The sequence below is a fragment of the Hibiscus syriacus genome, unplaced genomic scaffold (assembly GCF_006381635.1).
Source record: "Hibiscus syriacus cultivar Baekdansim isolate YM2019G1 unplaced genomic scaffold, ASM638163v2 tig00110937_pilon, whole genome shotgun sequence".
In the NCBI taxonomy this organism is placed as follows: Eukaryota; Viridiplantae; Streptophyta; class Magnoliopsida; order Malvales; family Malvaceae; genus Hibiscus; species Hibiscus syriacus.
In genome coordinates, this window is record NW_024062922.1 from 120,311 (window position 1) to 264,489 (window position 144,179).

Here is a 144,179-nt window from a genome sequence, read left to right on the forward strand (position 1 = left end):
ATCATATAAGATATATATATCGATATTTTTCATATTTTTATATGTGATATACATATATCATACATAATTAAAGGGCTCTACTTAAATTTTAAAATTAATCCATTAATTACTAAAAGTTTTAAGTTTTTTATGTTTTTCTTAAATTTTATTCAAGACTTTTTTTCGAACAAAGATAACTTTATAAAATTATTAATAAAATTAATTTTTTTAAATCGAGTCAAGTTTACTTACTATAAACATAATATTATTTATTTATTTATTTTTAATCGTATTTAATGTATTTGTAGATTAAAAAGACCATAACGCATTATATCATAAATCTTCTTATTTAAATGGAAATTTTAGTTTTAAAAATATAAGTAGAAAAAAAAATTGAGTTACAGTAAGTCAATTAATTTGTTTAAGTATTTATAACTCAATTATTCACAATTGTAACTCAATTTTTTAAAATGTACTTTAAATACTAAATAGGAATATTGGCAATAGAAGAATGAAGAGTGGACATATCCAAATAGATGGATAAGGATGAGGGGAGGACTAAATCAAACGACGGGGCCCGCAAAATAATATGTATGGGCTAAGGGGTTTGAGTTACATGTGTGACACCTAGACACAATTGTTTGTCCTAGTCTTCATCAGGTCGTTTATCATTGTGGTGAAACATAAACGGTAATCATATGTTTAGAAGATGACACGTGGATACCATACACTTCGATCAAGGGATTTCCATTAATTTCCCATTAAACTATTTGCTTACATAATACATTAGACTGACCATAGTATAATATATGGAGTGGAAAAGAAGAAATGTTGAAAATTAATTTTGGATAATATATAAGTGGAAAACAATCACGGAAATCTTGAAAAGGAACTTTTAAATAATATATTAGATTTTTATATAGAATATTTATTTATTTATCAAAATTTTGAAAAGGAACTTTTTAAACAATATACTAGATTTTGAAAAATTCTTTAGATTTTTATATAGAATATTATTTAGCAAAATTTATCCTTAATTCATTCTAATAAATATAAATTTATCAAAATTTATTTTACAAAATATCTTTATTAGAATGGTAAATAATTTATATTTTAATATATATATCACGTTTTCAGTTTTTTAAATGGTGATTTTAATTTAATTTATTTAAAAGAATGAAAAGATAAAAAATATTATTCTAATACATAATATTAAACTTTGAATAGAACATACGACACTAATACGATCTTACTTGTGAAATATTTTTTTCAATCATCAATATAAAAGATGACTGTAAAATATGTTTATGTTATCATCAACTAAAATTATTTTAAACAGATAATATCTTATAATCACTCCAGACTAATAAAAAAATAATTCTTATAATAATATCTCCATCAATATTTAAGCTTTGTTGTATTTAATCAGTACTCAGTCAACGGAGACACCAAATCAATAAAAATTATATACCAGAATTAAAATTCCTTTTTATTCAAAACTAAAATTACACAAAAATCAAAACAAGACAACTGCAATAAATGAATAAGAGCAAAAGGATGAGAGAGCTCTCAATTGCCAAGACATTAGCATTTCCTTGTCATTTTTGTGACCTACTCAGCTTAGTTGGTTGAGCGGGATCAAGTCTCATGGTGTGCAATTTATAATTCTGACTGTCGGAGATCTCCCACGAAAGCGGCTCTCAACCTGGTGTTGAGGGCATCCTACTATCTTACCTCCCCCTTACCCCATTACACATGAAAAATAGGGTCGGCTAATTTTTTTTTGTGACCTAGTCAGCCATCGTGCTCCCTGGTAATCAAGAAATGGAAAACACATATAAGTTGAGTGTCACATTCTTAGTATTAGTTTACTCGGTTATTAATTTGAAAAATACACTTTTCAATCAAGTTAATTTTAATCTTAATTACCTATCCAAAAGATAAGTAAGCCACAATTTTATACTTAACCACAACATGATTTCTCAAGTAACAGTCGAGATCATATGATATAACGGATGCATACGATCAACCTTACATTCTTTAAAGTCAAAGAAAAATATTATTATTACAATTTAATATTATGTTACAAAAGAAATTTACCCACACCATCGATCAGGTTATAGGGGCTACCCTCTATGATTCTTAAGATTTATATTTTTTTGTGGATCAGTCCGACAACATTTCAACTAAGGTTAACCAACTAAACCAATAAAATTAAAAAATCGGTTCTCAAGTATGCGATTTACTTCTATTCGAATTTACATTTTGTAGTTCAATTTTCATATCGGTTTAGACATTCCAATTTCGTAATTAAGTTTGTAATTTTTTCATGTGAAACTCATTTGTTCCAAATTAAACTGAACTAAAAAAACATAGTGGTCTAAATTAAATTTATTTTAAAACTCATCCATTTAGCCCAAATATATTATAAAGGAAAGGCTTCATGATTAATTTTATAGATTCAATTATATTATAAACTCATTCTTTGGGAGGAACACTATAGGTTCAATTACCGTTCACCATAAATAAAATAATGTTTGATCCTATAAATCATAAGTGGTCTCTAGTAAAACATTATGATCACCTAAGTTAAATGAAAAAAATCATGATCTGAGATAATCTTTAAGCAGTTCATGTCACAATCCTTTTGTCTCACGATATCTTAATAGAATATAAGGCATAAAAATTGTCAACTTTGTATCGTCTTATATTCAGTTTCTCGATGCCCAATTCAACTGACTAAAAAATGACATTGATATTTATTAATTCATTTGAGCACGATCATGAATCTTTCATTCTCAATCATCGAGGGGCCCTGAGATATCTCTCTTATGATAAGAGAGATAAATTTCATCTTAATCACTCACGTCTCACTAAATGATTATTGTCATATTCATGCACAAGTTTTGTAACCATCCTATTAAAGACAACGTTTGAGTATATCGAAGTATAATAATTATCATGTTGAGAATCATAGTAATTTTAGGTCAAAGCGAGTTGATTCAATATTTGTTCTCGATAAAAAAATCAAAACTCAAAAATTAATATAAAATAAAATAAAATAAAACAAAACTATCAGTAAAAAATTCAGAAAAATAGAAACAGTTGAACCAGTCCCTCTCTCCTCTAAAATTTAAAGGTAAAAAAAATGAAAGTAATAAAAAACAGAGGTTTAAATATATTAAAGTTTTTTGTGTTATTTCAAAATTTAAAATTTATTTTTATATTTTATTTTTGTAAAATTAAATTTATAGGGTGGTTATTCATGCATTAATAACATAAAACTTTCTTATGTGGTGGTCACATATAAAATTTTAAGGTATGTACAATCAATTAAATAAATAACAAATCGAATAAAATTTAGATTTCATGGTGGACATTTACTTATCTTGAGCTAAGGGTGGATCTATCAATGTTAGTAGATATGATCGAGAAATAAAAGATTTGGTTTTAATAGGTCACTTGTAGTGGATATGAATTCTAGATTTAGGATGTAATTTTTCAAATAATTCTTTTTAATAACGGAGAAGATCGTGAATAATACGGTATTAAGATTACGTTTGACTAGAATAATATAAAATTATTTTTTATAATTAATCATGTGTAAAAAAATATATAAGAGACATCATGTCCTAACCCTTACATAGTGGGAGCCCTACAACCAAAATGACATTAAGCAACACCTGTTGCTTAAACAATATACTCCGTTGCAATAAAATTTTGGATAAATTGTATATTTAGTATGTCGACTATTACTTTTGTTCTTTTTTGATAACTCAATTATTTTTTATTTTAAAAGTATATTTAACGTTATATTTTGATTACCTATCGTTAAAGAATTAACGGGTGATATTGACATGTCACCATAAGATAATGACACATCATCGTTGAATTTTTTTAAAATTGACATGTTACTAGTTCTATTAATTTTTTTCACGACAGATGACTGAAATAAAACTAAAATATAATGTTAGGTATGATTTTGAAACAAATAGTAGTTAAATGACCAAAACAGAATAAAAATGATAGTTAGAGTTTTAAAGATGTAACTTACTCTAAAAGTTGTGTAATGATTTCATGATCGTTGTCTAAACTTGAAGATTGTCTATGGGAGTGTAGGGAAAACAAGTAGATTTAGGCATGAATAGTACAAAAACAAAGTACTTGAAGATTGCCCATAATGTTAGATCAGCCTTTCTTTTCTAAAGGCAGCAATATTAAAGGAAATTTTCATGTCACCCAATCAATAATTTGAGACCAAATACATGTATGACAACCTACGCCAATTTGTCAAAATCTAACCAATTGGAGACCTGACTCGGTGGCGCAATTACACGACCACTTGTAGCCCATAGACTTATAGTTGTGGGCTATAAAGTGAAGGCTAATAAGTTAAAGTTTTTTTGTTTAAAGGTTTTTTTAAAATCTCGTTTTTAACGTTATATTTTTAGATATTTAATTATAACAATAGTTAAAAAACTGTTATCTGCGCTAACCCTTGTTCGTGCCTCTCGTTCACCAATCCCCAACGGCAACTAGCACTGCTAATCCCTTCACTGTCGTCGGCCACCCCCACCACCGCCTCTGTCACCAATAGCCACCCTTGTCGTGGTCCTAATACCCTAAAATCTCTGGTCCCCTTGTAGCCCCCAACACCCTTACAAAATTGAATCATTGGAGTCGGCTGCTGTAAATCAAAACTCCATTGCAAAGTTAGTAAACCCGTAAGAAGTTATAAACAGCCAAAACGCAAACTTGCTTTCTCTGTTTTCTAATCCAACAAATTTCACCAAATCCCCGCCCTTGCCGGCCGTCGTTTCAAAATGGTCCCCACTTTAACAACGTTTTCTTTATGGTCAGACTCCAGTCTATCTCCACGCGTCCATTTTTCGAATCAGTCGGCAGCCACTCACGGCTTTCTTCAACGTCACCGCCCAAAGTAAATTTTACCATCAACTATTCAAGTATGTGCACGCTTCGAAATTGTTTTGGTTTTCTACCCAGACAACACCGTGTTGCTGTCGGCGACGGCGGTTACACCACGCAGCCGACGTTTTTCTTTTAATGTCTCTGGTTTGGCATTGATTTTAAGACGGTGGGTTAGTTGCTTTTCTTTTTCTGCCCTAATTAAATTGTGGATTATGCGTGGCTGTGCCAGATTTGATGCACCATCATCATCTTTCACCATAATTTAATATAAGGTGAAGTATACAAATGGATATCAACTATAGGGTGTAGATTTGTAGAGTTATTTGCTTATTAAAAATTATAAAATAATATTCTAATTATAAAATTTTATTTTGTTGAATTTTTTTATTATTAAAAATTATAAAATGACCACTTGACTATTTATATGTTTAAACCTTATCTTTTTCTATTAAAAAGTTGAAAGTTTATATGTTGATTAACATATGATAAAATCATATTTAATGATGTCTACCGGCATAATTATTGTTTTCGAGCATAACTCGGCAATATATTGCTTCAAATACTAGCTCGATAACATAATATAAATAGAAAATTGATCCATAAAATACAACTCAAACAGTTATGATATCAAATTTTATTATATTCCATTTATTAGATTAACGTCAAGCTTAGACGACTACTAATTTTTAAAATAAAAAATGAATTTATAACATATAAATAGTCAAATGACTATATTATAGCTTTTAATAATAAAATAACTCAACAAATAATACCTTACTACTGATAGATTATTTTGTAACTTTCAATGGTCGATTGACTCATCAAAGTAACATTTTATAATCAGAACCGTTTGTGCACTTTACCCTTTAATATTTTCATTTTAGACTAAAAAGTTAAAATATTATACTTACTAAAATAAAAAAATGCTAAAGTTATTATTAAAAAATTGTTCTCCAACAATTTTGTGATTAAATGAGGGATTGGTTAATTGACACTGGCGTTGGCCTTTATTTTGAATTATTATTATTTTCTCTCATGTTCATCTAATTTAATTTATAAAAAGAAAAATAAAACGACGGACGAAAATGGAAGAGATTCTAGAAGAACAAAAGAAATCCACAGCAAATGCTAATTGGACGTGGATTTCCCACAATACCACTAAAAGCAGAATAAAAAATGGGGTTGTAACTCAACGGCCACAATTTCTATTTTTATATAAGATTATTTTCTTCTTCTTTTTAAGCAAATAGTTGAAAATAGAATTATGATATTTTTGACGTCGTTAAACCAACATGAGGATATTTCAGACTTTAGACGGTGGCTAAATCCTGCCCACTAATTATGTGGGCCCACCTCTGAAAATGTGGACTTATTGTCAAATAATAATGTATACATAATTTGAAGATGCAAATATTTAAATTTAGTTTTTTTTTTTAAATATATATTTTTTACTGTTGTTTTGAAATTTTTAAATTTGAATAAAGGTTTTAGTATTTTATAAATTATATGTAAATCTTTTATAATCAGAAATTAAACGTTTTTAACCCTCCTAACAAATTATAATTGAATTCTGGCATTTGAAATTTCTTTCACTCTTGCTCACGGCTGAGTTGTGACTTTTTGTGTTTTTCTTCTCAAAAGAAAACATGGATAGCTAGGGGTGTTCAAAATTTGGTTTTAACCGAATTAATTGATCGAATCGAATTAGTTCGGTTAATTCGGTCGACCACCGAATTAATTCGTCCGGGGAATGGTTAAGAATATTTTTGAAATTCGGTTAACGGTTAATTCGATTTGAAATCGATTAATTAACCGAATTAACCGAATTAACCTTTAAATATAATTATTTTAAGAGACCCAATCCATTTAAAATCTATTTAAAACCCCAATCAATATTAATTAATTAAAATAATATCAAAACTAAATGCAAAATGTTTGAATCAAATTAATTAGATATTATTTATAATTAGATATTATTTAAATTAATTATAAATTGTTTTTTTTAATTAAAAAATATTAAATTCTAAAATTCTAAAAATATTCGGTTAATTCGAAAATTAACCAAATTAACCGAAATTTATTCGGTTCGGTTAATATTTTTAAAAAAAAATTCAATTTGGTTAATGGTTTAAAAAAAAAATCGATTAATTCAAAAATGGTAGTTCGGTCGGTTCAACTAACGAATTAACCGAATGAATACCCCTATGGACAGCAGGAAGAGTGTGGTCCAAAAATCACAACATGTCTTTTCATATACATTCATATTATATGTCCTTATACCGTTTTCTAATTTGGTGAAATACTTAAAAATATCAAACAAAAGCTTATACAATTTAACATCATACAAATAATCAAATCCGACAAAAGATTTGGAATATATTGTTTGACATGCAATTAAGGGTAAACTACCTATTTGGTCATCTGTTTATTATTTAGATTTTATTTTGATATTCAACCTATTATTTTTATCAAAAGTATACCTTACGTTATGTTTTGATTTTGTTTGGGTCATCCACTGTTAAAAAATTAACGATGATACTGATGTTACATCATTTTATGGTAACGCATCAGCATTACCATTAATTTTTAGGCAAACTATGTGTTTAGTCATCCACCAATTCTAGCGGTTTCATTTTGGTCACCCAACTTTTTTTTCTCAAAATCATACCTAACATTATGTTTTCGTCGCTTGTTGTTAAAAAATTAACAGTGATGATGACATATCACCATTAGGTAATGTCACATCATCATCGGATAAAAATAAAATAATTCTCACCTTAGTACTTCTATTTTTTTAACAACGGGTGACCAAAATGTAGCTTTATATACAGTTAAACAATGAGTGACCAAAACAGATTCAAAACGTGATATTGTGTATGATTTTGAAGAAAAATAATTGTTGGATGACGAAAACGAACACTAAATAATAAATGGGTGGCCAAATAGATAGTTTACCCTACAATTAATTTAATTACCATGGGATCCATCACAGCCATGATCTTAAATTAAAAAATATCTTATATCAACAACTATTTTGTAATTAAAAAACAATCAAATTAAAATTTAATATATATATATAAATTAATAATATAAATTTAGAAAAGGTTTATGTTTATTTTTGATATTATCTCATTGTCAATACAATATATAAAATATTTGTGTTGATACAGTTACGATTCTAAAATCTTAATTGTTTAATTTTGTGTAACGTCATATATAAAAAATTGTGTATAAATTCTTAATTTAGATTTATTTTAACATAAATTATATATTTATATATGATTTGAAATTGTAATTGTAATTGTAATTATAATTTATAATATATATATATAAATTTGTTTTATTGAAACGATTTGGGGCAATCTTTTGTTCAGCAAAGAGGAAGATGAAAAAGAAAAAGTAATGGATAAAACAGTATTTTTCATTTGATAGGCAAAATGTAACATGGAATAGGTTAACTAATTATGTAATTATCATTTGTCATAATGGTTTTTAGGGTCGACTTGATGAGTTTTTGAAAATAATTGTAAAAATAAGAAAGTTATCATCAATTATTTTTAAGGTGAGATTGAAACATTTAAATTTTTTAACGGTAGATTATTAAAATAAATAAAAAAACGTTAGTTATAATTACTAAATGTATAATAATAATATGCCGGCCTATACAAGAAATAAAGTCCCCTCTATCGGTATAATTTATTAGGGTTGCTCCCTAACAATCTATTTATTTATTTTTAAATAATAAATGTTTGAAATTTGATATTAGTTAAAGTTTTATTTTAATGCTTTTATTATTAAAAGTGTAATTAATAAATAGTAGTAAACAAATTTATCTAAATTGAAGTATTAAAAATAATATATATAAAATATGGTTTTAATAATTCTGAAACGAAAAAAATAAGGTGTCACCTCAAGAGGAAACAAAGGTCCATTTAAAAGGAAAACAATAATAGAGGCAGCCGCCCCCACACACCTTCCACCTAACCCTTTTCTTTTTTCTAAACTTACAATTCGTTCCATTGCAGAATTTCCGCTGGAGAGCGGAACGTGGCGCATCATGAGGAATCCGCCTTGTCTTTTTAAATCATGGCGGTAGGGGTCCCACCGGAAACCAAACAGCTTTTAAACTAAACACGCCGACCTCTCTCCCTTAATATTGAAATACAGAAATGATACCGTTCTTTTATTGAGTTTTTAATTATTTAAAGTTATAATATGATATTTTAGTTATAAGATATTATTTTTGTTAAATCATTTAATTATTAAATGTTACAAAAAGATAATTTTATTATTTATATGTTTTAAATTTATAATTTTATGTTAAAAAACTAATAGTATTTTGAGTTAGACATTAATTTATTAATTAAGATATGATAAAATATAATTTTAAATTGTTTGAATTACTTTTTTTGTGGATCAATTTTTTATTTACGTTATATTGTAGAGATAGTTCTTGAAATATTATGTTATCAAGTCAGTGTTGAAATCAACGTTGGTGTTAGTAGACATAATTAAACATAATTTATCATATTTAAGTTAACATGTTAACATTCAACTCAGACGATTATCATTTTTTTAACAAAAAAAAAAGTTTAAAACATATTAATAGTCAAGTAATTATTTTATAATTTTTAATAATATAAGACTCAATAAAACATCGTCCTATAATCAATAAAATATTTTATAACTTTTAATAAAATAATATGATAAAATTAAATACCATTTGAATAATTTATCCTTCAAAAATGCCCATCACATAACATAAGCTCGAGATCTACACTCCGTATTTTATTGTTCAACAAGACACTAATTAATGCTTTTAATAAAAAGTTTAAAATATTAAATTAAATTATAATTAATTAAGTGACAATTACGAAGGAGTGAGCCGTATCGGTAATGTACAAAATATTGTGGTATAGCAATAATAATAGGATAATGAAAAACAACGCTATCGGTTAATGATTTAATAAAAAATATATATAAATTAAGAGAGCGAAATAAATATTTGAGAGTAGGGAAAAATAAAGACAAATAGGATTATGATGAGACCCACCAAAAGCAGCAGCCGCGCATTCAACTGAACTCCACTTCCAACGCCCGCCTTCACGTGGGACCCAGTTTTGTCTCCTTTATCTCATTGTTTTCGCGTAAAATGAAATACATTTTTGTGGAATAAATAAAGACAAATAGAATAATGATAAGAAACACAAACACACGGAAAGATCGGACGGCCGTATAACACGTGCAGTTCCGACACGAATCTCGATAAATACCGCTCAGTCAACATGCGGAATTTCACCTTTCGGTATCCTAACTAAAATCCCGCTCCCTCACGCGCCACTTGTTTTCATCTCTGTCAGGGACCCGCTACCCAACTCATTTCAAGCCTTGCCATCTGTCCTCGCCTCTCATTCGGACCTTTAATTATTAATTTTGTGATAGCTTAACCATTTGATGATACCTCACATTTCTACATTTTTACTTCATTAGATTAAAATAATTACGTTTTAGTATTTTTTTTGAACATTTAAATCATCTATTGTGAATATTTTTATTATTAATTTATTAACTCGTGTTAATTTAATGAAGTGTCGTGTTAGATAAAATGAGTTAATTTTTAATTTAATTATTGAATTTTAGATAAAATATTAATTTAACTGTAAACTTTAGATAAAATATCAATTTGATCATTGAATTTAATAAAAGTCTCTTTATCGATCACAACCAGACGGCACCAATCATCGTCTTCATCAACCACTGAATTGAACCCTAAATTTACAATCCATATTTTGGCCTTCTTAACATAATTCTAAATTTAGTACCTATATTATTATTTTTATTTCATTTTAATTATCAAACTTTATTTTTTTTTCAAAACCATACGTAACGTTTACTTTAGGTTTTAATGTGGTGCCTCATTGTTAAAAATTAACAGAATATTGATATGACATTTTTCAATTATGTGACTATTATCTTATAGTGATACGTCAACATCACTGTTAAATTTTTAATAACATATCTTTATCTTATGATATATATTCATTAAAATGTATATATATTTTACTATTATATAAATTTAATTTTTTTTCTTTTAAAAGAATATTAATGATAAATTTATTATCATGTTTTGATTTAAAAGAAATTTAAAGATTTTATGATAGATTTGTGAATTTTGGGATAATTTTTTATGAAACGTATATTGAATTCGTGTTAAAAGAGACACAAATAATGAAGTGAATTAGAAAATTCAATGATGAAATAGATATTTATCTAATTTTTAGAATGTCAAATTAACTTTTTATATAAAATAAAAAAACTAAATTATAAATTAATTCATTTTATTAATATTTAATCAAAGTAATATTAATTAACGTCTTAATAATCAAACAAACATCATTTACCATCCCAATGACCAGAATATTATACATTAATAATATAAACTAATATCATGCATGAATAACGCAAGAGAGTAATTGCAAAGAAGAAAATCTAAAAGGAATTATAGCGAATCTCTTTTGATTATATATATTTTCAGGCTTAGCCAATCACATGAAAAAGTATCGGCCCCTGGTTTTGGGACAAATACTGCGTTGGGAAATATTAGTTAATATATATATTTCATCTCTCCTAAAATTGCAATTTACATTACCCATATTTGTTTTTTTCTGAACAAGGAAGTTACAATACAAATTAAGGAAGTTGATACTAAATCAATTCAGCCACCAACATAAAATTAAATAATAATTATCGTAATTATATTATTTCAATAGATAAGCACTGCCGGAATTATTTTTCCAGATTCCGGCCATCGTAATATTTTTTTTTTCATAAAATTGAAGGGAACTTTTTTAGTGCTTAATTCTTTGGAAATTTTAAAAAATTAACAGTAACTACTGATGAAACAGCGGAGAAGATGAAGTGTATCTGCTGCAAAAAAGGGTAGTTCTTCAGCTAAACTATACATATAATCTGATAGATCACATCAAATATGCCGTAATTTTATCTCTTTTTTGGGTCTCATTTTCTCTAATCTACCTTCGATTCAACGGAAGGAAAATATAAAAAAAAATCTAGCTTTTTCACGTTGGACGATCGGCGAGAACGAAAAAAAATCAGGCGATTTCCGGAAGAGCGGGCTGGTTGAGATCGATATTCAGAATGGGGGGCGACTTCACCTCGTGGTGGTTCAAATCGACGACGGATGATGAATCGGAGTCGCTCTGTACGCCGACGTTAATTTTCGACATGTGGAAATCATGATGATCGAATTTCAGGCGTTGAAACTGATGGCAATTGGGCCGAACGAAAGGATCAAAGTAGAAGACTTTGCGCCCGGCGATATACGGCACTAGCGAAGCTTGCTGGAAAGGAAACCGAACAGCCGTGGGAGCGTAGCCGGTGACCGTCTCACCTTGAACGAGGTTGAGATCCAACGGCGAAGAACAGATAACGAGTGCCGGCTCACGGCTCGATGATTCCACGGTGCTACTCTGGCTAGGGCTACGGTTGTTGTTTATGTAATTACCGTTACTTTTACTGTCATTCCCTTTGATTAGATTTTCACAAGGGACGGGAAAATTAATCTTAGCCTTTGAGCCCCGGAATTCCCGGGCAGCAGCGTCGTAGGCCCTGGCCGCTTCCTCAGCCGTATCAAAAGTCCCTAGCCAAACACGGCTCTTCTTCCCCGGATCTCTGATCTCGGCTGCGTAACGCCCCCATGGACGCTTCCTTACTCCTCTAAAATGAACCTCATTATTGTTATTATTCCCACCACCGCTGCCTCCTCCCTTGACCGCCGCCGTTTTATCCCTCGGTGCCATTTCAAAAAGGAAAAACGATGCTTTTGTTTATGGAGATTTTGTGTGGGGTTGAGAGAGAAACGGACGGCCAAGTTATTCGTAATTTATAGATAGGAAAGTGTGGAATTGGCGAGGAATTAGAAACAGACCCGGTCAACGAGGGATTTGACTGAAGAGGGGCAGCTTTGTAGAATATAATTGAGAAGGTAGCACTTTCGTTAATTAACGAATCCGTATTACGTGCCACGTTGGTTTATCTTTGAACACATCATTAACGGCTCTTAGTATAACATTGTTGATATCGTGCAGTGGGTTTGGTGTTCTCCATCTCACTCTCCTTTCCATCGCGTCCTTTCACACACTTTTTTATAAAAGGCAAAATAATAAGATTCATACAAAGAATCACTTTACTTTACATTCTTTTGTAAATTATTTTATTTTTTTTAATATTTTATTAAATAAAAAATATTAATTAATTAATAATAAATATATTTTATTGATATAATATTTTAACTTTTACTTAATTAATAATGTGATGTGTCATATTATTATTTTAGTCATATAATATGTATATAGCATCACTTTAAATTATATAATACATATATTGTCATTAATTAAATACATGTAAAATATTATTATATCAATTAAATATAAATAATTATATCATATCATTATTTTAAATGATGTGATACATATCATACAATTAAATAATATATATAAAAATATTAGTTCAATAATACATATATAAAAATAACATGTCAATAATATTTATTGATTATTAATTAGTTAATGATTTTTATTTAATATACATTATTATGAAAGTGGGAAGTGGTGCGCGTGTGGTAGTGGTGTGAAGTGGTAAATATGAAAGTGGGATTTTTGAAGAAAAAAAGCTGTCGGCATATTCTGCTATCTCGCCGCGTGACATTGGTTTATGAATACGAGAAATGGGGGGGCTAGTGGCCGGACAGAGCTCCTTTTGAAGCGCTCGCTTGGACCAAACAGGTGATTTGTGAATGCATCCAATCAATTGCCGCCACGTCAGATTTGTTCCTAACCGCGTGTTGATTGGAACGTAGAAAAGGTGCTCTCACTCGAACGCCTGCTGCCCACATGATTAATTTCGGACGTGTAGTATCATTTCAGCCGACAGCTCCTTTCCTCACTGTGGTTAGTTATTACGTGAATCACACGCTCTGTTCTTTCACAATTACTCCACTACCCTTGCTCCTTTTTTTCTGTTTTAGTAAGTAGTTTCCCATTTTCACACACGCTCCAAGTAAAATCACATCATTAGAAATTAAAATATATGTATTAACAACCAAGAGTTAAAAAGCTTAATAGATTATTGACTGATTTGTATTACTTTTTTGTTTCTCAACATGGTGTTATTTTTTCTAGAAATTTTTTTTTTCTTTTTTTTTTGTTACGAAGACTAGGGGAAGGCAGCCACCAATTTTCAGCTGCCGGCTGTTGGGAGGGCGGCCCCACACCTTTGAAATTAAAATCAGTATTTTGAAAATCAGACTGGACCTGTCGGTTTAATTTGAAATCGTTGTCTGGTCCGGTTCATTCTATACCGGTTAAACAGTTACTAGTGAACCGGAAAGAACCGTTGAACCGAATGTGAACTGTTCGAACCAGACCGTGAACCGTTTGAAAACCGATTCTGTTTTTTTTTTTAAAAATAAATTAAACGACGTCGTTTGTTAAACGAGCAAAGTCGAACTCGAGTATTGCTGAACTCGACTCGAACTCAAAAACTTTAAAAGTAAGCTCAACTCGACTCAAAAACTCACGAGCTAAAAATTATCAAGTTCAACTCGAACTCGAAATATAATATTAAAACTTGAACTAAAAAAAGCTCAAACTAAAAAAAAATAGAAGCTCGATTGAAGCCTGAAATTCGAGCTCGATTGAAGCGAAAGAATAGTTCGCTATGTACTCACCAAAATACTCCATGATTTTGAATGTCAAATTACATCTATTATTTATAAAGTCTGTTGGGATGTTTTTCTATGTTTCCTAGCCATGTGAGATTGTTTTGTTTTCATATTTTTATTTTTTAGATTTTTATGATGTTCTTCTATGTTTCTTAGCCATGTGAGATTTTTTTTAAAAAAAATTAAACCAAACGACATCGTTTGTTATGAATTTTTTAGCCCCAAATTTATTTTTTAATTATAGTTATATAATTATATTTATTATTTAATATGTTTTACCTTAAATGTTATGTTGTAGTTGATTTGAATAATTTTGTTTCATTTGATTTTATGGTTTTTAACTTATATATGTTATAACTTGCTTTGAATATTACTTGTGATATAAAAAACTATTTTTATCAAATGTTTTTTTTGTTTTTTTTATTTTTTTAAATAATTAAATAATTATGATGTCGTCCGGTTGAATCAGTGAACCGATAACATGACCGATTCGCTGACCGATCCGATTTCGAAACCATGATTAAAACCATCTTCTTCAAAATCTCATTTTCTTTATATCCACAATTTAGTTTTTTTTATTCATATATACTCAATAAATATTATTTTGACAAAAAGACACATGTGATCCTTGTACTTTTTAAAATGTTTAATATACATTCTTATTATTATTTTATTTAATGTGATCATTCAACTTAAAAAATAGAATTAATATCATCTTATGATCTATATTTTTATTCGTTAACTATTACGGTGTTGAATTGATTATTCACGATGATTGATGACATTATGGACTTATTTATTTTTTTTAAATAAAATTATTTTAAATTTTAAATATAAAATATAAAATATTAAAAATATTTAAAAATAAATATAAAAAAGTAAAAGTAAAAATTAAATTATTAAATATATATACATTAAAATAGTAAAACTATAATAAAAATTGAATATATATCATAAACTATAAAATGATAATTACAAATTATTAAAAAACAATTTTTTTTAAATATATTATATATAATATATACATATAATATACAGTTATATCATCAATATTTATACACCATAAGATAGGAATAATATGGCTTTGTAAAGAGATTATTTATTATTATTAATAATAATAAATAATGAAAAAATTGAAATTGATAAAAAAAAAATTGCATGAATCACGTTGACTCAATACAACAGCTGGCCCTTTTACTTTGCGTCTATTCCGAGTTTGGTTGTATAAACAGCTGGCCATCACCATAAAAAAGGGTAAACGTCCAATAGAGTTACTTTAGTTTAGGATGTTTACATTTACGTCACTATATTTTTAGAACTTACAGCACAGTCACTAAAATTATAGTTCACTTTTATTATAGTCAATTCCGTCAGCTAATGTTAAGAAATACCGATATGGCGCGTTAAAGTCATATTTTCCAACATAAACCCTGAAGTCTAAAACTATAAAATATCATTATGACTTGACATAATATTAGTTGCAACTCAGTAATCCATTCTATTTCTTCATGATCAGACAATAGATGAAACTTGAAATGACATTGAAACAAATAGCTTGAATTCTCAGAGACCTTCAGAGCTCCTTAATAGGGTATTTGAAAAAATAGCATAAACATGGGGAAGTATTACATGGAGGAAAGACGTTATCGTTTTGTTATTATTATTTTAACAAAACCGGTAAAAATTTACCAAAAATATCATTATTTCTACCAGTGTTGTTATTATTGGGCGCTTTACCGGTTTTGGTTATATATCTAGTATAAAAAATAATGTTTTAGGTAGCGTTTTACCGGATATATTACCAAACTCGGTAAAGCGCCTAATAATAACAAAACCGGTAAAAATAATAATGTTTTAAGTAATTTTTTACAGCTTTTGTTAAAAAATAATAATAAAACCGATAACTCATTTTTCTTAGCTGTATATTAAGGTTAGTGTATGATAGAACTTCCCCCATGAACATAGATTATTATAAAATTCACAACCCATCATATCCTGATTGGCTCGTTCTTTATGCGATTTTGTAGGGGTTCTTTATGGTGGAAAATGTATGGAAAGCCATAGGGATCGATTAGCTTGTACCTGATAGCCTTGCTACTTCAATGGTGGATGATATGTTTTATGCGTTGCAAAGCTACTTGCGAGGAGCTATTTCTAACTTTAAATATTAGTACTGAAGTTGTCATAATGAGTGGTGTTAGTAGCTTGTTAAATAATGAATACAACAAAGCCTTGCAACTAATATTAAGAGAGTTGGATGTTGAATGTACATTATTGATTTTTCAACATTGTTGTTAATTTGAAACACATTGTTTGTTTCTTTCTAGTGTAAGGAGATGCTTAAATTTAGAGGCATAGCATAATCTGGATTGGATACTGTAGAGATAAATGTCACATTTCTAACTTAATTTGTTTCGGTACAAATGCTAAGATTTGAACTCTGTTAGTATTTAAAGAATCTAATGTCTTATCCCACTAAACCAACTAATTGTTGGTATGTAGGATGCTTCTTTTGTCCTTGAGTTAACTTCTCTTAACCTCTTTATTCTAATGATGGACGTTAGAAAATAACAATGACGATAAAAAGAATGTTTTAGAAGACTAATTGTTTTTAACGTCTGCAGACTGTTAAAATGAACTGAAATATAAATAAATTAATTTTTTAAACTTAAAAGAGTTTTGCAATACTGATATTTAAATAATTTTAGTGTTACAATACTGAAATTTAAATAATCCATACAACTACAATAATAAATTATTTAAAATAAATCAATCCATATTTTAAAATAAATCAATTCATACTAATAAGTTATTTAAAATAAATCAATCCATACAACTATAATAATAAATCAATCCATATTTTAAAATAAATCAATCCATACTAATAAATTATTTAAAATAAATCAATCTATCCAACTACAATAATAAATCAATCCATATTTTAAAATAAATCAATCCATACTAATAAATTATTTAAAATAAATCAATCCATATTTTAAAATAAATCAATCCATGCTAATAAATTATTTAAAATAAATCAATCCATACAACTACAATAATAAATCAATCCATATTTTAAAATAAATCAATCCATACTAATAAATTATTTAAAATAAATCAATCCATATTTTAAAATAAATCAATCCATGCTAATAAATTATTTAAAATAAATCAATCCATATTTTAAAATAAATCAATCCATACTAATAAATTATTTAAAATAAATTATTTTAAAATAAATCAATCCATATTTTATAATAGTTTATTTTAAAATAAATTATTTTAAAATAAATCAATCCATATTTTATAATAAATTATTTTAAAATAAATTATTTTATAATAAATTATTTTAAAATAAATTATTTTAAAATAAATAACCTTATTAAATTATTTAAAATTATTTTAATAAATAACCATATTTTATAATTGTTCTTGAAGAGGTTTAAAGACTTTTGAAGACATAAAATCATGCCTGCACCAAGAAGAGCTCGCGCAGACGTTAGAAGAGCTTCTGTCTTCTAAAAAACAAATGGTATGCGAAGCCTAATGTCTACGCGTGGTCTGCGCGACGCATATATAAAAGGTTTGAAGAGATTGCACAGTGAAAACAAACTAAGCCTTAGTGTGACACATGACTTTTTCATAACACAAATTTTGAATCAGATGACGTGTTTCACTATTATAAAGTTCAATCATAAATTAAATATCTTTTTTAAAATATCAAAATGATAATAAAATATATTTTTTTCATTAATTTGAGGTAGTTATAAGATAGTGTTTGTTCGAAAGACTCAAATATTTGATAATAGAAAACATCATATTCGAACTCGAGACCTTTAAGAATAACAATGATCTCTTAACACTGATGTCGTTTGGTTCGTGAATAAAATACAACTTCAAATATCAAAGTAAAAAAGATTTGGATCCTCTCAATAATTCAATTTTAATCTTTTTTTTTTCAATTTTAGAGAATACAAATAGAATTTTATATAATTACATTTTTAAAACTAAATTTCTGTTAATTTACAGGACAAAAAAAATGTCTGTTTCCATGTTTTTTTTAAAAAAATCCCCAAGTCGTTGTGTATCTCATTTTTGTGAAATTTCAAAAGTCAACAAAAGGGTGTGAATGAAATTGCTCACCACAAAAGTCGAAGATACAATTTGTATGTATTAGGCCAATTAATTCTAAAATTTTCTACTTGGACTCCAAGCAAAATAAACAACACAACAACTGTTTGACATAAATTTCTATTGATTTTCAGACAGTATGATTGTCAAAACTCAAGGCCAGATTATAGTTTTGGTTTGACAAACAGGTTTCATTCTACAAGCATTTGGGGTGTTAGTTGTTACAATGCCTTTTTGTGTTCATATTTATTCACTTGTGAAAGTGATCGGTTCAATAAATCTATCAAGTGGTCTCAATAGTTAAGAGGAATGTTATTTTTTTAGAGGTTATTAGTTTGAGCAGTTGTGTATTCAATGTGTGCTCGCGTTGTCAATGGTTAAGAAAAATTATGAATAAATATTATCTTGCAATCATTTCAGACTATTAAAAAAAGTGGATGATGACATAAAATAGGGTTTTATGGCGATTTACACTGCGATTGTGATCATATTTTTAGTTATGTTGCGTTTATCGTGATTGTGGATATAACATGTACTATTGTGATAATTACATGTATCGTGATCATACAATAACAATTTCGAATAACGGTACTATTATTATATTACGACTGTATTCTGATTACCAACCTGTTTAAATGCATGGGGTTTTCATTAAGTCGTAGGTTTAGTAAAAAAATCGAGCATTTCATACACCAACTCAACGCTGAATTCCAAGTTTGCTTTAAGTTCCAAAACCAGACCATGTTCTGCGGTTGTTTCTTTCGAACATGTATTGGGGTTTGTATGGTCTGTTATCTCACCCAGTGTCCAAAATCAGCAGCTATATTCACTAAGAATTGCAACATGTAAAAGATATCTATTGTTTTTCTCAAGGTATAATACCAAAATAGCCGTTTATTAAAATATTTATTTTGATTTATATTTTTTTATTTAGAATATTTTAGTCTTCATATTTTATTTTGAGTAAAAAGACATCACTGTAGATGAAAATCGTTAGTTAACAAATAATTAATTCTCTAAAATATGAGCATTTTTCTTTTAAAATAAAATATTGGGAGTGAAAATGCTTTAGAAAAAAAGGGTCAAAGTGACTATTTAAACAAATATTAGTACTTTTTTTGTCCTCAAATGACATGTCGAGGGCGAAAATGCTAAAAATAAAAATTGAAATGACAAATTTGAAAAATGTTGGAGGCTGATATTGGCATTATGCATATTTTAACTAATTAAACCTCTAAATTTATTTTAAAAGTTGAATTATTTTTTATTTATAAATTATTCAAATATTATTGGATCAAGATCATAATATAAGACTAAATTAGCTTTTATTATTCAACCGACATCTAAATTCATAAAATATCCAGATTAAAAATTTTAAATAATGTTTTTTATAAATTTAAATAATATGTTGAATATTTGAATATGTACGAATAAAAAATCCTAATTTATTAAAGGTTTGTTGATCAAGATTTAAATCCCTTAAAAAAGTAAACATATTCTCCTTTTTATATCATAAAGGCTGATTCAAATATCTAAATTCACATCCACATAAATAATACAAATCCATCTTTGTCAAAAAAAAATCATATAATAAATATATAATAATATCAACCCTCATCTACATTGAATAATAATTTTGATATCTAAATCTGCAAATTATTCAAAGTTTAAAACAAATAGATAAAATATTCATGCACATCTAAACTCACCATCTAAATTGAAATATCTTAATCCAACAACTCCTATTCCAGAAAACCGGCGAGAGAGTTCATAAATCATAAATATAATCTCGTAAATAAAACATTTTTAATATAAGTTTAAATTTTGTTCCCTAATAAATTCGAAATCCTAACTCACTTAATCTAAAATTTTAGTAACCCAAAATCTAAATAAACCTAACTCGAAAGAATTTGAACATATAATAAACTTCAACACGAAAGAATCCGAACATATAAATGTTGAAATGTTGAGACTCCACAATACTTTAATAGGCTCATATAGTCCTTGAAAATCCACTAACAAACTAATTTTAAAAAACTAGCAAAAAGAGTGGTCTTGTGGAGAGCCACTGTGCTGAAAGCCGCGCGATATAGTGGAGATTGGTGGAGGTTTATGAATGTGGGAGGTGTAGAGGGGGAGAGAAGTTATTTTTTTTTGGGTATAATCATTCATATCCGATTCACTGATTATTTTAGATCGAATCAATACAAAATGTTCAAATGGCCCAAATTAAAAAGATTGAGAGTTGGAACATGAATGACCTGAAGAATTCTCACCAATAATCCCCACAAGAGCATGAACCATCTTTAAAATGGTGGTATCTGTTGATGTCTCTCAAAATGATTTCCCTGGAGACAATCTCACTAATGAATTTGAATGCAGTATGGCAATCAACGCACACTCTAAGATTCTTTTTCACTCTAACAGGAGCTCCTGCCGGGGTCACGATCAATCCGAAGGCTACTGCAAGTTTCTCACTGTGGTGGTATAGAAGCTTTTCCTTCTCACCGCGATCCACATCATGAAGATCGAACTCCACCTTCGAAACATAGCCAACTTTGCTCAAGCGCTCACTTAGCTCTTCGAGCTTAGCATAGATTTCTTCGCTCTGAACATGGCTTCGGTCTCCCGCTATGAAAGTGTGTATCTTGTCTTTAACCTCGATCCAACTAATCCCGGGTTCTTTCTTCACATTGCAGTCTTTCATGAGTTTTCTCATCTTTGCTACATTGTCCCACATTCCAACTGATGCATATATGTTAGCTAGAAGAACATGGGTACCGGATTTCTCCGGTTCAAGAATCAAAAGCTTCGCTGCAGCACGTTGGCCAATCTCGACATTCTTATGGATTCTAGCGGCACCGAGAAGTGCTCCCCAAACTGAGCCATCTGCTTGAAAAGGCATTGTATTAACAAGTTCCATTGCCTCCTCAAATCTCCTGGCTCGACCAAGTATGTCAATCATGCAAGCATAATGCTCTTGCATAGGTTCAAATCCAAACAGCTCCCTCATTGATCTGAAGTATTTTTGGGCTTCGGTAACCAAACCTGCATGATTACAAGCACAAAGGACACTGACCAAAGTTATCTGATTCGGAGAAACACCGGATTTAAGCATTTGATCAAACGCCTGTAGGGCTTCTTTCCCATGGCCATGTTGAGCTAATCCTCCTATCATTGCAGACCATGATACAATTCCTCTGTCGGGAATATTAGAGAACGCGCGTTCGGAGTCATCTATGCTTCCACATTTGGCATACATGTTGACAAGAGAATTTCCAGCAAAGATATCATATGTAAATCCATGCTTCAAGACGTGTACATGCACTTGTTTCCCTTGTTCATATGCCGATAAATTTGCGCATGCATTTAGGAGTGAACTACAAACATATGGATCCGGCTCTATCCCTCGATCTAGCATTTCTAAATACAGCTTAAGAGATTCTTCACCTTCACCTGCTTGAGAATAAGCTGAGATCATAGATGTGAAACCTACCAAATCTACCATCAAGCACTCTCTGAATATTCTTGTTGCATCTTCTAGAATGGTGCATTTTCCATATGCATCGATAAGGCTGTTTACAACGTAACGGTCGGATTCAAATCCTGTTTTCACAGAGAGTGCATGAACTTGTTTGCAGACATTGCTCGCCTGCAAGCTGGCAATAGATTTGAGGACTGTCGATAAAGTTGTCTGATTGAATCCAACTCCTTCCTTATGCACCAAAGGAAACAGAGATACAGCTTCCACGTCTTCCCCGTTTTGAGAATATGCAGAGATTACAGCATTACATGCAATTAAGTCCTTGTTCGGCATCAAATTAAAAACCATTCTTGCATCATTCATCAAACCACTCTTGGAATACATATCTATAAGTCCAACATCCACAAAAGAATCTGATCCTATATTCATCTTTATCAAATTAGAGTGCAGCTGTCTACCCAATTCCTTGAGACCAATGCCAGCACAAGCTTTTAGAGCACTTGACATGGTAAACAAATTCGGATACGTTCCTAACAGTCTCATTTGCCCAAAAAGGTCTAAAGCACAATCATGGTTATCGTGAAGAACACAACCAGCGATGACAGCATTCCAAGAAACGATATCAGGTTTTGTGATCTCCTCAAAAACGGCAACAGCATCCTCGAGAATTCCTATCTTTGCATACATGTCCACAAGTGCATTCTTCGAGAAAGGATCCGAATCATAACCAAGTTTTATCAAGAACCCGTGTATTTTACTTCCTTCACCACTATCCTCCAACCCAGTGCAGGCGTTTATCATGCTAGACAAACTAAATTCATTAGGCCTTATCCCACTCGAAACCATTTCATGAAACAACTCCACTGCTTCACCAAAGTAATCACTCTGTACATAACAAGAAAACAACGCATTCCAAGAGACTACACTCCTTTGAGGTATATCCTCAAATAGCCTCCTCGAATCGTCGAATCTCCAACACTTTGCATACAAAACAACCAAACTGTTACCCACATATTCATCGGAATCGAACCCGGTAACCACAGCAACGCCATGAACCTGTCTCCCCAACTCGAAATCCTTTGTAAAAGTACAAGCTTTAAGAACACTCGGAAAAGTGAACTCATTGCACTTAAGACCCAACAAATGCATCTCGTAAAAGGTGAAAATGGCTTCTTTAGCAAACCCATTCTGGGCATACCCAGAAATCAAAGCAGACCAAGAAACCAAGTCTGGTTCAGGACTTTGATCAACCAGTTTCCGGGCATAGCCAAAAAGTTTACATTTTGCATACAAATTGGTGAGAAAGTTGATAGTTTTAGGGTCCTTGATTGACCCAAATTTGAGTAAATGTGCATGGATTTGCATGCCTGGAGATAGGGTCTTGGTGGCATTGCATTTTGATAGAAGCTTAGAGTAGGGAACGGAGAAGGATGTGGAATTGGGGTGTTGGGTTAGTCTTGAAAAAGGGTATGATTTTCTGCCGTGGGTTGAGATTTGAACACACTGAGAAGAGGAAGTGAATGATTTAAAAACTGTGTTTGGTCCTTGGGGAAGAGGTTTACGGAATGGCAGGGAATTCAGGCAACGGATTTTCATCATCCATTTCTTCATTAACCTGTTTTTCACTTGAAAAACGCTATAAATCATGTTCACTTCCTTGTACGCCGTCGTTTTGCAACGGCTAGGCCTAGGACTAGATAATGATCGATAAAACAAAAAATTATCTAGGGTATTCAAACAGTTGGTTCGGTGACCGAACCGATTAAATTCTCTAAAACCAAATTAATTGATTTTTTCTTTAATCTTTTAATTTTTTTTAAAAATTCATTAACCGAATCCAACAAAATTTAGTTAATTAAGTCAATGATCAAATTAATTAAAAATTTTAATAATTTTTAATTAGATTAATTTAAGTTTACTGTACATATTTTCTTATTTGGATTAAAATTTAATTAGTTCTTGTCAATTTAATATGTGTATGGTTAAAAAATTGTTAAGTCTTAATTTTTAATTGGCTTGAAATGTGTATCTAACATATATAATATATTTAATATTTAATATTTCTGGTTAATTAATCGATTTTGAACTAAATTAATCGTTAACATAATATTAAAAAAAATCAATTGTTTCCAACCAAACTAAACTCGATTACCGACTTTTTAACTGAACTAATTCGGTTCGATCGATTAATTCGACTAATTTCAAAAAATCAACACCCCGAAGACCATGTCCACTACCTTTATAAAAAAAAAGTTCATATTCATCCACCATTCTTAAAATTTACAGTTATGGTCCAAAATCTTTTAAATATATCCTTTTCCGTTAAATTAATTGTTTTTCTTAAAAATTGTGATAAATAATATGTAATCTATAAATTTAATATTTAATTCCTCGACATTTAACGTCCACAAAAATAAAGTGATCAATATATATCATTTTCAAAATGGATGATGAAAAGGGAATAAATAAGAAATCTAAGTGATATTTCAGGAGTTTATCTATTTTCTTGAAAGTGGGAATCAATATAAAATAAGAGTCGAAGCTTGGAGATATACTGTGCAATCAATTTTAAAATATTCAGGGATTAATCCAAAAAAAGAAGATCAAGTTTAGAAAACAAAATACTTTTTAACTGACAATAAATGGTGAAATCTTTTAAAATAATAAACGTGTCTTTTTTTAAAACTTCGGTTAAAATGATCCGGACCATATGTTTTCCATTTGTGGTTTTTTATTATTCGAAACTTTTGTAAGTATGTCGTGGCTTGTCAAAAAATTTACGGACATTAGCCTCACTCTCTCCAAATCACATTGCAAGTAACTCTAGACTTTTGACACTAATACTTTGCCTGCCATTCATTGGCAATGGCAATGGCAATGGCAATGGCAATGGCAATAGCTTTGGCCATAGAACAGTACTCCCTTTGAGGGTGACGTCCCAAACTTCTCAGGATCACTACTATGCGCACCGACATAACTAGTTGGTCAATCTTTTTTTTTTATGTATATAAGAAACAAACAAATAGAAAAGGAAAATCAGTTTGGAGTATTCTCTCTTAAAGCTCCCTTTTCACATCCTCAAGGCCTCCAATATCTTCCAAACTGACATTAGGCACTTCCACAACTTGAGAAAAATGTAAGATATTTGACTCTCCACCATGGCGATTCAGGTAAGATATTAGTGATCAATTTGTTACTTTTTAAAATTACAGTAAAAAAACGAAAAATTACTCATACATTAGTGACCATCATTTGTGTAGTTTACCCTTCATTTTTATTGAAGTAAGAAAGTTCCAAATTTCTGTTCTAGGACATGCCCATCTTCTCGTTCTCCAAACAAGCTCTGAAAGGAAAATCCCAATAAACTCCGAAAAGAAGAGGGGTTGAAAAAGAGGCAGAAGTGTGGAGGTTTTAGCATTGGAACCAATGGCGATGACGACAGGGACGCAAAAGCAACAAGAGCAAGAACAAAAGAAACCAACGGAGAAAAGGAAGCCAGTGTTTGTGAAACTGGATCAGCTAAACCCAGGGACCAATGGCCACACCTTAATCGCCAAGGTCTTGTCGTCTAACTTAGTCCTTCAAAAGGGTCGACCTGCTTCTCAAAATCCCCGCCAAACCCGCATCGCTGAGTGCCTTATTGGAGACGAGACCGGCACTATCCTCTTCACTGCTCGTGATGATCAAAGTCCATTTTTTACCCCTTTTTTCTGTTTTATTTACATGTTTTATGCTTCACTGATCTGATCTTAATTTCTCTCAAAAGGGTACATTTTGTTTCGAACTTAGGCCGAAAGCTTTGATATTTCATTTGCACCGGTAGCAAATTGAAAGTTTTTCTTCTTCTTTGTTTTGTTATTGTAAGTAGGTGTGAGTATTTGATCGATGTGAGTAAAAACAGTTTGAGTTAGTCACGTCGACGAATATTATTTTATAATTCAAGTTTATTTAATTTTTTAAATCGAATCAAATTTATGATATTAAATCAACTTTTTATAATTATGTACAATATATATATATATATATATATATATTAATTATTTTGTATATTTATGATGTAGAGTTGAGATTCAAATTTGAAAACAAATTTACTAACTACTAAAATTTTCAAGTTATTTGAGTTCTATTTTATAATTTGGCTTGAATTTGAATTTTTTTGAATGAGTTTATAAATTTACGAGTCAAGTCAAAAAATTTGATTTTCGAGACGAATTTTACTTTCCTCCGATTATAAGTGTTGATTTGATTTAAATAATATAAGATCATAGCTTTCAATTAAGGGTTGCTTTCCCATCTTAGTTGCAAGTTGGTGGATTATATGTGAGATTGTCAACTGCTCACAACTGCAAAAGTTATGAACTCATTTTTTTGGTTATTGGTCTTTTGAAATTCTATAGGTTACATGGTTGTCTTGGGTTTTCTATCTTGTTCCTACATAAAGAAATCATTGAGAGAGAAACTTCGACCTGATCGAATTTTCATGGGGGATGATGTTTGTACCAGCTGAAAATGCAGCTCTAAACTCGAATGCAGTTTGATAATGATGTTTGAATCATTTTTGCAGTTGAGTTGATGAAGCCTGGTGTCACTGTAATTCCTCGTAATGCAAAGATCGAAATGTTCAAGGGTTCTATGAGGTTGGCTGTTGACAAATGGGGCCGAATCGAGGTCACCGATCCTGCAAACTTTGCAGTTAAAGAAGATAACAATCTATCTCTTATCGAGTACGAGTTGGTTAATGTAGTCGAAGACTGATACAAACTGCAAGGACCTCAAGTGATTAGCTTCAGAAGGAATTCTCGTGAAGTTGCCTAATGATTCATGTTTATGCCGCATAATGTCTGTGAGATGGATCAGGCTGAACAATTAGGACCTGCATTCTGAGATCATAGCTATATGCATATGATATCTATTCGTACGTTATCAGTTTATGCTATTGTGGTTGACCGAAATTATCCCCGTAACATTGTTCAGATCGGTTTTGGGAATCGGAATTGTTTTCAACATTTGTATCAGTTGTTCTGCCATAACATCATGTTTCCACATAAAATCTTATAATAGAGCCTATTGAATTTTCCTGGAGACGAACAGTTCACATTGTTTCAACCATAATCATCCATCTACAGAATCCGATAATGGAAGTGTAAAAACAATTCTAAGAATTAGTTACGATATATGCGTTTGAGGTGTTTTTATTGAGATAAAATTTTACTTGAATTTGATTGGATTTAACCTAATTTAAGATAATAATATAATTGTCCTATATATATTTAAGGATACTTACTATAATACATATCTCTATATATTTCAATTAAATTCTTCGTTTATCGAATAAAAATTAAAAATTATATTATATTGAATCAAATTCAATTTTTTATCCTGTAAGTTAGATCAAACAAGAGTATAACACTTTTGTCGAGTTAGCCAAAACCCGTCAACCCGAGCACATAACAGAAACATGAGATGTTTTATGCTCTTGAACCAGACCTCTTACTACCAAAAGCATATAAGTCCTTGTACAATATTATAAAAATGTATTTTGATTTCTATACCTAAAACTGAATATATATAAATCTCTGCATGTGAAAAAAAATAATAAAATAAAAAATTTAATAGAGATCGAATAAAGAAACTATTAATTTTATTAAGTGAATTTAATCAAACAATAACATATGAATTTAAAAATCTATTTGTAAATTATAATGAATATAAATATATAATATCACTTTGAAAATATCATTTTGTATTTTAGATTTAAAACATATGATTTAATTAAATTCATCTCACGAACTAACAAATTTTCAACCGTTTAAAAGAGAGGCCATAACGTAACCATCCTTAAGTGAAACCTCACAAAACTAAATCCTAACTTAACCCAGCCCATGACTATCCCCAAGTGAAACTAAAACTTTAAGCCCATAACATAAACATTTAGGCCGAATAATAAAAACAAAATAAACGACCACAGTGGGAGTCGAACCCACGACCAACAAACGCTGCTATTGAGCCATACCTCTTAACCGTTACCACCAAGAGCACGATAGAAAACGTATAAATCCTTGTACTAAAGTAAAATAAAAATTTAAGAAGAAGCGATTAATTTTACTAGGAGAATTTAATTAAACAAGATGATACTAACATTAAAATTTATTTGCGATGAACCTTAGTTTTTTTTTCTCTTTTTTCTTCAAGTGTTGTTTTTTCTTCTTCTTCATCTTTATAATCAACGGTGACACTAACTTTAATGTTGATCATCGATTGCCGATATTCATTATTTTTTCTTTATTTTATTATGTCATGTCTTTATTTTTTTAATTCTTAATAATTATACTTTTATGACATATTTTTCTGTCTTTATGTCACATTTCCTTTATCTTATAACATGTTTTTCGGTCGTTTGGTTGTATTTTTGTTTATATTTTTTCTTATGATTGGATTTGACATCGCCACAACTAATCAAGATGACATTTATTTGTTATCATAATGATCTTTTCTATTTTAGACATTTGAATTAAATTTGGATACACGATTTGCGTTTGTAGATCTTTTTCGTGATATATTTATTTGATTTATTACAGTTTAAAATTTTTAACTATAATAATTTAATTGACGAATAAAATATAAAATTAGATGGAATTAAATATAATTATTCGTTATTTTAAACTATAATAGATAGAACGAATGTGCCATTTCATTTACAGTTGTCCTCTCCTATTTTTAATAATCCCAGAACATTTTAAATTTAAAAATCACCATCATAGTTCTGATTTCATGGAGTGGATTTTGTCATGGATGCTTATGCAAACCTTCCAGATACTGATGTAGCATAGCAGATAACAATATCAAAGCATTCATTTTAGGGTTAAATCAATAAAATCGCACCGTTACATAACATCAACATACCTACATTTAACAAATAAAAAAAAATCCTAAATGTCAGTTTAAAATCAATATTCGAACAAAAGAACCTAGACGTAGGATTAAAAACTTCTTTCCTAAACTCAGAATTATCAACTAAATGTAGAGTACAAGAATTACCCTCTTACTGAAACAAACTGTTATGATTTCTGCAGAACACATTTCTCATATAGTGCAAGGATCTCTTTCTTGTTCAGATTCCGCAGCGCAAGTAACTCCGCACCAAAGTTATGCTTTGTGAGTTCTTGCTTAAGTTTCTGCATGGTGAACTTCGTATAATCTTCTTGATTGTTTTGCTGGTTCTGGCTGTCATCACCACCTTTGAATACTGACCCACCATCGCCTGATTGTGAATACAAGAGGGGGCTGGTTGTGCTCCTGGACTTTTTATTTGCTCTCAAAATTCTGTCACTCATGTCTATATCTTGAACAGATCCCACACCCATTTCCACATCATCTGCTCTCGATCTCTTTCCATGGGAAGCAGATTTGAGCTTACTATCCAATGCAGTTTCATTGAGCCGGACAGAAGTCAACTCCTGCTGGAGCGAATCAAGTTTTGATTGTGCAGCTTGCAGCTGATGAGAGAGAGCTTCAGCCCTCTCATTTGCATCTGCATGTGCCGCTCGTTCAGAGTCCAAAAGATCTTGAAGGACTTTAACTGTACTAGTCCTCTGATCATTGTTTGTTTTTAACAATGACTCAATCTCTTTCTCCCTCTCTTCAACTCTAGCTTCGAGTAATCCGACTTTCGACACTGCATCCATCTCTGACAAACGTATTCTATGCAGTTCATCCTCCAAGTCTGTTTTCTGTCTCACCAAGTTCTCGATTTGCCTCTCTGCCCTCTCAATCTGAGCCAATCTTTCCATTGCCATCCTTTGTATCTCACTTCTCTCCTTTTGGGCAGCTACTGCTTCTGCACGTGCCCTATCAGCCAATTCTGTTGCTCTCTTTGCTTCTTTCTCAGCTGCTCTAGACCTTTCTTCTACTTCTGCAAATCTCCTGAACTCGGAGGAGTACTTCTGCTCCAAATGGACCTTCTCCTGTTCCAAAATCTCAGCTTCTCTCTCAAATGAGAGGGCCTTGGAATTAGCATTTTCTAACTTATCAATTAACACCCTGATTTCAACCTTTAGAGACGACACTTCTGCATCATAACTGTTAATCTTTGCCTCAGCAGCCTGCAGATCATTTTCCATTGTTAAACACTGCAACCTTTAAGAATGTACTTAACCAATGTGAAATAAAGGTCTTGAGAAACGATGAAACAGAACTCAATAAAATTGAAAAATGAAAATGTATTCCTACTACTAAATCAGTCAGAATCATGTTTAAAGTTCAGTGACTGATAGAATGATCATTGTAAATCATAGCTGACAATTTATCAAGTAAAACCATATTCCAATGCATAACATATAGAATACATAAATAAAGATGTACAATCATATATGTACATCCATTAGAAGCTAACCTTCAACTCCAACTTCATAGTTGTCAAGCACTGCTCAGCATGTTCAACCTTTGCAGATTTTTCCTTTATTTCCTCTTCCTGCAACAAATTCATCAACATATAAACAAATCACATTTTCTTGCTGCATATTATAGATGCATAAAACATGATTAAGTGAACAAAAATATGTTTATGAATGTGAGGTGAAAAAGAGAGCACCTTATCAGCCAATGTATGTGAAAACTCTTCCCTCAAGGCATCTTCCCTAAGTTGAGTTTCCTTGCTTGACCGCTCTTGCACAATTGCTGCCTTCTCCAGAGCAGCTTTGGCCTCTCTAACAGCAAAGTCATACTTCCTTTTCCACTCTTCTGCCTCCTCTTGTGCAGACTCAGCTTGTTCTTTGGAAGCAGCCAGCCTAGCTTCAGCAGCGGTGCTCCGGGACTTGAGCACTTCAATTTCTGAGGTGGTTTGATCTTCTTTGGCTTTCTGCTTTGATAACGCCTGATCATATTTCCTTCTCCAGTCTAATGTTTCTTGCTTGGCAGAATCAAGTGCTTTTGTTAAACTAGAACATCTCTCTTTCAGTGAACTGTTATCACCTTGCAAATTATTCATACGGCTAGCATATTCATCAGCAAGTTTCTTTTTGTCATTGATAGCATCATCATATCGTTTCAGATATTCAGATTTGTATTTCTCACTATCCTCCAGTTGCTTGCCGAGTAAATTCATTTTATCCTCAATTGAACGGCATTTCAATACAAGGGAACTCTTCTCTGATCTGATCTGATCTATAAGCCTCTTGGTGAAATCCAGTATTGGCCCCTCCAAACTGTTTAAAAAGACAAAGTTACATTAATAGGGACTTAATCCCCAAAATACTTGGTGCAACCATATTAGTTTTAAAAAAGTTAAAAATATTGATTCAAACCTTTGCTGTAAAAACACAGCCAGTTTCTGCCATTTTCCAGGGCCATGACATAATGCGTCATACTCAGATAGAAGAGCATCAAGAACCTGCATATAACATTCTAATCAAACCCAGTGAAATGACATCCTTTGGTAAGGTAATAAATTGCCCAAAAGCAGATTGCTAGACTTAAATTGCCTCATTAACTAGCCTTCATCCTTACAATATTAATGATGTAAAATTTAAATCTGGAATATCGTCTCAATCAGTAATTAACGAGAAGAAAGTTGCACAACTAGGTTGTAGTCCTTTGCAAGAATAAGGACAAGTAGATGATGACCACTTACCTTCACAACATTATCAATACTAGCATCAGAAGCATGACATGCTGCTCTCAACCTCTTTCCCATGCTTTCTATGGCATTTGAACATTGCATATCTGCTTCCATAAATGCAATCCTTTTATAATCCTGCACAAATGACCAATCCCGTAATAGACTTAACATAGAAATAGACTTAACCTACATATGTAGCCCGAGTTACTGCATACCTCAAATGCCTTTCTGAAGAATTTCTTTAGAAGCTCCTCATACTTTTTTCTCATTGCACCAACCCCTACGGCACTAGCATTGTACTCAGCCATTGCTCTTCGAATTGCTTCTTCATGAGCCTCCCTCAATGCCACCTAGGACCAACAAGATTATTATGGTAAAAAAATATAACAAAATAACCACACAAAAATTATGATAAAAACCAATCACTTACTTCCTCAGGTGGCTTTGTACGGTCAAAACTTGACATATAAATCTCCACAGCAGAATCATATGCCCTCCGACACTCAGCTTCTTCAACACTCTGAAATAAACACTATTAACACTCTTTGATTCCACTTAAAGATACAGCCCATAACATTTCCAGATAACAGTAACTAACCTGCCATGAGGAAGATATTGTGGGCACTGCACCATTATTCAAAGCATCCAGATATGATTGTGTGATACCAATAAGAACAGGCCCTGTCAGTACTGTACCCCCAACCTGCTTTGGCCTCGTTCTCTCAAAAACAAACTTTGTCAGTGCATCAAGTCCAGCTCGAAATTCAGGTCTGAATTTGTCAAGCTACATATTAAAGCTAAGGTCTTAGTAAACAAATTATGCATGATAAATGAAAAGGAAAATCAGGAGTGGTAGAGGAAAGGGGAGAGAGAGAGAGGAGGTAAAAAGGATGATAAAAAACCAGAGAGGTAATAGCATATATGGAAAAAGTTGGATACTAACCGAAATTTGATCAAGCCTTTGCAGATCATTTTCATTGTTCAAAGGCCTCACAAGGGTAAAGCATTCTCTGTTAGGAAATAAAGCTCGAATAGAGTCTCGGATCTATCAACAATTAAACATACATAATCAGTGTCTATTACATAATTTGCATGCTTAACCATGCAACAAAATTTGCATATTAATCATTAAGACACATTGATTTCGGTTTTCATCAAGCCTCTAGAATTAATATTTACTTCTCATGCTTCCCAAATTAAAATCCATGTTAAGACTTACCCCATTCTTGGAAGCTATATCTTTCCCACTACCTTGAACTGGCCGTAAAGCGAGCTCTAGGTAGTCACGGGGAGTTATTTTCCTATTATCTTCCACCAAATCCAGATAAAAATCCTGCAAGATGAATATTTTACAAAAGAGAAGTTGAACAAACTATATTTAACAAACATATGACAATCAATAATAAGACAGATTCTATGTGTATCTGTTTGTAATCAAATATTACCCTTAGAAGCCAAACAAAGATTGGGGAGAACTGTGCAAGTTCAGAAGCTGAGGTTGTTCTTCCTCCAGCTTTGACTCGAATATGTTTTGTCATTTGAGTGACAAGAGAGAGACGATCCAATGCAGCTTCATCTATACCTCCCATCTAAGTATCAGAAGTAGAAAGTCAACTCGGGGAGAATGGTGAACAATAACCTTATTATTCAAACCATTCAAAAAGAAGTATCAACATTATTTCCTTTTATTAAAAAGTACAAACCTGGTTGTAGATAAACATGCTAGATAAAAGGACGGCTAATGAAAATATTTGAGTGCTGTATGTTCCCTGACAAGTTTGCAAGATAAGAGCACAAGTTAAAATAACCAATGTACTTAATAACCAATCCATTCCTACGAAAATAAGTGAAAACAAACCGTTTGATCATAGGCATCTATTCCTTCAGAATCTAATAGCAAAAGGTTGTACTCAGTTCCATCAAGAGCAGTTCTCTTTAATGGTGCACTCCACAACCAAAGGCCTTTTGTACACGGACGATGAGTTGGTGCTACTTGAAATCCACTACTCCTTCCAAGAAGCTATAACACAAAAAATGAAATTAAATGCAGAGAAAAAAGATACTCCCTCCTTCTCACTAAATTTTTCCCTTTTAGATTTTGAAATTGTAGTTATGTGCTTAGTCAAACTGAGACAAAAATAATGGGACGGAGGGAGTATCAAACAAGCATCAATTGGGGAAGACATTTACATGTACATCATATTTAACGGTACCAATCATAACTCAGCAATCTATGCTTTACAAAATTAAGAATAAAATAGTCCATCTTAAATCTCGTCTCTCAAAAAGGATATATAGTTGGTCAGACTTGGTTCATTCAAGTAAGTTTTGTAATAACATTCGCATAAAACTGCCATGTATGAATAGAATATGTTCGCATTGGACAATTATATGGGTTTCTCTTGACTCGTTCTCGCTTATATATAATTGCCTCTACCTGATTTGTTTCTAACAAAGCAAGCTTAAATTTGATATTGATAGTCAACCCTTATGAATATAATCAATGGAGACTTCTACAAACAGCAAACTTATACCAAAATTCTCAACATTATTCACTCGGTACCTTTAAAACCCTAAATTTGCAACATTTCTAATTCTAAAATCAAACACTTTAGAATTCGTTTATTTCACCTATGGAAACACCTAACATAAATTTCCTCCAATCATGTAGAGAAGAAAAAAAGGTACCTGATTCAAAATGAAGCTCTTGCCTTGACGAGCCCGGCCACAGACCGAAACGACTCCAATTGGTTCCTTAACAAGCTGCAAAGCCGCGACCGCTTCCGGATCCATCCTGAACTTCCCTTTCTCGTCGCAGTACAACAACCGAACCGGCCTTGCGGGACCATTCATCGAAGGCCCCGAAGCCGACGCCAGTGGAGACGCCGAATGACGAAACGATTGCGGCGACTCATCAACGGCAGAGTCTTTTCCTCTACCAAAAAATTTCATCATCTTTTCTTCAGATATTCCGCGGTTCACTTAATTTTCGGTCTAATTTATCTTGGCTTTTTGTTTCAATTTTAGAAATTTGTTGGGAGACTTTGTTTTTGCAAAGTTTTGTTGCAAGAAAGAGATATTTAAAATTTGGAGAGGGAAACGATTCAGGCTTTTGGGCTATTCATGCGATATTGAATTACACTCTGTACGTAATTTCTTTTCTTAATGTACATGCATTATATGGGTGTTTTTGTCTTTTCCTAAAACTTAATCTAATTCCCTGATTCCTTCTCCTTGAACCGCGGCGTTGTAATAAAGCTACTTTAAGGATTTTCTTCTCTTTTTCTTTTGTAACGAACTTTATTTTTACTCTAAATAACTATAAGGGTAAAGTACATTAATAGTCCCCTGGCTATAGGATATTTCTTTTTTGAGTCCTCTAACTATATAAAATAATTCATTAAGGATATGACGTTGTTTTGTTGAGTCATATGAATATTAAAAATTATAAAATAGACACATAACTAACTTGGGACACTTGCTTGTGAAGCAAGACAGTTAACTATTGAGTTAAGCTAATCATTTTGGTTATTTTCACCACATTTTGTGTTTAACTTATATAATGATATTATTATAAAATAAATATTTTTTGACGATTATAAGATTAAAAATTGAGAGATTTTAAATTAATGACAAAAAACTTAGTCATTTAATTACCACGTGAATTTTTTATTATGCTAAACTTAATACTTGTCTCATTATTAAATTAAAAGACTAATTTTCACTTTATTATAAATAAAAAATAACTAAATAATTTATATAGTTTTATAAATTTGTATTAAATCATTCTGAAAATTATATTTATAATATTTTAAAAATATTTATTTAATTTTTAAAATTATATTATTTATTTTTTGAAATAATATTATTTATTTTTTAAAATATTTATTTAACTTTTTATTATACTAAATTTAACAGTCCCTCTGTCCCATGAAATTTGTCTCTTATTGACATTTTTTGTCAATTTTTTTTACTTTGACTCACTACTATTTAAAATTTATTATTGATAAAAAATATAAAAATATATTTTAAAAACATTAAATCAAGTATTTTTTAAATATATATTTTATAAATTTTAATTAATTAAAATAATCATGGTCAAATTTTATAAATTTTAACTTTTAAAAAGTCAATAAGAGACAAATTTGATGGGACAGTTAGAGTACTTACATATATCATTATTAAATTAAAATAATAATTGATTTAATTTTAAATAAATATTATAATATTATAAATAAATATGATTTGAAAAATTAAATCAATTAATCTTTTAATTTAATAATAATAGAAGTATTAAGTTCAGTATAATAAAAAAGATTCACACTATAATTGAGTGGATAAACTTTTGGTCATTAATTTAAAGTGTATTATATTTGAATCTTATAATCATTGAAAAATATTTATTTTGTGATGATACTGTTATATAACTTAAATGAGTAATATGGTGAAATTAACTCAAATAACTAGTTTAACTCAATGGTTGAGTGCCTTGCTTCTCATGCAAGTGTCCAAGGTTTAGCTCATGCTAGGAACAAGAATTATTTCTTTCATTTTATCCTCATAGGTGGTGACACGTGTGACAACTTAATTGGTTGAATAAAATTAATTTAAAAATTATAACGAGGAAAAAGAAAGGTAACGTGGAATTTTTAAAAGAAATTGACATGTCATTTCACATCAGCATTTTCGTTAAATTTTTAATAGTATGGTATCAAATTGAAATTTAAACTAAACATTAGGTATGCTTTTGAAAAATAAAAGGTTTAGGTACTAAAATAAAACAAAAGTAATAAGTTAGGTATTAAACGTGTAATTTATCACTTTAATATTTATATAATAAAGATGATTTAATTAATAATATGTTTCTATATGCAAGGTGTATTGTACACTCATCTATAGTATAAATATATATTTAAAACTTATTATCACCTCAACGTATGATGTTTCAACAAACTTTGTTGTTATCTTTTATAGTGTTCCAAGTTTCAACCAGATTCGTTGAACTTTTATTTGTTCAGATTCATTTAAAATGGGCCTTTTTGGAACAACCATTCTTTCACTTTGGGCCTAAAGTTTATAGCTATTCATCAGATTTAAAATCCCAAAAAACTCCTTCTGATATAATATTTTCGTATTTAATTCTTAAAAGGTATTTGATATTTGTAATTTTACAATCAATAAATCAAATTCAAATACTCTGTATCCTTTGAACCTATCCAACACGCCATTTTGTCAAAGAATAATAGTTCATCAAAGGTTTAGAAATTACATCAAAACACCAAGGATAAACTTCAACGAGGGACCTCAAACCAAACAAGGGAGTTATTTTGTAGCGACTGAAACCAGCTTACAATTTTTCCCAATCTTGTTCACTTCTTTCTCTGCCAGTAACCACAACCATCATCACCATGTCGAAGAACCAGCTTGGCTTCAGTTAATTCATGGCCATCTTTCTCCATATTTATCACTATGTCTATGATAATCACCTTCCCCTTGGGATGGCTTCTCTACATCTCTTCAGTATCTTCACGCAATCCTCGTCGCTAAAAGCATGTAAAACAAGCTGCAAAAACCACTCATCTCAAGAATCAGATCAATGGAAAGCATGACTTTCAAGCTAAGATTTACTAATTCAACATGAAAATGACAAGTTTTGCTGACCTTCATTAGAATGGCATCTGCAGAAGGGATATACTGAAACAGATCGCCTGCAACAAATTTCAAGTTCCCTGTAGATGTAGTCGGAACGTTAGCCAGAACACGAGGCAGGTCGAACATGGTGCATTTCAGTTGGGGATGTGCTTCTGATATGACCCTGGCTATGGTTCCGGTACCGCCACCTACATCAACCGATGAATTTAGATCCTCAAAAACTGGTTTGCTGTCTTTGACGACCAAATTCATCATTTGAGAATCACTTTCCATTGCATCATAGAAAAGAGTTTTGAACTCCGGATCATGGTCCATATACTCCCAAAACGTTTTCCCATTTGCAGTCTCAAATGGCCTCTCCTTGGTTCCATGAATTCAATCTCCCAAGAAATGCCATGGCATCATCAGGGCAGGGCTGAGCATCGACACAACAAAGGGTGACAAACAATTGATCTTTTCTTTGATGAGTATCTTGGAGAATGGGGTGAGAACATATGCTTCATCTTCTTGGCTTTTTTCGAGTTTCGTTGTCGTAGCGAAGAAACCGAGAGCCGAGGCCAATTCGGATAGAGTGATGTGTTCCCCATGGTTATGGATCGCATCTGGGATTCCTAGCTGAATAGCACACTTGAGTGACATTGAACTTATGTAGTTGGATATATGTTTATATAAATGAGCTTGAGCTTGAAAGGATTCAATGGCTTCTTCATCCATGACTGAGTTGATCTCTTTACTTCTCAGCGAGTTCGACCTTATGTGAGTGGTTGAAAACCAGATAAGGATTGACTATTGAGAAATGTACTTTTTCCTAATTAGATGATTAATATATTTATTATTATTATTATTACAAACTTTCTTGTGTCATACATCTTTTACAAATTATCTTATCTATAATTATCTTGATTAAAAAAATTAAATTATTCAAGAGATTTGGACTCAATCATTCAACTATTAAAATTATCAATTTGAGCCTTAACAAGTAAATTTAAAATTTTAATCACCTTATAATAGAGTATAACAATTGAAAGATATGACTGTATTGATAATTTACTTGTCTATCATACAAGTAAATTATCTATTTTTATTCTTGATTTAATCCCAGTTTTTATGTATTTGGGAAACTGGGTTTCTTTTACATATGTTACTGATTTTCCCACTTTTATGGGGTATTAGTTTTATGCATTTGATGTAAATTTATTAACCATGATTTCAATAATATCTTATAGTCTGGTTTCCTCTTAATGGGGGTAAGATATCTGTGGCAATCTCAGTTTCTTTGATTTGACGTGGGGTGTTGGCCTTATGATTATTGGAAACTGATTACTACTGATTATTGGAATCAGTTTTCATCTGATTGGTCTTAAATTGTGTTTTTATTGTGCTTTTGATTTCTGGGGTTTTTTTATTCTAATGAGGAAAGGATCAAAAACCAACTGCAAGTCAGTAACCCGCAAACTCTTCAAGGACAAGGCAAAGAACCGGGTAGATGATCTTCAGGGAATGTTCTTGGATTTGCAGTTTGCGCCGAAGGTGAGCCGCAACGTCTATCCTACGGTCCTTGAAGAGCAAGTCCATCAGATGCTCCGTGAATGGAAACCCGAGCTCAATGAACCTTCTCCAGCTTCTTCATTGCAACAAGTTAGGACTGCCACAATCTTTTCTCCGTATTAATTGCATGTATATGTTTAGTTTGTGTGAATTGTGGTTTAGTATGTTGATAGAAGGGTTTGGTTTGGCAATTGTAGAAGTTAACTGAGATTAATGCTTATGAGTTTTGATATTAATTAAGGTTGAACATTGTTGATTGGCTAAGTAATCAGTGGAAAGTGACAAAAGGATAATTCCGGTGGTGATTTCGATGGTTTTTTGGAACGTTAAGGTGGTTTATAGTGGAGAAGTGTGTCCTTTGTACTCTATATTAGATGGGTATTTATAATGCACTGGATAGGTGTTAGTCAGGAATTGTCGAATCATTGATCCTGATTAGATGTCCTAGAGTGAATGCTTAGACTAGGAGACCACGTGTGTCAACACATGATCGTTGGTGATATTATGAGGGTGTATTCACAAGAATAGAAGGTAATTGATACATAGTTACCTGTAGTTTGCGCTTTGTGTGTCTGAGAATTTACATAGATCCTACATTTGCATTCCCGAAAGTTCACACTGCTTATACGGATGTTCGCGGAACTGAAGATTCGCATGTAGTAATAAACATAATGTCTTAAATGTGTGATCGTGAATTGTTATCCTTGTGGTGACTTACAGGGCGGAAGTCTTGGTTCATTTCCACCAGACATTTGTCAGCTGTTGCAGCTTTACGAGGGGTAAGCTGATGCAACTAGTATATTGTCTGTGCTAAAGCCTGAGCCTGATAATCAAAACCTGCAAGTAGGAGACACTGCTGCTTTCCAAGAGGTGATTTCTTTTTCCCATTGGATTATTCGTGTTCCATTTTCATTTAGACTTTGCTAATGTTCGACTGTAAATTAGGTTGTTTAGACAACATGAGTTTCAAGTTAACTTGAGCTTTCTACGGAATGGAATTTCTTAATTATTGGAATTGGCATTTGAATCTCTCTTATAAACAAAGGAATTGGAGCTGTATATTTTTATATTATATGTTCAAAGATGTTTTAATTTTCTTAAACATGGTAAATGGGAGAAACAATGAAAATTTATGTTGTTTGTTTCTCTATTTTTTTTTCTCGAATGATGTTGAACGTGATATTCAAGAAAAGAAGAATGAAATGGCTTCGTGTTAACAATACCCGGCCATTGAAAATACTTCCTACAGCATTCTCGGATGATAACCCGTGAGCAGCATCATTCATAATAGCATCTCGAAAACATCATCTTAATAGTATCACATAATTGCATTACGTCAACATAAACTGGTTAGTACACAACACGAAATAGTATCTGATAGCCCTTCCACAAAGTGTTTGCTTGGCATATAATGGATCAGTTAGGCTATTCACATCATAAGATGCTGTTAAATATGCATACCTGCACACCAACTATTCCCCCCAGAGAAGCAACATAATTACAGGCTTAGCAAAGTTCTAAAATGTTGATGGCTACTACTAATCATCCCATTCGGATGTTGAAACCCGTTTTCTGGGCACATAAACATCATCATCATCATCCTGATCCACATCCTCTTCTTCAGGGTTGTTAACCCGCTCACATTCATCTATCCATTCACTGTATCTGAAAAAAACGAGAATAAACATACAAGAGGGATCATGCAAGAGAAACAAAGAGTAAATACTAAACACCACATTGATAGGAACTTACATGTCTATAGGTTCAGTCAAAGCTGCAAACACAGAAAAAGAAGAAGAAGAAGGAAACATGGATGTGTTAACAAAAGGTTCCCAACTTACATGTCTATAAGTTCTTTACCAGCTAAGTAGGGGTGTAAATGAACCAAGCTTGAATGAACAAGAGTGTGTTGGCGTTCATTTGTTTATTTTAAAAGGTGTTCATGTTTAGTTCATGTTCGTTTAATTTTTAATATCGTGTTATTGTTCGTTTATTTATTTTTGAAGGTGTTCGTGTTCGTTCGTTTAACATTCATGAACATGTTTGCGAGCGTTAAACGAACATGTTCGTTTAGCATCCGTGAACATGTCCGTTTAACGTTCGTTTATATGTTCGCAAACATGATCATTTAACTTTCGTGAACATATTCATTTGCAAGCTAAAAATGATAAAATTACACTACTAGTGCTGAAAATTCCTTAAGCTTCATAGTTTAAACTCCAAATTTCACAATGTGTTCAATTTAGTCCCTATATTCACTAATATTTAAAATGTAAAAAAATAAAAAGCAAACGAGCTAATAAATGACTTTATAAACGAGCTTGTTCGTGAACATAAACGAACCGAACACACCTCTGTTCATGTTCGTTCATTTATTAAATGAACATAAATTTTTTGTTCATACTCATTTATTAACTTAATAAACAATTATAACAAACATTATACGAACGGTTCCCCGAATGCTCTACTCATTTACACCCCTACAGGCTACAGCTAAGGTTAAACAGTATTAAGTACCTGTTATGACAGTGCTGAAACTTTCTTGGCATATCCTGCAAGATGCTTCACCAATCAAGTTCTTCATATCACTGAAATAGATGAACGCCAATACTTAGCGCCAAGCAATCATAACCATATCATCGTATATAAATTCTTATGAGACAAGACATCATATTTAACATGATAAAAGAATTTTTTCCATTCATCATCAAAGAAGAGAAAAATTAGGTTTACCCATCACAGTAAAAAAGCATCGACTCAAATTATCTCAGTTATTAGATCAAAGGGTAAATTTTCTCATTAAACAAGTAAAAGAAGTTTATACTTACATGCGGCACTCAACACTCGTTCCATGGTTACAGAAGGGACAGCTAAAAACGGTGTCAAGCTTATCCATTCGCTTCTTAGGAGCAGGCTTTGCTCTTGATTTCCTCTTTCCCATACTTCAATTCCTTCAACATATCAATTTACAAACAAAACAGGCATAAAAATTCTGAAATTACGACAAATTCAAAGAATGTATCACCAAAATCAGATTCTCCGCTTTAAACCCTAATTACTTATTTTAGGCATTTTGGGGGACAAATAATTAGGTTAAGCAGTAAAACAAAAATGTTTTTCTTTTCCCGCAAATTTCTTACAAATATTTTAAATCTTTCATTGATTTTCCTTTCTTCTGAAGGATAAACAACATGAAAAAGGGAAAATTTCAAAGTCTAACCAATCCGATCGATGAAAATATCCAACCGATTTAACAAAGGAAAAAATTAAAATTTATTAAAAAAACGAGTGAAAACGAATATAAATTGAATTTCATCAACGAGGAAAACAAAACAATAATCAAAACTTACTAGAGGGCGATCTCGATAATCGAGAGGAGCCGAAACCCAAACTTTTCTATGCTTTTTCGAAGGAGAGGTAGAGAAGGGAAACATTTTTTGTTTTAAATTTATAAAGTGTTATGCTGTATCGAACGACATCGTTTTATAGTAACAGTTGCCGTTTTCCTGACAGCTTATTAAGCCCGTATTTAGCCATGTGTCCATATTGCAAACATGCGCATTCCCTTCAACGTTCGAAAATGAAAATAAGGGAAAAATACACATCAGAGCATTCCATTAAATTTTAATAATAAATGGATCACTTATTTTAACATTTGACTTATAAATCAGATTTAAGATGTAACGTTTGATTTATTTGATGAGTCAAGTTTATTTAAAATGACGCCCATTTTTTAGTCTTGAGGAAGAGGAATCAAGAAAAGAAATTAACACATATATACTATAGAAGCAACATCGAAAGATCATACAAAGTTTTCAGTAAATATATTATCACGATCACCTTTCGGGTGGGTCCGGAATTTGGCTTCGACTTGAAATAAAATATTAAGAGTCGCCACCGATCATTTAAAAAAAATATTTAGGTTGATCGGATACCATCTTACCTGATCTGCGTTTTACCAGAAATATGTCGGGCTCGGGAGTTGGTTACAGTCAATGAAGGATTAGCACCCTTGAACTACCCTTTCGGTACTATTTAATTTATCGGTTGTCTTAATTGCAAAAATTAAAATTAAAATTTAAAAGTTTGATCATAATTATTTACCTTTTTGATCAATTAAAATTATCCCTAAAAATCATAAATAAAGTAAAAAAAAAATAAAACCAACAAAGACAAAGAGTGAGTATTAAAAGATAAAATATAAAATAGGTAAATAAATAAATAAAATGGAGTGAAAGAGAATTTATATAAAAAAAAATTAGAAATAATTAAAATTCACGGATCGAATTAATTATAGGAATGAGCTGCAAGAGAAAAACAGAAACTTAATAGATTAAATAGCAAAAAAAATAAAGTACTAAAATAGAACAAACAGAAAATTAAAGGATTAAAGTAAAAGGACCTAATAAATAAATATAAACAAATAAGATCCTCAACAATCAATTTAAAATAAATACATGAGCCTAAATTGTAATAAAATCTAATTATGTTGACTAAAATGTAATAAAACATAAAATAATAGCTAAATAAAAAATAAACAAGGATCCGAATAAAAAAAATTAAAATAAAAATGGCTAAATTCGAAGATTATTAAAATAAATATTCATTTTCGAAACACATAACAAAATATATGACCAGAGTGCAATAGGCATTAAAATAAGGGAGCTTAAAAGTGATTTTACCCTGTTAGGACCAAAGAATAAAACACACTAAACATGAGGTCCTTATGCGTGATTTAATCATTAATATATATGAACAAAATATAAAGCTCCTAAAAACTAGTGGCCTGATAAATTATTTAATCAAAATGTTTTAAAGCTTAATATCTTTTCCTTTATTCGTTCTACACGTGAACCAAATTAGTTTTTTCATTTATAGTCTTTTTGATTTCTTTTCCTTCACAGAGCAACCATGGCAACCCAAATTTCCAGTGAACTCGAGATCCACACCGACTACTCAACTCTAGATCCGATGACGACGACACCCCTACTCCGACATACTGCAGCAAGGTAACTTAACTCTCTATCTCTATTTTAATTATTTTTTTAAACTCATGGATTTTACATTAACTACGAACAAAATTACAAACTAAAATTCTTATTATTAGTTGCATTCGAATTGAACAAATAAATTAAAGAAAACTGAAATATAAACTGAACTACCTTAGGATTGCTGGAAAAAAAATCTGTATTTTATTGCTATCCCCTTCTGAAAAACGAGAGTAATCCCCTTACAATTGTTTCTCTTCGTTTCTGTTTCCCCCCTCTCTCATTCTTAGATTTTCATTCGGGTTTTATCACCCCTATTTTACATAACTTTTCAATAAAATAATACAACTTGTGATGTGATCATAATTTGGATTAGATTTCACATGCATCTTTATCTTTGTGAGTTGGCAATGGTAGGAAACATGTGCTCTGAGGCAGCTTGGTGTAATACTGGGATGAGGACAAAATCTAGGGTCTACAGCTGCCCCTCTTTGCACATTATAATGTAACGACAATAGGGTAAAGATTAAAAAGACAACCAATTTTTGTCCGATTTTTTTTTGTTTTGAGACTTGATACATTTATTGGGGAGTAACTGTAATTGGGCTTCAGACTGAGCATGGAATTGGGCCTTGGTCTTCTTATCGATTAAATACCTCGGCTTGAAAATTCTTCCAGAAGGTAGTTCCTCGTTGCTACCATGCGGTTGATATGCCTCTGAGATGAATGAAATCGAACTCGAAAGTATTGATGTTAGTAGATAACCCTTCTAGCCTTGAGTTATGCTGCAAAAGATGTCTTTAAGCTGAGTGTAATCGAACTCAAAAGGTCTTTTGTTGACAGATAACCCTTCTAGCCTTAAGTTATGCTGCAAATGAGCACGATATCCTTCGTCGTGAAGTTAAAATCGTGAATGACCCCTTCGTTGTGAAGTTGAGCCTCGAATTGGATATCTTTCGTCGTGAAGTTGAAATCTAAGGGTTGCATTGCTGCTGGTGGAGACGATATCCTTCGTCGTGAAGTTGAAATCATGGATGTGTGGGCACGATATCCTTCCGTCGTGGAGTTGAAATCGTGGATCCGTTGGTACGATATCCTTTGTCGTGGAGTTAAAATCGTGGATGGCCCTTTCGTCGTGAAGTTGAAATCCAAACTTATGTTGTTTCGAGTCCAATATCCTTCGCCGTGAAGTTGAAATTGGCTCTGAAAATAGAAAGTTTATTGGCATACACTCCTTTTTTGAGTTGGATATCATTCGTCGTGAAATTGAAATTCAATCTAGAGATGGATGTTGCTTGTGTATATACGATTCCCTTTGTTGTGAAGTTGAAACCGTGAATGTATGGGCACGATATCCTCCGTTGTGGAGTTGAAATCGTGGATATGTTGGTACGATATCCTCCGTCGTGGAGTTGAAATCGTGGATGACCCCTTCGTTGTGAAGTTTGACTTCGAGTTAGATATCATTCGTCGTGAAGTTGAAATCTTCTCTCGAGCAAATTGTGAGTTCAATATCCTTCGCTGTGAAGTTGAAATTGACTCTGAATGAAACTGGAAAATTGTTTGTTGAGTACAATATCCTTCGCTGTGAAGTTGAAATTGACTCTGAATGAAATTGTAAAGTTGTTTGTTGACAGACGCTCATTCGCTGTGAAGTCGAGCATCCACCATCAATTTCTGAATGTGCTTTTGAATCGAGTATCTTTCTTCTTTAAGGTGAAACTTGACTCTAAAAGCTGCAAAAAATATGTATATAAAAAATGATGAATGTGATGATCTTAAGTATGTCTAAGATGCATGCAACATGAATTAGTTTTATCTTCTCGTGCTTTGTCTGCTTGTTCCTACATGTGGAGGAAATGCCTTCAGAAGATATGATCTTTTGCATCAGGATATTGAATCCCCAAATATGCCACAATATTCAATGTTGAATCTCCAAATATGCCCTAACATTTACTGTTGAATCTTTAAAGATACCCCGTTGTTCCTTATTGATTGCTTCAGCACTTATTCTAAACATGAGCTTTGTGTCTAAGAGCCACATGTCAAATACCAAGATCCATTCTAGAGAGAATGTCTTGTTTGAAAAGTGTTTTTCTTCTTCTTTTATTTTCAAAAGTTCTGAAAATGTATTAGAAGAGTTTTGAAAAATGTTTAATCAAAAGTTTTGAAAATATTGCCCCTTTCTAGGTTTCACAATTTAGACAAATCATAAAACTAGAGTTCATTGGACATCAAAGAATTAATTACATTATTAATCCTTCAATAAATTATAGATATTTGACAAGTGTTAAGATCAAAGCTATATTTGAGGGTAAGGAAATGATAAAAAAGTCTCAGGTTATTGTGTTTGGTCAATGATTTGGCCTTCTTATTTCTTTTATGTTCATTGATATGATGGGGTAGCTTGTATTCTCCTCTATTGGATGTGTTCGTCGGCTCCCTGCTCTTATGGTCATGTATTGTGCAATGCCTTATCAAGGAATTTGTGCGATTGCCTCAGCTGCACAATTTTTACATTCAAGCCACCTTTTCAGGTTTTCAACTCGAATCCTCATTTGATTTCAAGACGTCATTCAGAATTTACTTCTTGAACCCCTATTTGTTATTTTTTCTCTATCATGCATTAAAGATTTTAGAAAACTTTTCGCAAATAAAGATTAATCATGATGGACGGGATAAAATCTGAAGATATTATCTTCTGTTCAGAAATTCATGTATGATTAGAAAGGACTTTCAAGGCACGTAATGTAGGCCATGGTTCATGGTTATGAAAGAAAAATGATAAATAGGCCCAAACAAGTGTTTCAAGGTATTGAACCAAGAATCAATTCATTCTGATGTAGTCAATCATGTATTGCTCAATTTGAACTTGCTCGTATGTGTGTCTCTCTTGATGTTATATGATCTTCGAGTGAAGTGATTTAGGAATAATTGTGATTGATCAATCTCATAATTTGAAGCTTGATGCTTCATTTGACTCGAGAATCTTTACATGTGATTCTTAACCCTTTTTCTTTGTTTATTTGCTTCTTTTCTTTTTTATTCTTGTTTATTTCCTCTTTGCACTTGGCATTTGGTTCACCTTTCGGTATATCCTCTGATCTGATGTCTTCACTCATGCGAGCATATTTCTTCCACCTTGCCCCCCAATGTGGAGGGTGATCCTTGGTTAGGGTTGAATCAGAAGAAAAAAATACTATAGGCTCAAAATGGGACAACAAGGGATAAATATATACATATATGGATAAATGAAACAAAGTCGTTCATCATCTCATACACAAAAGTCTTCGCAGAAGAGGTATCTCTAGGGGATAGATTTTCAGGATTAAGTTTTATTCACATGAAAACAATGTAATTAATGCATGATAGAATTATTTCGAAGTAATTCTCTTTTCTGCTTCTTGCTCCCGGCATGCATCAATCGCTCAGGCTCGTCCTCATAAGATTGCTTCGAGATGCCCCACATTGTTTATTCTGGTATGAAGGTTCATGTTCAAGTGAACAACTCAATACCTTAGATTTTATTGGTAAAAAAATGTTGGTTTTGTGTCTAAGAAGACAATGGTATGACTTTATTGACTCAAAGGTATCGGTATGACTCTCCATGGAGTATTTTGGGTGAAAAATCAATGGATTTTTTTTGTTTTTTTTTAACATGATAAGAAAGGTCTGATCTTGTCACATGTCAAAAATCTATAATTCTTGAAGAATTAAAAGAATCCTCAATTCATTTAATATTCGAAGAACTAAAGATTAAAATTTGCTCAATTATTTCACCTTAGAAGGTAGCATAAATTCAGTCTTTTAGAAGATTAAACAAATATGAAAGATCGAAAACGTGTTCAAACAAAAACAATGCTCTTAGTGCAAATGGTAGATGCAATGTCTCTTTCTTCGATTATCCATACCCCTGAATCCATCAGGTTTTGGATCTTGCGTTTCAGTGCCTTGCTGTTCTCAGAGGAATGTCTGGAGCTCCCTATGTGATAAATGTGCACGATATCAATATCGTAATCCTCGGGATATGGGGACTCTTTTCTCAGATCATCTTGGCAGGCTTGGCCATACAATCAGCTGATCAAGCTTCCACTGTATTGATTTCAGTTTTAATTGATAAAATCTTTCTTCCATGTAGTGTCACGTGATTAAGAACACTGTATCGAATCCTCCATGAAGAAATTTATGTTTATGAAAATGCTTAAAAATGAAATGTAGATGCAAAAATGCATGACATGCTCGAGGCATTGATCCGTAAACATGCTTGTTATTATAAATAATCCTTATTAGGGACAAAGTGTTTTATCTTTTAAGAGACAAAAATATTTTGACAGCTTCTGACATGTTGACTAGTCTTCTGCCTTCGTATGTCACCGGTTGAATAACCTGTCAAACCGCTCTGGCTTCTCTGGATAAACCGTGCAAATGTTATCCTCTCCGGATTCTCTGGATGAACTGTGCAAATGTTGAGTTACTTTTTACTGGTCTAAGAAGTCTCAAATGACTGCATCTCTGGCATTTATCTTTTGTTGAACCTGTTCCCAACGAATATGTCATTGGAGCCCTCAATTGATAGGAACTATATGAAGTTCATTTGTCTATTTCTTGAATTCGTTAGCAATGGTCTCCAATTTCAGCTATCATTTTGCCACTGTTATCTTTGAAGGGACTCCCAAGATCAGTAACCTTCATCTTGCCCCTACAAACTCTGCCAGTCAGTTCTTCAAATATAGACTTTCATTGTGATTGATGTAGACTCGGTTCATTCTGAGTCCTTTATAATGCAGCAGAGTGATATACTCTTCAATTGTGGGCACAACGTCTTCTGGATCGAATGTGACACATAGTCGCCTTGTAGACTGTCCCATGTATTTTCATCTCTTGTATTACAACCCCTTTATCTATTAATGCAAATTATTTACGTTTAACGAACACGTTTTTGTGGATCAACACCTCTTTTAAATGATGTAAATGATAAAAAATAAAATAGAATAATAAAAAAAAAAGGAAAATGAAATGAGAAAAAAAATAGAGATAAGGATAATAAAAAAATAATAATGAAAATAAAAAGTCCTACCCCACATGATATCTACCCCACATGCTTAATATTCCTACTCGGACATGATCTCTATCTCGCAAGTTGATTTTGAACAAGTCCTAACCGCATAAATTTCTAGTTCACATGCTTTGAACATAAAATAAGGCAGGAAATGAACTCAAAATAGCCTAGGGTTTGAAATGAGGTTTTGCGGTGACTATAATTTTCTGTAGTCTCCCGGTTTAGGTTCTAAAAAACGGTACCCGAGTTCTCCTTGTCGGTGCCCCCTTGGGCTTTCCAGACTTTTAGTCCTAAGCCCATTACAAGCTTGTGTGGACTAAGTTAAACTCGAGATGATACATTCCCTTATGTCTGTGCGGTGAATAAATTCACACGAAGACATAAGATATATGAATCCCGAATGTTACTTGCTAGGCCTGTGCGGAGAATAAATTCTTACGAAGGCGTCGCTTTCACCCCTACTTAAAAGGGTCAGAGCTCAGGTATAGAGCCAAAGATAAAAACTTTTCAAAAATCTGAAATCATTGAAAGAATGTTAGTACAACTATTTATTTGAAAAATAATCAAAGGTAAATAATTGAAATCGAATAAATAAATTTAAATTTACTATTTTCGCATAAAAAAATAACCGAAAATTAATTCTGGCCTGACTCACTTACTTGTCCCCCAGCGGAGTCGCCAAGCTGTCGCGATCGCCTTTCAGGTGGGCCCGAAATTTGGCTTCGACTTGAAATAAAATATTAGGAGTTGCCACCGATCATTTAAAAAGATATTTAGGTTGATCGGATACCATCTTACCTTATCTGCGTTTTGCCAGAAATATGTCGGGCTCGAGAGTTGGTTACAGTCAAGGAAGGATTAGCACCCTTGAACTACCCTTTCGGTACCATTTAATTTATCGGTTGTCTTAATTGCAAAAATTAAAATTAAAATTAAAATTTAAAATTTCGATCATAATTATTTACCTTTTTGATCAATTAAAATTATCCCTAAAAAATCATAAATAAAGTAAAAAAAATAAAACCAACAAAGACAAAGAGTTAGTATTAAAAGATAAAATATAAAATAGGTAAATAAATAAATAAAAGGGAGTGAAAGAGAATTTATATAAAAAAATAAAAATAATTAGAAATAATTAAAATTCACGGATCGAATTAATTATAGGAATGAGCTGCAAGAGAAAAACAGAAACTTAATAGATTAAATAGCAAAAAAAATAAAGTACTAAAATAGCACAAACATAAAATTAAAGGATTAAAGTAAAAGGACCTAATAAATAAATATGAACAAATAAGATCCTCAACAATCAATTTAAAATAAATACATGAGCCTAAATTGTAATAAAAAATGTAATGAAACATAAAATAATAGCTAAATAAAAAATAAACAAGGATCCGAATAAAAAAAAATTAAAATAAAAGTGGCTAAATTCGAAGATTATTAAATTCAATATTCATTTTCGAAACACATAACAAAATATATGACCAGAGTGCAAAAGGCATTAAAATAAGGGAGCTTAAAAGTGATTTTACCCTGTTAGGACCAAAGAATAAAACACACTAAACATGAGGTCCTTATGCGTGATTTAATCATTAATATATATGAACAAAATATAAAACTCCTAAAATCTAGTGGCCTGACAAGTGATTTAATCAAAATGTTTTAAAGCTTAATATCTTTTCCTTTCTTCCTTCTACACGTGAACCAGATTAGTTTTTTCATTTCTAGTCTTGTTGCTTTCTTTTCCTTCACAGAGCAACCATGGCAACCCAAATTCCAGTGAAATCGAGATCCACACCGACCACTTAACTCTAGATCCGATGACGACAATATCCCTACTCCGACGTACTGCAGCAAGGTAACTTAACTTTCTATCTCTATTTTAATTATTATTTTTTAAACTCATGGATTTTATATTAACTACGAACAAAATTACAAACTAAAATTCTTATTATTAATTGCATTCGAATTGAACAAATAAATTAAAGAAAACTGAAATATAAACTAAACTACCTTAGGATTGCTGGAAAAAAATATGTATTTTATTGCTATCCACTTCTGAAAAACGAGAGTAATCCCCTTATAATTGTTTCTCTTCGTTTCTATTTCCCCACCTCTCCTTCTTACATTTTCATTCGGGTTTTATAACCCGTATTTTACATAACTTCTCAATAAAATAATACAACTTGTGATGTGATCATAATTTGGATTAGATTTCACATGCATCTTTATCTTTGTGAGTTGGCAATGGTAGTAAACATGTGCTCTGGGGCAACTTGGTGTAATACTGGGATGAGAACAAAATCTAGGGTCTACACACACACACACATATACATATATATATATATATATATATTCGGTTTAAGAATTAAAATTAAAAGATTTTTCAATGATGATAGAATGAGGCAACATTCAGTTTAAAAGAAAAGTTTATGATTTTCTTTTAGGTGGTGTTTGGTTTAAGGATTGTGGGATTCCCATGGGATGGGAATCCCACATTCCCATGTTTGGTTGGCCGGGAATCTCATTCTCGGTAATGTTTTATTACCAATAGTAGATTTTTTGGGGTATATTATCGGGAATGTCATTAACTCCCTTCCCTTAGGTATTGTAACATTACCGGGTTTTGGACTAAAATGCCCTTAAATTTTTATTTTTTTTCAAAAATATTCTTATTCTGTCATTAAATAATAAAAATTCTACGAAGGTTAAATTATAAATTTATCCTTAAATTATTTTAGATTTACAAAAAAAAATCTATAATTAAAATTTTATATGAAGTTCAAGGGTTAAAAAATTTACCATTTCATTAAACCTTTTTTTATATTTTTAATTTTATAAAAAAAATATAAAAATATTATGAATTTAATTTTTTAAAGAAAATATATAAATATTTTACAATTTGTAATATTATACAAATATATAATAAGGACAATTTGGTCAAATATACATTCTAATAATCTTTTATTCCTTTAACCAAACACGGTAATCTTACATTACTGCTAAACCAACCAAACACAAAATACAACATTCTCAGTAATCCTATTCCCTGGTAATCTTTTATTCCCACTGATAATCTTACATTCCGTGAACCAAACACACCCTTAGAGAAAAAGATTTTAACGTGACACGTCAATTTTTATCAATAACAGTTGACAACAATAATTATAATAAAAACAAATTAAAAGTTTAATGATTATAAAGTTTAATAATTAAAATGCAAATATCTTAAAAGTTCAATAATTATTTATATAATTTATCTATATTTTAATTAAATGATATATGTATAATTTTTTTTAATGAAAATAACTTGTTTTCCTAAGGCAGTGAAAATGTCTGAAAACCCGAAGCTGGAATCCATCGGAACCCACCTCCTTCTAAATCAATCCCGAAAATCGTAAACAACATCGCCTCTGATTTCTCCGGCCATCAAAAGCTTCGTTACGCGAACCCACCCGACCTATCAAACCCCCGACCCTTCAACACTACGTGATCAATGGAGGTATGCCATCAGGCAGTACAGTCGATGGTACTCCCACGCCTAGGGCACTGCCATTCTTGCTGGGCTTTCTTTCTTTGCCCTCGGTTGGGTCATCAAAGGCTCTAATCCCCTTCCCTCTTTCAACTGCCACCCTAACAAAAATCACCCAAAGTGATCTCCCAACCTTCATCCCTCTCCTGGTAAGATCTTATTTGGGTATTTTATTTCATAATCGCACCGCTTGAATTTTTTTGAGCTTTAAATATAATTTCAATTGTTCCCATATTTGCAATTCATAGTTTTCATATTGCAGGGATGCATGCTCTAATTCACAAGCTTTTGAAAAGAAAAAAAAAATTAGTTTCCAGTCTTTCTGCTAGTACCATATGCTTAAATTATTCTACTTGGTGTTTTCCTATTGGGTTATAATCCACCTAATTTTGGGTTGTAGAACAATTGGTCAAGAGAAGAACTTTGAGGGGTACTGCAAAACATGTTGAGTTTACTGCTGTCTTTGTCCTAACTATAATTGGTCATTCTTCTGAAATTTGCCAACTTGTTTCTTTCTAGACAGTGGGTATGTTTGGCTTTACCGGTGTTGATCCAGAATGAAGTTATTGTTTTTGAGAGGCCATGTTGATCGAGAACATCAACTGAAATTGGAAGAGATTGTGGTGTATACAGGCATTATAGTTCTTGCTTCAGTTTTGTTCTAGGTGTGACCGGATATTAATGATTTAAATGGTGTCTTTATGTGTTTTTTTTAACCCAGTTGTTCATTGATGCTCTATGTTGTGTTTTCTTTACAATGATCATCCAAAGTTTTGACTTGGATGCAAAACCAAGGAAGTTTAGCTGATCATTTATACTATTAAGCAAGGTAGAGGCTAGTAAAATTTGATTAAAAAATCATTTTTTTTAATTTCTAGCTATTTGAGTAAACTTTAAGTATACTTTAAGTATCGATTCGATTTTTGAGTTTGAATTTGAAAATTTTGAGTCAACCAAAAATAAAGTATTTTAATAATTTTGCGATTTGATCCTTAATTTTCTTATTCCTCTAACTCCTTCTTCATTTTATAACTTTCTTAATCAAATTTGAACCACATGCTCTTAAACCATGGTAGAATACTTATGTATATTCAATTTCTCTTTTTATTATTTTTTTTATTTTTTCAATTTAGATCTTTAATTTTATATGATTTTTTTATTTCTTCAATTTATCTTTCATATTAAATTTATTTTTGATAAAATTTGAACCACATGCTCCTTTATTTATAGAATACCTATGTAACTTTAATTTTTATTTTTGAATATAAATTTACTATTTTTTTTAATTTAGTCCTTTTATTTTATATTTTATTCAATTTTCTCTTTTGACCATAATTTTTTATAAATTTTTCCCCATCAATTGCTTAATTCTTTTATGTTCCCACCAATACTTTATCTTCAAAATATATTCTTTTAGAAATAATATTATAATATAGTTTATAATTTTAGATTGTATTTGATTTATTAAATAATATTATAATATGAATAAATATATATATTTATATTTTATATGGTAAGAGAATGTCGATAAATTAGAATCAATCTGTATCACAATATTATAAATAATTACAAGTTTTTTTATAGGAACTCAAATAATTCTATTTAACTCAAACAAATTTTAATTAAAGTTTGATTAATAAAATATGACTTGTTAATTTGAATAGTTTAATATTTTTACTCGATTTGATCGAATATTTACAGTTAAAACAGGTTTAAATTAACAAAGGAAAAACAACATAAAAACCATTAATTTTAAGTCCTAGAGATCAAGCAATAGTAGACTAGTTTGTTTGCTTTTCTCGTGCTGCAGTTGATATTGCCAAAATGCATACAAAGTTCAAATCGCACTCTTAAGTCGAGCAACATCCGGTTTTCTTTATGGCGGACACTTCGTCTTTTGATCCGACATCAATCGTCTTGCCATTCGGCAAAACCGCCAGGTTTCGTCGAACTTCAAGAGCTTTCTTCTTTACAACATTATAAACCTGGGTCAGCACTTCAGCGAATGCATTCTCAACATTGAGAGACTCGAGTGCAGATGTTTCCAGGAAACAGACTTTCTCATTTTCGGCAAACGCTTTGCCCTCTTCGGTCGAAACTGCTCGCAAGTGACGCAAGTCCGACTTGTTTCCGACCAGCATAATCACGACGTTGGCATCGATGTGATCTCTGAGTTCCTTCAGCCACCTTTGTACACTTTTGAAGCTAATGTTACGGGTTACGTCGTAGACTACTAAAGCACCGAGAGCACCACGGTAATATGCACTGGTTATCGCACGATACCTTTCTTGTCCAGCGGTGTCCCAAACCTGAGCTTTAACAACCTTGCCATTGACATGAACATTACGAGTTGCAAATTCAACCCCAATAGTAGACCTAGATTCAAGGCTGAACTCGTTTTTTGTAAATCTTGTCAGAAGGTTGGATTTCCCAACACCAGAGTCACCGATCAAGACAAGCTTAAACAAGTAATCATAGTCTTCATCACCTCTGCAATATCCCATTTCTCTCTTTTTTCTGTCTCTTTCTTTCCTTCTTCCCTCTGTTTTGTCGTCCGATGTTGTCTTCAATTGAGAACAAAATATTTAAAGTGGAAATATTAAAAACAAGGAATACCCTTTGTTTTTATTGTTATCGGGTAAGTTACTTGTTAAAGTTGGCAATTTTTTGTTTTTGGGATTCTGGGTTTTAGACAGGTCTGAACGCTCGACGCAAATGACTAATCTTAGTAAGAGTTGTCACTTTTCACGTGATTTTGAAGGGTAAAAATGGTTACTTTGTGTTGTTAAACCTTTAAAATTTTTAACCGATTTGTTTTATTCAACAAACTAGGGTGTTATGATATTGATTGATTTTAATTTAAATATTTTTTATAAATATATATAATATACATATATATATTTCTTTATGTTTTCTTATTTTAATATACATATAACGTAAAAAGTTGAAGGACTTAACTCGAACTTAAAAATTAATCTATTAATTACTAAAAAAATTTAAACTACTCAAATTTTATTTTATAATTTAAATTTTGTTTGAATTAAGTCGAATTTTATTCACTGTTATTAAAGTATTGCAGTTAACTAAGAAAGTTCCAAAGAATCTCTTCCACTTGAAAAGACACCTATGAGAAGTTCAGTAATGTATTACAGCATTATAGTTCTAAGGAAACTGCACGTTCTTCTCTTGTGAGGCCTTCTCTTTGGTCGGCATCAATATTTTTGAAAAATATAAAAGAGATTTCGTTCTCCGAGTAAAATTTACATCATGATCACTAACCGATTAATACTTAAGTGATTAAAAAAACTTGATTTTTTTTTATTAATGAGTGATTATAAGTATTAGTATATGTTTTAAATACTCTTAATCATTTAATAATGGATGCTCAAATATTATTTTTTATTGATTAAACTTGAAAACTCTAAAAAACGCAATTATCTCTTTAATTATTAAAGAAATTTGATTCGTGAAAAAAAAATTGTTATCTTTAACAAATGTGGTGTACATTAACTTAGTAATAACCTAAAAAAACAGTTTCATTAATACAATTTTCGCTTTGTCACCTAACCCTCATGTTAGCTATTGAGAGGATAGAACAGAACAATTATGCATTCGGTTCTACCAACCTTAACAGTACAGTTCGAAACTGTTCCATTCTATCCTCTCAATAGTTAGACTGATATAACCGAATGCATAGCTGACATAACTACATAAATCATTCTATCCTCTCAATAGCTAACACCCCATTATACCTACTTCATTAAAGTATCAAACCTATAAGCTCCACCAAAGCTATGAATGTCAGTACGGGTGTAAATGAATCGAGTTTAGATTATGTTCATGTTCGTTTGTTATTTTAAAATGTTTGTGTTTCATTCGTGTTCATTTATATTTTTAATATCATGTTCGTTTATTTATTTTTAAAGGTGTTCATGTTTGTTTATTTATTGTTCGTGAACATTTTCGTTTAATATTCGCGAACATATTTGTTTATATGTTCAGGAGCGTGTTCATTTAACGTTCACAGACATATTTGTTTAGTGTTCGTTTAGTGTTAGTTTATATATTTGATTTTTGTTTTTATTCTTTCATTTGCAAGCTAAAGAAAAATGATAAAATTATGTCACTAATGCTTAAACTTCTTAAAATTTACAATTTAAATTTTAATTTAATCTCTACAATCACCAATATTTAAAATGAAAAAAGGAAATTGAGAACCGGGTAAACGAGCTTGCTCATGAACATAAATGAATGAGTCATTAAACGAGCTCATGAATGAGTTTGTTCATGAACATAAACGAATCAAATGTACCTCTGTTAGTGTTTGTTCGTTTATTAAGTAAACATAAAACTTTTTATTCATACTCGTTTATTTAACTTCTCAAACGAACGTAAACGAACGATTCACGAACAGTTCACCAAACATTCTATTCATTTACACCCCTAAACGTCATCAAGTGTTATATATAATATTTATTAAAGATAATAATATTTTGAGTTTATAAACAGACTTAATTGATAATAAGAAAATAGTGGCGGATTGTTTCATGGATTCTTTTTAATTTATGTATGGATAGAGTTGTAATTTTTGACAGAAACATCTCAAATGTTGAAAAGTCAAAGGTAGAGATTGATTTTCGAGACAACTGTCGTATTATGGTAATAAATATGACGAGCATGATGACCTCAAATATTCCTATGGATGCCAAACTCTTTGCGTCATTGGATTTACAACTTTTATTTCTTTTTACTATAAAAATTCAAATTTGAACACTTCGATTTCTTAATAGACATAAAAATCCTAAATAAAATATATCAAAGTCATATATAATATATAAAATTTAATTATAATAAACATTTATAAATAATAAATATTCATAACACCCTCCTTAAAATATGTCCATTGAAGGTCTCGTACGCAATCGAAACTATAATCTGTATATGATACACTCAACAAAATGATGTGTTCAAAATTGACATCAAACCCAATTTTGCTATTTTCGTCATAATTGAATGAAAATTATCCAATTAAGACTAAACCTATTTTCCAAACAAGACCATATGTCACTCGGTCCCTCACAATTTTCAGACTTTCAATACCCCCTCACTACCTTTCTTTTTCAATAAATTACTTATATGATATTTTATTTTTCTCATATTCTTTTTCTTATCTAATTATTTTTTAATATAATTTATTAAGTGATTTCATAAATAAAAAAACATTGTTTTCCTTTAAAATATCATATTTGAACAATTACATATGCATCATATATATATTGTCAAATTATACAAAGGTATTTAAACTTTTAAGACTTCTCAAAACAGACATCTCACTTTAACTAGCCTTCAATTTAGTTCTCAATTTTTCATCAATTCCTTTCAAGCTCACCACTATATTTAATTTATTTCAATTTAATCCTATGAACTTCCTATTTAATTTAATTAAACCCATTAAAATTTGAAATATTTTCAATTAAATCTCAAACTTAAAAAATTTGAACTTTCGGACTAGATTTTAAGAAGTGGAATGCTCTTAGTAGGTCTAAATCCCATGACCTAAAAGAATATGAAAGAACAAAGATGAATAGCTCGACTAACTGATCAAATATCTCTGCTCCATTTATGACTTCTTAAATACATTAATATGCTTTAACGTATAGATTTATCCATATATTAAAAGATTTTAGTTAAGAATTAAATAAGTTTTACTATTTTGTATTTTTAAAAAATAATAATAATCAAATATTAGTGCGTGGTTCATTGTAGATGTATAAATATATTTGGTTAGCAAATACAAAGTGGTAATAAAATTCCCCAGAGAAAAACACCACCCCACATGCCACCACGAATCCACTATTCGTCTTCCTTAAAATACAAGTCCAGAGCCACTTGGTACAAACTTGAATGCCCTGCAAATCAACATGGCATCCAATAGAGAGCAAGAAAAGGTCCAGAACACCGATCATCATCTTCCATTGAACGAGAATGACTCTCAGGACATGTTCATCTTCCACGTCTTGAACGAAGCCAACAACGCTCATCATCATGCCCTGCAAACCAATAACTACCGTCACCAGTTGCAATTACCCCCGAGAAACCAAACCGCCGCGCTCCAACCAGCCAGGACCATCGGGAAGAAGCATTACAGAGGCGTCAGGCGTCGTCCCTGGGGAAAATTTGCGGCCGAGATCCGTGACTCGACTCGACAAGGGGTTCGGGTTTGGCTCGGGACATTCGAAACAGCTGAAGAAGCTGCTCTGGCTTACGACAGGGCGGCTTTTAGGATGCGTGGTTCCAAGGCTTTACTCAATTTTCCGGCTGAAATCATGGCGGCGGCGGCGTCGGTTCAACGAATAAGACCAAATTTAAGCTCCAAAAGCATGGAGAGAGCAACCCTTGATTCAGGAAGTAGCTCCAGCATGATTTCATTTGGGACATCGAAATCAGAGTCAGAGAGCAGCACAAAAGGGGAGTCCCATAATAAAGGCTCAGAATCAGATAACTTGAACAACACAAGGTCTTGAAAGTTTTCCCTTTTCAATTTTCCTCCCTAATGATATCGACAGATTTTATTTTTCATGTAAATTGGGCAAGTAAAATTGGTTTTGGAGGGAGGGATTTTGATGGATTGATTTCAGGTTTTAAAACTTTCATGTAATTTCGGTCTAAATCAACTTTGAGTTTCAATTATCTTTGAGTTTAGTTCTTTTATTATTGTTATTCGGATTTTTATTTAAATTATTATAAGTTTAAATCATGTTGGAGTTGATTTATTTAGAAACACATTTACGTCAATTTTGTTAAATCAATAACTTCAATAATAATGAGAATGTTTTCTAAAAGATCTGAATTCGAGTAATTTCGTTTGTAAGGTGTATGTGTCAATGATTAAAAAAAACTTTAAACAAATATGACCTTATAATCATCTTAAATTCTTAGAATGGATTTAGTTTTGCCCGATAGATCTTAAGGTTCAAAATTTCTAATTAAGTGAAAATGTTTTTGCAATTGACACTAAAACAATGTATAAAAATGCAATTTGATTTCCTCGTACAAGTGCACCAATTTGGTTTTGATTCTAGAATTTATGATTAGTCAATAAAGTTAATAAACGTAAAAGAACAACCTTAGTTTAGGTCCATTTGCAACAAAAGACTTTTATGAGTGCTCCATTTTGATCCATGTGACAATTTACCGACTCCTAGGTTTACTTGTCAAAGGATCTATTTCAAACGGTTGGTGCGATCCATTCTACAAATTTTGGTATTTTTTTTTTGTCCTCTTGATTTTAAAGTTTTGTCTTGATTGATCCGGACTGACTTACATCGCACATCTGACTTTGGTGGACGAGTCTCTCAATATGTATTTTCTGCATACAAAGACTCCAACTCGAGACATTATTTAAACGATATCAAACTGCTTACCACTTAGACCAATCCTTATTAGTTATAAATTTTGGTCTTTTGATTATTCGCTTTCGATGAATTTGATAAAATATATATCTCAAATTATATAGTTATCAGTTTTTTTTACAAACCAGAATACATGTGCTAATTATTATAATGAAAATGAACTAAATTCGCAACTTAATCAAACTTAGACTTGTAATTTTAAAATGACCTCCTCTTCTCTACTATTAAATTCAAAATAATAAAGTTTTATAAACTTTAATTTATTCAATTCAGCCCATTTATATTTAAATTTTAGGCTAGACTTAATACTACTAGACACGATACGATTACACGACATGAAAAAATTAGGAAATAAATAATTAAACATATTATATTAACACAATTTAACACAAAAAATAGGGACGAAGGTTAAAGGATCGACTGACCTTTCTCTAAAAAAATGAAAATTTTCCTTACAGTCTCTTGGGAAACTTATGAATCAACAAGAATATTTTTTAAATATTTTTTAAATATTTATTGTATTACTAATTTGACATGTTAAAAATATTTTTAGATAAATTATATTAATTTATCCAGGTTAATCCTAATCTATTCCGTTGTTTCGACTTCCATATAAATTAGTGAAGTTTTCTTCTTTTGGTTCATTGCGGCGTGTGACCTTATATTATATTCCTCTCGCAATAAATTCAAGAACTTGTTTTAACATTGTAATATAATGATATAAAAAATATAATTATTATTTTAATAATTATATTTAAGTATAATTTATTTAAACATTAAAACAAATTTTAATTACACTATTAATAAGCTTAAATTTTAAATTATTTTAAATTATTAATTTGAAGTAGTAATTAACCAATTTTCGCTCTTCCTCTAAGAATTGAAGAGTATAATTGAAAGCATCCCGTTATATTTAATTTAATAAGATTTACATATTACCGGTGGCGGATCTAGAAACTAAAATATAGGGGTTCAAAATTCTAATATTTTATTTTCCAAAAAAATAGGTATGCAAATTTCTTTATTTTTTTCATTTCCCTTAATATACTAAACCAGATTTAATAATTTTTCCAAAATAATGGGTATGCAATTGAACCCATCAAAACCATATACATCCACCCCTGCATATTACAATGATTGTTTAAACCGTCATAACTGTATAATTACATCTAATTATACCTAAATTCAATTGGTATCTTAAATTTATATTTTAATAACGATGATGTGTCAATACTTGGATGCCAAGAAATTTGGATGTTTATAATATAACTATCAATTTATCACCGGAAAGCTGAAGTGTACAGAGACAGCAAGTAAAAACACATATCCTGAGAAAACATCTTTAGCGACAGTTGGGATTGGAAGGAATGTTCGGAAACCTCTAGACTTTTAAAATCAGGAAAAGCTAGGATTATAACATGTATATTCAAAGAAAACTAACCATATTCTTCAAACTTACATAATCCTTATCCTTGATATTTCGGCAACTTGAATTACAAGTTATCTAATGGGTAAACCTCTCATTTTCTGGGCAATTTATGTCTTTGATGAAATATATAAAACATGATAAACCGCCAGAATGCATAAGTTTAAGATTATTATAAAGAATTCAGTCTCTTGCCAGCTTTCAATCCCCCTGGTTCAGCTGTTTCTTATGTGCTTTGCTAGCAATTGCAGGAAGAATTTCAGGATATATATATATATATATATCAAGTGTAGGTATATTGCAATATTATGCATAAATTAAGCCTTCAAATGATTAGACCAACCACATAAGTCAACATAAAAGCCTTAAAATACACAAATCCACTTCATTTCTTTATTGTTTGAATTCCAAATTATTTTTCTTTTCCATGAATTAAGTAGGTCGGTTACTTCAATGACAAGTTTCTTACTGGAACTTGACACGGAGTATGTGATAAAGATTCAAATCACGCGTATTCAATTCTTTATATATTCCTAGATTATCAAAACCCTTTGTGACACTTTGGGATTAGCTCATTACTAAGATGGCTATAGAAAGCTGTTGCCATGCAACATTTGATCAGTCAATATTAGAGAATGTTTGGGCCAACTTCATTGGTGGAGATGAAGCAACAAAATCGACGTCGAGCCTACCAAGTCTCAGGGGATGGATATCGATGGGAGCCGACGCCCGGGAGGGTCTTCTTGATGGGATCATTCCATGAGGGGATATAGGTCAATTCCGTAACGATGAAATGAGCAAAGATATAACCACTCGAGGGATTAAAGTGAATTCCATGAGCGTAGAGAAGGTAGCAACGAAGACGACAAGACACTACCGAGGAGTGAGACGGCGACCCTGGGGAAAGTACGCGGCAGAGATAAGAGGTTCGTCGAAGAAAGGAGCTCGAGTGTGGCTCGGGACTTTCGAAACAGCGGAGGAAGCCGCTATGGCATATGATAAAGCCGCTTTAAGAATCAGAGGTCCCAAAGCATTTCTCAACTTCCCATTAGAGATGGTTCGTGGAGCAATGGGAATTGACGACACAAATGATCACTTCGACCATTGTTCGCCGACTGCAACTTATCGAAGCAACGGCTCCGCTCGTGCCGGTCTTGGAAATAACCCGAAAAGTGAGTCTAGAGATTGGGAGGAAAACGGTGAGTTTTTTATGGTTGAAGAGTGTAAATTACAGAGACTGGCAACTGTGGAAGAGGTTGTTGAGCATGGCTATGGTGATGTATTTGAGTTTCAGGATTTGGGGAGTGATTATTTAGAGAGCTTGCTATCTTCTTTTTGACAGAATGTGGAAATTGGCAGCCGACCGGAAGACCCAAAGGGATACAAACATTGGAAAGCTTACTACTATATATAATATAGTTGAATTGCATGCATTATTACTAAATGTATATTTCTTAGTTTTCATTTCTTGATTTTTGGAAGATATTTTTATAAGATTATTCGGTTTTAGATCTGTGAATAGACCAATATTTTTTTACTTTTAACCGATTTATTTTGCACTCAAAGTTAATTAAATAGTAAAAAATTATTTAATTTTTTTATTACTTTAGGTGATTATAAGATAGTATATATTGGAAAATTATGAAGTTCACATATAATTAAAAAAAGGATAAATTATCTATTTAATCACTCACCTATTATTTTATTTTTGGTTTGATTATCTAATTATTATTATCTTTTCAAAATCATACTTAATGTTATATTTTGTTTCTTTTTCAGTTATCCACCATTAAAAAAAATTAAATACAATAAGAATTTATCCATTTCCTCTGTGTTGTATCAGGATATCGTCGTTTTCTCCAATCACCTCATAGAAAGAATCTAGGGTTTTTCGTTGTGCATATACATAGGGGTTGAGATAATTTTGTCAAATTTTAAAATAAATTATAAGTGAGTCTCTGCAATAGAAAACTGAATCATCCGTTATGCACTTTAGATTAAAGCCATGAATGCTCCGCAAAGAGGCCTCAGTGTAGACCTCGATAAGGAGTGCATTCTACCATGAGTCTCGGATTATGTCATTTTATGACATTCCCAAGATCAAGGGGGGGGACAATTGTTGTACCTCATTCGCATGCCACGTTAGGTTACACCTCCAAAATTCCTCGAAGGTTCATATCTTTCACCCAACTATAACGTCATGATGTGACCATTGGTAAACCCATATGATTTATTAATAGTATGGTCTATTCACCCTTGCAAACCTATAAATAGTCATCATGACCATTAATTTGACATTAACACTCCGTGTTCGTATATAAGCAACCAGACATGGCCAAAAAGATTGAGGTTATTTTCTCTCTCTCATATTCTTTAAGTCTCCAAAATAGGGCAATATTGACCGTTTGTAATCCCATTATAGAATTATCTCTCTTTCACCTATCTCTCTTCTACCTCCTTATAGAAATATAATACTTTGACATCGACCAACAATCATCTAACCACAAACCACGACTTTCCACTCAAACTAAAAAAAGATGAATCGCTTATAATTACAGTGATAAGTGGTGAATTCACCCTTATTTCAAGGTGGGTACGTGTCCATCATATAATCTGAATGTTATTCGATTAATTATCTATTTTATGATTGTATCTACCTAAAATTTTATGTTATTAATGCATAACACCTTAAAAATATTTATGATTTCTATAATGACATGTGACCTATTTATTTCCAAACAACAAATTTTATTCCGATAAATAAGTTTCGAATCCCAGCCTTAAGAAAGGATATGAACAACTGTTTCTTCGTGTTACCTTACTATTATTATTACTTACATCAATCCATACAATGGCAGAAAAAAAGAGATATTTAAGATGAATATATGGGGTGAAAACCACGTCATTGTGATAAACGTTCGCAAATGTGTTGAGATGATTTGTGTTTGATCAGGTCATGGTGATGGAAGATTGAATAGAGATATTATGCTTGAGACACGTGTTACATTGCAATACAAATCCTACATTTCTCTTCTTCCATGGAAATGAGCGCCGGTCTCAATTAAGAAATTTCCTTTTTTTGGGGGGAACAAATTGAACTTTATACTAATTTGTACCATGCAAAACCTGGCTTCATGATCTTCCCACTTCTAAAGCGATTACCTTTACCTTCTCCGCCATTTGTAAACGTCACGGCTTCACCATCAAAGAGACTCTTGGCGTTAGCGCTGCAGCTGCTTCATTACAAGTCTCCCCCCTGTTCCTGGGATGACGACGAGCCAACCATCGACGAGGCCGCGGGGAAAGTCGTTTACCAAGTGGGTTTTCAGGAATCCGCTACCCGACTCGCTCAAAACTCGGATAAGTTCAGGTTCAAAAGAGCCGCTGTTTTGATCTGTCTCTTTGAAGGGGATGCTGGGGATTTGCGTGTCATATTGACCAAAAGGTCTTCCAGATTATCTAGTCATTCGGGTTAGTTTCCTCCTCTTTTGTCTGGTTAAAGATCGGAAGTTTAATGGTTAAATGAATCGAATCGTTTGCTCAATTGGGATACATCAGGTTTTGATTGGTTGATGGAAAAATTATGAGGAATGGAATTTTTAATTTTCTTCTGAAGGGAATGATCATATTTAATCGAAAGTTATGCATGGAGCTGAAGTAATTTATTCTTTGTTAGGATTCGAATGTTGAAATTTGACTACTTTCATTATCCAGTGACTCTGGTGATTGTTTTTTAAAGTGCCCCTTGTTTGGTTAGTAAGAAAATTCAAGCCAAAGAACAGGAAGCATTCTCTTAATTATCATTAGTTTTCTACATATAGAAAGCTTATGGCTGTACGTTTTCCTTTTTGAATGTTAGGCACTGACTGATGTTATCTAGGAGCAAGTGAAATCACGATGTTGTGTCCTTGATTGAATTATAATTAGATGGTTTTGTGAAAGGGAAAGAAGAACACACACACACATATGTAGGGATAGAATCCAATTACACCAATTACACAGGGATGGAAGTAGAATTTTATGTTATGGGTTGAACTTAAAAAATTTCACGGGATGAAAACAGATTTTTAATAAAAAATACAAAGAGAATATATAAAATATATATAGTACTTTGAAATTTTTAGAGGCGATCGCCCCTCCGTCCATCCCGATTACAGTGTAAAACTTTTTAGTTTTATACAACTTTAGGACCATTGAATGAGTGATGATAGACGACTTAGATTAACAGTAAAAAATGAGAAGACATTCACTGAAAAAAAACAAAGGGTTAATCTAAGCCTTCTATTTCCACTCATCCAACGGTCTTTAAATATATGTAAAATTAAAAAATTTCACTGTGTAAGTCGATCTTAACCCATATATATATATGGGATGATGTTATATTTTGGTTTCCTAAGAGAGCTTGGGTATTTCACTTCACTTAAATTATGTGCTTTAGGTTCAGTTAAGCCTACGAGTTGACATGTATAAGGTTGTGATTTTGGTTTCTCTTTTTATTTTCCTCTGTGTGACCACCAATTGTGAACTAGGTGTAGTGTCTTCGGTGTGTTGTTGCAGGGGAAGTTTCATTGCCTGGTGGGAAATCAGATGAGGGGGACAAAGATGATGGTGATACAGCTACTAGGGAGGCTAAAGAAGAGATTGGGTTGGACCCTTCACTTGTGAATGTTATAACTGTTCTTGAACCATTTTTGTCTAAGGTATTGAAATATTTCTTCTAGGCTTTTGCAGTATCTTCATCTTCCGTTCATCTACTCGGTAAATTGTATTAGTTTGATTCGAATCGGTTATCATTTGGAATTTTGGACGACCATGACGTTTTCTGTTCTATTTATCTATAGCAATATTTGTTGGAAGTTTGAGATTATTTTCTTGTTGGAGGGTATTGTGATGGGTGTCGATGTCTTAAACTGTGTATCATGGTAGATACTGGCTCTGTATATGAATGATAATATAACGACAACTGTGCCATTGATCCAAAAGGTCATTTTTTACATAATGTTCTGTTTCAACTAGTGTTGAATGTCTTCCAACTTGTATAATTGTTGTTGAATATAGTTACAAATTATTGGCTTTCTATGCAGCATCTCCTAAGAGTAGTTCCTGTTATGGGCATACTTCATGACAGAAAGGCATTTTAAGCCTACTCCGAATCCTGCGGAAGTGGATGCGGTGTTCGATGCTCCGCTGGAAATGTTCATTAAGGTTTTGTCTCAACTCGAACTCGAATACTTGCTTTTATGCTTTTTAAAACCATATACGATTTGCTCTGTTCAGGACGAAAATCGAAGCGTGGAAGAGAGAGAATGGATGGGAGAGAAGTATCTTCTTCACTTCTTTGATTATGAAATCGAGAATAAGAGGTATTTGATATGGGGTTTAACTGCTGGAATTTTGATAAGAGCTGCTTCGGTGGTTTACCGGCGACCGCCGGCTTTCTTGGAACAGAGTCCCAAGTTCAAGCTTCCTGGACTTGTGGACAAATAACCAACTATGCATTGTAAGAAAAACAATTCAATCAAAGATTCTACGCATCAATGTCATCTTGAAATGTAATTAGTTAAATCATGATGAAATTCTAAATAAGATTTGTTCGTTCAAGGAACGGCTCACAGTTTGCTGAATTCTTTCCTGCTAAATTTCTCCATCCCTTCCCTAAAATCAGTCATGGCACTCTCTCAAGCTAAACAACACTTTAAACCCTTTGTTCTTTCCTGTATTATTTGATGAAGTGTAAGGCAGGAAAAAGCATGGCTCCATACTACAAAGGAAATGGGTTGAAAGTGGCAACACCGATACCGGACCTCCCCACCCGAAATCCACTGCCGAATGTCCCAAATGTTTCCAATCAGTGAACCACTCACCCCTTTTCCGGCTGTGATGCCGTTTTCGTTGTGCAGTTATTGTAAGTCGATGAAAAAACGCACGAGTTCATCACTCGCATTGCTTTTGCTCTTCTTTATAAGCTCTGCCATTTTCCACAAAGGCTGCTCGATTAGGTCCTTGGCACTGACGTTAGCGTACATTGCAACGCAGCCGTTTCCCCAATAGCCTGCCGGGAATGCTGGCTTTACCACTCTGTGGATATTCATTAAATATGAAAACTTCACCATCTCATCACCTTGAATCTTTGAGGATTTCACCGTGTTCGCATGAGCAATGAACATCCATTTATGTTTCAGCTATAGAAAGTAAAATAGCATTCAGCTTCCACATAAAAATACTTCTTCACGACATGTCCGATGTCCTGTTTGTAAGGATTGAAACCTTTGTTCAAGCTTAGGAACTCACGAACCATGGCTTCGACTTTCGTAGGGTTCCTTGGACCTAACAGGGTGGCTCGGTCCTAAACCGTGTTGAAATTTCAGCCGGTTCACCCCACGTGCTATATCAGCAGCCATACAGAAAAACTGAGTGGCACCAAGCCCATCACATAAGGAATTTTGTATAGCCGCCCCAAGAACAAACCCACCACATTTGAACACCGTTAATTGTAAAGTACAAGGATTGATCATCGTTTCTTCCTGGCTCGGATCAGGAACGTGATGTTCAACCGAATTCATGTCGGGATCCTCGAGGTAATTTACGGACTCCAATGTGCAATTCATGCTGGTTTTGACAAGCCGTATGCGACCGATCGGGCTCAAATTACATCCAATTCGGCCCACATTTGTTTCAACAATTCTAATTACCAATTCCTCTCGGTCCATAATCTCCCGAGTAAATCCTTGTATGTTGATTCAGAAATTTAAGGTGTTACACTTCAAATCTATAAAAGATGGTGAGCTCACTGTGATATCATATGATGCTCCTAAGAAAACATATAAATTTGATGCTGTTTTTTGACTATCAAGTGGAGCAGTGTAATGCCATGATTCTAATTGTTTTGTACATAAAGAAACTGTAATATCAATAATATTCTTACGTTTATGTTTACATTTCTTGTTTATTCTGCTGATGTTTTCAAGATACAATCCCATTTGCTACCTCAGTTCTTGATTACTTCACCATCTATAGGCTGGAAAAGCTTTTACGATGTATTAGAGTTACAGAATACATGTGGTGTCAGCTAAGCGGATGAGTGATTGGGTTGTTGAGCTGTTATCATTCTGTTAGCTGAGTTGTTAGAGTTGTTGAATGTGCATGCAGTTATATACGCATGTATTGGGTATTCATCTTTTACAGCAATAATAATATTCTTTTATTTGTATTATACGATGGAAGGTACAAAAGGAACTCATGGAATTAATTGTCAGTGCATTAGAAGTCTACAATGAACATATTAGAGATTTATTATTGTCAGGTTCTCAACAAGGCATGATGACAAAAGGTTATGCAATTTGTTTTTCTTTATCTACATTTCACTTTTCAAGAGATAAAATTAAACGGGATAATTAATTTTCTAAAGATATCAACCTACATCAAAGATATAATATTATGTGCTTATACTCTGAAAATTCTTTGTATAAAATTATCAATCTAAACTATGAATAATGACTGCTACTAAAGTACAATCATTCTTAGGAATTTTCAAATGGCTAAAATCCTTTTACATTGATGCAACGCATTGCAGACTTGAAGTAATGCAAGTAGGTGAAGGAATGCAACATTTATCGTGACACCACCTTCACAAATGATCCCTTCTTTTTCCTTATCCCACGCAGGCCACCTCCACCACCTTCTAATCCATCATTATATCGAGTACTACTTCTCCTCCTCTTCTGCAATCCTCCTCCGCCGCCGTGACACGACGAGTCCCTCCTCCCTGCTGGACTACATAGAAAACCCTGACGTTGAACGAGTAACATACAAAATTAGCATATATGTATGTCAAACAAGTGGTTGTAGATAATGCAATGAAGCATATCTCACATTAATTAAATATTAGATTCTTCATACATTTCAATAATTTTTTTTGAGTTTACTCTCATTGAATAATAGAAGACAAAACTCATACATATGTGTCATTATTCATTCGATCCGTGTTCGTGTCTGTGTTAACTCATTACAGAGATCCAAATCTTAGAATCCTAAAAAGATATCAGTACAGTGGATTAGTATCACTACTATATTTGTATCGTATCAACACTGGATGAAGGTATCGGTACCAATTATACTTTTAAAGTTTCCTATAGACTATAGTGGCTGCGGAAGGAAGCAAAAATCAACTTAGAAAATAGTTTCCCTGGGAAAGGAAGGCAAGCTTTTCCATTTCATTGGGTCAGGAACCTTTATCTGAACTAATTATACTTCATTATTCTTAGTTCCCCCGCAAAATCAACTTTTAATTTATTAAGGCAAGCCTTTATCTGAAGTATTGTTCAGATAAAATACATATTAATTGGGTCAGGAACCTTTTTCCATTTGGTGCTCATCAAAATCCAGCCAAAACGAAATAAGAAAAACAAAATTCAACTTCTATCAATGTCGCTGAGATGGCTGAGTTTGTATAAGGCAAGGACCAGACTGAGATTCTGGACCGAAAAGGCCTAGGTTCAAATCCCACTCTCAACATTGTTACATTATCTAAAATTGGTTCAATTCATCTTTTAGTCCTTGTCTCTTCAAACATTTAAAATTTACTACTTTTATTCTTATAATTTAAAATTTGAAGATTCATTTAATTTATTCATTCTATTCTCTTTTATTTTGTTGAGGTAAACAAGGTAGTTATATAGGTCGTTGATGGTTTATTCCTTCTAATTTTAGGGAGAGTTACAATTAGTGTTGAGCGACGGTTGGTTGATAATGTCAACGATAAAGCGATAAAAGAGAATATAGAGAGAGTGTCAAAATAAAGACCATGTGTACCTTTGTTACACAAACGAGTAATTTTTGCAACCTATAATGATCTGGTTCAGAGAGTTAGAGATAGACTATCAGGATAGAAAACTAAATCTCTTTCTTTGGTCGGCCTTATTGTGATGGCCAAATCCACATCAATTGTAATACCCTTATCCGTATTTAATTCCCAAACACGAGTCAAAATATCATAAACTGATTTTATAACATTTAAGTTTAAATCATTTATCGATTTATCAAGTAACATCAATTCTAGTTTTTAATTAACCAAACTAAATCTATTTTCATGTAGCAACTTAGCAGTACATAACTAATAGCTGCTTAAAAACTGTCTATTTTCAACCTTAATCATTGACTCCATTTTATTCTATTGTTTACCATATTATTAAACTTGCAATTCATTTAACAATTAAAAATACTAATATAAACTATTCATTGTTTATTTTTAATCATTATCCATTATTACCAACATGACTAACTTATAATTTATTACCATTTATATCTAAACTAGTAGAAATCAACTATTATTATCGTATACATGCCAACTAGAAATTTAAACTACATCAGATTGAGTGTCATGTTTGATACTCCTTACTCTAATTTTCTGTTTTTTCCCTATGTGAAAATCATCACATACTAAGTATATACTTAGATAATATTAATAATCAATGCAATACATTGTATATATAAAGAAATAACAATACTCAATGCATCATGATCACTTTACATGTATTATCTTCATGTTACACATATTAACATGAAATAAACAATGTATATAATTTCTTACCAATATACTTGTCATTTATTCCATAAGCTCATAAGTTTAATCATCTGCTTATATTTCATTTTACACATATTAACATGAAATAAACAATGTATATAATTTCGTACCAATATAATTGCCATTTATTTCATAAGCTCTTAAGCTTGATCATCTGTTTATAATTTATTAACCAATAAACCATAGCCCAAATATAAGTCTATGAGAGCCCTGGGTACACGAGTCAAATATATATACTGAAGCGCTAATACACATAAGATCGTGTACACCATATGCACTAAGTGTCCTTTATATACACTATAGTGGTAAATTAAATATGCGGCCTGCTGCTGGACTCGATGGCATGCCAACTATACCACTGTCCCTCAATGACCTACTTGGGCATATAGTCTATATTTATTTCATTCATGGTATTGTATATCAACATAATTCAACATTGGGCAGTTCATACCCAAAATAACAATTAAGATATAACATCATAAATAAACTAGTGATCAATGCATTTTATATCAACTTTTGACGTATTTAGAGCATGTCAAATATATGATTTACCACATAAATATCATGTTAATATAAATAAGGTACGTAGACTCATTGCAAGTCTTTCTAATGATTTATAAAACATTCATGTATCATGTTATCTATGCATTGCACTCACCTTGACACTTTTTATATAAGTCAAAATATAAGCCTCACTAAGCTTTAATCTCGATCTTTTTCCTTTCCTTTGTTGCTAGTTAGATCTCTATTTTGATTTATATCTATAAATACATCAAACATATAACACAAATAATCAAAAGCACATGTTAGAATCCATCTAACCCATGCACGTATAGTGTAGGAAAAATTATAATATTCATTCCAATACAACATTGTAATTACAATGTTTCGTACACTTCATTTCCACCTTAACTTACTTGAATTCATCTTTAAAATCACAATTTCACCTTAAGCCCTTATTTTTCTCTTTTAGGCTTTAAGGACTATTCATAAAAATTTCACATTTCAAGTCTAAATTCAATAATTTAATCATCAAATTAATCCTTGAAAGACTACAAATATCATAAATAAGTCACTTGATTTTTCCTATAATTTTTTTCTTAAGAAACTTATATGTCCTAATATAATCCATCACCTTCCAAGGTGTTTTCAAGAACCAAACAAAAAATTTAAACATGTATTATAATTTTCTACTCTAGCTTTCATCAAATTCAAGCTTTGAATATAATTCCCAAACTTTTCCTAAAGTGTTGTTTTGGTAACTATTAAGATTCAACCTCTTAACTTTTCATCTTCTCCAAACATAATATTCTCATCATATCTAACATAAAAATTAATTCAAAACATCAACCTCTTAACTTTTCATCTTTTCCAAATTGATCCTTAAAGGAAAACTAATATATTTTTCATCATTTGAAGCATAAAATCAACATCAAAACACCTATATCATCATTTTCAAGCCTTGAAACCTCAAATTTCATCATCCCTTCATCCACCATTTTCATAAATTTAAGGTTATAAGCATGAACAACATAAAAAAATGGTACCAAATGAAAGCGAATTCAATGGAGAACAAAATTGGATTTATGTCTTAACCTTAAATCCAAATCAAAATACTTAAAAATTAAATTTGGAACTTACCTAGGTTTTACAAAGGACTCACGGCAGCAACAAAAGTTGAAGGGAAAAAATCTTGCACTTTAATTTTTTTTAGTCCTTTTGTGATTTTTATAATATAAATGAATTTAAAATTCATTTTAGTCCAAAATGACTATTATGACCTTAAAATCTAATGATCCTAATCATGTCACATATCAAATTTATCATCCAAGGGCTGAAATTAATCCATAAATTTAGTATTTTATTACTTTACCCTTGTAAAGTTCTAAAATTACAATCTTGTCCTTTTTAATCTAATGTCTAAGATTTAATATGAAAATCAACTTAAATCCAATGGTCCACATTAAATAATATAATTTTAAAGCATGGAAAAGACATTTGTTTCCCTTGCTTTATCATCTAGCAAGATTTCCTGAATTTTCAATTCGATCTGATTATTTGAATTTTTCTTGAACTTTCACACTTTATAATTTTTAACACAAACTCCGTACGAAAAATCTAAAACCCATGAAAACATCAATCTTGGGGGTAAACTATTCATTTACTGGACCAGGTTATACAACTATTTAAAATTATAATTTGAGCACTAAACTTTCCAAAGTTTATACTTTAGTGACCAAACTTTCAATTTATTCATTTGGTCACTAACCAAATTTTTGGGTTTTACATTGACGGCATTACCAACTTATGCGATGCAAACGTGCTATCTCCCAAAGGGCATCTGTGATGAAATAGGACTCTTAATTCGAAATTTTATTTGGGGGACATATCGAAGATAAACGAGGCATCAACATTGTCAAATGGAACGACCAGCTTTGAGCACGAGTGTTCTGCGAAAAATATAAAATTAAAGAAATTATCCCGAAGACAATTGTGAAAAGAGGTTGTTCTCGCTTGTGGCGTAGAATCACCACAGTTTGGAAGGAGGTCTGCAAAGGCTTGGTCTGGACGTATGGTGGGAGACAGTCAAAGGGTGGATTTTTGGACTGATAATTGGCTTGCTGATTTAGGTCCCTTGTAGGAATTACGACTAGGGGGTGGGAGTACTCACACTACAGCCACTCCAGTTAACTCCATGGTAACAGAGGATGGCGAATGGAGATGGAATTTATTACAAAACAAGCTCCCAGAGGAAGCACTGCTAAGCCTTGCGGCTACTAAACCACCGTCAGAAAATTGTGGGGAATACAAGATCAGCTGGAAGTGGGAAAAGAGCACAAGGTTCACAGTCTCAAGTGCATATCAACGTTGACGACATTACTGCATCTTTTTGGAACGTGATATCCCGATACAAAGGATTACCTAGAATCAAGAGTTCAAGACCTTGCTTTGGTTAATCTGTAGGGTCCAACTTTTGACAAATTAGGAGAGACTTCGTCAACACTTGACTGACGATGGCAGCTGTAACGGATGTGGCGCAACCACGGAGTCAATGTCGCTTGCCTTTCAAGAATGTATGGTCGCCCATTCGGTGTGGACGAGTTTGATCAAACCAGAGAGAGTTGGTGAATTCTTTAGAGTAAATTTAACTGATTGGATTGAGCGGAATTTACGGTAACGAAACTACTTTCCAATTTCTGGTGAGAATTGGGAGATACTATTTGGATCAATACTATGGTGTTCATGGAACCGTAGGAACAAAATGATTTTTGAACCATACTTTATAGGGACAGAAAGTGTGTTGGCTAGAAGCAGCACGTTTGTGTTGGAGGCCAAATTATGCCTATGAACTGCATGCAGATAGAAACATTGCCCGGGAAGATAGAGATGGAGATCCAATAGGATTTGAGCCATCAGAGGTAGGGTGGAGTAAGCTTAATACGGACGGAGCTCGAAAGTCGAATTTCGGGGTTGCGACATGTGGGGGAGTTATACGTGATGCCAACAGAGAGTGGCTTATGGGTTTTGCACGATCACTCAGCTACTGCTCGGTGTTAGAAGCGGAGCTCTGGAGGATCCACGAAGGGCTGGCTGTTGCATGGGAGGTAGGAATGAGGAAACTTATCGTTGAAACGAATAGGAAAGAGGCGTGGACCTTGCTTGAACAAAGAGAGAACATGGAAAGAGTATCGTCAATAATTTCGCATATAATCAATCTCTTATCGCGAGACTGGAATTTAATATTTCACTATGTCCCTCGGAAGAGAAATACAGTAGCGAATGGAATGGCGAAAACGGCCTGGGACCTGACGGATGGAACTCGTGTGTTCAACCAACCTCCTGCCAAAATATACACATTGCTGCAAAATGATCTCCGCCTGGGAGACGTACAAAATGTCGTAGAGTTAGTATAGCTTCAGTTTTTTTCGTCTATATTCAAAAAACATACATATTAATTGGATCAGGAACCTTTTTCCTTTTCGTTGGTGCTCATCAAAATCCAGTCAAAAAATATCTAAAGCATAAAACAAAACATCTAACAATGTAGTTGAGATGGCCGAGTTGGTCTAAGGCGCCAGATTAAGGTTCTGGTCCGAAAGGGCGTGGGTTCAAATCCCACCCTCAACATTGCAACATTTTCTGAAAACTAGCCAAATTTATCTTTTGGTCCTAGGCTCTCCTCCTTTTTGTTGTCATTTGATGTAAAAGCTGAATTTTTTTTATATTTCATTGTCAATGTTAGATTAGTTTAATATAGAATTATGTTAATCTTTTATCCAAACAAAGTATCTTCATCATTGCTATTGATCAAAGATTGCTTCATTTATTAGAAACTTTACCTTTGGAGGTGACTGTCAATTTGAAACTTTTGAATGATTTTAGAAGAAGATTTTAACATGTCACGTCAATATAGTTAACAACCGTGAATGTAATGAAAATGAATTGAAAATATAATGATTGTGATACAAGTTTTTGAAAGTTCGACGACCAAAGTAAAAGTGACCTAAAAATTTAGTGAACATCAATGTAGTTTACGCTATAAAAAAGAAAAAAAATGAATGAACTCGATTCTTGCTTTAAAGTTGATTGACTAAATTTCAAATGTATCTAGGACACATGGACTGCATTTTCTATATATTTATTGAATTAAGTTTTTGAACCATATTAATTATTTTGAAATTTTATATTGGCATATAATTATATTTCAACACATATATAAAATAATTAAAATTTCAATTTTTCAATAAAACAAATCGGTAATCCGTCTTAAAATTGAGCTAGCTCTTCTATGGTTGCATCCATCTCATTCATCCGATAGAAACCCGCATGATTCTGGTTATTGCTTGCCTGCGGAAGAATTGAATTGTTTTGTTTGTACGTTTTATTGTTCACGATTTTGCTTTTAGGACAATGTGCGGTGATCGTGCGTCCATGAGTGATTTATTTGTATTTTGTTTGTCTTCACTTTTAGGGAGTATTTCGATGCTTACTTCTGTGTTCTTACTTCATTGAAGCATGGATTGGCAACCTTTCTATTGTATCTCATTTAGATCATTCCCCAATGGAGGATGAACCTACAATCTCAGGTATAAGATTATCATTTATCAATACCGTCTTTCATGAATTATATAGACTGCAATAAAAAGTTATTGTTTACATATATAGCTGCCTAAGAGGCTAAGACCTAAGAGATGGTAGCATGGTGTCGACCTATGCAAAATGCATTGAAGTGGAAACCATATGTCCTTTTGCATCGGTAGCTGTGTTATAACGGAGCATGGGTCTACAAGTCCACCAAAGACAAATTAACTTGACGACAATTCCGATGAAGAGTAACTTAACCTTCTATCTGCGGTACCATATGTCTTAAGGTGTGGAATGAACATAAAACTGTCTTCATTGCAACAATGGGAAATTTGAATTCCATTATTGTGAATTATGTGTTCTGGCAGGGAAGCTGTTGAACGTACTTCATTACACTAGCCGTCCTTGCAAATTATGTGAACTTGTACTAAGAAAGATAAATAAAGGACAAAACAAATTGACTATTGTTGATGGAGTAACGTGGGTTGTAGCGAACATACGAATTATCTTTTTTGGTTTGAAACGAAAGATGTAATTAACCATTTTACAATGGTTGTCTGATTTTTAGATGATAGGTTATATCATTTGTCCCATAGAGGAAGAGAAGAAGAAATCACAAAATAAGAAACCCTTCTCTCAGTCTTGTATAAGGGTTTTATAATATCCTTGGTGTTAGTGTTAGGTCTAGAGTCATTATGATTTCTCATATGATGTAAGTTGAAGAGATATGATCGTTTGATAGTAGATTTGACTCAACAGATCACATGGATATACCAAAAGTCATATCAAAAGGTTATTGTAGATTGAAAGATATGAACCTTCGGAGGATTCAATCAAAGAAGGAGCCTTCGGAGAGTTCAATAAACGAAGGAATTCTTATAAAGGCTTTGATTGACAGAGGAGTCGCAGTGGAGATGCGACTAATGGAAGAAATATAGAGGAAGCATAACAACTAAAAGTTGAACAAGAACCTTATTGGAGAAATCTAATTACTCTTCTTTAAGTGGGAGGGCAATTAGTATTGAATATGATCATTGTCTATAGACATATATTCTCAAGGAAAACTTGGTGTGTCAGCTATAGATTCATAAGCATGTGACAAGTTGGCCCACGACTCGCTAACAAAAAAGGCAAACCGAAACCCTAATTCATTATTGAAGGACGAAACGTCAATGTTAAAACAGTTGGATATGGGGGAGCCCCCATAGCCTTTGCTGGGATTTGCATTAACTCTTGCTTCGTTGGCATCTGCATGTGAATTTGCAGAGAGCTTTGGTGAAGGAAGAGCACAAATAATCTCATGATCGATTTGAGCTCTCGAGGCGGTTCAAAGGAGGACCACATTGTTACTTTCCTGACTCATGCTTTCCTAAATTTGTATAATGGATCCGTCGCTTCTCACGTACTGATTTTCGTTGGTCTTGTTTTTCTTTACCACTTCCTTGTAATAAGAATAATAACCATTAGAGTTATGATCCGATTTCATTTTGTATCAGGCCATGAAGTTACAATCAAGACTGATAAAAGTAGAGAATAGATTTTTGTGAGATTGTAAGGAATTTTGTACTTTTTTTTACTTAATGATTTTTTCCCTCTACCTATTCCTATTATTTTTTTCTTTTGTGTTTTTCACGTAAATCTTGATGTCTTTTTTTTTAAATCATATTTGTTTTTCGTTAATCGTTCTGATGATTATAACAATAACCATGAATGTCTACAACTATGATTGTTGCCTATTTTACGTGTTATGTTCTTGGCCTAGAGCGTGACTACGATGATTGCGAAAAATTTCCCAACTTGGTGAGGGAGTCAATGTATACATCTTTCATATATGCTAAGCTAAGTTATGGCTAGGTGACCCTCATCCCATTTTTCTTTAAACCAAGAAGGTTATAGCTTTGAACGTATCTTAAGATTCAAACTCAAATCAATCAGGGACGTTTGGTTTGTGGAAAACATTATTATCAAGTGTTATAATTTTTTTTCAGAATTCTATTTTTATGTTTGGTTTAAAGTGATTCCCACAAAGGGAAAATCATTACCAAAAGTAACACCATGATAATTACTGAAATGGAAATGCTAAAAGAGTCGAGCAAAGAGAAGGTTTTGATTTTATCATATATCTATAAGTCGGTAGGTTAACATCCAGTTCAAACGATCATCGATTTTTTAATAGAAAATGACGAGTTTGAGACATATGAATAGTCACGTGACCATTTTATAACTTTTAATAGTCAGAGACTCGATAAACAACATCCTATCATCAATGGACCATTTGTGCACTTTACCCTATATTCTATGTGATAATCGATCACAATTGTAATTTTTGGTATTTATGTAACTTCAAATTTATATACTAATAACGCAAATAATTTTTAGGGTAAACTACATTTTAGTCATCCAACATTCAATGTATTTATATTTTTGGCAACTTTCCAACTTTTCAAATTTATAACTAAACTTCATAATTTCGCTCTTTTAAGTCACTAATTTGTTAAGTCGTTAACATTGTTTAATTTCTTTTTGGTAAATTTATGCAACCCCAAAAAAATTACAGAAAAGAAAAGAAACCTTCCTCTTGAACCCACATTTTTGGACTCCTTTTAATTCAACGATGTCAGACTTTTTTTCTTTCAAATTTTAATGGTGGAAAGGTTAAGGAGGAGAAAGTAATATACAACAATTCCAAATTAATCAGACGGCGGGGGATTACAAATTAGATCAAGATAAAATCAAAGCGTTGATATGAGTTATGTTAATTTCAAGGAAAATCAAACTTAGAAGAATAAAGATAAAAGGTGAATGTTTTGAAACTAATTACATCTCAAACAATGGTCAACAATAGTCGAACAATAATATCTATTTAAGATTTTTTTAGCTTATTAATAATGCATACATATCTTACGGATACGACTACTCAAATTAAAGACCTTTAGAAAAAAACATTTCCCTTTACACTTGAATTCAATTACATGCAAACAGAAGAAAGAGCCCAAACATTTTATTTTGATACGGACAAGGCTTTATGAGGAAAGCAAAATGGTCCACAATTATTGTCATCACAATTAATTAGTCGAAATCTTTTTTTAATACAAATTAATCCATCATAATCTTAAATTATTATAATAAAGTATTTTATAAAAAAATATTTGTAAATGCCTTAATTTACTATTTGACTTACGAATTATACATATTTTCCTATTTTAACATTTAAACCATTTTTGGTATTCAATAAGGATGCGTCACATCCTTGTTAACAATTTTTCAACCAATGAGGACATAAATGATATTTAAGTGTGAAAATGTGGAAAATTCAGATAGAAAAAATCTATAATTAAAGGTCTAAATCATATATAAAACTTTTAAAATTATATATCCTTAAATTTATAGGATTTAATTATAATAGAGGATGTCACATTTGCCATGATTTAGAAACTTATTAAGAGATATAGATTGAGTTTGAATTTAGTAACCATTGTTATTTATAATACTAAGGCTTAAAGTAAATATAAGCCCCATATTATGACTTTTTTTAAGTCCTTAACTTACTTTTTATCAAAACAAGTCCTTAAATTATTACATATATAATTATAAATCATGTCATTTTTTCACTTAAGTTTTTTATCAATAAGATGTCGACATATCATACAAAATTAAGTACTTATTTTGACAAAAAAAGGAACTTAAAGAAAAAATGAGCATAGTTTAGGGGCTCATTTTGACCAAATAATAATTTAGATACTTAAAGTGGTTGTATACAATAGTTTAAAATTTTATTTTGACTAAAAATAATTTATGGACTTAAAGCCAAAAAAAAACATAGTTTAAGGACTTATTTTTAGTTTATGAGATTTTATTCAAATAATAAAGTTGAATAATTCAAGCAATAATAATTAGGATCGTAAGTGAGACAAATTCAAACAAATAAATTTATGTTCATGTTCGATTATTTATTTTTAAGTTTGTTTGTATTTGTTTAAAATTTTAAAAATTATATTCATGTTTATTTATTTATAATTATATATCTTTGTGTTCGTATATTTAATATTCGCGAACAATTTTGTTTATTGTTCACTAACACTTTAGACAAAAATGTATACAACTTCGTAAGCACTAAACAAATATATTTACAAATATATTCATGTATGTATAACTAGACATGTATGCAAATAATTAAGAATTAATTTATAAACAATAAAAAAATAAATTGTACATAAATATTTCTTATTTTTAGATATAATAATCATACACAAATGTTAATAATGATATTAGAAACAAAATAAACATAAATATTTTAAATATATTTTATAAAAAAATCATCTTAAATAAATGAGCATATAAACAAACTAATAAATGAATCCAACACATATATTCAAACTTGTTCGTTTTAATAAACATACATTATTTTTTTTTTGTACATACTTGTTTATTTAATATATATTATAAATATATTTATAGACAAGTTAAGAAACAAATCAAACACGAAAGTGTTGTTCTCCCTTAAGTTTCTGTCCGAGCAATTGTATTTATAAGGTGTGTGTACGTTATCATTCGTTAAGAAAAATTATAAACCAATATTATCTTATAATCACCACATACTATTCAAAAATATAATAAATGAATAATATATGAACATATGGGGAATAATTTGTAGAATGCCATTTTTTTACGAGTTAATTGAATCACGTGTCCATAAATTTTGATTCGCATTCTAAATTAGTCTCTAAACTTTTAAACATTCCAATTTAATCTTTAAACTATGACGATCATTCTAAATTAATCCTCAAAATTTTAAACATTTCAAATTCATCCCCAAACTATGACTTACATTCTAAATAGTCCCTAACTAATCACATCCCTTGTTAATAAAATTGTGAGGCCAAGCTATATTATTATATGTTAAAAAAAATTAGGTTAAACTATGGTTGAAACTAATTATATATTTGGATGAAATTGGAAGATTCAAAAGTTTGAGGACCAATTTAAAATAAGGGTCATAGTTGAGGATGAAATTGGGCTGTTCAAAAGTTTAAGGATTAATTTAGAATGAGAGTCATAATTTGATGATGAAATCAAAATATTTAAAAGTTTAATGATCAATTTAAAACGAAGATAATAGTTAGGAGACATGATGAAATTTTATTTTTTACTAATGTAACAATAATGTCATGAAACACATGACTACTATTTTTTTTTGGTAACAGAAGAAACAAAACTAACTAAGCTGAAGCATTGGCATCAGCATGCAGAAACGGCAGCACCTCGCTTGGAGGGGAACAAACTTTAAGCAGTTCGAAACATCAGAACGAAACAATTTCGTCATACAATCCGCAACCTGATTACCTTGTCCAGACACATGATGAAGCGTTACAGCCCAATTACACTGCAGCAAATCAATAATATAAGCAATAATCGTCAAACGAATAAACCCATCTCCGGCGGCAGGAATCTCTTTCAACGCCTCTAAACTATCAACTTCCACCTGAAGCTTCCTAACAGCCATCTCCCAAGCAGAAATCAGCCCCAAATACACCCCCCACAATTCAGCCTCCAAGACCGAACATATACCAATATTTTTTGAAAACCCCAACTGCCAGACACCCGCATCATTTCTGAGGACAACACCACACGACGCCTGGCCCGAGTCAGGCCGACGAGCTCCATCAGTGTTAAACTTCCACCATCATTCCCAATGCCAGTCGGAACCCGCGTCCGATTATGGAGAGAACGCATACTCCATGCACGAGCAAAAGCCGCAACCATAGGTTCCAAAACTGAGCGAGAATCTTTCAAGGGGTAACCAAAAGCCACCGAGTTACGATAAAGCCATAAATTCCATATTATTGACCCAAAAAACATGTCCCAATCAGCTACCAGACCAACAAAATCCGAAGCATTCTCAAGATTCATAGCTATCCAGGCCGTTAACTCCATCGTGATAAATTCATGCAACCGATCTCGTCGAACCAGTGAACTCCAAACAGCAAGAGCAGAAGGACACAGTCGGAGGAGGTGATACAAATCCTCAATCATACCGAGACACAACGGACACCGGCTGTTCGCTGTGAAATGTCGTCTCATCCGTTCAGCATTGGTCATAACCCGATCCCGACAAGCCAACCATAAAAACATTTTAATTTTTTGATGACCCCGGAAATGATGAAGCATGGACCAAATATTCTCTCCTGTAGAACTAGACTGGCCAACTAAGCCGATTTCACAGTAAAACGACAATCATCCTTAAGTTTCCAACCTACGGTATCATTAGCAAACTTACTTTTGGGATTAGTTGACAATCAATAAAAAACTTCATTCGGTCATCTCCTCCATGGCAACATTCTCACCTGGTATCAGAGCCAAACGTCCTGACGTCATTTTTTTTTCTTCCGCTGTTTCCATTCTTCATTCTGTCATCGTTTACTGAACGAGATCAGAGTCTCGCTCACAGCTATGCCTTCCGCTATCATCGTTGCGGTGTTCAGATATTTTGTCATCGCTGTTATGTTAAGTCATCTACGCCTAGTACTTCCTCTGATGTATTGTTATGAGGTTCTTCTACATTCTTGCTTGGTCTGGTTTCCGTTCGTTATAGCTAGCAATATTGGAGTCGTGGAGATGTTTTTTCGGTATATTATTTTGGCTATCGTTGGCGGTGCGCCGACTAGAGTTATGATCTGGGATGACCACCAGAATCAATGCATCGGAAAGCTTTCGTTACGTTCTGAAGTGAGATCAGTTCGACTCCGGAGATATCGAATCGTAATCATTTTGGAACAAAAGATATTTAGTCTATAATTTTGCTGATTTGAAGGTTTTGCACCAGATTGAGATTATCGCGAAACCAAAGGGACTCTGCGCTGCCTCTCAGGGGTCCAGGTCCTTGGTTTTGGTTTGTCCTGGATTACAGAAGGGACAAGTTAAAGTTGAGCATTTGCTGCTCGTAAGTTGTTTGACAAAATGTCTGAATGAGTTTTTATGTGTGCCAATGGATTTGTTTCAGGAGTTAATTTCTGCAAATATGTTTGAACCGAATTCTACGACTCTTGTTAGTGTTCTTTCTGCCTGTGCACACTTAAAGGATCTCCAGGTTGGAAAAGTGATCCACGGGTATATTCTTTAGCATTCTTGCTTATATGCAATTACACCGATGTCAAATGCCCTTGTTAGTTTTTATGCATAATGCAATGACATAAGAGCCGCATATCAGACATTTCTGATGATTCCTTGGAGAGACTTGGTTTCAAGGAATTCTATTCTTGATGCATTTGCAGAGTGTGGATATGATGCTCAGTTTCAGGGACATTTAAATTGCATGTTGGGGGAAGGATTTAGGCCAGACTTCATCACTGTCTCAGCTATCATACAATTTGTGTCCGCGTTTCTAGTCGAACGGAAGGAAGCATCGGCACTTCCGATTCAAATCGAACGGAAAGAAGCATCGGCACTTCCGATTTAAATCGAACGGAAGGAAGCATCGGCACTTCCGATTCAAATCGAACGGAAAGAAGCATCGCACTTCCGATTCAACTAGAACGAATGGTTTACTAAATCATTGTCCAAATCTTCATTTGCGCAATTTCAACCCAAAGTATAGGTTTTCTCATTTGCTCAAGGAGAAGGAAAAGAGTAGGGAGAATATTAGAGTATCTAGAATACACGATTGTATTCTAGAATATGCAATGTGTGCATATGCTCCTAATATGAGCATTGTGTGTGTGAGTGAGCTGTTAAAGTTGTTATGAATGTTGGAGTCTGTTTTGAATCTGTTATAGAAGTAGAGTAAACTTGAAGGCACATCTATTATATAAGCTGGTGTAATGCAGAGTATTAGTTGACAATCAATAAAAAACTTCATTCGGTCATCTCCTCCATGGCAGCATTCTCACAGAGCGACCATTCCCTACGCACCAACTAACATTCTGCCGCACATCTAACCAAACAACAGCCATACCTCTCCAAAGCTTAAAACAATTAGAAGTTCTAAGAGACACATGAATTCCTTCTAAACATTTATATTTAGAACGAAGAAAACACGTACCCATAAATGATCCGTTTTAGTCAAGATATGAAAGGCAATCTTCATTAAAGGAGCATCATTTTGTTTCTCCAATTTTCGAAAACCCAAACCACCATGTTTAATTGGTTAACAAACATCGCTCCATTTGACAAGATAGACACCACCACCACTCTCAGAACCACCCCCAATAAACCGTTTATTAAGTCGCTCAATTTCATTACATACTCGCCTCAGAATAACCGTCGACTGCATAGTATAAATGGGAAGCGCAGCTAATACAGATTTCGCCAGCGTCACCCTTCCAACGAAAGAAAGAGTCCGCATTTTCCAACCACTCGATCTATCCCTAACCATCTGAACCAAATAGTGATATGAAGCCGTAGTCACACGCCCATGCAAAAGAGGGACACCAAGATACTTTCCCAAATAATCATCACCGAATAACCGAACTCAGAACTAATCTGATCACATAATCCGTAAGGCACATTCCTAGAAAAGAAAATTGTAGTCTTCGCCACATTCACTAGCTGTCCTGATGCTAAACAAAACCTATAAAGTACAAAGCGAATATCTTCCCCTTGCTCAGAAGAGGCTTCAGCAAAGAGGATATTGTCATCCGCAAACAACAAGTGGGAGATTCCAGGGCTAGAACGAGACGTACAGAAAGGGCGCCAACTGCCATCAACAGTTTGTTTTTGGATGGCCTGAGCAAGCCTTTCCAAACAAAGCACAAACAGATATGTGGACAACAGATCACCCTGCCTAATGCCCCGAGACGGAGTGAAAGTCTCAGTCATACTGACATTCCATAAAATATGAGTACACACCGACAAGACACACCTCATAATAATACTGATTAAAGCAGTTGAAAGACCCAAATCGATCAAAGTATCTTCAATGAAATCCCACTATAGGCGATCATACGCCTTCTCTAAATCAATTTTGATTGCCATTCACCCTTGTCGACCTTTTTTATTATTCATGGAATGAATGACATCCTGTACAATTATAATATTGTCAACAATAGAACGGCCCCGGAACAAAACTAGTTTGATTTTCAGACACCCATAAAGGAAGACGAGGCTTCAAACGGTTTCACCTTCGTAATTGCCTTGTTTTTGAAATATATTATTTTAAATATAATATAAATATATCAAATATAAAATGGTTTTTAAATAAATCTTTTTGAAAAAAATTACTTGCTTTGTTTTTGTTGTTGTTATTTTCCCTCTTTCAAACAAGATCCAGCAAAAAGAAGCCGTTCATACATTTTTGTACCTTTTCCTTTTGTTGTTCTTTAATTTAGAGTTGTTTCCCTCCTCCTCTTATTCTTTCAAGTCTCCTTCCTCTTCTTTTTCAATTACTCCCCGTTTTTACAAATTCCAAAGTTTAAAGCTTTATTGTCTTAAAAACCAACTAGACAAGGACGTGTGTTTGGTATCCTTGTCTTTCTTACAGATCACAAGTTAGAGAATCCAAGCCAAAAACCATTGAAAAGGTCAAGAGAAACTGATCAATGGTGGCTGGTAAGGTAAGATTAGCAATGGGTTTGCAGAAATCATCTTCGAACCCAAAGCATGAAACTTCATCCAAACCGCCATTTCCATCTCCAAGTTCAGGTAACAAAACCACCAACACTTCCCAAAAAGCCGGTTTCTCACGTTCGTTTGGTGTTTATTTCCCTCGATCCTCCGCCCAAGTCCAGCCTCGTCCACCCGATGTCACCGAGCTCCTCCGCTTGGTGGAAGAGTTGAGGGAACGAGAGTCCGGGCTCAAAACCGAGCTTCTCGAGCACAAGCTTTTGAAAGAATCGGTGGCCATTGTTCCCGTCCTGGAAAATGAGATCGTCGTTAAAAATGCGGAGTTGGAACGAGCTTTGGAAGAGGTCGAGAGGTTGAGGAAAGGAAACGAGGTGTTGAAAACGGAGGTGGAGGAGATGAAGGGAAAGATTGAAGAAGAAAAGGTGGAGAGGGAGAAGAAAGTGATGGAAATGGAGGAAGAGATAGCGGAGCTGAAGAAAACGGTGTCGTCTTGCTCTGATCGTAATAGTAAGGCGGAGATTACGGCGGAGAGCGACGAATTGATTTCGACTTCGCAGCAGTTTCAAGGGTTAGTGGAAGTTGGTGCCAAGTCTAATCTGATTAAGAATTTGAAGAGATATAATCATAACGGTAAATGTACGAACGCCATTGTTTTTAGTGTTTTGAATAATGAGAAAGCTCAGAGCATGGAGTTCAACACAGAGGAATTTGAATCAGAGAGACGCGGTCACTCGGCGTCTAACTCGGAAGAACTCGTTGAGTCGACTAGTGTTAACATCAGATCTCGTGTTCCTAGAGTTCCCAAACCACCCCCCAGACCTTCGTCGTCGTCTTCAACCTCATCATCCAATGATTCCACAGAGAAGCAAACTTCTCCACCACCACCACCACCTCCTCCGGCACAAGTGGCAGCAGTCAAGCTAGTTGCACCTCCTCCACCGCCTCCTCTGCCTATAAAGGCAATTGCGCCGCCGCCTCCACCGCCGCCTCGGAAGGGGACGAGGACAATTGCGACAAACGTGAGGAGAGTACCGGAGGTTGTGGAGTTCTATCACTCGCTTATGCGTAGGGACTCCAAAAGAGAGGCCGGTGGCTGTACCGTGCCGGATGCTTTACCGGCAACCGCCATTTCAAGGGATATGATCGGGGAGATCGAGAACCGGTCGGCTTACTTGCTGGCGGTGAGTTTCAAGTTTTACTGTTTTTATTTATTTACGATAATGCCAATGTGACAGCTTGGTTCCTTGTGTCAGTGACAACTGACTAGTCGATGAGGACTTCATTGCTTATTTCTTGTAGATAAGGCAGCATTTACATCCCAATGTGGGACAATTAAAGTAGTTTGAATTTCAAATAATAACGTACATATTTGCAAGATTTGCCCTTAGCTTCATGTAGATATTTAAAATCATATTTTTAATGATAATTATAATTTTGAGCTAACAGATAAGGACAGATGTGGAAACACAAGGAGATTTCATAAGGTTTTTGATAAAAGAAGTTGAGAATGCTGCATTTACAGATATTGAAGATGTTGTTCCTTTTGTTAAATGGCTGGACGATGAGCTCTCCTACTTGGTACATTTATGCTATGTTATCCATATTTGATGAGTATACTTGTTCCGGACACGTACCTCTATCCGATACTTGAATCGGCATTTTCATTGTTTGATTGTAGGTGGATGAAAGGGCAGTGCTAAAACATTTTGATTGGCCAGAGAAGAAGTCAGATGCGTTGCGTGAGGCGGCGTTCGGGTACTGTGATATCAAGAAACTAGAATCCGATGCATCGTTGTTCCGTGATGATCCCCGGCAACCCTGCGCCCCAGCTCTCAAGAAGATGCAGGCTTTACTTGAAAAGTATATCAACTCTTTGTGTGCTGCATTTTCATCAATTTATTGGTATCCTGTTGTTAATTTTGTTAATGGCTGCAGGCTAGAGCATGGCGTTTACAACCTATCCCGAATGAGAGAATCAGCTGCAAACAGATTCAAAGGATTCCATATCCCTACGGATTGGATGCTTGAAACCGGAATTGTATGTCAGGTAAACAGGCTTGATCGTGTCGTAGAAAAATCAGTCTTAAAGTAGTCTTAATTGATATAATCTTCAAATGAACGCTAACCCTGAGATTAGCACGATGCTTATCCAACGATAGAATTTAGGCATCCCGTTTAATTAATCTTTAAGCTTTTGGATATTGGGAAAGCAAAATGTATTATTTGGACCCACTTTACCATGTATATCATTATATTTTGAGTAGTATTTTGGTAGGTGACAAAAGGACGGATAGGTTTTTACTCTTCATTTTCAATGCGGAAACGTGCATGCCTACACGTGAACACAATACCCATTTGCTTGTTTGCTTCTCTGTGGAATTCATAATAGAATTGGATTCTCAATCTTGTGACTCATTATGTATTTTATAATAAATATGGACCGGTGAAGGTGATGAATTTACATTTGATAACTCATAAATGTGCCAATAAATTGATGCAGATGAAGCTAGCGTCGGTGAAATTAGCGATGAAGTACATGAGACGAGTGTCTGCAGAGCTTGAAGCAGTTGGGGGTGTACCCGAAGAAAAGGATCTGATCGTTCAAGGTGTTAGGTTTGCATTCCGTGTGCATCAGGTTCGTAATAATTCTCATTCATTTCTACAACTTCAAACAAAACACTCTTCATTTCTTGCGATTTAATTACCCTGCAATATTTGCATAAATGATCACTTTTACCTATGTTACTTTTATTGACTATTTTCATCTCTAACATTTCAATTTTTTGTCAAAATATCCCATCTTAAAAAAAATTATTAATTATCCGTCAACGCATATCGTTAACATAATATTTTCACATGTGTTTAATTATTGATATAACACATGTCGTGTCATTACTTTTGTGATGTAATACGTGTCACATCATCACTGTGAATGACACGATATGTGTCACATCAACAAATAAGTATATGTGAAAATGTCGCGTGAGCAACATGTGTTGCCCTTAGTCAACTGACGTTTTTCTTTAAATATAGGATATTCATACTAACAATTGAAACGTTAAAAGTTAAAATCCTTTAAACATATGAACGTTGGGGTAATTTTATCATGTCAATTTTTCTTCCTTGATAACACTTGTTTGTCTGTGGCAGTTCGCCGGAGGATTCGACGTGGAAACGATGAAGGCTTTCCAAGAGCTGAGAGACAAAGCCAGAACGTGCCATGTTCAATACCAAAGCCAATAGGAATTAATATCTGATAGCAGACTCAGCTTCAGAATCCCAGTTTTCATTGTAAATAGAGAAAGAAAAAAAACCATGCATGTTTGTGAATACAATTGCCAGCTGCTATAATTGATCAACCGATTCAATTCATTCAAGTCCGTAACTGATGCGAAATGTCACGATTAAAAGACTGTTAAATCACTATAGCGCTATTGAATTTACTGCAAAACCTAACCGGCTTTAACATAATTGTGGAATAATAATGATGTTAGGTGTAGCCAACAACTTTTCTTTTCAAGGAAACTTTGAAAGATTTGGTGTACCAACAGATTTTTTAACCAAGTGTTAACACTAATGTTTTAGCATGTGAAATTGATTATAGACAGAAATCGGAATTTCTGGTGGGGGATCTTAAAGCTATAATTGAAACTTTAATTGAATCTAAACATAAATTCTTTTGGTTAAGGCTAGATGCTTACCGGGGTCAATCACTTGAGTTGGTTGGAGATTATATTAGAGATGAAAATGGGTCGGATTGAATCCGATTTTCGGTCAACTAAATTTGAGAAAAGACTCCCTCAATAAAAAATACTACCTGATCCAAGTTAGGAAAAGTTCCACACATCCCGAAATTCAATTTGCTTTTGAGAAAAAAATTCGCATCCGCCCGACACAAATATATATATATATATATATTATTTATAATATTTATTCAATAAAATAAAGATTTAATTGGAAAAAATAAAAAAAATATTATTATAATTATTATTAAATATATAAAAGATATTTACACTATTATCTCAAATCGGGTATTTTTATCTTAAGCACTACCGACTTGATCCTCTAAAAAAATTCAGTCTGAACCTAATTTAAAAAATTATATATATATATATATATATATATATATATAAATCATATCAAATTAAAACTCATCAGATCTAAGTTCTATGCTGATTCCTAGTTCCACCGGCTAATCTCCTGGACATGACCTGAATAATACATGGATTGGTCTTAAAACCAAACCCAAAGAAATATAGGTCGCCGATAAAGTCTGATAACATATGAATGGGCCTCACGTATACAGCTCTCTGGAAAAATAAAGAAGAGTAAACTACTAATATCATCACTAAACTTTCTTCTCACTTATATTTTGGTTATTCAATTTTAAAAGGTTTTAATTTAATAACAAAACTTTACACGTTGAATTTTTTGGTCACTCGTCAATTAATTTACTAACAAACTGATGACATTACATTTTTCCTTCTATAATAAGCTATTTGCTCTTGCCATTTTAGCTTTAATCTTAGAATTTGAGCTTTATACCAATGGATGACGTTGAAATCCCTCAATATTTCATCTATCTCATATCACTGTAAATCATGAAAGACATTGTTACAGCAGTTATAGGCTTTACTTACGAAAGAGAGAGCATAGCGAAATGGTTGAAGACGAACAAGTGCATCACTTGCCTGGTAGCGAAATAGGTTTTCCATCCAATTCGAATTTGACGTCAAACCACACGTTCAAGCGGTTGATTCAGGCTTGGTGTACGATGAATGCGGATAACAGTTTCGTCGATAAGGTTCCTACCCCAAAGTCTCCTCTTTGTAAGATTCGTCTTCTTGAACTCATTCATGAATTAGACGTTCCTGGTTTTGTATGTAAATTAATGCTTTGAACAAAATGGAAGTCCTAGCAGAGAACATTGAGAGGAACAAGAAGTTCATGGAGGAAGCTGGTTTTGTATATAAGGTTTTTTCTCTATCTTATTCATCATTTATTTCCACCTAATTTATTTTTAAATAAAAGAATTTAAAAATACCACACCGACACTTAACAAAAAATGAATGAAAATTTTAATGGAGAAACCGTCTTATTGATATGTGAAACTATAGGGATAAGTTTACTCATTTTTTCAGTAAAATGATTTAAAAAAAATCTGAAATATAATTTAGGGACTGTTATTGTACTTTTACCTATTTTCTCTGGTAGATATTTATCCGTTATCTTGCATATAAAAAATATAAATAATAATAAAATTATGATCAATTTTTTTCTAATGTTTGCACATATGATTAGAATAGTTGACTAGAATCTGGGTGATTATAATGTAGTATTTGTTAATAATCTTTCTTCAACATTGACACTACACACAGGGGCGGATGTACATCCGTTATTTTGATAAAAGTGTTAAATTTAGTTAAATTTGTTAATGAAAATAGAAAAAAGTAAAAAAATTGCATACCCAAATTTTTTAGAATATGAGCATTAAAATTTTAGACTCCCATTCTTTAATTTCTAGATCCGCCATTGACTACACACACTCTACATACACAATTGTTTGAATTCAGTACCTCTAGAAAAAACGACATTACCTTTAACTATTGAAATAACTTGATGATTCTAATTAAAAAAATTCTGGCTGGTGAAGGTTCGTTATGGGTGGCTTGGTTAAGGAGTTATATGCTCATCACTAACAACTTTTGGTCTGTTGCTGTTAAACCAGCCATGAGCTGGAGCTTAAAACAACTTCTAAAATTGAGGACTGAAGCGTCCTCTATTTTGTCCTCTCATACTCCGAATGTTAATACTCTCTGGAACGAGATTAGAGTTAAAAATCATAAAGTTAAATGGCACTCTTTACTTTGGTTCCCTCATCTCATTCCTAAGCATAGCCTCATTGTCTGGATGGTGCTTCTTGACCGTCTTTCTACGAAAGAAAGGCTTCATAAAATGGGGATTGTTAATGACATGAACTGTATTTTTTGTGCTGCTGCTGTGGAAACTAGAGACCATATTTTCTTTGAGTGCACTGTTGCTTCCTCCCTGTGGTCTACTTTATTTTCTCTTAATGGTTTACAGTTTAAACATCATTCTTGGAATGCTTTTTTTCAATTGGGCTGCTGCGTGTTGGAAGGGCAAATCCCTACTAACTACCATCATGAAAGTTGCATCTAATGCCTTGATTTACACTATATGGAAGGAAAGAAACAAGAGGTTGTTTCAAAGCCAATCTTCTACTGTTGCAGAAATGTTCATAGCTATTAAGGAACTGGTTGGTCTTCATCTAAGGGGAAGAAATATTAGAAGACTAGGCTATGTTAATATTAATCTTTGTAACCAATGGGGCATTGTTTGGTGGCTTAATTGCCTATCTATTTGTTGGATGCTTCTTGTAATTCTAACTCTATTGTTTTGTGCAGTTTACTGTCTTTGGGTAATAAAAATTTGAATTATCAAAAAAAATGAAATAATTTGATGAGTTCGTAAATTATATTGTTAACCTGTTGAAATGGATCTCAAATAAAATGTATATTAAGAATAGTATATATATATGTGTAACATCTACATATTTAAAGAATGCTTAAAAGTAAATGTAAATAAGTAATTTACCCTACTATATACGTATGATTATGCAGGAAATAATGCAAAATGAGATCCAATAACCTTGAACTGATTTAGTAGGAGAACTATTGCTTGTGTTAACACAAATGGAATTCTTAATTAGGAATCATTGAAGTTAAGACAATGTATCAAAATCAGATGCTCCAAGACAATTTTGACTATAAAAGTTATCATCCACACTTTTTGAACGTTCAACTTTTGACACCATAGCACTGGTCCCCTATGATGCGATGTGTTGGATTATCTCACTCTCCTTTCATCTTTCCAATTTTTTTCATACAACCAAGCAAAGTTTTAGATGATCTTATTTTTTTATTAATCAAATATAATAATTTTATATTCTAGTCATATTAATCGAATAAGATAATACAATATTTCAAATAATGTCTCAAATAATCTCACAATTCAATAATCTCATTCTTAAAGAGAATATTGCATTTATGAAACACTAAATTTAAGTCAATTCGGTTGAATTTAAATTCATATTTAATACTTAAGAAATAAATGCTAAAATTTAATCATGACATATATAAATGATAGTATTAAAATTATTTAAATTAGTAAAATGAGGGCATCTAGTGATAAATGTGTAAACATTAAAATTTATCTTTTATATCATTTTTTTACTACGGTCGAAGAGCAATAAACTATGATATTTATGTAAAAATAATTATACCTTATATTATTTATTTTAGACGGATTTTACTTTAAAAATTATAAGTAATATATCACGAATCATTTTCTCAAGGTTCAATAATTAACAATTAATATAATTTGATACATGCGCATTATTGAATTTAACTTTTTAAGTATTTTGTCCTATAAATGAATGATCACGTGATTAGTAGATATTTGAAATATATGACATTGTTTCTCTAGGGCAGAGGGAGACTTCTCTCAAACTCTCTTTTTGATTTACTATTCTCATAACTATATTTCTCTCTTAATCTGAACGCTCATAAGTGATATTCTACTCATATTAAAAAATGTATAATTCTTGTTATTTTTTCTGGTTCGATCTCTTATCATGGTATTATTTGTCTAGAAGTTCGGGCGATCTCTACAACATTGGATATTTATTTAGGGGCTGGTTTTTCGGTTTGTTTGGCTTGGTTGTGGAATCGCCTTCCTTGACTGCCTTAAACTTGATCCATAATTCTTCTTTAAGGCCTTGGTGTAGCTCTTCGATGGCAGTCTTATTGACAAAAGACGGAAGGGCGAGATATGGACTCTTCAAAGCTTGCCGGTGACATTTCTCTTTGTTGTAGCTCTTCGATGGCAGTTACACTGGCAAAATATGGAATGGCGAGAGATGGGTTCTTCAAAGCTTGGTGGTGACTTTTCACTTTGTTGTTACAGTTTATTGTAATCTTTTTAGACTCGTTCTTCTTCGTTTGATGTTGGTTAATTTCTCGAGAATTTTCTATCTTGAACCCATCTCTGATCATGTTATATTCTTTTCCTCTATTTAAGTCTAAAAAGATTTTTTTAAGGAGACACACAATCCAAATTATCATTAATAAATATCTTTTGCTAAGAAAAAAATAGTAAAAACAAATTTAATTTTTCATCTTAAACCATCGTATCATCAGTTATACATAAACAAAAATGATTTATACTAGGACGAATAGAATGGTCGAATAATTAAAGAAATGAGAGGAACGCCATTTGCTCAATTGTTGTGTGCTCAGATAACGCGATATAGTTGCTGCAAATCATTTGGTCGGAGATGCTTTATCATGTCCTCTTTCATGCATCTTTTTCCCTTTTAGATGATAAATTAATTAAGGTTACCCTACTCATTTTCATGGCTATCAAAAGAAACGCATGAAAACTTCTAAATGGGAATTACAGACTGGCCACCATAATACCAGTTTATTTATTTTTATAGAAAACTTCTAAATGGGAATTAGACTGGTCACCATAATGTTGAAAGTCAAGCCATTTCGGTGCAATTAATGCACTGAATGGCAATTGTCAAAAAGCTTGGGCCGCAGAAATTGTTTTCAACATTCGGTGCAACATTTGTTGATTTTTCAACAATGGTAAAACTTTAATTTTAGTCATTGTAATTTAGAGTATTTATAAATTAGTCCTTAAAGCTTCAACTATAAATACCCTAGCTCATTTAGCTTCAAAACAATCCTCAAAGCATTCTAGCTTTCTTCCAATACTAGAGAGAATTTAGAGAGTTTCTTGAGAATTATTTTCTCCTTGGTAGATCGAGAGAGAGGTTGTAATTCCTATTTTCTCATAGTGAAATTCTTCTACTGTTGCCCGTGGTTTTTACCCTATATTATTTAGGGGTTTTCCACGTAAATTTTGTGTCTCTTTTATCTTCATTTTTATTTTCTAAAAATTATCAGTTGCGATTTTGCTCTATCCGATAGCCGTCTTCCGCAACAATTGGTATCAGAGCTAGATTAGAGTGTGTAATATCTGCTTATTGTCTTTGTGGTTGCCACCAAAAAGGTGGATCCTCCAACATAAGAAAGTAAGAAGGTATTACCCATTATTTGAAGGTTCCAGAGAACTATTCATGATAGTGAAATAGTGGGAGCTATCCGTAAAAGAAGCTATGACAACGAAATTTGATATTGAAAAATTCAATGGGAGAAATTTCTCATTGTGGAAATTGAAGATGAAGCGTCAACCACCGTGGAAGGAAGAAAACGATTTGCAGATATATGGCTCATTGATTCGGGAGAAACATATCACATGACCTCAAGAAGAGAATGGTTCCATCATTATGAACCTATCTCAGGAGGATCTGTGTATAGTTGCAATGATCATGCCTTAGAGATCGTTGGCGTGGGGACCATCAAATTGAAGATGTATGATGGAACAATTAAATTGTTCGAGATGTGCGACACGTGAAAGGCCTGAAGAAAAATTTATTATCCTACGAATTATTGGATAATAATGCAAGCAAGATTGAAACACGGAAATGAATCATGAAGGTGTTCCGTGGAGCGCTTGTGGTGCTGAAAGGCGAAAAAATAGCAGCAAACTTGTACATGCTGAAGGGAGAGACTTTGCTAGAAGCAGAAGCCTCTGTTGCCTTGTGTAGTTCAAATTCTGCAATGCTATGGCATCAGAAACTTGGACACATGTCAGAACAAGGAATGAAAGTCCTTGTGGAGCAAAACCTACTTCCAGGCTTAACAAAGGTAACACTTCCTTTGTGTGACCATTGCATAACAAGTAAGCAACACCGGTTGAAATTAACAAATCAAATTCTAGAGGCAAAAGTGTTCTAGAATTGGTTCACTCCGACGTATGGCAAGCACCAGTTACATCCCTAGGTGGAGCAAAATACTTTGTCTCATTTATTGATGATTACTCCAGGAGATGTTGGGTGTTCCCTATCAAGAAGAAGTCAGACGTGTTTTCAACTTTCAAAAACTTCAAGGCGCGGGTGGAACTTGATTCTGGAAATAAGATCAAGTGTTTCAGAACAGATAATGGAGGAGAATACACAAGCGAAGAATTTGATGACTTTTGCAGGAAATGAGGCATCAAAAGACAGTTCACAGTGGCGAACACTCTTCAACAAAATGGAGTGGCAGAGCGGATGAACAGAACCTTGTTAGAAAGAACAAGAGTAATGTTAAGGGATGCAAGCCTAGAAAAATCATTCTGGGCAAAAGCAGTCAATACCGCCTGTTATTTGGTGAATCGAGCTCCATCAACTGCAATAGAGCTGATGACACCAATGGAGATGTGGACTGGTAAACCAGCTGATTATTCAAACCTCCATATATTTGGAAGTATTGTGTACGTGATGTATAACTCCCAAGAAATCTCAAAGTTGGATCCAAAATCCAAGAAATACAAATTCTTGGGGTATGCTGATGGAGTAAAGGGGTATCGCTTGTGGGATCCCACTGCCCGTAAAGTGATCATCAGCAGGGATGTCATCTTTGTAAAAGATAAGCTACAAAGAAAAGAAGACGATGATAGCACTGAAAAGTCAGAGACTACACAGATACATGTGGAAAAAGAGGTTGAACAAGGAGATTCTTCTGAAGCAGAACCAGTACATGATGAACAAGAACCAGAGAGTTTTGAAGCTCCAACAACTCGTCAATCAGATCGTGTGAAAAGACGTCCCAATTGGCACTCAGATTATGTTATAGAAGGTAATATTGCATACTGTCTTTTAACAGAGGACGGTGAGCCATCAACATACCAGGAGGTAATAAACAACTCAGATGTTTCACTGTGGATGATGGCGATGCAAGTAGAAATTGAAGCCCTTCATAAAAATAATACATGGGACCTTGTGCCACTACCACAAGGAAGGAAGCCAATTGGTAACAAATGGGTCTTCAAAATCAAGCGAAATGGTGACGATCAAGTTGAGAGGTATCGTGCAACTGGTGGTCAAAGGATATGCTCAAAAAGAAGGTATTGATTTCAATGAAATATTTTCTCCTGTGGTTCGACTAACAACAGTTCGAGTAGTTTTGGAAATGTGTGCTACATTGAATTTATATCCAAAGCAGCAGTCACAAACATGGTAGATCGAAGTCGAAGAGCAAGAAGAATTTAAAGTGCTACAATTGTGGAAAGAAGGGTCACTTGAAGAAGGATTGTTGGAGTCTAAATAAAAACTTTAATCCACAAGGCAATACCGCAAACACTTCAGATGATGGAGATGCTCTATGCTGATAAATTTACCTGGTGTCGATCCTCCTGTGGCCTGTCAGAAACGTAAGCAACATGAAGGTACAAGGTAGAAAGAATGGTGTGAAGATATGATTGTTCCAATCAAATCTTCAAGTGGGAGATCGTTGAAAGTCAAGTCATTTCGGTGCAATTAATGCACTTAATGGCAATTGTAAAAAAGCTAGGGCTGCAGAAATTGTTTTCAACATTTGGTGCAGCATTTGTTGATTTTTCAACAATAGTAAAATCTCAATTTTAGCCATTGTAATTTAGGGTATTTACAAATTAGTCCTTAAAACTTCAACTATAAATACCCTAGCTCATTTAGCTTCAAAACCATCCCCAAAGCATTCTCGCTTTCTTCCAATACTAGAGAGAATTTAGAGGGTTTCTTGAGAATTGTTTTCTCCTTGGTAGATCGAGAGAGGTTGTAATTCCTATTTTCTCATAGTGAAATTCTTCTACCGTTGCGCGTGGTTTTTACCCTATATTATTTAGGAGTTTTCCACGTAAATTTTGTGTCTCTTTTATCTTCATTTTTATTTTCTAAAAATTATCAGTTGCGATTTTGCTCTATCCGATAGCCGTCTTCCCAACATATAATACCAGTTTATTTATTTTAATGGGAAAGCTAATTGACATGATCAACACTAAGCAATCATACATAAGAGAATTCGAGATACCTCTTTTCTATATACTTACACACACATATAGTACTGATTCATAGGGGAAACTGGAAGGCCAAGTGCAACCCTTTGAACGTGCGATATATATATATATATATATATATATATATATATATATATATATATATATTCATGCAATTGGGAAGGAAGGTTCCATGGCGATGCCGCAATGCCCTTTCTTGGAATGAACATCTCTCTTGATCCTCATGTAACCATTTTCACCCCAAGATTTTCCCCACGAGTTCTTCACTAACCAGTACTTGATCCCATCATCACTTGTTCCATACCCCACAATGGTAACCGCATGGTTTAAACTGGTCCGGCATGGCCCTCCGTAAACACCTCCCGAGTAAAACTGAAATCCTTTTCCACTGCAATCAACGTACACCGCGACCGGTTGCTGGCTGGCAGCCTTTAAGAGTGCTTCTTCGTTGTCGCGAGGTACGTCCTCGTATCCAACGATCTTTGCCGCTCTGAATGTTTCCTTTCGATGACTGCAATACCCATCCTTGGCCTTGTATCGATATTTCAATTCCTTGGCGAGTCCCTGGTTTTTAACAATGTATTTGAACGCATCATCCATATAACCACCATTGCAGCCTTGAGATTTCTTTGTCCTGGCGCAGTCCACCAGTTGTTGCTAACAGAGTGAGAATAAGTGACCCGTTTTGATCTTCACGATGCCTTCGACTGCCGCGATAGCTGAGAATGCCCAGCAACTTGCTGAATAAACAAGCAAAACACATAGTTAAACAACAAAATCATTGTTTCACTAAACTTATATAACCAATTTCATATCTCTTACCACAAGAGCGTTGGTTCTTAATCTCAGTGACAGCCCCTTTCTTCCTCCAGTCAATGCTATGGGGGACATTAGTCAGATTTTCATATCGAAACCTTTTAGTTTTAAGTGAAATTTCGCTAGGGGGTAACTTGTATCCAGCATAGTACGTGAGGAATTCTTCGTTAGTTAAGTCAGCAAATTCATTGATGCTTAACATGTAGGTTTGATTCCCCATGTTATTGAAGTTTTGTACGAATTGCAGGTTGTTTTTGAATATCTGGAAACGCATAGTCTGCCTTCTTGCATCGCATAGGATCGTCCATGCTGAACCATCCATTGCTTGTATTTCTCAGCAAAGATGGATTCATCCATGGCAGATGCCAGAGCCCCACAAACAATAAACATAAGAATAAAGAAGTTTATTTTGAGAGTGAAAGCCATTGCTCACTGGTCAGGCCTGAGTTGAAGTGAAGAACCAAAGCATAAGAGCTCTCTATTTATAGATGAATCACAGCGTTATAGCCCCAATTGGATTGGCAATCCTTCCTATTGGCCACAAAAATTGTACTAGTAATTATCTTTGCAACAAAAAATTTAATTTCATATAATTTAGTGATAGATTATGATTGATAAGGAATTTTTACAATACAACTTTTGTTGACCTCCCCACGTGTGGGGTATAAAATAAGAACAATAAACTCAGGCCCACATAACCAAATTTGACTGCAACTTTTTTATTGTTATATATATAATCAAGTTTCTAAATCGAATTGAATTATAATACATGATTTTATAATTTTGTTCGAATTGAATTAATCTCATTTTAATAAAAAAAAATATATGTGGTGTATTTCGATTGATAGTGTTTCACGCTTATTGGATCAATTGTCGGTGGTAACATCTTTTTTATTTTGGTTCACCCTCTAATAACAGTGATGGTGTTACAGACTATTAAAATTATCTTGTCTAAAAGATTTGAAGAGTATGTAGGATAAGTAAAGACGAAAAGTCTATAACAGTGAAAAATATTTTTTTATTAATTTAAGGTGATTATAGGGTAATATTTGTTCTAAAAATTCTCAATCATTTGACAATAAAGGCTAAAATACTCTTGTAATCTATAATACTTGAACCTAAGATTTTTAGAAATAACAACCATTTTTAACCCTTTAGATAACTTCATCTGTGTAAGTGAAAAATATTCTTTATATTAACACAAAATGAATTTTTTTTGCCATCAATTAACAACAACAATAATAAAGACTCGTAATTCATAAAACATGTTGATTGACTTGATGAGTAGGAGTTCATCAGTTGGAGTCCAAGACATAAAGGTTAAAAATAAATGATCTTGAGTTTACTTAGAAAAAACTCTGAACTCGATAAATTTTACTGTTAGCATTCAATATATGTAACTTATTTACTTTTAAGTATAGGACATATATTTCAATTGTCCTACAAGTCTTAATTATATTTATAATTGAATCAAACCATAATTAAAGAATATAATTTTTAAAATATTATTTTTATCTATAAAATTCAAACTTAAATTCTTTTTAAAAGGATATCAAATTAAACCAATAAACATCGAAAAAAAATGACAAATTTGACTACAAGAGACATCTAGATGTTCAAATGTTTGACTGTAAGTGACATGTAGACGTCCGGAAGTTGTGTATATACTCTATTACACCTTTGTATTTCGAATTTTGGAAGCTGGCACTATTACTATAATTAAAAATAAATGTAAAATTTTATATTAAAAATAACGAATTTATAAAATTTCAAAGATATATTTTTAATTTATTCCTGACTACCACCGTTCCCTCTTAATGATAATGTGATGTTTCAGATTATCTGTGAATCGATTGCCGTAGTCACCTTTGATAGATTATATAGTTGTTGAAGTTTTTCACAATTTTTTATAGATTAATTCATCGTTGATTGATCTAATGCACCAAGTTGTGTGTATGGATATAGTGGTTGACCGATGCCCTTTGATTATTATTATTATTATTATTATTATTATTATTATTATTATTATTATTGTTATTCTTATTATTATTATAAGAATAATAATAACTCTGTAGTAAATGAAACATGTTTGACTACTAAGGGTGGAGTCATAAAATTTAGTTTGAAGTCTCAAGATTTAAAGATGTAGGATTTTGTTTAAAATGAGTGTAAATAAATAATGGGTGTTAATTTATATTAAATTTTTAATATTTTTTAAGAAACATAACTTTATTTTTAATAATTTTTATATTAAATTTATAGAAAAGATTTTAAAAAGAACTTAAAGTGTAACACCCTCCGCCCATATTTAGTGATGACTGATGAGAACAAGTAACAATGCATGATTGTGAGTTTGTTTAAAGAAAACTTCTAAAGACGATAAATTAATTTGTTAGTATACAAAATACGTAACTCGTCTACTTTTATGTTTAAATTTCCGTGTTCAGTTGTCTTATAAGTCTCAGTTATATTTAGAGTTGAATCAAATCTCTTATCAAGTGGTAAAACTCCTAGAAAACGTTGCTTTAAATCTATAAAACTCACAAATCATTTTACCAGTTGTGAATTGAGTGCATGCATATTTGATATAATTTGTCCACACTGAACTATAAAAGAGGGATTAATTTGTTGATGGGAGTGTATTCTATTCTTATGGTATAAGTTCGTTGAACTGCCAGGTTTTTGAATATCCTGGTTGTACGCACTCTTTTCCTCAATTTAGAATTAGGGAAGTTTTTAATAAAATGTCCCGCCTAGACCTTTTACTTCATTTCAGTAAAATATTTTATATCTATCCCTGTATGTATAATATTATAAATTTAACCAAAATTCATGTATACATTTGATAGTCATCTAATTACTATAACGTTAAGTAAATAACCTCAGTCGCAATCCTTAATTTGCATTTATGATAGAATGAATATAACCCTTTTTGTTTTCCTTTAGGTTTTGGCTTTATTATTATCAAAGAATAAGTGGCTCTGACTCTGAATATTCTTCACTAACCAGAGGTGAGCGAAACACGTGATCTTGTCTTTAGCAGTTTTTTCTAACAGGACCATGCTATAAACGAATAGATAAACTACTTTAGAAGTGATTTAATTATCAGTAAATTAACACGAGGTAAGCGATTTTAGTGATTAAGAAATTATTATTATTTCTTAAGGTTTCGAGTTTGAGCACGACGTTTGCATGAGTGTATGAGTATTCATTATTAAATGATTAAGGATATTTCAAACAAATATTATCTTGCATTCACTGCAGACTAATGAAACAAAAAAAATTAAAAAATTAATATTTTACTCATCGAATGGTGAAAAGTTAAAAAGTAATCATTTATAATCTTTAAAATCAAGAATTTTACGTGAATTTTATATAATAATAATAAAATAAACAAATTATTTATTCGCTTAGACTCAATTATCAAGTTAAAATCGGGTCAAAGTTTTGTTTGGATATGGTAAACTAAATTTGGGTTGCTTTCAGTTCTAGTTTTCTCGGTTCAGATTGCTTTCGGTTCGGGTTATTTTCAGTTTGAATTGATTCTGATTCGGGTTATTTTGGGTTTCTGATTAATTTTAAATCATCTTATTCAGGTCTATACCGGGTCTTGGTTTGAGTATATCGGTTTGAATAACCGGGTACGAATCAAATTTGTCAAGTATGCTCAGAATCCCATATATCTCTTAATCTGTAGTCCGACCTTTAGTGGAAAACTTAAGGGAAAACAGATAAAAAAATAACTATGACTTTTAATAGTTGTTAAATTATGAAAATTAAAAAAAACACAAAATTAACAACTTTATTGAGATACAAGAGAATATACAATTTAGGGGCATTGAATTGAAATGAAAGCCAATGATCAGTAGCAAAAGAGAACCGTGTACACTTGGGGAACTTGCCTTTTAGACCACATTCTAAGAATTTTCAACTTTTGCCAATGGACTATGATGTATACATCCACTGAATGAAATCGTCAATGAATTGAAGAAATGAACATCATTTGCTCAAACCATGTACCTCAAATATTGACAAAATTGCTGCAAACCATTTGAAATAGGAAGATCATTTCCCCTTAGTGATCAATGGTCAGAGATGCTCATCATGTCAATTTTCTGAGATGCTTTCATTCTTTGAAATGAAAAATTTATTAAAATTCCATGTTACAACATATGCACATATCTTGACTCAGAACATTGCATTTTAATGAATACAGAAATGGAACATTTCTAGCTGTAGATACACTAATCTTACAACAAGAATATCAGTAAGAAGAGAAAACGCAAATGGAAGTTATTTGAAATGGGTTGCCGGGGTATAATTTTCACATCCTACATACCTCACAAGAATCTGATAAAATGATTTCCTACTCCCAAAAGTATGTTGCTCTTTGCGGAACCGATGATAGGTTCAAGTTCTGATTAGTCCTTCGTCTTCGTGTATCTGCTCACCACATTGCCAAGAGCATTTATCAATGACTGGATCAAAAATTGTGCCCACTTTTGGGTCATTTATGGAGTTAACAACGACCTGCAGAGAACCATGTTTAGGCAGCTTCTTATCATATCATGACAGATTTAGTGGATGAAAGGAAACGCCAGAATAGAGCTGTTGAAGTGTTTAGGTTGGGGAGTACCTTAGTCATTAGCACTAAACGTTTGAATATAAATACATAGGATAGGAGACTACCACATTGGTAAACTACGGATTCCTCATCAACATGAATCACTCGAGTATACGGATCGTAACACTAATCAGGAGGATAGGGTTTCGACAAAGGTAGCAGATAGAAGACAAGCTTCCCCAGGAAACTCAAGGAAATGGCAGGGATATTTCTATTATAGGATTGGTTAAAATTTTTAATATTGAAATTGGATAAGTTAATCTTGATATTATTCAGGTAGTCCTGCTTTTGGGGACATAAGGTCGAGATTAGCTGATGAAAGCACTTCCGAAAAGATTGCTTGGTCATCGTTTGCATATTAATCCACAGCAAGACAAGTCGGAATGGAAGTGTTTACCTCTAATAATTTTCCAGTAGTACTTTCATTTCAACACTGTTGATTAAGTCATTTATATTAATCTCAACTTTGGCTTTTATCTGTTTTATTAGCAAACATTCAGTAATTCTTGTGTTTCTTGACAAGTTTCTGATCTAGTCCAAGATTTTTCCATAGTTTTTTGAACTGTTAATATATTGTTTGTCATTCTGTGTAAACTTATCTTTAGGTCTTACTAGGCATTGGGGAAATAATTTCTTCTGGGTCCTGTCCTAAGGTATCAACCTATTGAGCCATTAAAGACATATAGAACTGATTTGTCAGAAGGGTGTATAAAACATATAAATATATAAAATTCTTTGAGCATTTGATTTAATGCTTGTTTATAAATTATAATTAATCCTAATATTATCTGATTAATTAATACAAGCAAATACTGCAATTCAGAAGAAAAACAAGTTGGCATCAAGCTTTTACTCGACTGCCTAATTCTCTCCATCTCTATACATTTTGAACCAATGGAAAACTTTGTCTCTGTTTTTATTCTCAAAACCATTATAATTTTATCTAAATAATCTCCCAATCCGATTCAGAAAATCCCACCTCTTGTGATTTTGACTTGGTGGTGTCACTGAATAGTTCATGGCTGTTTCCTTTCTCCTTGCTAGGTCTTGGATGTCGTTCATTGTACAGCTTCAATAACCTCGACTTCGAAGAAAAAGACTCCCGAAACTTCTTCTGTTCCAGAAAACAACTTGGAATGTTAGATTCGACTAAGCATCTGTGCCAGAGATGTTCATGTCAAGCTAAACATCTGAGAGGAGTCTGAATTTACTGAAAGTTCGAGAGAGGGTAAGAGTATACTACCTTGAATGATCGGCGCTCCCGTAATTCATTCGATAGAGAATAGAGCTCACTGCTGTCAACTATAATGCAGCTTTCTTCAAGCTTTACCTTATTAAAAGATGGAACTGGGACAGCTTCTAGTTCCAATTTTGGAACAGATTTATGACTAGCCTCTTCTGAAACAAAATCATTTAATCACATTATAATGGTACAAAAGAATCACTATTAAATAAAAAAATGGTGGTTTTCTTCCTGTGATTCCAGAACTGAATGCAACGGGTTACGTCTAACCCTGAGTCTTAGATAATGACTGCATGCAGCATATATGGGAATGAACAAAGAGCATCCAGGATAAAGAAAAAAACCAATCTTACTGACCAATGATATAATCGAATATATCTTACCAATGAAATGCATATGTACCTTTTGATTCTAATACTGTGTCGTCTGGAGTACAATCGATGCCTAGAGCTTCAGTCTTACAGGTTTGAGCCAAGGCACACTCATTCTCTGCACAGTGCTCTGAAGATAAACACAAATGTGTATCCTCAACATATTCAACAGAAGAGGCATGGATCAATTTCTTCTTAATGCGCTCTTTATCAACACTGCTGTTAGAATCTTCATGGGCTACATCAGCATTTTGCACCAGAGAAGTGTTAAGATCTTCCTTTGGATTGGTAGGAGATGAAGGGAGCACTTCTTGCATCAGTTCTGTACAGAATTGTTTAACATTAGCTCCCACTGTCTGCAACTGGTCTTCAACATACTGAAATGTTTCCTAACATCAAAATTCTGAGATATTAGCAGCATTGATGCAGAAAATAACGGCACCGATACGAAACTTTATTGAAGTACACCAAAGCAGAAAAGGTGTCGATATTTTAACTTTGTGAGAGCAAAATGATGAATGTTAACCCATACCTGGCAGACCATATCATCCATCTCCAAGCACATAGCTTCAAACTTCTGATAAATGTTTCCTACCCAAGCTATGCCTTTAGATTTTCCCTCCATACTGAGCTCAAACATGGACGTGTTAGTTCACTTTTCCGACACAGTAGCAGGTTTAATCCACTAGGGATTTACATAAACTGTGAAATGCCGTGATTTAAGAAATTAGGTTAGGGAAAGTATCCCTCCAAGTACAAAGAAGACACATTTCATCAACTCGTATAAACTTCATTTCCCAGACACAGATGAGGAAACATTATATTTCCAGCACTGCTCATGATCATAGTTCACTTCTAGGAAAGGGGACCAACTAGTTAGAAATACAAAAACAACTAAGACTTGGGGACCAACTAGTTAAAGAACATATAGACAAGTCTCTGAAACTGTGGTTTAGCAGTCGAAAGCACCCGGAAATCTTTGTTTTGAGTGGCAACATCTAGAACTGAATCAAGTTAAATAGTTGTAAGAGTTTTGAAAATTCTGAAGCTGATATAAGAAAACAAAAATTAAGATGAATGATAAGAAATAACAAGGATTAAACTAGTTCCTTTTTACACGAAATTAATTCTTTTATTCTCAAATAGGTGAAGGTTTATTCAACTGTCAACTACAGAGGGACTGCTTCAAAGATTTAAAGAACTCGAGAGTAAGAGAAAATTTTCCCTTCAAAATTTGAACCCAAAATCTAAAGAGAGGAGCAATAAACAAGTCTTATTCAAGACCAAAACAGGAAAAAAAATAAAAAAGACAAACTTGAGCAAAAGAAAAAGTATTTCATAAAAATGATCACGCAGAAGCAGAAAATTTAATGAAATCAAAAACCCAGATGATCAACAGGTAAGAAGATGATTCTCAGTTAACTGGTAGGGTTTAAAAAAAACCAATGGTAGATGATCAATTCAAGGGCCTCCGAGAGTTGTTAATGATTACTGGGCAGGAACTTGAGGATGAACTAAAAAGAAAGCTTAACAAAATTACGGAAGAAGTAGAGAAGAAAATCTACCTTTTTTTAACTTACGGGTCTTTCTTTTAGCGTCGAAAAGATCGAAGAGAAGATTCTGAATTAAACCCTTGATCAGTCTCTGCCCGAACCCCAACTCTTTAAGTACAACAGAAATACGGCTCGTATTACTCGGAAAAAATTAAAAACCTGGAAGCATAGAAAATAGGGTAAATTATCCTATGGTCACTAAATTATGAGGTTGATTTTAATTTGACCACTTAACAAAAATTGCTGTCAATTAATGTCGTTAAATTGTCAAATTTAATTTCAATCGGGTCACCAACATTTAACTATTATTCTAATAAAATTTAAAAATGAATTAGAGTTTTTATACCCATAACACACTATCATTCTAATTATTTTAATTTATATTGATGTCCCTTCGATTATTTTCTACTTGTAAATTCCTACGATTCAAGTTATGAAGTTTCACAATAATTTCTTATTATGAATTTATTAGTGATATTAGAAACAAACAATAATTTTTTACTGCAACGATTTTTAAATTGCAGGGAAGTATTCTCAACCGATCTAATGGTGTTTCAAAAAATATTATATAAGAATTAAAGTTGTTGTAGAATTGCCGATACTACTTCATCAGATATTTGACTAACGTAAAAATTGGAGTTGTAGGATACTTAAAGATCATTTTTTGGGTAGAAAGTGTCAAGGGGGAGATTGTTACATGTTGGCTTAAAATTTAAAAAATAATTAAGTTTTATTTTAATTTTAACGATTGGTGATTTGGTTTATTTATGTAAAAATTCTTATAATATAAAGATTCTTGGTGATTGAGTTTATTTTCTTTATGAATATAGAGAATGTTTTAACCTTTAAAATTATAATATATAATTATTTTGGAGAGATATAATTATTCTTGTGATCTCTTTAACTTTTAAAGTTGATGTTGTAGAGAAGAGTTTATATAGATATTGCAAAATGAGATACACTAGTTTTTGAGGTACATATTGATTATGGGATACAAGAAAATTTCATATATTTGTGCTTTTGTGATCTCTTTGAAAATAGACGAGACCAAATCACGTTAATTTCCACCTCGTTGCATGTATCTTATTTTATATTAATATTGTTTTGATTACTTCTTTTTCGTTAACAAAATTTTAACATCCTACCTAATACAGTACTTTCTCATAATCTTAACATAGAATTTTTTTTGTGCTTTTGTTTATTCGGAACTCCTAAATTTTTGGTACCAATTGTTTGCAATGTTCCTTTTTGACCAAAGAAAAACTTTCATCATCTTTCCCATTATTTGTTATAATTACATCCCACTTGCAAAACAATTGCACCCCTCCAAACCCAACAAAAATAGATCACCAAAGTGTTTTTACAAGTAGCTAGAAATAGCACTTTAGAAAGGCAAGCTTTTAGAGCTTGTACTGAGGACCAATGACTTGAGATTCGAAGCATCAACACCCCCACCAGCATTGGCTCTTCGAGTAATCATTTCCATATTCTTATGAAGACTTTGCTTCACCAAACTCTTCATCATTTTCTCCCTTCTTGAGCCTCCTTGGGATGCATAGGTGAACCCATTGCCACCCTTCCCGTCTGTGGACCAGAATGAGGTCCCATCTTCACTTGCCTCTCATCTTTAAACCATTGCAACAACTTCATTGCTCTCCTTTGAGCTAAAAGGCTTCCCATCAAGGACACTTCCACAAGTACCGGAACGATCCCGGCTTTCGACATTTTATCCCTTTGAGTCGAGCTTTGATGGCCTAAAATCATTAGAATGTAAGCCGATGCTTCTTGGCATTTCGGTTTATCCTCCCATGTTAGAATCTCGATCAAGCTCTCCGGTACCATCGAACTATCTTCCATTGCCTTTTTACCCATTAAAGTCACCACCAAATGACCTAATGCCGCAAGCGCTTTCTCCGAAAGCTCTTTCAATGAACATAGCTTCAAGAGCGTGTGGACCACTCCATTAGACCCCAAAAGTGCAGCATTTTCTAAAACAGCTGATAGGTTATATATAACACCTAGACAAAGTTGCTTGGTTTTAAAGCTAGAAGATGACTCAAGAATGCCAATGAGGAATTGGAGGATCTCGGGCTTGTTGACAGAGAAATGGGTATTTTGTATAGAAGATAATGATAGTAACAGTTCTGCAAAATCGTGCCTTGTTTGTTCATCTACAAAGTTAATGTCCTTCGGTAACTTTGACAATATCCCAGCCTCTAGCATTAAAGCCTTGTTTCTGAAAAAGAAGAGAAAAAAAAGGTTAGGAATCAAAGTACAAAGTGATTAAACTTTTGATCTAAAATGTTTTACAAATGCAACCCAAAAGTTGAAGTCAACAATGACATCTAAACTTCTGTTGAATAATAGATGATAAACCAATAGTGCTCCATTATTGCATAGAATATGATTCACTAAATAGAAAGAAAATAGAAAAAGCTTGTGGGAGTAGACTTAACCAACAAGTTAGATTCAGATTTAAATATAAATATCGGATATTAAACTATTAAGTGACTTCAGTTCTAAAAGTAAATATTATTCTCCTTATAGAATTTGGGCATAAATAACTGTGTCTGCATTGTGTGCCCGTGCGTTGTCAATACTTGATATGCTAAGAAAAATTCATTAAAAACTCCCACCATCATGGGAACCCGGTCGACATGCAGCGCAGCTCGTGGTCAAGAAGATCATTAAATACAACCATTTGCTTAATTACAAGAAATAATGCTTTGAAGCTCCGAGTCCAACTCATGTCATGAGCTGTAAATTTCATTTTCATTCCCATTAATGTCTAAAAGTTAGGGCTAAAGCTATATACGCTGAAATGCACATGGCAAATCTCGAAATCTTAAATGTCAATGGTCAATTCTTTGAAGAGTTTAAATCCATTGAATGAAGAGTCTCATGATCCTAGAAATAATCCTACATTATTATTATATGTATAACGTATGAGATTTTATAAACTAATGTAACAGCCTGGAGCTTGGATGAGAAAGGTTTAAGCTAAAATCCAGGGTAATTTATTGTATCATTAATCTCAGCAGATGCATATCAGCTGAGAATCTGGGCACCATGTATCCCTTCTGTCAAAGGAAAATGACCTACCACGTGAAGTAACCCTGCCCTTAAAAGGTCAAATAATTGGGGGTATACCCTCTAAGAGGGCTCCCCTCAAAAATATTTTTACATAATTATGAATTTAATCAACCATATGGGGTACCCGTTGTACCTATCCTGATGAAATGCATGCGTCCAATGAAATTTAACTTACATCTTCCAGGACAAGAACATGAAGAAGCTACTTACATGAATGTTCCATTAGCAAGCTCGATCAGCGCTTTGGTGGCGGCTCGATGGCGACCAACCATCTCGGCATCCACCATGGAAACAAGCATATTTATGACTCCAAGCTCTGCCATCAGCTTCCTCGCCTTATCGTCTTCTCTAGCGAGTTTCTCGATCGCGATAGCCGCCGTCTCTTTCTCTTCCCAGCTCCCAAAGTGAAGACTCTTCACTGATTTCTGCAACACCACGGAACCATCGAGCTTGATTTCTTTCTCCGTGACTAGCTGACTATCTTCCTCTTTATCATTCTTTATTCTTAACCTGTTAAAATGATCAGACGACGACGAATCGGATCGTTTCCTTGTTGCTTTGTTTTGCAAATACCTACGGATTCTAGTAAAGAACTTGAGCTTTCTATAAGAAAGTAACCAATTAGAACACGAAGGAGAAGAAGTAGACATGATTTGAAATTGAGAGGGAGACAAATAAAAATTGATCAACTGTTTTTAAGGGTTCGTTGAAAAACTTAAAGAAAAGAGAATATAAAAGGGTGACTGAGAGACAGGACAGGAGACTTCTGTCCTAAAAAAGAAGAGTGAAGGGGAGCATATATCACATGCCATGGAAACACTGTTGTCTCTTTAACCTTGGGAAGCACTGACAGATATTTAAGACAACAGATTTCTCTGCTTGATTTGGGTTTTAGGATTACTTCCTATATTGCCCCGTCGAGTAGCAGTTTAATCTGCAGAATGGCAAAAATTTATGTGAGAAACTGAGGGTTAATATTCTAATTATGAATTTAAGACTACGGATTTGTTCCTTCTGGGTACATTCCAGGAAGGTTCTTTCACGTATCAAAATAATGACCACATGGATTTTTGAGCGAAGATTAAATTCTTGCTTGAAGGTTTTCTTTAATAATCACTAGTATTCGATTTATTAATCGATTATTCTAAATAGAACATTACAAAAGTTCATTATAAGAATTAGTCTCCCAATCCAATATACTACATTTATAATATCATAATTCGAATTCCTAATCTTACTTAATCTAATGCCTCAATCCATTAAAACAACTATTTATTATTCTTGCTTCAAGTTCTTAGAAACCAAATCTGGGTTTTGTTGCAAATCAATGTTGAGGGCATGTGGGATTCAGGAACAAATAGCTTTCCATGCCCCCAACATGAACAGCAGGTCCATATATTTTATGTGGAAAAAACTTTTAAACAATTGATCAGAAAATGTGCCCTGTCTTGATGAATTTTATGTATAGTTTTTCACATGCATACATGGTTGTTTTTGAAATTTCTCTATGCGCCTAAGCTTGAATGTACCGACATAAAATTGAATATTTGATGTTCTAAATCACATAAAATTAAAATCTCTTATGTCCTACAATGGTTGAATAAATTATTTTGAATTAGACAAATATACAAATCAAGATATGCTGCAACTGCACATGGTGCCTATCAATTCCTAAAGAGTTAATTGCATCTCACACATCCTCTAATTATGACCTTCATTTTAAATTGGTCTCTAAACTTTTAAGCATTCCAATTTCATCCCTAAACTATGACTATCATTCTAAATTCATCCTCAAACTTTTGAACATTTCAATTTCATCTTGAAACTACGTCCCTCATTCTAAATTGGTCCCCAAACTTTTTGAACATTTCAATTTCATCCCAAACTATATGCATATATTAATCGTATCCTATGTTAACAAAATCGTTAGGCCAATCTATATTATAATATATTTGAAAAAAAAATAAAACTTAGGTTAAACTATGATTGAAACTAATTACATATTTAGATGGATTTGGAGATGAAATTGGAAGATTTTGAAAGTTTAGGGACCAATTTAGAATAAGAGTCATAGTTTGAGGATTAAATTAGAATGTTTAAAAATTTAAGGATCAATTAGAATGTATAAAATAAATTTCATAGTTTAAGGAAATGTGATGCAATTAACTCATTCTTAAAATACTTAATCTTATATCATAACAAAATAATTAGGTATTCATTTCTGATTCATTTAGCCTTGGCCATTCACTTCTGAATTAGACAAAATTACTAAGCGTTTAGTCATTTAAGTTTTTGTTTTAATCCATCAACTTTTAATGTCTTATTTTGTCACCCAACTTTTTAAATTTATTTTTTGGTCACACAATCGTTAGTTGCATAATAGAAATGCCAAAATATTGTATTTTGGATGATTTTATTTATAAACTTATTATATTATTTCATTCTTCTTCTTTCTCATCGTCGACATCCTTCTCCATCATTGTTCAAGCATTGTTGACCATCGTTAGCAGCGTAACTAGTATTAAAATGTTCTCTTTTTTCTCATCTTTCTTCTTCTTAGTTTGATTTTTCAAGAAATTGAAAAAACTCAAATCAAAGCTTTGATCTTATCTTGTTTTGATTTACATTCTTCATCATCTGATCATCATAGAAACAATATATAAATTGGTTTTCTCCCTCCTTTGTAACCTTTTCGTCATTCAAACTTGAAAGAAAACATTCTAGTACCGATGAATCAAAAGGAGTTTGAAAATATGGGATTGGAATGAGAGTTTAAGATGATTTTTCCGTAAATTTACTAAAAAAAATTAATACACTTGACGATCACATGATAAAAAATGAAATATAAAATTTTAGTGATAAAATTAAAAATTTAAAAATTGAATGATCATAACAGAAATATGATAAAAGTTGAGCTACAAAATGGATAGTTACCCTATAAAATAATTAATTTTCGAAAGAGCAATATGTTTACTTTTTGAAATAAAAAAATGCAATTATTGTTAACCTCAAGTCCTCAACTAATACAATAATTAATTTATTTTATTTTACATTAATTATATATAAATTTATCGGGCAAGGCTTGATTCGAAATGACAAAGGTGAATGGTTTGATGGATTAATGCTCTAATATTACAAAATTTGTAGCGATTTTTGAAGAGTGCTCGGGACAATCACGGATGGATGAAGGGAGATAATCACCTCTTAAAATTTTCAAATTTTCTTATATTTTAAAATCTTTTATGGGTTTTTCTATTGATAATATGTTCTCGCCTCCCATAAAATTTTATAAATTATCTTTTCTAAAAATTTATAAATTCATCTTTAACATAAAATTTACTTCCGTCCTTAAACACAAACTCTCTTAGTACACCACTTAATTAGGCTAATCTCCAAATTTGACCTCTCTTTTTTCTTGCTCCATCCATTACTTAAAACATTACTGGAAAATAAGAACACGAAAAAGATCGGTCAAATGTGTTAGCAACAAAATTCCATGTCAGAATCCACCAAAATTTAAAAGGACTGGACAATTAATCCTCAAACCCTGTGATTGGAAAATGTAAATTGGATTTGAAATTGTTTCTTTACACTCGAATAAATCTTTTTGTTCGTATTTACACCCAAATAGTCTTTTAAGCGACCCAGACTTATAATACGGTGAACCTACAGGTAGGATTGGGATCTTGTGAAGCTTGATTACTTGAGCACAATCAAACTGAACTATAAAACCATGTAACCGGGATCCCTTGATATATTACCCATAGCTCGGCGTGAAGGCTAATCCATGACCTCAATTGTCTTGTTGAAACGGAGTAGCCAATAACCATTAATGTCACGAAATAGACCATCCACAGAGTCAATTCCCAAGCTTACTGAGACTGCTCCATCAACGCTCTTTTAAGCATTCTAACTTACTTTTAATTTGTATTTAAGGATACAGTTAAATTAATGTTTAATGTTTCATTTTGAGATAAAAAGATTCTTTTCATAGATGAAAATCGTTAGTCAACTAACGATCAATGCCTTGAAATGACATGACAAGCCTACATACACAATATGTTGATATGATTGTGTCACTTGTACAATAAAATTACATGACATAATAACATGTCAGTAATATGCCACATTAGCAGCTTCTATGAGCACGAGACCTACTGTATGAAAGGTAAGATGGACTATAAACATATCGTATGATGGATGCACTTGTACACCGGTTTGAACAGCTAAAAGATTTTTCAAAAGAACTAACCAGTTTCTATGATTATATACAATATGATAGCCATATCTGCTACAAAAGTTTGAAGCATGAAGTATTGAAAAATTCCAAAACCCCTAGCACTTTGCGATTTCCAAGCCTCTTTTTATCTGTTCATCACCTCCAATTTAAATGATTGGGCTCCTTTCCACCGAGAATGCAAGAGAGCATCCATGGCTTCAACACCTCCAGTTTGTTCATTGCGGCTTCTTCCTCACTTTGACCTCTTGATAAGAACACAATCCCCGGCACTGCCGGCGGGACGGTTGGGTGAAGTGCGGTCACCGTGTATTGTGCAGCAGTAGAGTGATCCATACGTGTGTGTTGGTTTAAAGAGATGCATTAAAGAAGGTTCGGCGAGATATTGTGCAACCATCTTCAACCGTACATAGATAACTCACATCGTGTAAAAGCGTAGATGATTTTTTTTCTTCGGGTTGTCAGAGCTTGGAGTGACCAATATTATCAAAGAAATGATAATGGGTATCTTCCGGAAAGATGAAATTCTTCTAATTTTATAGTAATAGTTACCTGAAAAATAAAATTGTTAATTCTAATATAACAAATAATTGAGTTGGCTTCGTGGTTTGGTATTATATGTTTTTCCTCCAGGTCCAGGTTCAATTCCCATCACTCGACATCATCTATTATACAAGTGATATTGTCATCTCAACTTATCATACCATGTAGGTTTGTCATGTAATCTCAAGATATTTACAGTTAGTTTGATTAATAGTTTTTATCAATATTGATTCTTATTGTCTCAAAAAAAATATTAGGATTAAAATATTTAAAAAAAATAAAGGAGAGTAATTTTTTGACAAATTTTAAACTTAATCTTAAACCTATCTAGAGGGGAAGGGAAGTGAGATTTTACGGTAAGGAAGCGAAGAGTTCTTAGTTGGTCTGGAACCTATGATTTAAGGAAATATTAGATAACAAGGATAAATAGTTTTATTAACCGATTAAATATATATTTTTAATAAAATAACTATTTAATCAAACAGTAATATAATTTTTTGGCATTATGCTTAAAGTGAATTCAAAAGGTTTAATTATCAATTTATGATTTAGGGTTGCCTGAGAAGTGCATAACCCACTTGTTTTGTTGGGTTTTCATAGTTTTGTTCGACTGACATCTCAGCCTTGTTTGGCGTTGGGCCTTTACCCTCTACTATGTGAGTATAACATTTCTGATCTTATATATAAATTTGAGAGTTAATTGCATCATATATCCTAAATTATAACTTTTATTTAAATTTAGTTTTAAATTTTTTAATATTTCAATTTTATCCATAAACTATGACTCTTATTTTAAATTAGTCCTTAAACTTTTGAAAATTCTAATTTCATCCTTAAATATAACCCTCTTTCTAAATTGGTCCCTAAACTTTTGAATATTCTAATTTTATCTCTAAATTTATCCAAATATGTAATTAGTTTCGATCATAGTTTAACCTAAATTTTGTTTTCTCAAATATATAATAATTTAACTTGACCTAACGGTTTTATTAACAAGGGATGTAATTAGTATATACATATAGTTTAGGATGAAATTATAATATTCAAAAAGTTTGGGGATTGGTTTAGAATGAGAGTCATAGTTTGGGGATGAAATTGAAATGTTTAAAATTTGAGGTCTAATTAGAATGATAGTCATAATTTAGGGATGAATTGGAACATTTAAAAGTTTAGGGACCAATTTAAACCAAGAATCATTGTTTGAAGACATATGATACAATTAACTCTTTTTATTAGTTGAGAACTTGAAGTATGGATGGCAAACGGGCGGGTCGGGTGCGGATACCCCTCCCCCATCCCCATCCCCATACCCACCTAATATTTTTGAATCCACCACCTGCCCACCACCCATGATGGGTACAAATTTTCAAATCTACACCCCCACGGGTACATTTTCAAATTCATCCCCATACCCACTAGCGACGTACCCGTCTAGACCCGCCTGACAGCAAACTTAAGTTATACATAAGCAACAAACATAAAAAAACATGTCCAGTAAGAAACATAATAAAATAATCCAATGATTATATGAGTTAAGTGTTAATATAGATCTTAAAGTACATAAACACACCATAATAAAAGACATAATTAAAGTCTAGAAACATAAATGACAAACAAATAATGTTTTTGTTCTTTGGCACAACATTTTAAAATTTCAGGCAATACTTGTGACATCTGATACTAGTATTACAATCATCATTCTCTATTTCCTCCAATTGAGAGCGCTCCAATTTAAATTCACTACTACCTACATGTATAATAGAAAGTAAAACTAATATAAGTTAGTAACTAAACTTTAATAAGATAATTAAGCACAATTTAGCCATTAATTCCTCACACCGAGAGCTCTTAGTATCATTAATAAATCCAAATATTGAAGATATATTGGATTGAACAGTGTATTGTCTTCAAGTTCATTAATCAGTAAACAAAAAGAAGTACCCATAAATCATCTAAACCCAAAATTCCAAAATTTCTGCTTTAAAACCCAAAACCTATTTTCCAGGATTCAACTCTTACCCAGACCAAAAACAGCATCTTTTACAAAAAGGAAAACTAAATGATAACAAGCTTACAAAAACTGCAACTTATTTACAAAAGTAAACAAGAGCTAAGCTTTAGAAACATAACCTGCCAATATCAGTGGAAGCTAGAAACAGAGAAAAGCCAGGAACCCCAACATGATTGGTGTAAGCGTATACCTATTGAGTGCAAGAATATTGATAACCTTTCAGCTAAAGATATCGATCAGCTTAGGGAATGATATTGACAAAGCTATTGTTGTTAAGGTAGTTTCTGTAAGCGAAAAGGAAAATATGAGTTGATTGAGTTGGATGTAGTTGTAAATAATGCATCAATAGTAATATAAAGGAAATAACTAAATCAATTGATAGAACATATCACTCATCAGAATTCACACAACCAAAACAAACAAATCACCATATTGAAGAAACGTATTGAAGAGTGGAGACAGGAAATATCGGCGCAGTAAGATTAAAGACTAAAGAGTGATCATATTAAAGACTAAATATCTCTAATATTTGGTTAAATTACATGTTATATCTTATATAATATTAGAATTTATAAATTAGTCTCTAAAATTATACCTAAATTTATAATGGTCCAAAATTTAATGGATATTTAACTGGGCGGACAGATGTGGGGCGGGCGGATGCGGGGCAGGTAATGTCTCAAACCCATTACCCGCCCACAACCCGCGACGGGTACCACTTCTAAATCCACACCCGCCCACTACCCTAAAATTATACCCATTCCCGCCTCAATTGGAGCGGATGCGGTGCGGAATCCACGAAACTGTACCCGTTTGCCATCCTACTTGAAAGTGTCTCTTAAGTTATGCCAAAGGATAAGATATTAATTAGGGTGTAAACAAGATATTAGCAAACCTAGCATTTTATTTTATATTTTTATCTATTTTCATTTTTTTTGTAATAGTCACGTGGTTAATTGTTTTCCTTATGGTTGTAAATGAGACGAGACAGATCGTGAGTTATTCGAGATCGACTCGATCAAGACTTGATAAATACTCGGATCGAATGGACTCCACTCGAGCTCGAGCTATACTCGAGTTCTTAACGAGCTTAAACGAGCTACTTGATATTCGACTCGAACAGCTCGTGAGCAGCTCGAAAACATAATATATTAAGATATTATTTTTAAAAAAAATATTAATAATATTAACATTTATGTATTGATTTTTTTAAAATGATAATATTTTCATGTATTTAAGGTTCAGGTTTGAGGCTTCAATCGAGTTAAGTTTAAGAATTTTTTTTTCATTTCGAGGCTTTTCGAGCTGCTCACGAGCTTCAGTTCAGGATTTCGAGTTCGAGTCGAGCTTGAAAATATTAAGCTCACGAGTTTTCGAGTCGAGCCGAGCTTCATTTAAGAGTTTTTGAGTCGAGTCGAGCTCAGCACTACTTGAGCTCAACACTACTCGAGCTCGACTCGGCTCGTTTACACCCCTACTCATCACTTAGTGATATTTCTTTATCAGGTAAAGTACACAAATGGTTATCCAATTATAAGATATAATTTTGTTAAGTTTCATAATTATTAAAAGTTATAAAATTGTTTTCCGATTATGTGACGTTGCTTTGTTGACTCACTTCACTATTAAAAGTTACAAAATGATCATATGACTATTCATATGTTCCAAAATTGTAATTTTCTATTAAAAATTGACGGTTGTTTAAGCTGAACGTTAACCTATTAACTGATATATGATAAAATCCGATCCATAACCATTTGATTTATGGGATCGGATTTTATCATATGTTAGTCAACAAGTTAACGCTCAGCTAAGACTGTCGTCATTTTTAACTGAAAAAAAAACGAATTTGAAACATATGAATAGTCAGTGACCGTTTTATAACTTTTAATAGTAATGAGACTCAACAAAGTAATACTCTATAATCAAGAAATCATTTTGTAACTTTTGATAATCGAATGACACAATAAAATAACTCTCTATACTCATAGGACTATTTGGTACTTTATCATTCTTTATTATTATCAGTTAATTAGTGTAGTTAGCTCTTGTGGTCTTTCTTTATTGGTACGGTACACATGAAAACAAAATTAGGATTTTATTTTAATATCACGGGTTACTTTGTCTAGATTCGGATATTATTTATAAATTATATGAGATTTTGTTTTAAACTTTGTCGCCTGATTTTTTTCAAAAAGACATAAAACAAAATTGTAGGATCAGTTTGATTTTAGAAAATATTTTTTGTTTTAATTTTTTACTTTTTTTAGAAATAATTTTTATTTTCTATTTTTTAAAAATTTAAAAACATGTTTAACTAATATAAATAAAAAATTTAATTCAAAAATAAAATAATAAAAATATATTTGGTATCTAATATTTTAAAGTAGAGATGAACAAATAGTTATTAAATAATTATATTTAAATATAATTATTAAAAATTTCATTACATAGATTTAACATGTACATTATTCAAATATAAAATAATAAAGTTGATTAGAAATTTCATAATATAAAATTTATTTTTAGTTTATAATAAGAATATAATGTTAATGCTTATTGAACATCAATTAAATTCAAAAAATACACAAAAATATTGTTGCAAGTAAGAACACACAAAAGTGTCATTAAAATAATAAAAATATGTTTAGTGGTATTTGATGCCCTCAAACTTTTAGAGAAAAAATAGGTTAGCCCCTGAACTTTTTTTGCACTTAATGTGCTCCTTAAACTTAGAAAAATCAATATAATTCTTTGATCAATAGAATTAAACGTTGACTATTACAATATTTACATGACAATCTACAATATTGATGTGATCGTACACGATGTACGATGATGTGATAGACGAAGTTAGTTGATTTTTTTAGCTAAGTTCAAGGACCTAAATGGAATCAAAACGTAACTTTAGGTATGATTTCGAAAAAATAATAGTTAGGTAACATAAATGGAACCAAAGTGATAGTTGAGTGACTAAATGCATAGTTTACCCTTATATTTATTAGAATATTGGGTACAGTGCACTATAGATCAATGAACTATGCTAAAATGATCATTTCAATTAGCAAAATTTTCAAATATTATAAAATGATCTTTAAACTTATCAAACTGTTACAAAATGGTCGTTATATGTTATAAAATAGTAAAAATATTTGATAATTTTAAGGATATTTTTGTAATAGTTTGATAAGTTTAATATAGTTTGATAAAAAAATTATAATCATTTAGGAAGTTTCATGATTATTTATAAAATTTAAAAGTTTATGGACTGAAAGAATTATTTTGATATAATTTAGTGACTTATAATATAATTTAACCAATAATTTTAACATGAGAGACTACAAAACTCAACTTAAATTTACAATTTGAATTTCGGACAAGACATGAATCAAACGATCTTGATAATAGAAAAATTATTATTTTTTTAGGTTCCAAATTCGAGTATAAAAATTGTCATGAATATTCAATCTAAAATAATTAAAAATTATATTTAAACAAATATTATCTTATAAAAAATAAAAGCGGATAAGCTTCACTTCTATCCTAATAAGAAAACAAGGAAACTCCAAATCACATTTGAATCCGTTACCATCTTTAACCGTAGCGCTTCTTTTTGCTCTATCCAAATGGATGATTTTGCTTATTTTATTGAAGGACCAAAACGTCATTTGGCACAATGCCAGCACACTTTCTGAATGGCGTATTGTATTTTAGTTACCAACAAATTTATACAGTGTGTGTAAACCAGTGGTTAGTCATGGGTAGGTGAAAACCTAAACTCCTCCACTGTTTTCACTTCCATTCGAGCTTAAGCCCTATCTAAAATGGCCGCCTCCACCACCACCACCGCCGCTGCTGCTTCCTTCAAATCCTCACTTCCTTCTTCGGCCAAATCGGCGCTCTTAAAACCACGCTTCGCGTCGTCTACGTGGCGTTCTCTGATTCCCGCTTCACTGAGCTCTCATCTCGTTTCTAGAAAGAATGGCGTCATCGCTGCCAAGACGACAGCTGCTCCTTCTACCGTTTCTCCGCCGGCGTCGCTTGACTTTAATACATCTGTTTTCCAGAAAGAAAAGATCTCTCTTGCCGGTCACGATGAGGTTAGCTGAGAACCAATCGAATCATTTCATTTCTTCTTTCGTGTTTTCTTTTTATTTTCTGATTAAGTTCACATTTCTCCCTTTTTGATTGATTTGCTTAATTGACAGTTCATAGTGAGAGGAGGGCGACATCTGTTCCCTTTGTTGGATGATGCTTTTAAAGGAATCAAACAGATTGGAGTCATCGGTTGGGGTTCTCAGGTTATAATTTTACCACATTTCCTTTTCTTTTATCTTTTAAAAAAGCAAAAAAAAAAAACTTTTTCCCACCATTTAATTTTGATAACTTTTTTTACATGATTGTTAAAAGGGTTTGTTTTAAAAATCAAACAAATTTCTTGTTTTGTCCTGTTGATTTTTCCCTTCAATATTGGGTTTGATATACCTCATTTCCGTTAATTCGGTTAAAAAATATGGTTTTTAGGGGCCAGCTCAAGCACAGAATCTGAGGGATTCTCTTGCAGAGGCAAAATCTGATATTGTTGTGAAGGTAAGCTCAAACACAGTGTATCCCTTTTGCATTCAGTGATTGACATCGATTTGACTGGGTGTACTGTACTGTGATGGTTTGGTAACAGATTGGATTAAGGAAGGGCTCTCGCTCTTTTGCTGAAGCTCGTGCTGCTGGATTCTCTGAAGAGAATGGAACACTGGGGGATATCTATGAAACTATTTCTGGAAGTGATCTCGTGTTATTGCTGATCTCTGATTCAGCACAGGTGCTAGGTTTCTCACATGTTTTCCATTTCTGCATCGTAGAAGTTTGGCCATTGGTTATAGTTATCATTGATTCACATGATATTTGTTTTTCTAAGACAGACATGATTGTGATTGATTGTGATGACCTGTGAATGCCAACACCTGCATGCACTATGATTCCCATGTTTTCCATTTCTGCATTGTAGAAGTTTGGCCATTGGTTATAGTTATCATTGATTCACATGAAAAATTGTTTTGCCAATACAGATATACGATTCACATGAAAATTCTTTTCAAAGCTATTAGATTGATTGTGATGACTTGCAAATGCGAACACCTACATGCACTATTATATTCTCAGCACTTTCTGGTTTGTTCTCTGGAGGCATTACTTAATAAATTTTGTGTTGTAGGCTGATAACTATGAAAAGGTCTTCTCCCACATGAAGCCTAATAGCATCCTTGGACTTTCCCATGGATTTCTTCTGGGTCATTTACAATCAATGGGGCTTGATTTTCCTGAGAACATCAGTGTGATTGCTGTCTGCCCTAAGGGCATGGGGCCTTCTGTGAGGAGACTCTATGTCCAGGGAAAAGAGATAAATGGTGCTGGAATCAATGCTAGTTTTGCCGTCCACCAGGTTCTTTATCTCTCTATTTCTGCATTCCACTTATTAGTTTGAATGAATGTCAAAACTAATCCTTCTCGAAAAAGGTATACTAAATGATAATGTCTATTTTGGAGCAGGATGTTGACGGTAGAGCTATGGATGTGGCCTTGGGATGGTCAGTTGCCCTTGGTTCTCCTTTTACATTTGCCACCACATTAGAGCAGGAGTACAAGAGTGACATTTTTGGGGAAAGGGGTGAGCTGAATTGTTTATGTTTTTCCAGCCATGCATGTTTTATTTCTTTTGAACTCAGTCACATCATTGTTGCTGCTTTCTGTAGGCATCTTGCTAGGTGCTGTTCACGGAGTTGTCGAATGCTTGTTTAGAAGGTATGTTGAGAGTGGAATGGATGAAGAATTGGCTTACAAAAATACTGTGGAGTGCATAACAGGAATTGTTTCGAAGACCATTTCAACGAAGGTGATTTCTGTTGCTTGCTCTGTGCTCTCCTTTCTTTGGAGCTCTTACTTATAAATCACTATTGTGGCCTGCTTCTGTGTTTGTTTCCATAGGGCATGCTAGCTGTATACAACTCGTTGTCTGAGGGTGACAAAAAGCGTTTTGAGGAAGCTTACAGTGCTTCATATTATCCCTGCATGGAAATCCTATACGAGTGTTATGAGGATGTTGCAAGTGGAAGTGAGATTCGCAGTGTAGTTTTGGCTGGGCGTCGGTTTTATGTATGTTTGTAACCCTATATCCTCGCTCGTCTCTGTTTTTGATATATCCCCATTTCATGAATCTTAGTCCTTAATGTTGGTTTAGCAAAGAAAACTCTTGCTTTGATGGGTGATTAAGGATTTTATTTTACAGGAAAAGGAGGGTCTGCCTGCCTTCCCAATGGGTAAAATTGACCAGACATGGATGTGGAAAGTCGGTGAGCGTGTCCAAGCAACTAGATCGAAAGATGATTTAGGTCCATTGTGCCCTTTCACATCTGGGGTTTTTGTGGCCCTTATGATGGCCCAGGTATTCATTTCTATTTTAAAATTTGGACTGATAATTCAATTGTGGTGTTGGCCTTTGTGATGAAGTGTGATAATTTGATTCTGGTGTTGGACTGAAAATCCAGATTGAGATCTTGAGAAAGAAGGGACACTCGTACTCGGAAATCATCAATGAAAGTGTGATTGAAGCTGTTGATTCCTTGAATCCCTTCATGCATGCTCGAGGGGTCTCCTTCATGGTTGATAATTGTTCAACAACTGCACGTCTGGGATCAAGGAAATGGGCTCCGCGTTTCGATTACATCCTAACCCAGCAAGCATTTGTAGCAGTGGATGCAGGGGCACCCATCAACCAGGACCTGATAAGCAGCTTCTTCTCTGATCCTGTTCATGAAGCTATTGAAGTCTGCGCACAGTTGAGGCCAACTCTCGACATATCAGTGCCCCCAGATGCAGATTTTGTTCGTCCTGAATTGCGCCAATCTAATTAGATTGGAAAGAGTAGGGTTTTTTTTTTTGACGAGCAGGCTGCTGTTTTCTAGTAAAACCTTATCGAGTTTTGTTTGCGAGAACAGGGAACCATCTTAGCTTGATGTTTTATCTAAAAATATTCTCTGAAGGTGAACTTCAAAATTGGGTGCTTACCTGCGGTTAGTTAGTAGAGCATGGCCTAGCACTTTCAGTATTTTGATAATTTGATGAATTTGGTGGTTCAGTATTTTGATAATTTGATGGATAATAGTCTCTTGATCGGTTTTGGGTTTACTCGGGTTCAGTTTAACTTGAAATATGGTCATCATTGCTCGGGTTCAAGTTTTTTTCAGGGGCCCAACGAGTAGATGACATTTTATCTATTCACTGGTTGGGTTCGAGTTTATTATAGTTTAACTCAACCTGAAATATGAGTAACATTCATGGGTCGGGTCAAAGTTTTCAAATTTAACTTAACCTAAAATATGAATAATAGTTTACCTATTCATTAATCGGATTTGAATTTCTTCAGATTGAGCTCAAACCTAAGATATGGGCAACATTTTATTACTAAACTCGAATCTTATTATTGTTTGTTTAGGCCCATATTATATGGCCTACAAAAAGGAACCGAAGGGTTAACTATTGCTTTGGAAAAATATTTATTATAGAGTTATGATCTTTGTTCATTTTAGATATTTAATGTTTTTACATCCAAAAAAAAAATTCACCTTAAAAATCGCAGGCATTACTGTAGATATTTCTCTTCATTCTTTAAAACTTTGATTTCACTTAATATTTGAAGAAAATTGTATTACTTCTTAAATTTTTATATTTGTAGACATTGAATTCTGTGCGGACTTTTCTATTTGAGTTTAGATTATTGGATTTTTCAAATTAAATTAATTTTGAGCCTATGTTTACGTTTGATCTTCAATTCGGCTTGGTCTACAGTCTAATACACACACATTTATATTATTAAAAATATTAAATATTATTTTATTTTTTCTTCATAAAATAGAAAAAAATAACATTCGCAGTCAACGGTTAGTTATAGGAGAAAAACAAACTTAAAATGATCATCACCACCTTCATCCTTATTCGAATTTCATTATTATATTATCCTCACAAATAAACATAGATTTAAATTGCGGTTACAGTCACATTTTCAGTTACATCGTGTTTGTCACTATTACGAACATAACAAACATTATTACGGTGATTGTGAATATTACAGTTATACAATAACAATACCGGATGACAAAGTTATCACTATATAACATGCACTATTATAATAGCAGGCCGCTATTTAAATTCTTGTTCACAAATTAAAGTGATAGAGCCATTTTCTAAACTTCTTCTCAACCAACACAACCATTCACCATCTTCACTGTGAATCTCACTATCAACCCTCACGGACTCAAAAATGCCAACTGAATCACCCGCACACGGACATTAAATCAAATCTCGTAACAACAACAAACAATAAAAAAAAGAAGAAAATACATAAAAGAGAAAAAACTATATACCTATAATCCTCCTGCTCGGTCAATGTGAATGATGGAAGATGAAACGAGCCATTCATCACTAACAAGAATTCAAGAGAGAAAGGAAATTAGAGTCTCATTTGCGAAAAAAGAATTTGAAAGAAAGAATAGTAGAAAACAAAGAAAAGGATTTTAAAAAAATTTAGAAAAATTATCAACCAATTGAAACTCCTCCTTGCGAATCCGGATGGTCAAAGGCTTCATCACACATAAAGAAACCACATATATCACTCGGAGCAATAATCAAAACCATGGAGGTGCCAGATCTGAAAAGATATCCAAAACATTTTGTTCTCTAGACCTAGGGTTTTCGAGGTAGTTTTAAAAGAAGCGAAATATGAGTTTAGATTTAGTTTTTTCCTCTCTAGATCTAGGTTGTTGGTGTCAATGTATGACAAGCAACGTGTTTTAGGTTCATCTAAGCGGTGGTCAGATACCCAAAAAAAAAAAAAAAAAAGAGAGAAAATAAGAAGGATTTTTTTTTGAGATAGAAGAAGAAAATAAAAAAAGAACAAAAAATTGTTGACTTTTATAGTTTGAAAGTAGGTTGAGCTCAACTCGTCTAGGGTCTGCATATGGTGAGATTCTTCTCCTTCTTTGATTCATTCTTTATTTATTTTCATTTGGATGTCATGAATCATTTCAATCTTTTGAAAAAACTTGGCTATTTCTTCTTATTAATCCTCCTCTTCACTTAAATCACTTTCTTTGCTTGCTGAGGATTTTAGGGATACAACAACTTCATTCTTCTTCTTCTTTCTTTTTAAGTCTCATTTCATGAGTGAGCAAGGAACCAATAAGCTCATCAAGAATTAGTCTCTCTAAATTCTTAGCTTCTTCGATAACAGTTCTTTTTTACTTGTTAATTTTTTGACAAGTAATAGAATATCTTTCTCACTATCTCTTCGTTGGGATAAATTTCTCACTATCTCATCAAGAGTTGAGCCTCCAAATTATTGACTTTTTCGATGACAGTTCTTTTTACTTGTCAAGTCTTTGGCAAGTAATAAGAAACCTTTCTCACTCTCTCTTCATTGCGATAAGTTTTTTCCAAATGTCTTAAGCTTATTGATGATAATGGTGAATCAATCAAGACATCTTTACGTCTTCATCATGCTTCATCTTAAAGATTTCATAATTAAAAGCGAGAATGTCTACTTTAGGCTTATCTACTTGATTGATACTTTTTTGAGTGATCTCCAACTTATTTGAAATCTCTTTGATATTTGAATAAGATGAAATTCTACTATAATCATCGGGTCTAAGTGCACAAAAGATGATTTACATGGCCTTAACATTTAATTGTATTTATCTTCTATCTTCATCATTCCATTCGTTTTAGCTTTTAGGCATAAGTAGCTCTTTTATTTTAGGGATAAATGGACCATTCATAACAATATCTCATGTAGAGGTGTGCATTTTCATATATCGAATATCATCCGATCTAAAATTTCAGATATAAAAAAAATTTAATTCATTAAAATTATGAGTGTTTAGTCTAGGAAAACATGATTTTAATGCGCAACAAACGATTGTAAATTAAATTGAAAAAGTCTAAGTTAGTTGGAAAATATTTAAAACACATTTGATTAAATTCAAAATAATTTTTACTAATATTTTATATCAAAATATAAGTTTCTCATATTTACATTTGCTTAACGAAGTCCCGTATATACACGGCTTGATAAATAGAATTATTGTTAAAATAACTTTCGGTATTTGTAAATTTTATTGTTCAATTAAAGATATATTTTAAAACAAATTAAGGTTAAATTAATAAAAAAAAACTATAAACATAAAAGATAAAAAATATTTTATCTGCTTTATAGTCATCAGATCAATAATTAAATGTAAATTAGATAAGAGTCGAGTTATTTAATAGATTCCAGCTCCATCATTACATCCAAGTGTTTTGAACCATACGATGGTTGAGTGGTAACGGGGGAGCTGGATCTGTTTTGTTTTATTGTTGCTTTACATGTGGTACACATATATCACCAAATTCAATTCCATCCACGAATTCTCAAGCACCTTCTTAGTGTCCATTCATTGCAACTGTTTTCATCCATGAACCTGGCACCAATCCTCTCCAACTTTCCTTTTCCAACCAAATTTGTTTCACAAAACTTAACCCTTTCTCATGGAATTATATATTGTTCTTATTCTTTCTGGATTTATGTTGGTTGAGATTGTGATAGTTTCTTGTATGTTGGTCTCCTCCTTCGGGCAGGAGGGTTCTTGATCTACCTATGGATATGAATTCGACTATGTTCTTCGAATCTTAATTTGGTGAAGCATTCAATAATAAATTGTAATATATTTAAATGACTTAACCAAACATGTGGTATAATAACAAAATGTGAATAATGGAAAATATTTCGTATGATTTAGACATTAAGTGACCTCAGTAATGAAAAGAAATGTTGATATTCTTAGAGGTTTAAATTTCAAGTTGCATCGTCTATAACTGTAAGATTTACGTGCGTTGTCGACAAGTTAAAAAAATCTAAACAGATACTTTTCATCTTTAAAACGATGAAATAAATCATCATTTTTTGTTACTTATAAATATGACTTCAATTATAATTATAATACAATATCTAAATAATTATAGTTAAAATTTATTATTATTATTATTATTATTATTATTATAAATCATGGAACTAATACTTATAATATATTTAAGTCTGCGATCCAAATACAATAAAATTTATTTACCCAAACTTCATCAATAACGTTGCACATGAATCAAAAGGAAAGGGAAAATATATTTTCATTTAATTAATAAATTTAATTTAAACATTAAACAAATTTATTATAAATATATTTTTATCTCAATTTTCTCTTTTTGTAACGTTAAAATTTAAAAGTGTTTTCTATGAAATATTTATTTAACCGATAAGATTATAAATTTTCCAAGGCTTTTTGCCAAGAAGTCTTAACGTTTACATTAGATTACATAAATCCCTTTTTGTATTTGCCACTTTCTGATTCCATCCAATTTATAGCACGTGCATGATCAAAGATTTACGAAGAGCATGATAATGATGATGATTCGGCATCCATATCCATTGATCAACTTTGCCGGTGATCTCATATTGTTAGGATAAACTACACATTTAATACCTAAATTATTATTTATTTGCTATTTATACTTAAATTTTATTTTTTTTCAAAATTATATTTAACGTTTAGTTTATGTTTCAATTTGATACCTTACCATTAAAAAATTAACAGAATAATTGACTTACATTTTTTTATTTTTTAAATGATAACATAGTATTATATTATAGTGACACGTCAACATCACCGTTAAATTTTTTAACGACATTCTCTAAGAAGAACAATATTTTTTTATCCCTTAGACCATTCAATAGGTTTTTGAATGTGAATTTTTTTGTGTAATTATTTCTAATGTAAAAAATTTATAAAAATATTATACTAGTTTGAATTTTGTGTAAAGGAAAATATTTTTAGACATTTATACGCCTCATATTAATTGATAATATTTGAAGACTAATTATTCAAAGATCAGCCTGTATTTACATTGATCTTTAGTTCATACAAATTTTTAATCTTTGTTGAAACTTTTGCAATCAAATTAAAAAGAAAAGATAAATATATAAGAAGAACTACTACTGAATATCAATATGGTTGACCACCTGAGCAGCTTATTCTCCTCCGCTTCATCGGATAAACTTGCTGGAAACCACCGTCCGCTGCGGCTAAACGCCACTCATCAACACCATCCCTTCCAACTCAAACTGCTGCACCTCACTAGAACCATCATACAAACGCCCTTCATGGAACCCACCGAAACCAAAAACCGGTGGCTTGGCTTTCCGTCGACCGGCCCCGAACGGAACATTCCGAAGGGCTCCGCCTGCGGTCCAGTACCTTTGGCAACTTTTGCAGAAGTGTCTAGGCTGGTTAGCGTTGTAGTTATTGAAGTAACAAAACTTGGTCTCCATGCTGTTGCATCTAGGGCACGGTATGATCTTGTCCGGCCTCTTATCCGCCGTGGGATGATCGGCTTTGTTTTGCTCTTCTTCTTTTACTTGTCTTCCATGCAACGTAATCGTTGTTCCGAACAGCTTGATCCCTTGCCCTGCTTCTTGGGTAGCCGTCACCATTTAGATCGACAAACAGATGATCCAGACAACGGACAGAGACGGCGGATAAAACAGATCAGATAAGTTTGGGGTTATAGGGTGTTTGGGAGCAGTGTTATATATATGAATATATAATGTGTTAAAGAAAAAGGTAAAGGAAAAGTGAATGGAAAATGGAAGGGGGGCATGGCGTTGGTATGGGCATGTGAAGGGATCAATGGAGTAGCCGCCAGAGCCAAGAAGAAGGCAGGTGGCGTGGAAAAGCAGATGGTGAGCTTTTTGTCCACATCATTACTGTTCTAACATTCAAAAGTAATATATGTCCCAAAATTGTCAAATTGATTGAGAATTTGGAGCCTAGGAAAGATACATGAAGTTTTGGTTCCTTAGACTCGTTTGATGCTCATATTGTAACCCATATTTTTATTTATTTATTTTACTTGATTAAGTAAATTTTAATTATTATTTGTAATCATCTAAATTAATAAAAATTATAAAATATTATGTCTTTAAAGTTAATAATATTATCTAATTTAACTCTCACCTTTTTATTGTATTAGTTTTAATTGAAAAAAATGGATGATGATGTAACATAATTTTAGAGTGTCACTCTATCAAAAGGACTAGATTTAAGTTTATATGCCAAATTGAGAAAAAAAAATGTTAAACTATGAGATTGATATAGGCAAAAAAGAATTGGAAGAAATTATTAAATTTAGATTTGGTATATATATATATATATTTGAAGATGTTAAATCCAACAAATAAAAATTAAGAATTCTTGACAAGACATTTGTTAAGACCTTTGATAAACTCGAAAGATTTATCAGATCGCATTTAATAATTGAAGATTGCGGTCTATATACACAATAATTATGACTCTATACTTGACATATATGCGAGAAGGGAGTTAATATATAAATCACAATGATATGTAAAAGCTGCTCCATTTTTCTTCTTCTTCGAAAATATTTTAAACTTCTGTTTACTAAATTTACTATTATATAATCAGTACCATCAATCTGTTACTGTTCGATTTATGACAATAATTCTCTATTCAAATTAGAAGAGGTGAATTACCTACATATGGTATATCCATTTTATTATCATCAACTAGGCTAAAGGTTATTCTATTTTGTTGAGATGTCTATATTTATATTAAAATCATTCACTGAATTGGTATTATTAGTTAATTAGGCATCAACTCAAATAAAATATAAAAGTAAATTGTTTTTAAAATAATAAATATTTGTAAAATACTTTTATTACTATTTATAAGATATATGTGTATAAGAAGCTAAAACCTTCATCCATCTAGAATTGGGTTTTATTCTCGAGTACATTTCATTGTCCTCTTTTATAGTTAGATTATATAACTTCAAAGAAAATCTAACCATACCTAAAGATAGTAGAGAAAAATTATTAACAACCCGTTAATCTAGTGGAATGAAAATATTAAGTCCTTTAAATAAAATAAAAGATTTAAATTTTGACATTTTTGAATGGAATAAGTTGAGTTTAGATAACCACTCTCATCTCTACAATATTTCGGTTTAGATTATTTAATTAATAAATTGGATACAATGGTTATAAAAGAGAGTGGAAAAAATTGGAATTCCGTCACTAATTACATGAATTTGATGTATGAACTGATAGGTCAAGTTAAGAACTTGGTTCCCTTAAAGATTTTCTTTTTTACTTTATATTTTTTCACTATGAGTTGGCTGCCATTGTGCTAAAATTCGCTTCCGAAAAAATAATGGTAATTACAAATTTTCTTTTTAAAAAACGTTTTAAATAATTGTTAAATTATTAATAAATTCAGCAATCCTTCTTACCCATCAGCATTACGATTTTCAATTAAAAAACCTTTATATTTTAGTGATATTAAAAACATGAAAAAGTTAAAGTTACTTTTAGGTGCTTTTATTAAAATAATGTACAATCAGATTCCACCGGTGTCATTAAAATAAAGGGTTAAATATCTATTTCATACATGAGTTATATTTAATTTATCAATGTTATATAATTATTTTTAATTTTTAATTTCATACATAATATTTTTTTACTACTAATGGATTTGTCCATTTCTATTACGAAATCTGAAGTAAATCCTTTGACCAATCGTTAATTGACATGTGACATTATTTTCCAAAAATCTATGTTTATTTAAGATATAATAAAAGATTAATCTTCAATGATTCACTAATTTTCAATTTCATCTTCAACTTTTTTATTTTTATTTAAGAATATTTTCTTTTAAATAGTCTGGGTGATTATAAGGTAGTATCTGATCATAATTTTTTTTTTAATTTATGGACAATGTACACTTATCATGCAGCTACAGAGATTCGAACTCGAATCCTTTAAGAAGAATAATATTTTCCTTTATTAAAATCACAACTTTATAATTTCGAGTTTAGTTTGATTTAAGTTCAATGTTTCTATTATTTTTTTCCATTTTGTTTTTCTTTTAATTAAATTTGTGTATGCTTTCTCATTACCAAGATAAATCCCGATGAAGTGGGCAATCGAAATTCAAATTATATTTTAATATGAAAAAGGAATGTAAGAGTTTATTTGAAATAATAAGGGTTTATTTGAAATGTTTTGAAATAATATGATTGAGATTGTTTTAAAAAAAGAGTGTAAAGTTGAATTAGAGACAGTAAATCATTGAGGATTGATTTTATTATTATGTCTTAAGTAAATGGACAATTTTTTAATATTGTACTATGTGCCAATAATGGATTAATATTGTATTATGTCTTAAGTAAAAGTAAACCTTTAAGACTAAATGTATTATTATATTTTAAATAAATAATTTTTAAAAAATATTATGCGTTAAATTTTAATTGATCCAAGAGATAAACATAAAATTTCATAGCGAAAATAAACGAATTCGTTAATTAAATTAATCTATAAAATTAAAAATTAAAAACTAATTATATGACATTTAAGAAATTGGTATAATTCATATATCAAAAAGGATATTTAATCTTAAAATAAATTAAAAAAACCTTTATAAAAAAACAGAAGAGTTTATTACTAGAATTTATTTCATATCACGAATGAGTTTCTCGTATTAATTTTTAAAATATTATTATTTACACCTTGAACATAAAATAAGAATAGGTTAATTAGATTTAAACATAGGTTAATTAAATAATATATTGCAATTCCTTTTTGCTTTTCATGCAGGCTGTTCCTTTTTTTTTCTTTTAGGTTTCAATGGATTTTGATGATAACTTTGTTGAAATTTCTTTTTCATGAATATTTGATTATATGGGTTCATTTTATTTATTTTATAAAGGAATCTTTTGCTAAATTAAATTAATGTCAAAGCTGCTGCCTCATTTATGTCACCTTTTGGAAAAATAATTTAGACAAAGAAGCCTTTCGTTTCCTTTTAGTTGGAAAAAGGTTCACTTTTCCTTTTAGATGCTTTGGATCTCACTTTTTTTTTCCAAATTAAATAAAGAAATATTAAACATTAAAGAGAAACGATATCTTTATATGGTATCGTTAATTTGTCAAGGCATGATTTCATTGCTTTTTTTTTTCTTAAAAAATATTTTTATATCATTGTTTGATTTGAGTTAATCCCAAAAGAGATATGTTCGATTGAATTCATCAAGTGGTCTTAGTGATTGAAGGGAGTATTATTTTTCTAGAAGTCTTGGGTTCAAGCTGTTGCGTCTATGGGTGTGTGTTGTCAATTGTTAAAAAACATTATGAACAAATACTACCTTATAATCACATTAGACTATTAAAAAAAAGGAATGCCCAATTAAGTTTATGTCATGGTCGTGGAAGAAAAAGGAGAGAAATTAGGGATTCTTGAGACTAAATTAGAGATTGAACGAATTAAAGGGGAAAATGCCATGAAGACATTGGGCAATTCGGGGTGGACTGATGTTGAGTTTGGGCTTCATACAATAGATGGGCTTAGGACTGAGAAAGAAGGTTTATAGGCAGGTCATTGTAACAATGGCAAGGATGATGCAGTCCAAACCAAGGAGACCAGCTGCAAGAGTGGGCCCGACGCTGAATAGCCCAATATCTGCTAAAAACAATGAAGCAACGATTAAGTTAGTACTGTCAGCTGTATAAAATAATTTATGTTAGATTTCTGAACTGAGCATATTAGACCAATGGTGTAAAGGATGAAATCATTATGGCAATTTTAATGAAAAATGTTTCTTTTCTTTGAAATATCTTCTTCAATTTCTTAAATCCCCTAAAATTTTAAGTGAATTTGTTGCGAGCTATGACAATTTGTAATCAGAGCTTGGTTTAAAGATCCAACGCCAAGCTGGGTAAAACAAAGAAAAATCAACAAATGGGTGAGACTGCCGAAAGAACAACTGCACCAAGTAGTCAGGAGGAAACATGGAATGAAACACATATTCCAAAATGCTGGGAGGAACAGAGAGGTGGATGGGATCACAAAATAAAAAGCTTGGAAGATAAATGGACGAAACTCAGGATTACTTGCGCAAAAATACTCAGCTGTGTTTCTAAGGTTGGTGAGAAATCTGAACAACTAACTCTTGAGAAGAATGACCATCTAACATCTAAACTTAGGAAGATGCATGATGGAAAACAACCTATACAAGTAACAATATTATGGCAAGCATGAATAATACTCATTTAGTCCTAAAGAACCCAAGATACTAGCATCCAAACCACCTACACCACAACTGCAAAATCAAAAACTTGTTATAGGAGGAAATAATCATCAATCAAGAAGAACTTCCTTATCTAAAGATCCCTACTTTTATGAGAAAAGTGGCCATGCATAAATACTTTTCTATTAATCCAAGAAGAACTTCCTTATCTAAAGATCCCTACTTTTATGGGGATAATCCAAGAAGCTGGGTGAAAAAAATGTCAGAAATACTTTTCTATTTTCTCAATTCCTGAAGAGCATAAAATGGAAATAGTGGCCATGCACTTGACTGGTAAGGCTAAGAATTGGTATGATGGATACATTATGCAGAATGAATAGGTGACTTGGCAGGAATTCATGACATATTTGTGCAATAGGTTTTGTGACAAAGTCTATATTAATGTGATTTAAGAGTTTAAAAAACTCCTATAAAAGTCAACAATGGAAAATTATCAAGAAAAGTTTGAAGAGCTCAAGCCGTTTATGTTGCAACATAATCCTTACTTAGGGGAGAATTACTTTGTATCCATGTTTCTGAGTGGATTAAAGAAGGAAATTAAGCATAGAGTAAGAATACATGAGACTAAAAACTTGGATAAGGCTTACAGGAAGGCAATATTGTGTGAATTGGCTTTGAAAATTAAAAATATAAGGAAGCCACCCTCCCTTAAGCATAATTACTCAGGCAGATACACCCAACATCAAAAATTTTCTAGTGCCACAAGTACTCTAGAACCTACTGTGAATTCATCTGTTATGAACTCCCAAAACGAACAAGTATTAATTGATTACAATAGAGCATACAATTTTTGTTTCAAGTGTGGTAAGAAATTTACTCATGTACATCAATGCAAACTCAAACAACTTAATATGATGGAGGAAGGAAAATCTAGAAAGTGAGAAAGATGAGTGTAAAAATGAAGAAACAAAGTTAAGGAAGAAGGGACCCTAGCTATATCAATACATTCTTTTACAGGCAGTGTGGGACACAACACCTTGAGGCTTCAAGAAGTCATCAAAGGAAAATCCTTGAACATTTTGGTGGATAGTGGGAGTACACATAGCTTCATCACTCCTAGATGGGCTAAGAAAGGAATAAAAGTGGAATAAACACATCCCTTAGTTATCACAATTGCTAGTAGGGAGAAATTATACAACATTGCAAAAGTAAGAAAGTGAGTTGGAAAAAGTAGGGACATGCTTTTGAATATGACTTCAGAGTTTTAGACATAGGAGGAAGTGATGTGGTGTTAAAGGTGGACTGGATGAGTCATTACAACCCCATCCTCATAGATTTTAAAAAAATTGATTATGATCTTTAAGTTGGGAGAAAAGGGGATTAAATTGAAGGGAAGTAGGAGAGGATTGCCTATGAGCTTGATTTCAGAATCTAAGCTGCAGAAGATTACTAAGAAAAAACTTGAAATCATTGGAGAAGTTTATTTCCTGAATATGGAAGTAGTAGAATCTAGTATTCCGAAAGAACTACAACAATTGTTAAAGGAATATCAAGATATCTTTGAGAAACCAAAGACACTACCTCATACCAGAAGCCATGATCATGTTGTTGTGCTCAATGAAGGGAACTCAACCAGTGAACCTTAGGGCATGCAGGTTCCCACATCCTCAGAAGATAGAAATTGAAAAACAGATCATGGAGATGTTGACTAATTCCATTATTCAAACCAGCATGAGTCCTTTTGCTTCACCCTTCTTACTATTAAGGAAAAAGATAGGATTTGGAGGATGTGTGTGGATTATGGACAACTAAATTCAGTGACAGTTAAAAATAAATTTCCTATTCCTGTGGTGGATGACTTGCTGGATGAATTAGCAAGGGCTACATACTTTTTCAAGGTGGATTTAAGGTCTGGTTATTGGAAAATAAGAGTGAATAAGGAGGACATTATAAAAACAGCCTTCAATACACATCAAGGGCACTATGAGTTTAAGGTAATGTCCTTTTGTTTAACTAATGCACATGATACCTTTCAAGCATTAATGAATAATTGTTTGGTCCCTATTTGAGGAAATTTATGCTAGTGTTTTTGATGATATTTTAGTGTACAATCCTAATCTTACAGCTCACAAGAAACATTTAAAAGTTGTGTTAGATGTTTTGAGGACTAACAAACTGTATGCCAAGAAAAATAAGTGTTTCTTTGGACAACACAGAGTGAAGTATTTGGGATATGTCATTTCTGCAATAGGATTGTCTACTGATGCTTCTAAAATTGAAGCTATGCAACAGTGGTCAGTACCAAGGAACCTTAAATCTTTAAGGGGTTTCCTATTACTTACTGGATACTATAGGAAATTTATAAAAGGGTATGGAGAACTCAGTAAACATCTAACCAATTTGCTCAAGAAGGGAACTTTTAATTGGAGTCCAGATGCAGGCCTTCAATGAATTGAAGAAAACTATGTGTAAAGCTCTTGTATTGGCTCTCCCTAATTTTAACATTTTTTTTATTTAGAGACAAGTTCTAGCCAAATGAGGATAGGAGCAGTATTGACATAGGAGGAAATACTCTTAGCTTATTTAAGCAAGGCTTTGGGACCAAGGCACATATATTTATCTATATATGAGAATTAGTATATTTCCATACTAATGAAAGTATCTAAATGAAAGCATTATCTAGAAAATGGACCCTTGATAATTAAAACATATCATGAACCTTAAAAGTACTTGTTGGAGCATAAATTAATTACTATCATCCAGAAGAGGGGTTATCAAAACTGTTGGGGTTGGATTATGTGATACACTACAGGAAATGGAGGTTGAATATAGTAGCTGATGCTCTGTCTAGGAGGTTTGAGGAAGAAGGAAAATATATGCAAATGACCACTATGGTGTTGATTCCTGAATGGGTCAAAAAGATTAAAGATATCTATAAAGAAGATGTTTTATATCACAAATTAATTACAAATTATGTAATTAATTCTGAAGAATGATATGATTGGAGGTTAACTAAACGAGTGTTGAGGTATAAGGGAAGAATTTATGTTGGGGAACATGGTTGGTTAAGGTAAAACATATTAGAATGTTTGCATGACTCTCCTCAAGGAGGACACTGTAACATCCTCAATACCGAGTTAGTAACCAAATTGCAAAGTTTAGAAATTGGTGATTAAAGTATGATAATTGAATAGTTCAATGATTTATTTGGAAATATTACCTTAAAGATGCTAGTAATTATAAAAGGTATTAAAGGGAAAAAAGGGTAATTTGACCAAGAAATGAATTAAAAATGGGATATGGTAAGGATATATACACGTGGGAAAAGAGATATTTCTCAGGAGCTTTCTTCTTTCTACTTTTTCTTCATTCGTGAAAGAGAGCCAAGCAAAGGTAAGCTTTCTGATATGTTGATTATATTTTAATTTAAAGTTTGGGTTTTGATTGTTAGATGATAACTAAGCTTAAGGAAAGCTTAAGTTATCTTAAAATCAAAAGATAAAAGAGTTAGGGAAGATTAAAGATTTGGAGTTCTTGAATGAAATTTTGATACAGAGTTGATAATTAGAATTGGAAGTTGGATTTGAATTGTCATCAATCTAGTTAAGACATATGAAGTGTTAGAAGTAGAATTAAATCATGTTGCAAAGTTGGTATAATTCTTGAATCTCATAAGGAGGATAGAATTTTAGGGTTTAAGATGAAATAAATGAGTATAAATTAGTTTAAATAGGTGTATAAGAGTTAAGAATAGAAAAAGGGATGAAATATGAAGAGTTGATAGAATAAAGAAGGGATTTTCGTGCTCAAAGTATCATTTCTGGGTTGTGTGCATCGATGCATCTTCAATGTGCATCGATGCACTCTCAATTAAATGAACATCGAATGCAATTAGTGCATCGATGCATAAGGAGTGCATCGATGCACCTGCTTAAAATACAAACATCGAATATGATTTATGCACCGATGCATAGATAGTGTATCGATGCACCTGTCAAGGGATGCATCAATACATGGTGTAGTGCATCGATGCATGCCTTCATTAAAAGTTGAAAATAGCTTTCTTTTTAGCCTAAGGAATGATAGTTTAGAATATATCAATTAGTATACTGATATGTATCAATGTATTACTATGTAGATTTAGAACGTAATCTCGTTCCGAGACAATTAAAGGACTAGAATCGAGTCAAAGCAAGGCTAAGGTGAGTACATATTAGAAGTATGGTACAATGGAATAAGACTTGTGATAAGTCTAATTCCTATGTTGATTTTCATAGCACAATATTTATGAACATGCATACATGATAATTATAATGATACATGCATAAAGTATATATGTTCATATGATTTGATAAATGATATATATGAATATATTCAAATGTACATGTGACATGGTAAATGATATGAGTTATGTGATCACAAGAGAAATGACATGAATAAATGAACATATGAAACATAAGAATAATGCCCATGATATACGATATGAGAACTATAGGTATAGTTGGCATGCCAATAGTCGAGGGTTCTATGTGGTCCTTCGGGACATATATGTATCATTTGGAACATTTACAGGGTCTTTTGAGACAGATTTGATCCACCGGAATATGTATATGGTTCTTAAGGAGTGGTCCTTAGGGATAAAATTTCATAGCCCCTAGTGGGACCCATACGAGCTGTGATAACAGTATAGTGCACAACCTCAATGTACTCGAATACCTTGAGTTCTAAAAAATGTACATGGGCCTATAAAAGGTTATCAAAGGTAATTACATTGTTATAGTTACATGTTACCATATTATTATTGTTTACTTTGAATTGTATACGACAGGATTGAATGGATAAATTGCATGTTCATATTCATACTGAATGCATTATTATTATATTTATATGCCTCACTAAGTCTATGACTTAGAGTGTAAGTGATTTACACATAGGTACCAAGAATCAGGAAGAGTAGAAATAGGGTGGCAAGAACAGCAACACTGCTAGAACATCAGATCAGAAGTAACGGATAAAGTATGTCTTTTTTCGTGTATAGTGTTGGCATGTAAGAAAAGTGTCTGTTAAAAATGCTCTGATCAGTTTTGTTTTGTTTTGGTTAACTTGTGTAAAGTAACAACATTATTTAATGAAAGTTTTAAATTTCTTTGATTTTTCGTCAAGAGTCAAAGTTTGAAAAGTCAATATGACACTTCGAACTCGTATTCGGGTCGAGTACGGGTTAAGGGTGTTACAGACACTATGAGATTCAAGCCACTTATCAGAGGGTCAAACCTTATTTTTATTGGAAAGGGTTGAAGACTCAAGTGAAGAAACATGTATTGAATTGTGAAATCTGCCTGAGAACAAAAGGTGAAAATATAGCTACTCTAGGACTGCTACAACATATTGCTATCACTAATCAAGTTAGGGAAGTCATCACCATGGATTTCATTGAAGGATTACCCCAATCAATGAAATCTAACTACATGTTGGTGACTGTAGACAAGTACTCCAAGTATGGCCATTTCCTATCTATATCTCATCCTTATACATTGGTTGATATAGCTAGAACTTATGTGCACCAAGTGTATAAGTTGCATGGACCTCCTAAGGTTGTCACATCTGATAGAGACAAGACTTTTACTAGTTTTTTTTGGAAAGAGATGATGAAATAGTTAAGAACCACAATTCTTTTCAATACAACATATCACTCAGAAACTGATAGACAGCAGAGAGGCTAGACTAGTGCTTAGAACAATACTTGAGGAGCATGTGTTTCCTCAAGCCTGGAGTTGGGCTAAATTGTTACAATTGGCTGAATGGTGGTACAATACCAACTACCATATATCCTTAGGTGTAACCCCTTTTAAGAATTTGTATAGATACAAACTTCCAGTGGTTACTTGTTTGAAGGATATGACTGTCAATTTCATTTAGGAGTTAATGAAAGAGATATAACAATTACAAAAGTTACTTAAGGAAAATTTAGCTAAGACTCAAAACCACATGAAGTATAATGTAGATAAAAATAAGAGTGACATAGAATTTTAGGAAGGAGAATAAGTTTACCTTAAGTTGCAGCCTTATAAATAACAAAGGATTATGGTCTTTATAAAATCAAGAAGATAATAGGGTTAGTTGCTTACCACTTGGAAGTACCAGCACACTCCAAGGTTCATCCGATATTACATGTAAGTTTATTGAAGAAAAAGGTGGGAGAAGGGACAATTACCTTAAAAGATCCTCCTGAATTAAGTGGGAATGGACAGTTGAAGGTTTATCTAGCGATTGTTCTCGACAAAAGGATTATGAATAGGCACAATCTACCAATCACCCAATTGCTGATACAATGGTCGAATTTGGGAGCAAAAAATGCTACTTGGGAAGACTATAGTGTGTTGAAGTCCCAAATTCTAGATTTTGATCCTTGGGGATAAGGATCCACTGAAGGAGAGGAAAATATCATGTCGTGGAAGAAAAGTGGGAGAAATTAGGGATTCCTGAGATTAAATTAGGGATTGAATGAATTAGAGGGGAAAGTGCTATGAAGACATCGGGTAATTCGGGGTAGACTGATGTTAAGTTTGGGCTTCAAACAATAGATGGGCTTCAGACTGAGAAAAAAGGTTTCCAGGCAGGTTATTGTGACACTGACAAGCATGATGCATTCCAAACCAAGGAGACCAGCTACAAGAGTGGGCCTGACGCTGAACAACCTAATACCTATTGAAAATAATGAAACAACAGTTAAGTTAGTACTGCCAGCTTTATAGAATAATTTCTGATAGATTTCTATACTAAGCATATTAGACAAAGGGTGTAAAGGATTAAATCATTCTGGCAATTTTAATTACAAATGTTTCTTTTATCTTAAATCTCTTCTTTAATTTCTTAAATCCCCTAAAATTCTAAGTGAATCTGTTGCGAGATGTGACAGTTTCCTAAGATATTATTGCTTTAATAAAGATGGATGAAATTGAAATTTTAGAGTTAATTTAGATCTTATAAGAAAAAAATCTTCATGAAATTAATATATTATTTTATGTAGAGGTGTAAATGAACCGAGATTGAACAAAAAAAGATATGTTTGTGTTCGTTTGTTTATTTTTAAAGGTGTTCATGTTCAGTTCGTGTCCTTTAAATTTTTAATATCGTGTTCGTGTTTGTTCGTTTAACGTTCTTGTTCATTCGTTTAGCGTTCATGAACATGTTTGTTTAACGTTCATTTATATAATCATAAATTAAATAAAATCAATCAAATAAATCTTATATAACATCCACAACAACAACAAAATATAATCTTTAAACTCAAAATTTCACCATGGGTTCAATGTTGTCTATACATCCACCAATGTTTAAAATGTAAAAAATAAAAAGTAAATGAGTCATTAAACGGGCTTGTTCATGAATATAAACGAACCGAACACACATCTATTCGTGTTCGTTCATTTATTAAATGAACATAAAAATTTGTTCATACTTGTTTATTTAGTTTAACAAGCGAACGTTATACGAATGGTTCACGAACAGTTCATCGAATGCTATGTCCATTTAACCCCTATTTTTATGTTTAGATCAATTCAAGGATGGACTGAGGGTGTTGGATGGATACATATTTAAAAATTCTAAATTTTCGTATAATTTATATATCTTTTTATTGATGATCTAATTTTATATCTCCTAAAATTTCTTAATTTTGTTTCTTAAAAGAAATCATTTTCTTGTTATAAAATCATGTATGATCCCTAAATCACTTTAATCATAAATTACTTGTCGTGGCTCTTGATTCTATCAAATTGCTTTAACAAAATTAATAGATTAATTAATTTTCCTTCAACTTTTTCATTATTTTATTCAATCACTTTAAAACTTTTTTTTATTTCCTTAAAACTGAAGAAATGCAAAACTCTAGACTTAAATATAATATATCACAATGTAGTTCAATAAAATAATATAAGGGTAAAGGTTCGGATGCATGAATTGTTCAAACTTTTGTGTTGAGAAAATTATGGTACATTTCTTAAACACGTGGTAGCATTAGCCAAGCTAAAGCCCAGTGGAACCCATGGTGCTGATGCTCAAATAAAAGAAGGGTTAAGCTTATTCGCTTACTTGGCTTGAAAGCCATGCTTTTCAAGAGCTCCATTTTTTTTTTTTTGCTTTTGAACTTTTAAGCATAATTAAATAAATTGGCAAAACAATAAAGAAAATTAAAGATATGGAATTATGATTTTATTTGTATTTAATTATTTTTTAATTTTAAATACATCAAGTGACATCAGTGATTAAGATGAGTGTTATTCTCTTTAGATGTCATAGGTTTAAGCAACTACGTTTACAAAGTGTTTGTACGTTGTTAATTATTCAGAAAGATTTTAAACATATATTACCTTAAAATCATTTCAAATTATTATTATTTTTATTTTTCATATAATATTAAACTAAATACTTTTTAAATTAATAAAAAAACGATCATAAATGAAATAACCAAATTGAGCGAGTTCGGGGCTCCTCGTTCAATAGGAACTTGCGTCAGATCTCCTCTCGTCAGAACCCTTATTCGTAGATTTTTCCTATCTGGGAAAAAAAATGTTGGGAGACCTATTTATAGACGTAATTTGGTAAAATAATTTTATTGTAATAATGAAAAAATATTAATTTTAATAAGACATTTTACTAATAAATTACGTCTAAAAAAAATTAAATTAGCTGACCCTATTCTCATATGTAGTGGGGTAAGGGAGGTAGGGTAGTAGGCTACCCCAACGCCAGGTTGAGAGCAGCTTTCGTGGAAGACATCCGTTATGAATTGCCCTCAGTGGGACTTGATCCCACGACCACAAGGTTAAGAGCCTTGTGCTCTACAAACTGAGCTAGATGGACAATTTTTATGGTTAAAAGCCTTACGTCTAAAAATAAACCCAAATTAAATAGAACCAAATCCGATAATTTTTAGGGTAAATTACACGAGAGACGACTAAACTATGGTCAAAAATCAATTTGACCACTGAAGTTTCAATTGAATCAATAAGACCACCCAACTATTTAAATATTTCAATCAAACCTTCGGCCGTTAATTTTTAACGAATGTGGTGACATGACCGTTAAAACATGTTGGTATAATTCACAATTGATCCTTATAACTTATATATTCTTTTAATTTAATCCTAATTTTAATAAATTAAAATAAATTTAACCATCGAATCGTGAGAGGCCACATTTCATTGGTTACACCTATCTTTATTTGATTCGATGACTAAATTTATTTTAATTTATTTTAAATTTAATAGATTTATTTTCCACCAACCAGAGGGTGACACGTGTCAACCTCGGGTTGAAAGAAAATAAATCCAAACAAATAGTGGGTGAGAGGAATTGAACCCAAGTTTCTTGGTTGAAATATTAGAAATCAAACTATTAAATTAAGGCAACCATTTGATATGTTTTGGACAACAAATAATATATAAATTGTACCTTAACATATAAATTTTTTTACTTAAAATTAAAGAATATTTTATAAATCTTAAAATTTAAAATTATCTTTTGTTTTTGTTTTAACTTATTAAATATATTTTATTTTTTTCTTAACTTATTAAATATATTTATTTTTATTTTAGTGTAAAATATATGTTTTATCTTTATCATCAGTTAAAATTTATTAGAAAAAAATACCTTAACTTAAAATATATTTAAATATTTATTTATTAATTTAATATAAAAATATATATTTTATTATTATCTTATCTTTTAAAATTTCTTTTTTTAAAATATCTTAACTTAAATTATATTTTATTTTTAAATTGAAATACATTTTGAAGTTAGGATATTTTAATATATTTTTTAAATTTTAGATAATGATAAAATATATTTTAAATTTAAAATAAAAATAAAATATTTTTAAGTGAAGATAAGAATAAAATATTTAAATATATTTTAAGTTAAAATATTTTAAAAAATTTCTTAACTTAAATTAAATTTTATTTTTAAATTAAAATGCATTTTGAAGTTAGGATATTTTAATATATTTTTAAAAATTTAGATAATGATAAAATATATTTTTAATTTGAAATAAAAATAAAATATATTTTTAAGTGAAGATAAGAATAAAATATTTAAATATATTTTAAGTTAAAATATTTTAAAAAACATAATTTTCAGTGATGATAAATATAAAAAAAAACTTATTTTTAAATTAAAAAACATTTTGAAGTTAAGATATTTTAATATATTTTTAAATATTTATATAATGATAAAAATATATTTTTAATTTAAAATAAAAATAAAATAAGTGAAGATAATAAAAATATTAATATATTTTACGTTAAAACATTTTAAAAATATATTTTTATGTGATGATAAAGATAAAATATATATTTTACATTAAAATAAAAATAAATATTTAATAAGTTAAGAAAAATTAAATATATTTAATAATTTAAAACAAAAAGTAAAAGATAATTTTAAAATTTAAGATATATAAAACATTCTTTAATTTTGAGCAAAGCATTTATATATTAAGGTACCATAAATAAATATATATATAAATATATATATATATATATATTAATTATTATCCAAAGTATATCAAATGGTTGCCTTAGTTCAATGATTTGATTTCTAATATTCAATGCAAGCAACCCTGATTCAATTCCTCTCACCCGTGTGGATTTATTTTCTTTCAACCAGAGGGTGACACGTGTCACTCTCTGTTTGGTGGAAAATAAATTTATTAAATTAAAATAAATTTATTAAATTAAAATAAATTTATTCATCCAATCGAATAAAGACACGTGTCATGACAGGTGTTACCATTGACACATGACACATCATGATTTTG

At 32.3% G+C, this 144,179-nt stretch overlaps 11 protein-coding genes, 1 non-coding gene and 7 pseudogenes across 14 annotated transcripts; 8 read left to right on the forward strand and 11 right to left on the reverse strand.

Moving 5' to 3' along the window:
* Positions 1–11,933: 11,933 nt before the first annotated feature.
* Positions 11,934–12,786, reverse strand: LOC120147328 (ethylene-responsive transcription factor 9-like). Its single transcript, XM_039160725.1, has one exon. It carries the CDS (start codon positions 12,726–12,728, stop codon positions 12,021–12,023), a length of 708 nt encoding a protein of 235 aa, XP_039016656.1. The 5' UTR covers positions 12,729–12,786; the 3' UTR covers positions 11,934–12,020.
* An 8,261-nt stretch (positions 12,787–21,047) lies between these two features.
* On the reverse strand, positions 21,048–23,886 carry LOC120147285 (pentatricopeptide repeat-containing protein At5g04780, mitochondrial-like). The gene has a single exon (XM_039160699.1). It carries the CDS (start codon positions 23,874–23,876, stop codon positions 21,054–21,056), a length of 2,823 nt encoding a protein of 940 aa, XP_039016630.1. The 5' UTR covers positions 23,877–23,886; the 3' UTR covers positions 21,048–21,053.
* Positions 23,887–25,560: 1,674 nt separating this feature from the next.
* LOC120147341 (uncharacterized protein At4g28440-like) lies at positions 25,561–27,111 on the forward strand. The gene is made up of 2 exons (XM_039160740.1): positions 25,561–25,953; positions 26,830–27,111. Exons 1-2 carry the CDS (start codon positions 25,692–25,694, stop codon positions 27,018–27,020), a joined length of 453 nt encoding a protein of 150 aa, XP_039016671.1. The 5' UTR covers positions 25,561–25,691; the 3' UTR covers positions 27,021–27,111.
* A 2,138-nt stretch (positions 27,112–29,249) lies between these two features.
* LOC120147366 (guanylate-binding protein 3-like) lies at positions 29,250–34,873 on the reverse strand. The gene is made up of 14 exons (XM_039160756.1): positions 34,570–34,873; positions 33,740–33,901; positions 33,585–33,650; positions 33,327–33,470; positions 33,101–33,214; positions 32,825–32,926; positions 32,480–32,665; positions 32,312–32,401; positions 32,097–32,231; positions 31,894–32,016; positions 31,568–31,653; positions 30,856–31,468; positions 30,658–30,735; positions 29,250–30,367 (listed from the first exon to the last, which is right to left on the reverse strand). The coding sequence occupies exons 1-14, from the start codon at positions 34,834–34,836 to the stop codon at positions 29,324–29,326; spliced, it is 3,210 nt and encodes a 1,069-aa protein (XP_039016687.1). The 5' UTR covers positions 34,837–34,873; the 3' UTR covers positions 29,250–29,323.
* Positions 34,874–37,085: 2,212 nt separating this feature from the next.
* Positions 37,086–38,259, reverse strand: LOC120147367 (annotated as a pseudogene).
* A 638-nt stretch (positions 38,260–38,897) lies between these two features.
* On the forward strand, positions 38,898–39,980 carry LOC120147371 (transcription factor VOZ1-like). The gene is made up of 2 exons (XM_039160759.1): positions 38,898–39,171; positions 39,802–39,980. Exons 1-2 carry the CDS (start codon positions 38,944–38,946, stop codon positions 39,862–39,864), a joined length of 291 nt encoding a protein of 96 aa, XP_039016690.1. The 5' UTR covers positions 38,898–38,943; the 3' UTR covers positions 39,865–39,980.
* Positions 39,981–40,388: 408 nt separating this feature from the next.
* LOC120147369 (transcription elongation factor 1 homolog) lies at positions 40,389–42,519 on the reverse strand. Its single transcript, XM_039160758.1, has 5 exons — positions 42,432–42,519; positions 41,910–42,032; positions 41,599–41,669; positions 40,834–40,855; positions 40,389–40,746 (listed from the first exon to the last, which is right to left on the reverse strand). Exons 2-5 carry the CDS (start codon positions 42,020–42,022, stop codon positions 40,620–40,622), a joined length of 333 nt encoding a protein of 110 aa, XP_039016689.1. The 5' UTR covers positions 42,023–42,032; positions 42,432–42,519; the 3' UTR covers positions 40,389–40,619.
* An 11,991-nt stretch (positions 42,520–54,510) lies between these two features.
* Positions 54,511–55,191, reverse strand: LOC120147368 (ras-related protein RABA1f-like). Its single transcript, XM_039160757.1, has one exon. It carries the CDS (start codon positions 55,162–55,164, stop codon positions 54,511–54,513), a length of 654 nt encoding a protein of 217 aa, XP_039016688.1. The 5' UTR covers positions 55,165–55,191.
* A 3,390-nt stretch (positions 55,192–58,581) lies between these two features.
* LOC120147306 (pathogenesis-related genes transcriptional activator PTI5-like) lies at positions 58,582–59,184 on the forward strand. Its single transcript, XM_039160713.1, has one exon. The coding sequence runs from the start codon at positions 58,582–58,584 to the stop codon at positions 59,182–59,184; it is 603 nt and encodes a 200-aa protein (XP_039016644.1).
* Positions 59,185–62,081: 2,897 nt separating this feature from the next.
* On the forward strand, positions 62,082–62,850 carry LOC120147356 (annotated as a pseudogene).
* A 1,683-nt stretch (positions 62,851–64,533) lies between these two features.
* On the forward strand, positions 64,534–67,101 carry LOC120147345 (annotated as a pseudogene).
* A 6-nt stretch (positions 67,102–67,107) lies between these two features.
* Positions 67,108–68,208, reverse strand: LOC120147307 (annotated as a pseudogene).
* A 6,920-nt stretch (positions 68,209–75,128) lies between these two features.
* TRNAL-AAG lies at positions 75,129–75,209 on the forward strand. The gene has a single exon. It is a non-coding gene; the product is annotated as a tRNA-Leu (tRNA).
* A 10,389-nt stretch (positions 75,210–85,598) lies between these two features.
* LOC120147320 (protein CHUP1, chloroplastic-like) lies at positions 85,599–89,096 on the forward strand. Its single transcript, XM_039160720.1, has 6 exons — positions 85,599–86,905; positions 87,171–87,302; positions 87,403–87,584; positions 87,660–87,771; positions 88,225–88,359; positions 88,875–89,096. Exons 1-6 carry the CDS (start codon positions 85,700–85,702, stop codon positions 88,965–88,967), a joined length of 1,860 nt encoding a protein of 619 aa, XP_039016651.1. The 5' UTR covers positions 85,599–85,699; the 3' UTR covers positions 88,968–89,096.
* An 8,529-nt stretch (positions 89,097–97,625) lies between these two features.
* On the reverse strand, positions 97,626–98,947 carry LOC120147294 (annotated as a pseudogene).
* A 5,072-nt stretch (positions 98,948–104,019) lies between these two features.
* On the reverse strand, positions 104,020–106,395 carry LOC120147343. 3 transcript variants are annotated; one of them, XM_039160744.1, is made up of 5 exons: positions 106,311–106,395; positions 105,278–105,447; positions 104,777–105,134; positions 104,375–104,529; positions 104,020–104,245 (listed from the first exon to the last, which is right to left on the reverse strand). In XM_039160744.1, exons 2-5 carry the CDS (start codon positions 105,383–105,385, stop codon positions 104,075–104,077), a joined length of 792 nt encoding a protein of 263 aa, XP_039016675.1. In that variant the 5' UTR covers positions 105,386–105,447; positions 106,311–106,395; the 3' UTR covers positions 104,020–104,074. The 3 variants fall into 3 exon arrangements, with proteins under 3 accessions (XP_039016675.1, XP_039016674.1, XP_039016673.1); XM_039160743.1 differs by lacking the exon at positions 106,311–106,395 and adding an exon at positions 105,659–105,812; XM_039160742.1 differs by lacking the exon at positions 106,311–106,395 and adding an exon at positions 105,655–105,812.
* A 1,198-nt stretch (positions 106,396–107,593) lies between these two features.
* LOC120147344 lies at positions 107,594–110,478 on the reverse strand (annotated as a pseudogene).
* Positions 110,479–119,948: 9,470 nt separating this feature from the next.
* On the forward strand, positions 119,949–123,335 carry LOC120147364 (ketol-acid reductoisomerase, chloroplastic-like). The gene is made up of 10 exons (XM_039160755.1): positions 119,949–120,282; positions 120,391–120,483; positions 120,707–120,772; positions 120,861–121,001; positions 121,395–121,622; positions 121,730–121,847; positions 121,933–122,072; positions 122,165–122,332; positions 122,466–122,621; positions 122,725–123,335. The coding sequence occupies exons 1-10, from the start codon at positions 120,007–120,009 to the stop codon at positions 123,088–123,090; spliced, it is 1,752 nt and encodes a 583-aa protein (XP_039016686.1). The 5' UTR covers positions 119,949–120,006; the 3' UTR covers positions 123,091–123,335.
* Positions 123,336–128,158: 4,823 nt separating this feature from the next.
* LOC120147327 lies at positions 128,159–128,965 on the reverse strand (annotated as a pseudogene).
* Positions 128,966–144,179: the final 15,214 nt, after the last annotated feature.

Excerpts from the sequence above, each read along its gene's own strand:
- LOC120147368 (XM_039160757.1), bottom strand. The coding sequence starts at position 55,164 with ATGGGATATTGCAGAGGTGATGAAGACTATGATTACTTGTTTAAGCTT.
- LOC120147285 (XM_039160699.1), bottom strand. The coding sequence starts at position 23,876 with ATGAAGAAATGGATGATGAAAATCCGTTGCCTGAATTCCCTGCCATTC.
- LOC120147341 (XM_039160740.1), top strand. The coding sequence starts at position 25,692 with ATGGCGATGACGACAGGGACGCAAAAGCAACAAGAGCAAGAACAAAAG. Across the intron at positions 25,954-26,829 it reads CACTGCTCGTGATGATCAAA|TTGAGTTGATGAAGCCTGGT; the intron begins GTCCATTTTTTA and ends TCATTTTTGCAG.
- LOC120147371 (XM_039160759.1), top strand. The coding sequence starts at position 38,944 with ATGAGGAAAGGATCAAAAACCAACTGCAAGTCAGTAACCCGCAAACTC. Across the intron at positions 39,172-39,801 it reads CAGCTTCTTCATTGCAACAA|GGCGGAAGTCTTGGTTCATT; the intron begins GTTAGGACTGCC and ends GGTGACTTACAG.
- LOC120147364 (XM_039160755.1), top strand. The coding sequence starts at position 120,007 with ATGGCCGCCTCCACCACCACCACCGCCGCTGCTGCTTCCTTCAAATCC. Across the intron at positions 120,484-120,706 it reads TCATCGGTTGGGGTTCTCAG|GGGCCAGCTCAAGCACAGAA; the intron begins GTTATAATTTTA and ends TATGGTTTTTAG. Across the intron at positions 121,623-121,729 it reads CTAGTTTTGCCGTCCACCAG|GATGTTGACGGTAGAGCTAT; the intron begins GTTCTTTATCTC and ends ATTTTGGAGCAG.
- LOC120147369 (XM_039160758.1), bottom strand. The coding sequence starts at position 42,022 with ATGGGAAAGAGGAAATCAAGAGCAAAGCCTGCTCCTAAGAAGCGAATG. Across the intron at positions 41,670-41,909 it reads ACGAGTGTTGAGTGCCGCAT|TGATATGAAGAACTTGATTG; the intron begins GTAAGTATAAAC and ends CATCTATTTCAG. Across the intron at positions 40,747-40,833 it reads TTGACTGAACCTATAGACAT|ATACAGTGAATGGATAGATG; the intron begins GTAAGTTCCTAT and ends CGTTTTTTTCAG.
- LOC120147320 (XM_039160720.1), top strand. The coding sequence starts at position 85,700 with ATGGTGGCTGGTAAGGTAAGATTAGCAATGGGTTTGCAGAAATCATCT. Across the intron at positions 87,303-87,402 it reads ACGATGAGCTCTCCTACTTG|GTGGATGAAAGGGCAGTGCT; the intron begins GTACATTTATGC and ends GTTTGATTGTAG. Across the intron at positions 88,360-88,874 it reads TTGCATTCCGTGTGCATCAG|TTCGCCGGAGGATTCGACGT; the intron begins GTTCGTAATAAT and ends TGTCTGTGGCAG.
- LOC120147366 (XM_039160756.1), bottom strand. The coding sequence starts at position 34,836 with ATGATGAAATTTTTTGGTAGAGGAAAAGACTCTGCCGTTGATGAGTCG. Across the intron at positions 33,651-33,739 it reads TAGATGCCTATGATCAAACG|GGAACATACAGCACTCAAAT; the intron begins GTTTGTTTTCAC and ends CAAACTTGTCAG. Across the intron at positions 31,469-31,567 it reads GCTGTGTTTTTACAGCAAAG|TTTGGAGGGGCCAATACTGG; the intron begins GTTTGAATCAAT and ends CTTTTTAAACAG.
- LOC120147343 (XM_039160744.1), bottom strand. The coding sequence starts at position 105,385 with ATGTTTGAGCTCAGTATGGAGGGAAAATCTAAAGGCATAGCTTGGGTA. Across the intron at positions 105,135-105,277 it reads TGGATGATATGGTCTGCCAG|GAAACATTTCAGTATGTTGA; the intron begins GTATGGGTTAAC and ends TTTTGATGTTAG. Across the intron at positions 104,246-104,374 it reads GGGAGCGCCGATCATTCAAG|AAGAAGTTTCGGGAGTCTTT; the intron begins GTAGTATACTCT and ends TTTCTGGAACAG.
- LOC120147328 (XM_039160725.1), bottom strand. The coding sequence starts at position 12,728 with ATGGCACCGAGGGATAAAACGGCGGCGGTCAAGGGAGGAGGCAGCGGT.
- LOC120147306 (XM_039160713.1), top strand. The coding sequence starts at position 58,582 with ATGGCATCCAATAGAGAGCAAGAAAAGGTCCAGAACACCGATCATCAT.